Genomic DNA, 140,992 nt, shown 5'->3' with positions numbered 1-140,992 from the left:
TAGATTGTTTACGAGCTCAAAGATGAAGCTTGTGCAAACTCACTTTCTGAATTTTTATCAAAATGTGACAAGCCATTATGGAAGAATCCAAATTTCTTCACCACACTTCCTTTCAAAATAAATGGAGATATCTATCTCACAAATGCAAGCCATATAGGAATAAATCTTGATCATTAGAAACTAGTTGAACAATAATACAAAGAGCTTCAACTACAAGGGTTGATTGAACCCTCAAACTTTCAATAGGCATGTGAAGCATTCTATGTCAATAAAAAAGTAGAGCAAGCTAGAGGATAACTCAGATTGGTGATCAACTATTAGCCATTTAATCATTTTCTTCAAGATGATAAATTTTCATTACTCAATCAAAACTCATTGTTTTCCAATCTAGTCACTCAAAGCTGGATTTTGGCAATTAGAAATAGAGCTAGCAGAGAGGCCTAAGATACGTTTCTGCATAGCAAATTAGCATTATCAACGGAAAATAATGCCTTTTGGTTTGAAAACAACTCTATCATTATTCCAAAAGCCCATGAACAAGATTTTCTAGCCCATCATAGATAATGCACTGATATATATATTGATGGCATCCTTTTGTATAATTCAGACGAACAAGCCTATATTACTCTTATGAATCAGTTCAAGTAGTTGGTCCTTCAATATGGAATTATTCTATCATAAAGAAAGATGCAAACACACAAATCTGAGATAGAATTCTTGAGCATGAACAATAGAGAAAAAAATATCAACCTGGTCCCTATATTGCACAAGAATTACTGAAATTTCGTGATGAAAATATGGCAAATAAGCAGATCTAACAATTTCTAGGGATTGTCAATTATCTTAGAGATTTTGTTCCAAAAAATTCTAAGTAAACCAGTCCTTTGAGGAAGATGTTGAAAAAAAGATCTCTTCCATGGAAAGAAGTTCAAATAAGAGTAGTCTAAAAGCTTAAATAAAATCTCCAAGATTTGCCACCATTACAAATACTTTCTGATGGAAAAAGAATTCTTTAGACGAATGCTAGCGACAAATATCAGAGTGGAATAAATGGCAAGAGACATCTATGTGGTTCCAAAAGTGGAAAATTCCCAGATGGAGAAATTCATTACCACTCCACTTTCAAGGGAATCTTGACAGTAAAGAAAGGTATATCAAAATTTGAATTTCATCTAATAAAACATTATTTCTATGTAGAAATAGATATGTCCTTATTTCCGCAAATATTAAAATTCAAGTAGAAAATGTCCCTTACCTACAGCTTATTAGATAGTCTAAGTAGTTCTCTAAGTTTTCCTTTGATATTAAACATATTATAAGGAAAGATTAATATTCTTGCAGATTTTTTAACCAGACCACCCAATGAAATCATGATGTACAAACCCTCCACATCGAAAAAATTCACTTCTAAAAAGTCAAATCCTCTTCCTCCACCTTCACCCTTCAGCATCCCACCAAATCTTTATACAGAACATCCGTCAGAAGTTCTTAGTCTCGTCCTTGAAATGAAATTTCACAATAAAGCTAGGGACATGAAATTTCTATGTAAGAAGTTAATTTAGCTTATTTGTTAACTTTGTACATTAAGGATCAAATTGAATAAATGTGAATCTTAACATGAAATTATGTTAAAATAGAAATTTTAATGTCCCTAATTAGAATATATGAAATCAGATTTTAATTTGAAGTTAGGAATTGAAAGTTATGACTATCCTGAGTTCAAAGACTAAATTGAATAAAATGTAAAATTTTAAAAATATCGAAAAAATGAGTTATATAGGCTCATGCATATCATAGCATAGTATGGAGATATTTGGTATTGATTGATGATATAGAGTGATTGTTTTAAATCAAGAATCGGATCAAAGTGGAGTTGATCGGGGAAAAACTAAAATTATAGATTAGCCCTTAAAGTATTCATTCTACATATTTTGAACAAGTTCATATGGAACTTACCACCCTATTTTATTTTTATGTATGAATTATGTTTAGATTTATTTATATGTTAGATTTAAGTAGAATTTAACAAATTTGGCACATATGACTGAAAATGGATTAAATTGAAAATGCTTGTGAATATTGACTATTATTAAAGGGTCTATGATACAAATATGAATGTTGATTGATTACAAGACTCGTAAATGAAATTCGTGATCACGTGCAAGGATTGGTAATGACATATATACAAAAATGATGCCTATGTGAATTTAGTAAAAGGTTAGGATACGTATAGCATGCCATTAAGGTTATATGCATGTTTGATAAGGGATATTACATGTTATTACAAGATCTAGAATTTGTTGCAGTTTCTTGAGTTATACATATCGTAGGTTTAGTCAGGACGGTCAACCTTGATATAATATCAGCTTGTGTGAGCAATTTTGTTATAATGTCAACTTGTGTGAGCGACCTTGGTATACTGTCAGCTTGTGTGAGCAACTTATTCTCATGTATCTTAGTCAGTTTTACTTTAGTTCCGTCGGGTGATGCTCAAATAAATGAAAATGGAAATTTAAATGCAAACTGGATATGTGATGGTATATGTTTGATATTTAATATGTGATAAGTATTGGATTGCCTTAATGTCTTAAATCTTCCTTATGATTTGTAAATGTGACTAACCTATTTAGTTGATATTTTCGACATGTACTTAGATGTGCTCAAATGTTCCAAGGATAGCCACTTTTGAATGTCAAAATGTATTACATTTTTCTTTATTCTTTAATGGATCAAGGTAAGTTTAGTAACTCCATTTGAACTTACTAAGCATTTTTAATGGTTATTCTGGTTGTTTTCCCTTTCCTGTAGATCTTTACCTTGCGAAATTGCTGAGTCGAATCAACGAAGAAGCATAAACTATCCCGATATGGTAGTTATAAATTCATTTTAGACTAGACTTTGTGGCATGTATATAGGGACCTTTGTTGTGCAAATGGTCAACTTAGTGTTAATGTTATGTGATAAGTTGATAATGGTTGGAACTTATGTAATTGGCTTGCTATTGATCAAATCGATACATGTTTTGGTCTTGTGTGATGCTTGTATGCTTAATGATCTCAATTGATAGGCGTTGGCATGATAGAGATTATAAGTATGATAGTTTGAATGATTAGTTGCTTAATGGTATATAAAGTGGTAAAAATGATAGTCATGCTTGAAATATAGGTTATGTGTATGGTTGATTTGGTTCTTTCCATTGTCATTTGGATATTAGATACTCAAAATGAGTAGTTATGCACATGTTGAACTAAGGTAAGTAAAATTGTCATGGTTAGATAAGTAAATGGTGAAATTGAATTTGAATGAATGATAAGGATTGTATGTTCAGTTAAGTGATTAATTTCAAATTGTTACAAGTTCATTTTGGCATGTTTTATTAGGTTTGGTATAAGTGAAATGGTCAAATGAATGTTGGTAACAATATGCTTTGGTTGAAAACATGTAATTTAGATGCCAAAATGAGCTAAGTAGCCAAAAACAGGGTTACGTCACAACACCATCTCAAAGAGTGACGCCACAACGAGCATATGCATGTTGCTGCGGCATGACATACTGAGATGATCACATTACAACAAGGAAATGACAAATTTGCGACGTCGGTCTAAATTTTTTTAAACTTTACAATTTGGTCTTAGTTTGAGTGCGAACTAGTATAAGAGTATTCATAAGCCTATGTAAGTCCTAGAATTGATTGTATATCATATCATACGTGTGACTTGCTTGTATTTAAATGTATAACAACATGAATTGAACATTTATTTGATTGTTATTGCTCCAGTAACTAGTGTAGCATTCTGTAGCTCAGGCTCAATGATCGAGTCGAGCAAGGGGTGATAAGCCATAATATTTTATGCAGCATAGTGTTTCTACCCAGCTAAAAACATTTCAAACAACATAGATTTACAAAACTTATCCTAATAATATCAGAAATCTTGATAAAGAATAGAGAGAACTCCAAAAATATATATGCTAACTTAATAGGATAGTTACTCTTAAAATAAGCCCCTACCTGATGTCGATCCTCCATGGGACCTTTGGCCAGACACCTTAGAGCCTTATTGATAACTCTTGAAAAGAGTCATATTTCATACCTTTAGACTTAGCTAATTGCTTGTACTTGGGTACATTTAGTGACATTTTAAGACATTTTATTAGTATTCTTATAATTTGAAATAGGTGACTGGACTATGTTTACATGTTAGATACTTTTAATTTCACGTGGAAGGGTTGTATTTGGTGGTTTGGCAAGTGCAGGATTTGGAGAAATAAATAAAGGAGTTAAGGTTTGCCAGGATAAAAGGTTGGACAGTTTGCCACCTTGTATGCCGTGGCAAATCAGGGAGATGACCAAGTCAACACTCATCGCAAACCAATTTCAGCCTAACTCTACTTGTACTAGAAAAATCTGCCTAAAAAAGAGGAGAAGATATCGTGGGCTGTTAGAGTTATTCTAGGAAGGAAAAGCTTATAAAAAGTTAAAGGAAGAAGCCTTAAGTGTGGAGATCCAGAGGCAACAATAGAGGGTAGCAGCTGAATAGAGACGAAAAGAGGAGACCGAAGGCAGTCCCTTTCAACCATTACAGGACACTGTACTGCTGGATTGAGGATTGATTTGGCGACAGCCATCTTCTTAAGTTCTTCCATTATTTCTGATTTTTTTCTCCTTAAATTGAATTGATCAAAATGATGTTGAGTGTTATTTCAAACTTGAATTTTAATCGCCAACTCATGAGCTAAATCGCATTGGTTGAGATTAAGTGATAAAACTTTTATTTTCTTTAATAGTTGACGCATGTGTTTGATTTAATCTACAGTTTCATTCGATTGTTCTTATTTTCTAAGCGTATGCATACATTCCCTAGACATAGATGAATGTGCAATATGCCCATAAAACTGAATCTAATTATGAAAAGGTTGGATTAGTTGGCCCGTAATTGAATGATATGAGCAAGTACTCGACAGATACTTGTAGTAGACTCTAGACATAGAGCAACGTTCATACAGAAGGAAGACAAAATAGTGCAGGGTATCATGCTAAGGCATTTAGATACAGGCCAAGTAGCTTGAGATTTTTCTCTTGAAAGAAGCAAGTCATTTTAGGTCTCTTCTGAGCAGTAGATTGAGTACGATTATGCTGAGGTATTACTGAAAGTAATGGCAGATTCCTAGTAATCCCAACCTTCCAAATCAACATCGTAGACATTCTATCCATTGCCGCCGTATCTTTGCCATAACATCCTTAGTTATTTATTTATTCGTTCGCATATTGTTCATGTAATTATTCTCATCATTTCCATCACATATTTTTACTCTTACTTTGCCTTAGCATTTTCACATATCAGTCTGTAAACAATTCGCACTCATCCTTATTATTTTAATCTATCACTGCATACTAACTCAGTTTTGCCATAACATTAATCATTATCATAATTTGACCATTTCTATACCTAATCCGATCCCTGTGGAGATGATCTCACTTGTCACTTTATTACTTGATTCGATGTGTATACTTGCACAATTCACATATCATATTCACACAAGACACTTATCAACAAGAAATAATGACAGCGATAAAGCACTAAAGTGAAAGTATTCTAGATCCATCAAAATGGTCTTAAGATTACCCGTGGTGTGACAACATTTGTGACTAAACCCTAAACCTTTAAAAATAAATATTTGATGACTTAACTAAAAAGATTGCTCAAATAGAGATAGTCACATAACTAAATCAGATATTGACAATCAAATAGAAAAGGTGAAAATTAGAGTATACAGGGCTAAGCAGAAAAAAGAATGGAGAGCAATAGAGCTCAACCTCACCTAAGATGAAAGTATTGGTTATGAAGGCACTAACTAGTCTGCTTTTGTTAGAAATCTTTATTGTTTGTATTGTTTGTTAGGAATCCTATTGTTTGCCTTGGTGTAACAAAAATCTTATCTGAGTTTGTTGTTTCTAATCATTAAGTTTTATAAATAAAAGGAAGCTTATAAGTTTGAAGACAGATCTCAACCATCAATAAAATTCTAGTGTGTTTTCAAAAAATTGTCTTTCTAAGTTTTCTCTTTCTTACTTATTTGAGTAATCTATTTAAATAAAGAGTTGATATGAATCATCCGTGAATTTTAAAATATGCTCGTAATATACTACGTAAAATATGTATGAACAGAAAGATAAAGTATATTATAATTCTTTAGTCTTTATTCCTTATCTTTAAATGAACACATTGATGAGGTTTATATACACATATGAGAATAACAACTCCTAACCAACTACTCAACAGATTTTATAACAAACTAACTATCTTAACAATCTTTATGCTATTGTTTAACATTCACCCAGCTTCTCAACAGGTATGACCAGAAGTAAACTTTGAAAACGAGTAAACAAAGAGACATATAATGGTTTAGTAAGAATATCGATAATTTGATCATAGGCTGGCACTTCATCGACAACAAGAGACCCATTAGCCACTTTTTCATGGACAAAAAACAAGTCAAGTTCAGCATGTTTGAATTTGGAGTGTAAGATTGGATTGGCTGTAATAGCGACCGCACTTGAATTATCACACCAAACTGTAGGAGGATCAGTAGAACTGATTTGTAACTCTTATAATAGAGATACTAACTATGCAATATCACTAGAAGCTGCAGCTAGACTTCTATACTCAGCCTCTACCGTCGACCGAGACATAACTTATTTATTAGAACACCATGAAACAGGTGTATGACCAAAGTAGACACAAAACCCTGTCGTAGACCAACGATAATCAAAATCAAGACCCCAGTTGGCATCAGCATACCCAACCAAAGACAGTCTGTCGGATCATCGAAAAACTAGCCCATGAGTAATAGTACCATGTAAATATCTCCGGATACGTTTTAAGGCTATCAAATAAACCGTAGTAGGTGCATGCATGAATTAACAGACACAATTTATAGCACAGGTAATATCCGGTCAAGTTAGAACCACATACTGAAGAGCACTAGCCAGACTTCTGTATTCAGTAGGATCAATAAGCCTATCACCGTCATTTTTAGACAAAGTCGATGAATTAACCATTGGCGTATGAACACTCTTTGCATTAGCCAGAGAACTCCTGTTAAGAAAGTCTTGAATGTATTTGCACTGACATAAATGAAGACTACCAGTAGAGGACCGACTGACCTCAATCCCTAAAAAGTAGTAAAGCTCACCCATATCCTTTAGAAAGAACTGCTTATGTAGTTGCTGAACAAAACAATTTATTTCATTGGTCGAACTGCCAGTAATAACAATATTATCCACATAAACTAAGATATAAACTGTGGACGTAGTTGAAACTTTAACAAACAAGGAGACATCAGCTTTAGACAAGACAAACCCAGTAGAGATAAGAAATTGTTTCAATGTTTCAAACTACGCACGGGGAGCTTGCCATAATCCGTATAATGCCTTTGCCAGATGACACACCAATGGCTCACCATTTGGACCATATTGAACATATCTTAGAGGTTGTTGCATGAACACTTCATCAGTCAAGTCTCCATTTAAAAAGGCATTGTTTACATTGACTTGACGAAGTTTCCAACCATTAGTCATAGTAACAAAAAAAAATGGTTCGGATAGTAACAGGTTTGACCACTGGGCTAAATGTTTCTTTGAAGTCACAGCCAGGAACTTGAGAGCACCCCTTTGCAACCAATCGTGCTTTCTGAAGACTAACTGACCCATCAAAATTCTTTTTTATTTTGAAAAGCCATTTGCATCCAATTGCTTTCTGACTAGGGGGTAGAGAAACCAGCTCCCAGGTAGAGTTGTCCATTAAAGCATCAAATTAAGCTTAAACTGCGAATTTCTATTCTGTATGAGCAAGAGCTTCCTTAACAGACCGAGGCTCAAAATCTACAACGTCGACTGACAAAGCTTTAGGCTTAAAAATTCCTGCCTTAGACCGAGTAACCATAGATGAGAATTTTCTGTAGGAAGAGAAGAAATAATTGGAGATACATTGGATTGACCAATCGAACTAGCTTCCGTAGACGAACTCGAAAGACAATGCTCCCTTATATTACTCTCACATTCAGCCTGTAAACCAACTGAGACGAACCCACTGGGACGTTACATATCTGGTAACTCAACCATAACAGATCGGTTAAAATTGCAACCTAGATCAGGAGATAGATTATAGCCAGTGACGGGACAGTGGTGCTGCTGGGTTTTGTAGTAGACTAGAAGAAGAACTCCGAACAACAGGAACATATATGGGAGAACAAGAAGACGACTAAATAGTGGGCAGTGCAGATGAATGAAACAGAAATCAACGTTTATCAAACACAACATGACGAGAAATAACAACCTTACCTTCTAGTGTGATATAATGATAACCCTTATACTGAGAGCTATACCCCAGAAACATACATGGTTGTGAGTGAAAATCCAGTTTGTGTGACACAAAAATACGTAAATACGGGAAGCAACAACAACCAAACACCCTTAAGTGATTATACGTAGGCTCATAACCATAAAGATTTTGATACAAAGACTGACCTTTCAAGACTAAAGTGGGCAATCAATTAATAAAATGCACAGTACTGCAGAATGCATAGCCCCAATAATTCATAGGTAGATTAGCCTGGGCCAAAAGTGTAAGACCAATTTCTATAATGTGCTTGTGTTTGCGCTCAGCAACACCATTTTGTTCTGAAGTATGAGGGCAGGAAAGACGATAAAAAATCCCATGGCTAGCAGAACTGAAGCAAAAGCACGAAACTCACTGCCCCAATCACTTTGAAATTTCTTAATAGTCTTCCCAAATTGAGTGCTGACCATAATCTGAAACTGAAGAAAATATTCAACTACTTGAGATTTATGTTTAACCAGATAAACTTAGGTAAACTGATTACACATGTCAATAAATGAAATATAATACAAATTACCGCCGCAGGCAACAGAAGCTGGTCCCCACAAATCAGAGACAACCAATTCAAACAATTCCATAAATTCAATGGTAGAGTGTGAAAAGGGAAACTTATGTGATTTCCCTTTCTGACAAGCAACACAAACATTATCAAGACAATTTTATTTGAAACAATTCGACACTTGTTAAGTACAAGTTTAACAATCGCAGAAGAAGGGTGACCAAGCCTTTTATGCCACAGTGAAAAGACATCATCATCATTCAATCGATAATCTTGGATCCCAGTGTTGTTAATAAAGAAAATTGAATCAAAAAGAACAGACAAACCGGCCAAAAATTGATATAGACCGTCACGAACTTGGCCCCGCAGTAAAATTTCCTGTGTCTGGATGTCCTTAACAACACAATAAGAGGGGTGAAATTCAAAAAATACATTGTATTCAATAGCAAATTGAGAAATAGACATAAGATTTTTTCGGATACTTGGCACTCACAAAACATTAGAAAGATGTAATAACTTCTTCTTTGTTGGTAGAGCAGTATTCCCAATAGAAGAAATTTTAGTGGGAGTCATATTTCCCATTAAAAGAGAAGAAGTACATATATATGGAGTGGAGGCATTTAAATCAGACGCATTTTGACACACATGATGAGTGGCATCTGAATCTGGACACCATGATGAGGTTCCTATCGGCACAGGAACACATGATTTAGTATTATCAAAGTTGGAATCATACTGTGTGGCATCTGAAAAATCAGATGAATAAAAATCAGGGATTCGGGGTAGCCCAACACACTGTGAGGAATCAAAATCAAATACATGGGCTCGTGGTTTAGTCTGTCACTAAACTTCAAGAGCATTATTTCACATAAAGCCTTCAAGATCAACATAATTAGCATTAGGCTCAAGTGAACTGAGTCTAAATTTTTTACTAGCATTAACCTGTTCACTATTCAGCCCATTATTTTACCCACTAACAGGCCCAAGAGACTGGCCTGCATTTGACCCAAAACACCGCCCAGTATGCTACCCACGAAACTGGCTTGCATAACTCGGCCTGTATGCTACAACAGAAAGCCCAACACGCTATGCATATCGCTAGTCCAAAGCATGCCCCACATCACTCTGCATATCGCGCCTACCATAAAATTCAGATGGGCCACCAACATACCCAAACCAAGCACCATTTGATCCACCAACAAATCCAATCCCATAACCAGTTTCATTAGGGTAAAAATCCCTAGCTTGCGGCGGATAAACATCCTGATTCTGAAAGGGTGTCCAGCCTCCCAAAAAATCACCACTAGATCCAGAACCATCCAACGAACCAGAACCTTGTAGCCCATGTCTATTATGCGCAGAAAAAGAAAATCGCGTCGTGGAGGAAGCATTTGGGTCGTCGTAGGAGCGATTGAAACGATAGAAGCAACACTACGCCATATGACCGAATCTGTTACAGATTTGACACTGCATTCGTGACCGAAAACCACGCCCTCGCGAACCTACTGTAGCACGTCCTCCATGCATATCGCGTGAAACTGAATCGACTAACGCAGCAACCATAGGCGTTTCAACTAGATGAGCATGCATTGAAACCTTACGCGCCACTCGCATTTGTTGACTTTCAAACTCTATGAGAACGTCGACTAATCGCTAAAAAAGAAGAGGCTCCATCGAGAACGAGGCCAAGGTCAACACTACGTCAAAATTTGATGAGAGGCCAGGCAAAATAACTTCCACCTTTTCGGCTTCTGATACCGCTGATCCAGAAGTTACAAGTAACGCACAAATATTTTCTATTTTCGCAATATACTCTTTTACAGTTAACTCACCCTTATTTGTAGAGTGAAGATCATGTTTAATACGAGAAACTTTCGCACCAGTTAAAGGAGCAAAAATACGATTCGCGATGTTCCATATTTCGCATGCAGATTTAGTAGATGTAAAACATGATAGAAGCAACGAACTAATTGTAGAAAGGAGCCAAGAAGCTAACAACTTATCCTATTGATTAAACACAGACGCATCTGGATTTGGAGTGCACCTTCTGGAGACACGACGAACCTAGGTGGGGCAGACAACGTACCCTCCAAGAATCCTTGTAGCTCATATCCCTCTATTATCAACCGGATATGTTGCTACCATTGGACAAAATTTCCTTCCTCTAGCTTCACCGTGTCATGGCGAGGGAAAGATTGAACCAGGCGTGCATTGGAAAACGATGGACTCATAGGATCAGCAAAGTTAGAATCGGCTGATGGTGTCATAATGTGAAAGCGGAAGCACGTACCAGGACTAGGCGACTGATACCATGTAAGATACTACGCAAAATATGTATGAACAGAAAGATAAAGTATAGTATAATTCTTTAGTCATTATTCCTTATCTTTGAATGAGCGCATTGATGAGGTTTATATATACATATGAGAATAATAGCTCCTAACCAATTACTTAACAGATTTTATAACAAACTAACCATCTTAACAATCTTTATACTATTGTTTAACATGCTCTATGTTTATCATATTTATATATAGATCCTATATTTTAGAAATAAATTGAGATAAATTTGGATCACTTAAAACTCAAATAATTGTTAAAGATATAATTTTATAATAAAATTAATTTAAAATTTTTATCTCTTAGTAAACAGATGAGATCAAAGCAATTTTCAATGATGCATGCGTGACTTGTTAAAATTTTATTTATTTATAAGAATATCTTAAACTAACTGATGATTTTATTTTATTTTTATTAGACTTCTAATGGTATAAAATAATTACCCTATTTGATATTAAATTTTAATTTATCCAAAATTGATGGAATTGAGCAAAAGAGCCCAGCCCAATAAGAAAGATCGTTTCTGTATGGTAGTTGAGTTGTGGTTGGTTGCGAGGCAAATACACTAAGCAAGGATGATGGCTTCTCCTTTACCTTCCCTCGCCTCTTTCTTTCCCTCAAACCACAATCCTCCTTCTCTAACTACTGCTTCACTTCCAGTTTCGAAGCTTATTTTCTCATCTTTTTCCCCGAAGTTGTCAAGAAACAAGAAATGGGTCTCACGCAGAAACAGATTCTATCCGGCGAAACCAACTGACCATGATTTAGACACGACGGGACCATCCCCGCAAGCCTCAACTCAAAATGCTGGCAACGCATCCATCAGTTTCTTATCTATACTTTGTCCTCTTCTCAGATTATTCTCTGTAAGTCTCTTTATTTTTTTCTTGAAACCTTGTTTATCTTTTCTCTACAACAAAAAAAATTGAGCTTGTCATGCCTATAAAATCACAGGCTAAGTAAATAAAATCACAGGCTAAGTACTATTCAGCATTACTTTATGGAATTAAAGACAAACAACTCGTCAATTACATGTTTCTTTATTTTCAATATCACCTTGTTAACATTTCAGGTAAACATAATTTAATGCTTAATATAATCAGTACAATTGTATTGTTTTAATTTTGTTACTTACTGATGCTTACCTTAATACAACAAATAGTTATATTCACTAAAAATGAAAATAACTATATTTATTTGTATTTTTTCTAATATGACAACTAGGTGAAAATCAAAGTTCTCATTGCACTAAACCTAAGTCCATATGTTACATTGGATCAAAGTTGATATGTAATATTTATTCCTTTTATGTTATTAGGGTAGTTGAAATCATGGTTGTTGGGTCTCTTTATGATGCGATGAGTGGCTGAAAATTGTAGAAAACTGGCAGTTTTGAGTAGATTTAATTGTAGGTTATGTCTCTCTTGCGGAGTACCAATAGAAAGGCAAGATTAACTGTGGATGCATGTTTCTCATGTCGTTATTATATTTTCCTCTAAAAATATGGATTAAAACCAATTATGACTAGGACATCAGCTTGGTATCCTGGCTCTTTATGTTCTTGCTTCTTATCGGTTTGTATAAATAACTAACAAAGAAGCATGCAATTATTTTCATTTAGAATTTAATTGCAAAAGCGTAGTCAGTCGATGAATTTTGGTGATATGATTTGGTTTGTATGGCTCAATTTTTTCCGTTTCATGATTATCATTTTTCCAGTTGAAGATTTGGCATCTTGTCTGTAAGGAAACATTTTGATCTACAAACCTTCGTGTGCCAGTGTAGTGTTATTTTGAGTATCATTTTCTTTTCTGTTTTGCATGTGTTGACTATTGTTTTTGGCTATGATATAAGATTAACATTTTATTCTTGATACTTTTCTTGTTGGATTTTACCAATCTCAAAGGCTCATTACCTTTGCTTGGTGTTAACTACCTGCAAGTGCTTATTATGCTTTGCAAGTGTAACTATGTACTGATTTTCCTGGGTATTTGCCACCCCATGCACTTCACCTTTAACTCTGTGATCTTCCTTGCTGGTCAAATCAGTCAAGCATAGTAAGCCATTAACTCTAACTGCCCCCTCAGTAGAAAAAGATTCTCTAGCATGCAATGCAAGGTTTCCGAGACCATCGTTGTTCATATTACACAGCATATATCATTTAACAACTAAACCAGATATCCAAATGCTAGAATTTCTGTTGTCTGAATGTTCAGAATCAGGTTTCCTTATCGACTTGCTTCTTCATTTGATTCATGCCTATTCTTTTTGTTTGAATATAATTGTATGTTGCTTGGACTGTTCATTGTTTTTGAAGTATCCGTGTCCGATACATGGGATACATATGCATTAACTCTTTGAAAAATCTAACTATACCCATGTCTGATACGTTCGCATATCACATCTGAGTCCAAGCAACATAGATTTGATCCCTTGGTAGCTAATACCTTTGATGGACTGGCTGCTGTACCTTTTATGCATTAACACTTCGGAAAGGAGCTGCTGTAGCTTTAAACAAAATTCCTTCTCTCTATTCTCGTACTTGGAATTGATTTCTATTTCTAGCATACGTGATTATAAGTTCGTGGTCCTTTCTATAACTTTTCATTTTTTCCTTACCAATCCTTTCTATATTGTGGTTTGCAGGGAGGAGACCCCTCCCAAGAACGGAATGATGCTCTGGAGGTAACCTCTTTAAAGAGTCACCCTTTTTTCTCATCACTCTTATATCATTTATTTCTTTGCCCAAACTATTTTCCTTGTCCTTTTTCTTTTTACCTTTCATAAGTTTCTTCAATGTTTTATTTTCGTTTTCTTTTACATAATATACCTCTAGAGTCCCGTTTAAAGAGTCATGTTTTCTTTATGTTTCTTTCGTCAATGTTTGCATATGCAGAAAGCTTTAATTCTCTACTTTTTTGTGGCTCAATAGTAGGTAGCGACATCTTCTTTATCCACCTTGGCAAGATTTCCTTGGGGATCAAAATCACTAGCAGAGGGCTCAGAGAGCAAAGATATAACCATTTCCGATCCTCCCATTCGCATGCAACTCTTTGAATTTGGTAAGTGTCTTGCTAAATAATGTTTGGTCATCATATGCTTATAAATGGCCAAAATGTGAAAAGTTGCTTTCCTCTACATTTCACTTTGATTTATCTTAGTTTTCCTGATTCAATGTTTTGGCTAAATAAGTGGATGGAAGAATGAGCATTAGAATTTCTGAAAACAAGTAAATTAGCATGTTCTAATAACCAAGTTCTTACGCCTTGTAAAAATTATCATTACTTTTGGGGTCAAAGTTTGAATAAATTGCTTATTTCAAATGGTGTTTTCAGAACCTGAAGGTTTTCACTTTATTTAGTATTTGCATTTTGTAAACAGAAGCATGCCCTTTTTGCAGAAGGGTTCGAGAAGCATTGACAGAGCTGGATCTTTCTGTAGAGGTGAGAACTGCTAGATATATTTTAGAAAAATTCGTTGTTTATCACAATTGACCAAGTTTTATTAGCAGCTGTTCTCTTTTATAAAACATTTTTGTCCTGAACATATTCTGAAGGGGTTTTGCATTTCAAAACAGTCCATGTAAACAGCACAATTTCATTTGCATTGAGAGAGAGAGAGAGAGAGAGAGAGAGAGAAGGGGGAGGGGACTAATGCATGGTTGGTTTGGATAGCTTAGTCAGGTTGGCTGATAATCAAATCTGTAGTCAACCTAAAAGACACGAAGTTAGCTGATTTAGTATTATAGAGTTTGTGCAGGATATATAAGTTTTACATAACCAGAAAATATCAATTCTCACAGCATGTCGTGTCATAAGTTAAAATATCTATCTTATATTTGATGAGTTATTATGGTTATCAGATTTCATTTTCTGATAATAAAGGATTCTGAATTTAAGAATTCATCTTTCTTTTAGCTTCTTTCATCTAAAAAGTTGCTGCTCTGAGTTGACTACTGCTGTACAAATGGACCAGGGAGAAAAAACTGAATTGAATAATGTGTACCTCTTTGTATGATTTATAGGGTATTCAGTGTTTAGTGCACTCTTTACATGATTAGAACAGATTCTGGTTAACTCAATCTACCGTTTATGTGCTTCATCTGAGAATAAATGGAATAATGCATAGGACTTTATATCACATGCATAATACTTATCATGCCCGTTTTGATGCTTTGCTATTATCTAGTTTCCATGCATCATGATGCAGACTTTTTACCATTTTTGAACAGGTGTATCCTTGTCCAAAAGGTTCTTTAAGACATAGAGAAATGGTTAGAAGCTTTGGTGGAAAAGAGCAGTATGTGGTTCTCTATCTTATTGTAATTCTATTTTATATGATTTTTGGTTGGTTTGTTGCTTGGAAGTTTTAATTCGGATCGAATTTGAGATGTCTTGAATATTAGCAATTTCATATGTTGAAGACAATGCACAAATTTGTGTTTGTATTGACGTTTAACTTACTTACCAGAGCATAATTGGTCTTGGTTTCATCAATTTTATATGAAGCTTTCTCGGGGGGAAAGGGAACAAGTAATGTTGTTAAGTGTTTCTCCTTTTATGGAATTTTAAAGTTTATGGAGTTATCATGCAGGTTTCCCTTCCTCATTGACCCAAATTCTGGAATATCAATGTATGAAAGTGGTAAGTTGTGAAGCTCTATCTCACCTTGGTGATTTCAACATTGACTGCCATTAAGTTCTTCTGCAATGATCTCCTGTTTTGTTTGCCTTTGCTTCATAACATAACCTTGTTTGAAATGAATTGAACCAAGTATCATATATAGATTTACTCACAGGTCCATATCTTGTTCTGTTTTTTTTTTCCATCAATGGTGGATGTAATGATGCTGATCAATAATGAGAGATTCCATGCAGAGAACATGTGTCTAAAGTTCTGGGACTGCAACTTTTGACTGATTGCTGATTTAGTGGAATCTTATTCATTTCCTTAGAACACATCAGGAGCTTTTTGCATGTCTATTTTGATGAGAAGGAAATCTAACATGACCCAGATTACAGACTGCTCTTATTTATAAGTATTCGTACAATTATTTTATATGGGAACCTGTAAGACAGTAGATGTATGCCTGCATCTGCACAACTTATGGTTGATTTGATTATATGCTTTCTTTACTGTCCATATCATAATTTGCTGAACATTCATTTTCATTCTACTTTTTCTGATAGGTGATATTGTCAAATACCTGTTCAAGCACTATGGTAAAGGAAGAAGCCCCTCAACGGGTCTTTTAGAAAGGTATGTAGGCACAAAGTTTGCGTATATTAAATATCTGTCCAAGTGTTTAAATTGGTTAAACCCCAAACCTTAAACCTGGCATCTGGAATATTTTTCTGATATGTGCGAATGTATTCAGTTGCTTGATGTATGCTAGTACTTTAATCCCCACTTTTTGGTTATGAGGGGAGAGGAAGATATATTGCAGAGAACATTGAAGTCCGAGAGAAAAACAAATTGAATAACTAGATTCTGGGTGTTACTTTGAAATTTTGGATTTTGAGTTTTATGTGTTCATTTTTAAAGTGGTAGCTAGATAGAAGGAGAAACGTATTCAGTGAGCTGTTTGCTTTGGTTTGTCTTAGTGATAATAATGCAGCAGAGTTCAGGAATAACATAAAAGTTAGCAATTTTACTTACTGCGTTCTTTAGGTTGTCATTTAAAAAAAAAAGGAATTTACAAGTCCAATTACAGGTAAAATTACAACTCACATATAATATGTGTCCAATCAACTAGAACTAGAATAGCTCCATACATAGCACATTGGTCTGAAAATCAGAATATATCTGGACTTAGACCAGAGTAAATCTAGATAGGGCTCACACATGTTATTGACTTGCGAAGAAGAGGGAAACATCTGGTTAAGATTAAATCATGAGTTTTTCAAAACAAAGTCAAGGTATACACATCTAATGTTACACGGACTTGGCTACAAGCATCAAATATGGGTGTGTATTACATACAGGTAATAGTTAGATATTTCTTAGTTTTGCCTTTGAGGATCCTTTGGAGGTCATATCTCCATATCCATGCGTCGAACATGAGTGTCGAATACGGGTACTTTAAGAAAAATGGTTCAAATACGGGTGTGTATTACAATGTAGATACATATTGCACATAGTTTTTAGTACAAATGGTTCAAATCAAATGATGGATAACTTCTATATTACCTGAACTAAAATATGAAAGTTGGATACAGGTATGTGCCTCATACAAGTATGTTCAGTTTTTTCTATGTTTTCCCATGTATATGGAGGGTAATATCTTTGTACTCATGTCAAATACGGGAACTTCAAGAAAAATGAGTTTGAGCAACATGTTCTTCTATTTTTATCAAAAGGTGCTTTAATTATAGATATGGACTTTAATTGAACATGTTAAGCCACATGGTTAAATTGTGTTTCATTGATTCGTAAGAACTTTAGTTTCTGTCTAAATTCTTAACTAGTTCTCCCACAATGCTGCATTTTGCAGCACATTGTTCACTGGATGGATGCCAACAATTCTTCGAGCAGGTCGAGGAATGATGCTATGGGATAAGGCAAGACGAGACCCACCACCAAAAAAGCTTGAACTTTTCTCGTATGAGAATGATCCAGTAAGCTATCATATTCATGATTAAATAGTCATCTGTTGGTTCTGCTAATGAAGCATAAACCTTTAAATGCTCAAATGTTATCATTCTTCTTTCTTTATTTGACAGTATTCACGAATTGTACGAGAGGCACTTTGTGAACTCGAACTTCCTTACATCCTTCACAATGTGGGAGAAGGATCTCAACGGATGAAATTACTCCTTGAGGCATCTGGATCCAAAGAGGTTAGCTCCTGATAAATTCATATGATCTTTCACTTAAAACAAACTCCTCAAAGTAGTGAAATTGATATATAGTATTTGCTGGCTCATGCAACAAGCTTCAGGTCCTATGCATTAATAGTCTCGAGCCACTTGAACCTTGGCTCTATGTTGTTGGATCCAGCACTCATATCCGATACATATTTGGACATGGATATGTGGATATGATTTTCCAAGGACCTTTCAAATTGAACAAATTTGTATATATCCATGTCCGACACTCAAAACCGAGTTTGAGTTGATGCATTAGCTTAGACTTTTGTAACCCTATCTCACACATGCCCCAGTTTGAGCAGAAACCCTACCATATTGAATGAACAATACGACATAAACGGAAATTTGCAGGTCATGTCAAACACCAAGTATGATCAGATTGTTCTTTGAATATTTTTTCATGTATTTGGAGGATGTTTGAGGGTCATGTGCTCATATCTGTGTCAAACACAAGTCGGACACAGGCACTTTGAAAAAATGGATAGTTAGCTTGAATCATTAACATAAAGTTTAATTGCAATTTGCAGGTTCCGTATTTAATCGATCCGAATACAAAAACTCAACTTGGTGATTACAAGAAAATACTGTCATATTTGTTCAATACATATTCGGCAGCCGCTGTATAGTTTCATTGCCTTAAACTCTAAGCTACCCTCATCTGTGCCGTGTTAAAAAGCCTCAGACAGGTAATGCCAATTTAAATTTTTAAAATATAAATATTTGATCCGTTGCCCCTATTTATGATGCAATTGATTAGGTTGTACGTAAGATGTGAGAAACTTGTACCTTTTATACATGTCGAAAACAAATAATGTAAGTTTATGGTTGAATTGAAAATCCAAGTTGCAAGAAAATATGCAAATATATTTGTGGTACTTCCTCAGAAACAAGTAATCTTATACGGTTTACAAATGATCCCAGGAATAACTTCTTAATCAAACAAGTATCATCTAAGAAATTCAGCGCCATCTTTGAACAAATTCCTTACGAAATTCTTCAAATCGGCCTGCATTGATAGCTTCCCTTATCAACCGGAAAAAACCTAGAAAATGGTGGGTGTTATGTCTGCAACATCAAAGCCTAAAAGCTGTTATTATCTTCATAGCGGAAACCTTTCTAGATAGGATTAGTATTGTTTCAAACGGTGAGGAACAGACATCAATTTTTGATCAAACAAACTAGTAAGCATAAAAATGATTGAAAGCAAAGCTTGTATCACCAAAAGGAAGAAACAAAGAAAGAAAAAGGACATACATTTCCAGCAAAATTTGTGCCAACATTTCATGGACATTGAGTAGATGATTAATGTAGGCTCGGGTATGATTTCGACATGTATAACACGTACAGCCTTCAACGATGGGCATTGTGTCTTTCCTGAAAGGGAGGAAAAAAAATGATATGTTATTAAGGAAAAATTGATCCATATTTCATAAGTAAAAGCAGTAGATTCCCACTTAGATCCAAGATCCTCCGATGTCTGATCAACATGGATCCAAATATCTATTGCAAACAATGGCTCATCTACATGTATAAATGCATCTTCAATTTGTAGTTATAAAACATGGTATCCCCATACCCAAATCTGAATATGTTTCGAACACTGGTGTCAAACATAGGTTAAAAGATGTAAATGCATCCATGAAGTAGAAACAAAATCTCAATAAGCATTCAAAGATGTAATATAAGATACTAGTATTCCTATGCTTCACAGGATCATTCATGATAATAGAAATTGTAATAGAAGCAGGCATATAGAAACCTTTACAAAATATTCAAACTATTGATAATATGACTAATAACATTCAATCTTAAACCCAAGCCAATCAAATTTTCATTTTTAAGCAAAAGAGTTAAAATTTAAAAGTAATCTTGAAAATTACCTGAACACTGTGGCTCTCAGATTAATTTTTCTGGGGTCGCTTCCTACATCACTTGGGGCAAGATTCAATGCATTTATCTGTGTTCTATCTAGTGGAAAGGTGAGTGCAAAGCCTCCAAGTGTAAGATGGTAAATATACCTATAAATAGCCATGAAAGCGATTAGCATAGTTAAAAGACAGGTTGGATGGTAATACATAGTGAACTGAGCTACATACGTCGACTCGAAGAGGTCAACACCTGCAGCAATGCCCTGCAATATTTCCTCTATGACATTAAAAAACAAATTAATCCGTGATGACGTGAATTACAAAACATACCAATATAGTAGGAATACAAATGAGCTTTCAGAAACATAACTCCACTGACAATGATAAAAATGTAAACAAAGGCTCTCATGTTACAATAATCCCCCCCCCCCCACCCGCACCAAGAAAAACCCTCATCCCCCCAAATCAACCACCACCATGAGAGATCTGGAGAGTAAGAGAGAGAGAAAGCAGGGAACAAGAAAGAAAATAATGGATTGAAACTGAAGAAAACAGATATGATTGGTACCTGGCAGTCCAAGCCCGCATATCAACCGCGGTTTTTCCTCTGGCAAGGCTTCCTGAGTATTACTAACACTGTTAGAACTTAAAATTACAAAGGGAACGTGAAATTGCCACTCTATTGCTGCAATTGATCCATAAAACAAAAATTCGCCTAGCAAATCCTAACCCCAATTTCAATCATAGCCATGAATCCTAAAATTCCGAATGTATGTCCAAAAACCCTAAGTAAACAATTTACTCCAAATGTATGTCCCATGTCATCAACTTGATTATTCTTTAACCCAATAAGATCAGACTTGAAGGGTACCATAATAAACAAGTAAACAACCAACTTAGATTCCAAGAAAATAACCTAAGCTCCTAGAATAAACTAAAGTTGACAAAATAACATAGCAAAATAGGGTTTAAAATTAATAAAATTACAGTTCCCAACTGTGCAACGAAGAACAATGAGTCAAGTGTTTCAATGGCTACACCAAGTAAGCTTGACCTTTGTATACTTTGTCATCATAACTATACAGTTTTTACCTTTGGCTTAGAGGAAGAGATTTAGACTTCCGCACTACTCTTATCACGTTTCTTCCATTAGTATCTGTTTTGCTGCCATTAGCTAAAAGAAAAGTAAAAGCTGAAAGAAACAAAAGCTAACCAATAGTGAATCTTACAAAAGCTATATCTTTTCTACTTTTTCCCTCTTTGATCAACACATCCAAACTTCGTTGAGTTTTAAATCATGCACCAAAATATATATTAATATAAGTTAAACTGATTATTACTTTAGCCTAAATTATGGGTTAAGCTACTTACAATGACAGCATTAAGCAGAGCAGGGCGTTCATCCATGCTTTCCCCAAGCCCTAACCCTCCAACCCAATAACCTGCATAATTTATATTCAGAATCAGTATTTAAATATTTGATAACAAGAGTGAACATGCAATCGAAAACAGATGCATTAAAATATGTACTATGGAATAGGAAAGATCTAGGTTTCAAGGTAGCAAGCATGCATATACATTAAGATGAGTTGTCCAAGGAGCTAATAAGCACCGAGACATAAGGAAACCATATGTACCACAGTTATGTATAAGCTAGAATATGTAACCAACACAGCTTGGATACAGATGAAAAGATTTAAAAAATACATATTATTTAAATTGGATATAGGGAGGAACAATTAAAATTCAAAGACTAACAGGTAAGGGAAGTAGTTATGCCATCTCCAGCAAAGTAACCACAATGGTACCACCTTGACCAAATAGATTTGAGCAGATTTGGCATCAGATCCAGGATATCATGAAGACCCCAAATTTAATCCCATTTAGATAATTAACAAAACTATATTTGAAGACTAAAATATTTTAATAATTTATTTACTTTAAAAAGACATGTAAGAATATTCTTAATTACAATGACAGATCCTATTATCACATTCTAAGTTCGGAAACTTGTTGATGACCATATCCATATCTGTCATACTCGTGTTCGTGTTTGAGGTCACTAGATAAGGGGCCAACATAGCAACTAAACTATAGTACATACACACACACACACACACACAAAAAAAAAAAAAAAGACCTATTCTATTTGTAGTCTTAAGACACTAAGGAGTATTTACAATACAGTCAAAGCTTGTGCCTGGTGTCGATGGTGTGTCCTTCATGCAGATGGACTTGAGTTTCCAGCTTTAAACCAAATTAAATATGCCTAGGAGCTCTACGCTGAAAATACATTTAAGCCAGACATCAATATCATATTATTAGGGCACCTTTGGTGCACAAAAACTATGGATACGATGGGATAAAGTAAGATTGTGAATAGGATTGTATTCGATAATGTTATCCAATATAATGCTAGGGGTATGAAAGGATTAGCATGCAACAAACTGCGTTAAGACTTTATGGCACAAACAAAAGTCTTGCTCATAGATATACCAGATACGTTTCTTGTTGCTACCTCTTGGGCACATCTTCGCCTTTCTTCCAAACTAGAACCTCCAACAATAGCTCCGAAAACAGCTCCACTTGCCTAAATTCCATGAGTTAATACAAGCTTATATCAATCAAACTTAATATCACATTGCATTTTTTGACAAAAGCTGTGCTGATGTCATTTTGGAATACTTATTACTCAATAAATTTAAAGCTAAATGCATTCCACAGTCAATGATGACAAAAACTTAACATTCAACCCAATATTTACGTAAATATTTTCTTTATAGTTCTGCACGGGGAGAAGATGTTAGACATATATTCCTTCAGAGACATTATAACTTCACTAATCAAAGCCCCATCATGGTTTCAGTAAGTACCTATGAGAACCCTTAGATTATTCATATCTTTAAAGAGCGAAGGCTTTCATCTAGTTAATTACCTACCTACTAAACAAATAAGCATCATCTTCGACTTAAAACATATATTCCTTAAGAGACATTATAACTTCACTAATCAAAGCCCCATCATGGTTTCAATAAGTACCTATGAGAACCCTTAGATTATTCATATCTTTAAAGAGCGAAGGCTTTCATCTAGTTAATTACCTACCTACTAAACAAATAAGCATCATCTTCGACTTCAAACATAACCACATGGCTTGTAACCTTAACATTCTTATAAAAACATGGTTTGAACTAAATTTACCAAGATTTGACCTTTATGCTGTATAAAGAAAGAATAGAGCAAAAGGAGAGGGAAAAAAGGAATCAAGCTGGAGCAAAGGATACAATTGTATCTTCCTAGATCAGAAGAGGAGAGGAAGCTAGAATGAAGCGAAGGGATTTCATATTATTACGATATTCATCAATTTGGAATAATTATCAAAAGAGAATTTCCACAGTCAATAGCATGATCTCAGGCGAAAATTATGAGTAGAAAGGCTTTACTCTCAGATCCTTTAGGTTTGAAGGTATTTAAAAGGTGGCTTTTGCAGGCTTTACCGTTATCCAAATCTTCAATGGACATTTTTGAGGTCTCCGCATACAAAAATAACACAACTTCATTAATGCACTTAAAAATCCATGTCCTTTCAAACATCCAGAGATGCCAAACCCTTTTTATTTAGTAGATCAACCTCTACCTCTCTTTATTATTTTTACTAAAATCAAATTTACTTTACATTCTCACAAATACGACTTTATTTTTTATGATCTCTTCTTGCATGATGAGATACCTGTTGAAACAACCTTATTTAACTGATACTCAACCAATAGGCAAGCCATATTCTAACTACCACTACAGTCATACTGCATAGCCAATGCTATCTTACGATTATTGAAAAACCCTTGTAACACTCAACAAACCATCTAATCTATATCCATTTTGTTCCGGTAAACAACATTCTTTTACATCTGCTTTCTTTATCCATAATGCTAATATAGGCACTCTCAGGAATGTCCTGAAAATCAGTTCTAACTTCATCGCTGACCTCGTCCATTTCTTTTACTAAAATTCTTCTCTTCTCATCCAGTATAACATCAAACCCCTTAGACTCTTAGGTAGTCCTTCAATATTCTAACCGAAGATCAACCCTATGCTTACTTTCATCTTCTAGAACTATAACATCTTTCAAATAAAATGCAACAGTAAACTTCATCTAGAAACTAACTTGCTAAAATTTAAACTAACTAGAAAACAAAAAACAAAAACATTTCAAAATTCAGCGTAGGTTCCAAAATGCAAGATGAAGTTACAATTAACAAAAAGAGCACCAGAAATAGTGTTTAGTAGTGACACCAATACTTTAAAGGATGACTTGGGTGTGAGTGTCAAATACAGGTATATGTCCTACAAGTGCATGTTTAAATTTTTGCAAGTTTTAATGCTTGGAAGGTCGTATCCTTATACCAAAACTGGATACAAGTCAACAAAATGAAAAGCCGGAGTAATATACATGATGCTTATCATTTGCAAAAATTCAATATCATGTTATTCTAATTGTAGTAAGTCAAAGATGAAAGAAAAAAGGCAATAAAGAAAATTACAGGGCTTAATGAAATGCATTCATCGAGCCATTTGATGGTCCGGTCCACTGAGGTTTTGTTCCTTTTATCAGACACCCAAGCAGGCACTTCATCAGCCAAAGTAGCCCACAACTCAGGTCTCGTGGAAGATATCATTTCCATATATTCAACGGGTTTAATCTGGCAAACACATTAAAATTAAATTTCGCCCGGTTCATTCAGTTAGAGCCGAGTAATGAACACCGCTAAATACATCAGTATTGATAGACAGATAGTACCAGAAGACGACCACAAGGGGTCTCGAAAGAGGCCCCGATTTTGTTAGTGGAACTAGCTTCGGGAAGGCATTGAATGGAATCCCTTGGAACAGCAACGAAGCAATGGTCATGCAAACCAAGTAGTTGGTGAAGCCCTCCAATCTTGGAGATAGTTTTCATGGAAAGGCCTTCCAAGCTGAAATATGCAAAAGATTAAGCAGGGAATAGAGGAGAAAATAGAGTTGAAAGAAGGCAAATGAAAGCTTACAAGTGAAGGGGGCTGACATGGAGGAGACGGGACTCAGGGGAAGGGAGACAAGAGAGAAGGTCAGGGGAGATAAAGTGGGGCAAGCCTTTACGGGTGGAAAGGAGAAGCGAAGGGGTGTCGATGGTGGAGGTGCCCAGATGGAGGATACCTGCCCGTGCTCCTCCATTGCTCCATGCCTTCACCGCGAACTTCATGCTGTGGCAGTATAACAGTGGTTATGGAATTGGAGCGGCGAAGAAACAGGGGCCTTCGCCTTTCTTTCAGGGTTTTGTTGGGTTTATGGTTCAACCAAGAAATTTAAAAAAATTCTCCCTTCTTCTCATATTTTATTATTATAATAACAATTTTAACCTTTATATTTTATGTAAATATTAGGATTAATAATTAAATTTATTATTATGTCGATAAGAATATATATAATTTGATGAAAAAACATTTACATTAATTAATTATTATTAATTTTTACTTTTAAAATTAATAAAATTGATTTTTTAGAAATACGACTTTACTCTAACATTTTTTAAAAGATCAAATTAATTATAATAAACTAGGATAATGGAAAGTTACTAATGTGTCGAATTGGTATCAACATTTCAAAATGTCTTCGAAAATCTGTGTATAATTATAAGAATACGTATTGGTTTTTCTTGTCAAAACAAAATCCAACAAATATATATATATATATATATATATATCTCTATTACATTATAATATACCATGTGGGTTAAAAAATAAAATAAAAATTGTAAAATTTAATAATTTTACATCGGAAATTTTGATCATGATTCAAATATACAAATAAACGTAAAATAATCATTTTTATATTGGATAGTTATAATTATTTGTGTACGCAACAATTAAACGTAAAACGATGTTATATCGATAATGGTGTTAGTTGTTTATGAAAATTAAATCAAATCAACAATTCATATATAAAATTGCACAAAATCAAAATCCATATATAACATTGCACATTAGACTAAAATTATGTATAGTTTTGAACTTTATCTTAAAATCAAAAGAAGTTTTGGTTGAAATGATAAAACTGAAATGACCTCTTGTCCTTCTCAATTTCAAAATTAAGCAATTTCATCCTTCCAAAAAAAAATTCCTAACAACTTATGACACTTGATCACGACATTTAATCTTCTCATCAATTTACGCTATTTTAACAATATAATAATAAATTTAACTCTCAACATTAATAAAAATGGGAGCCCACCTCCTTTCCCACGATTCCCCAAATTTGCAAATATTTTTCGTAAAGTTGAATTTACATTTTTGTATGCATTAAATTAAACTTTTAATACTGATTTAAATTATTCAATTTGAGTTGCACTTTTACTTCTATTTCAATATTATAAATCTTAATTGGCACAATATTTTATTATTATATTTTGAATATAGAAAAATAGTCTATCAAAGCTGAAATTAAGCTTAGTACCATGTTGAATTACTTTTGATTATTCGATTTTGAATTACAATTTTATTATATACATCTGTCGATAATTAGATATTTTCTTTCAATTAGTAGCTAAAATTAACAAAATTAAAGTATTCAAAAGAGAGGATCTACTTACACACTGTAAAATTAGAATGATTTTATATTTTTCATGACTTTTATACAATTGATACTTTAACAATCCAACCATTGAATTTATTGCTATAATTGTACTTGACACACATGTAAATTTTCGAATCGATCCGATATTTCTATTATATCGATTTAAAAAGTGTATATAATAATATTTGTTGAACGGTTGAAAATTTTGTTACATAAAACAAATAGTTAGAATTTTTTTAATTTATGCCAAATTCGACATGTACGGTATATATGAATAGAAGATGAAATACGAAGGTTGGATGGTTAAAATATTAATCGTATAAAAAGTTACAGCTAGTTTTACACCGGTGTAAGTGAATCACTCTCCTATTCGAAATTTATTATTGTTTTTATTTAGGCAATAAATATAGTTTGGATTTTATTATTATAGACGTGTATTGAATTGAATGCATAATTTCTGGGAATTGGGCCTTAAATATGAGTTTTAGCCCATTGGTTAGGTTTAGAGTTATTTGGTTATAATTAATATTGAGATACAGTAGAGGCTGGAATGGCGGAATGCGTCTCCCATCAAAATGAAATTGAATGGTCAATTTCATATCATTAATTTCAAGTTATGAAATTTGGAGATTTACCATCCTCATCTTGCCCGGTTGACTTTACAACTCGTTAACTGCTTATCTTCTTTGTTTGTTTGTTTACACACGTATATATATATCGAATAGTGTGAAGTGTGAAACATGAAGTAGGCAGTGGCTTTGCATGAAACCGTTAATGGCAATGGCATCGATAGGAGTAAAAGAAGGAAGTTGAAAAAGTTGGGTTTATGAATATAAAGTAATTACTGCACTGGACTAAAACAGATGAACTCATTTACTGCTTTCCAACTACCCACCTTACCTCCTGTTATTTAATACCAACTTCTCCACCTCCCAATTTCTCTCATTCTACTTCCCTTTCGCTGTGTTTCATCTCTCAGGTAATGGCAATGGCGATGGCGAAGCCGTGGATGTATTGCTTGCTTGTTTGTTTAGGTATGGCGTTGAACAATGTGGCTTCAGGGCAAGGAGAAAACCCTTTTGAGCCAGATGGTGGAAGGAGAAGAGAAATGGTGCCTGCTTTGTTCATATTTGGAGATTCTCTCATTGACAATGGCAATAACAACGACCTCCCTTCTTTCGCTAAGGCTAATTATTTCCCTTATGGTATTGACTTCAATGGCGGTCCTACTGGTCGTTTCTCTAATGGTTACACCATGGTTGATGAAATCGGTTAGTAACTCCAGTTAATTTATTCATATTCGAGTGTACGTCATGGATATAACTAAAGATTAAATGTGTTTGCACATGCAGCTGAACTACTAGGACTTCCTTTAATTCCTGCATATTCTGAAGCTTCCGGCGATCAAGTTCTTCATGGTGTCAACTACGCCTCAGCAGCTGCCGGAATCCTTGACATCACCGGACGAAACTTTGTAAGCATATTTCTCCTATACATGTATGATTAAACAAAAGCACAATAATTGAGGACCATTGTGTAGTTTATTTCAAGTACATTTCTCGTGATATAGGATGTTTGGCAATTATTGCCATTCTAACTTTGCCATACTTGATAGTGCATCTAAAATAAATACAGTCTGCATCTCCATGCAGTCTTGCCGCCTGAATCATAAATGCATGTTTTTGACTGATCTTTATATAAATCAAACTGTTGTGCATTAATGACTCCCATCTTTTGTCTGCCACCTTTCCCTTCAAAATGGACATGCATGGGTAGAAAAATAAATATTTGTGTATATGTTTGAATCAGGTGGGGCGAATACCATTTGATCAACAAATACAGAATTTCCAAACCACACTGGATCAGCTCGCAGATAACCTTGGGGCAATAGAAGCAGCAGAAGCACTTGGTAAATGTATTTTCTTTGTTGGAATGGGAAGCAATGATTATCTCAACAATTACCTTATGCCCAATTTCCCAACTCGAAATCAGTACGACGGCCAACAATATGCAGACCTCTTGGTCCAAAAATACAATCAACAACTAAGGGTACGTTAAAACAAGTTCATCCACAAGCTACCATTCCCACTTCAACACTGTTGCAGCATTACCTATTCTAGGGTTCGTTTTTTTGGTTATGTTGCAGACACTTTACAATCTTGGAGCCCGTAAGTTTGTACTAGCAGGGCTAGGAAGAATGGGGTGTATCCCAAGCATTTTAGCTCAAAGCACTGGGGGGAGCTGCTCGGAGGAAGTGAACCAGCTGGTTTTACCTTTCAATGCCAATGTGAAAACCATGATGAATAGCCTTAATGCTAACCTTCCGGGTGCAAGATTTATCTACGTCGACATTGCTCACCTTTTTGAAGATATCGTTGCTAATGCTAGAACATACGGTACGTAAACTACGATTAGAAATTGGATTTTCTGGTTACAGAAATGTATTTTTGAATTGATTGTTGATGGATGGATATATATATATATGCAGGATTTAGTGTTGTAAACCGAGGGTGTTGTGGGATTGGGAGAAACAGAGGGCAAATCACATGTCTTCCATTCCAAACACCATGTGAAAATAGAGATGAATATGTGTTTTGGGATGCATTCCATCCAACTGAGAAAGTGAATATCATAATGGCAAGGAAGGCCTTCAATGGTGATCCTTCCATTGTTTATCCCATCAACATTCAGCAGCTTGCCAATCTTTGATCTTTGTATTAGTACCATAAATAAGCCATTATCTGGCTTATTTTCTTTGTGTACTTCATTTTCTGGTTGATTGTAAACGAAGAGCACTTTGGTTCAACTGGAGCTTAAATTGCTACTTTTTATATTTTCCCATTTTTTATTTTCTAAAATTTTAAATATATTCTTGTTGACCAAATATTTGTATGATACTCGTAGAGCAAACCTAGTAATATTGAACACGATTATAGAACATGAAAGAAATAATTAAATCACAATATGACTGAACATCAAGTACAAATATGTTAAAATAAGTATAATACAAACTATTAACTTGTCAAATTATATATACAAACAAGTCCAATTCATTTAAATTTTGTCAATTTTTTATAAACATTTTAAATCCGAATAAATTTGAAATGTTCTAAAATATATATAAAATACCTGACACAATAATATAATTGATTTTAGCTTTGGTGGTAAAATAAAAACAGTACTTGCCGAAGTAAAACTTGGATGTAGTATTATTATAAAATAATCAAATGTATACTAAAAGAATAATAAATGATAAAAGCTAAAATATAGAATTTCTCGTGTCTTCATTTAGATAATTTACAAGCCCTCTCTACATTTAATAAAGTAAAAGAATAATAAGTGAGCATTTATTCTCATAAATTTCATGGAAAAGCCTTATCCAAAATTAGTAAGATTTATAACACTGGCTATATATAAATTTGAATGCAAGGACCGACTCAAATTTAGACTTTAATCTTCAAGTGTCACAATTTTGCTTATCCAACCTCATTTTTTGAATTTTGTTTAAACCTTTGAGCTGGAAGAGGCAATCCAATGGCAAGTTGTACTAGGCGCTGGTTCAGGTCAGTAGTTAGTACTTCCTGGCATTACTTTGATAATTTAAATAAATATAACTGAGAATAACTCTACCAATTTCAAACAAGATTTGAGAGCTCCTTTTCCATGTCTCTACACTTTGGTCATGGATTAAAAAGATAACCATATAAAGAAATCAAATCATAAATTCACTTTCAGATTCCACAAAATTCCCAAATGCCTTTTATTCTCATTAACGTACTCGACGAGCTTTTTCTTCCTGTCCCAACCCCAGTGATTTTTGCGCATTTGCAATACCTTCTGGATCTGCAATACAACAATCCCGAAAAGTTAAGAGATCTACACCACTCGACATTTCATTTCTCATAAAGTATCCATGTCTATTCTAGACCCTAAATCCATGCACAAATAAGAGTCGGATACAGGCACTTCAAGCAATACCAAAAGTTTGAACAACATAGCCTAAATAGCAATGCATCTCCACTCGGAGTGCAAAGCATGGGAATCCTGGAAAACCTTGATGCAGTGCATATAATTCATGGATATTAATGTTCAAACTTTTAGCTACCAATAACTTTTTGACAAATAAAAACTCACCAAAGAACTGGGTGAATATACGCGTGAAGAAGCTCAAGTTGCGGGAAACATTGTATGCCATTGCAGGTGGAAGAGGCTTCACAACAGTGTCTATGCTAAAAACTCGTTGAAGAAACTGTATAAACATGGAGCTATTACAATACTCGTCAAAGAGGCTAATGGACAATAATAACTCATAGTAGCCAAGAAATATGTTCAAAATTCACCTTCTATAAAGAAATATTGAAGGCATAAAAAGTAGACAGTGGCATTTAGACTCATCATCTACAAATGGAAGTAGGATTTGCAGCAAACTTTCAGTTGTCTTGACAATAGTTTTTGAACTGTAATTACGAAAACGGTGCAGTATAGATTAACTAATTCAGCGACATTAACAATTACCAAGCACAAACATTCTTTTAAGTTTTAACACCGAAATTTCTCCGAAAGTTTATAATTGCTGTGGACTTTTATGTTAATTGCCATTTTTGCTGATACCAAGATCCCATTGAACAAAATGCATTTTCAGACGACTTCATGCAATAAGTGATACACTGTAAGACCTGATTGAGCCTTATACTATTTGCTAGTAAAAGGAAGACCAACACCCTAGTACCCCTTCAATTCTTGCCTTATACTATTTGCTAGTAAAAGATGAATAAACAGGTGGAGAACATGGCTCAAGAGAGAATTCAGATTAAAGGATTGTAAAGAGAGTTGGAGAGAAAGTTTCAGTCAATGCAAAAAGCTTCCAAAAGTCCTTGAATGAATTGTGAGAACTCCTATTTATGGGTGTAGAGAATAGGAGTCACATAACTTAGTTATGTGGTTATTTATAGAGCTCAATTAGTCCTATATTGTGAGGGTTGCAATACAAAAAAGTACTTCACTTGGAACAACCTTTTTTAATTAAAAAAGCAAAGGCTACTTAAGATCAACTTTATGCAAAATCCTAAGGCTGAAAAGCAATATCTAGCAACTAAAATCAATGAAATGTCCACATTTTGAAACTCAGTCAAGGAAAAATAATTAAAATGAATGACCATCTAGCTAAAGAAAACATGGAAATATGATTCCTTAACATATGTTATAGCTCAAATAACACCGGAATTAGTCTAAGATCAAATAAAGATCATACTGTAAATTTTCCTTGACATATATTATACCTGTGTTGTCTGTATCACGTTGTGGCATCAAACATAGTTGCACTTCTCACTCAGAAACAATGAAATTACAAGTAGAGCCAACATTTTATTTCCCTAAGTATTGCATGCAAAGTACTAATTTATCTAACCTGAATGTAGACTTCATCCAAGATGACCAATATTTACCCTAACATAGATGGAATATGCAAGATATAAACCTGAACAAGTTTACCTAAACTGTATCCAGTTTTCAAGTTATTTGCAGATTGAGTTGCACATGCACCAATCTGCTTCTAGACCTTCGCTAGAAAAAAAAAATTCTAGAAATTACTGACCACAATCTGCAGTTTGAAATTGAACAAGACAATCCATATTGAGATCAAGACTGCAGATATCTTGTGATAAAAAAAAATAAAAGTTTGCCAATTAACTACAACCTATATGACACCCCATGTATATGGAAAAACTTAAGAGAAATTGAACATCTGACACGTATCTGAATCCAAAACTTACACCAAGTACAATGAGACTGGCTTAGATTGTAGAATCTTGACTAGTGAATAATTTTTTTGCACCGCAGGTTTGGAACCTTATGGTGATTACTATCACAGCTTCCTTCAAAACTACAGAATCCAGGTTCTTAAATCTTAACCTTTTTCTAGCTATAGAGCATTGTTTTCAATTCTAAACTTTGTGCGGTCAGATAAAAAATAGGACTGTTCCAACCTTTTTTTTTTTATTTTCTTTTTTTGTCTAAGAACCTCCGATAGACTAATCCAAAGTTGATTAGGGTCAGACTCCAAACAGGGGTTCACAAGACTCAGAGATGTTTTTAAGGAAGCACCGAAGCTCCTTACCACTTGGCGCGACAGGAGTTGGTTTTCCAACCATCTATTGTTTGAGCATAAAAATAACTGGAATTGGTGTTCCAACCTTTTTTAAAATTGTTTGAACATAAAAATACCTTATTCTATCATGATTCTGAAATTAAAAAAGAAAACCACTCAATCTGCACCACAATTAGTCTACCAGAGGAAATTGGGTAAACAAATTCTGGAAAAAGAAAAACCAGACCCATCGAAACTAACATCAATATCTGAAAGTGGGTTTGTTTCTAGGTCAAATATAATTACGGAAGGGAAAGAGAAAGGGACCTGGAAGTTGCGCTGAAAGCTGTAACGGAGTTCAGGGTCAATCTCAAGGGAGTCGTCGTCGTCAAGTCGGGAAGCGGCGGACTTACGGTGAGGGACGTGCATTTTGGGGGTGGAACCAGGCTGGTTGGTAACCTTGAGCTTGGCGTCTGCGAATTTGTTGGAGTTGTCATGGTCTTCGCCCCTCCAGGGCGCTTTGCTTAGCAGCTCTTTCTTTGTTTTTCCCATTAGTGCCCCAATGCTCACCTTTCACTGCTTTCTTTCTCTTTCCTTTCCCAACTTAAAAAGACAAAAATAAGATAAGATTTTCTGTTTGGTTGCAAGAATAACGCTTTTCTCACCGTAGATAAAAGACTAATTTTTAATTTGAAAATGAAAATCGGCTTATACGTGTGATTAGGAATAGCAATACTGGGTTTTAATCAGACAATTAATTATTTCGGTTTTGTTTAGTTGGGTTGAATAATTCCGATCTCCATTTAATTGATTTTATCGGTTGATTCTTGATTTTTGAATTTCAAAATCAAAATCAAAATTATAATATAATATATGAATCTAATTTAATAATCTTAAACCCAACCTCAAAAATTTTGGGTTGGTTAACTGATAAAATCGGCTAGATAAATTGAATTAATGTTGGTTCAGTTTGGTCGAATTTCTTAATTAAAACTAATTAAATTAGTTTTCTCATGTTAAAGTCTATTCGAAAAAAAATCAACCGGTTAAATCGATTGTTCTCCCCTAGTCATATTCATTATTTTTATATTATTTTATTTTTGCAAATATCTTGATATACTTGTGCATTTATATTATGTTGGTGTTTTTAATCTTGTGTTCATGTTATGTTTTCATGTTTTTATCACATTGTTAGGTCTATAAAATATATGTTTATATAAAAGTAATAATAACAATATTCATAATTTAAATGGAGTGAAGTTCAAAGTTAAACCTATTTATAATGGAAAAGTCCTTGAACTTCAAAAAAAACATTTAAGTTTTTTTTACATTCAATTGGGTATCTAAATTATCAAAATACATCAAAAAGACCCTTTGGCCATTAACTTTACTGATCAACCCATCTTCATTATCATCATTGATATCTAAATTTTTTTCTTTGTAAGTTCAATGCCTCAAAAAAATTGAAGAAACTGAGTAAAAATTTTCAATTACCCAACATAGAATTAGTTTGCACTCTTTTACTCAATCAATGGGTAGGAGTGTTCATTCGGTTAACCGACCCGAAATAACATTAACCGAATTAACCGACCTTTCAAAATCTTTAACCGTTAACCGAACTGAAAATTTTTCAAAAAAATTAACCGAACCGAAATTTTTTCGGTTAATTCGGTCGGTTAACCGAATTAACCGAAAATTATATATTTTTTATTTTTGGTTAAAAATTAACCGAATTAACCGAATTACTCGAATTAACCGAATTAACCGAATTGAATCCCTACATAATTAAATTATTTTTAGACTTTAGTTTTAGTTTTAGTTTTAGAATTTTATTTTTATTTATTAAATTATTTGTAATTTTTATGATTGGGTTGAGTTGGGTAATTGGGTTGCGTTAAATACTTGGGTTTGGATTGAGTTTAGGTGAATAGTGGGCCTATTTATATATTATAATTTTCTATATTAATTTTTTCGGTTAAACCGAAAAAAATCGGTTAACCGACCGGTTTCGAACTGAATTAACCGTTAACCGAAAAATCAAAAAATAATTAACCGATCCCTAACCGAAAAATTCGGTTAACTGACCGATTAACCGAATTCGGTCAGTTAACCGAATTTTGCACACCCCTATTAATGGGTGGATGTATCCACCATAGGATTTTTTATGGAGCAATTTTTGATCAAATATAGGTTAGAAATAATTTTTACAGCTTTTCTTGACTAGTGTTATTGTATTTTTTTTAGGAAAATTGTTAGATTTTTTTGCCTTTTTTTGTTAACTAGTGACTTTCGTGTTGATTTGGGTTTTATGTTAGAAAAATCTAATTTGAAAACGATTTTCTTGACTAGTGAAAAAATAAAAATTTGAAAATCGAGCCGGTTTGTGATATTTATAACAATAAACCATTTATCGAAATGACACCTATGTTTTCGAGTAGACAGATCCTTGCCGTTCCCAACTTTCAACCTAACGACCTTCTCTGCTATTCTTGTACCATAAACTGCTTTGAGTGTGGACTCGAACGAATTCGAATCAAACACAGAATCAGAAATCGTTTACTTTACTTTCAGTAGGAAAGTGAATCTATCTTCAATAGAAACTGATAGAATTGTTATTCTAGAAAATAGAATTTATACTTAGAAAATAAATTCTCACTATTTTCGATCATAATTTAACGTCACTGGTGCCATCTATTTATAGAAAGAAGAGGTGAAACCATTGTTGAATTGTAGAAATCTATTTCAATAAAAAAAACCGAACTCCTAATCTAACTAGGATTAGGTGGGGCGACAACCCTAGTTAAACAAACTAAGGTTTGTCAACCCTAGCATTAAACATGAGGAACTTTTGGACCTCTCCCATATTGGATTCAATTACAAATACTTTCTACACTTTTTAACCTAATATTTTATAATTCAATCCAACCTGATATTTGTTTTTCTATTTTCATAATAAACATATGAAATTAATTTAAATAAAATAATTACCCAATTAAAAAATTTTTCAACTCAATTTTAATTCGTTAAAATCATTACGATTTTAATGTAAAAGAATTTATGAGAAAATATATTTAATATTTCTACATTCAACACACTCACTATGACCAATTAATTTATTTCCATTTTAAACTTCAATTATTTAATTGATGTATTAAATAATAATTTGAAAAACCATACATTCGTTTCCAAATGTTTTTCATTTCTCTAACTTTACCATTTATATCCATTTTTGTTCATTTGATTCAACTTGCAATTTATTTCTGGCTTCAACGAGTTAGTAAAGAGGCCGATTGAACATATGCGATTAGGGCTTAAATGATTTATAATTAAGTTTCAAATTTTCGCCTATTAATTATAAACTCATTTAGTCACGAAGTCATTCCACTATAGTATCGTGACTGAGCTCTCCCTAATGACATACTATTACGAAAGCAACTTGATTAGTGTTGGTCCACTGATCTTGTCATGAGTGTGCTACCCTCATCGGATATCCTTAATCTCTTTGGGATGAATCATCTTTCTCAATATGATCATATTTTATCTCATGGTAACTATTACATCTTTCTTCATGAAAAGCCATTTACTATTAAATAGTAATCAAATCATTCATCATAAAGACGAACGACCCCTAGCTACGTTTACTTTTCATCTACCATGTAATGCTAATGAGAGAATATCATTTACCCATATCTTGGGCTATGAATTCCATTGTTGTGAATGACATTATATACTGCAGAAGTTATGTACCTAATACACTAGCTTTCGATTCCTTACCTATTTGAACTCAAACTTTTACTTACATCAAATATACGAGTCACATATACATAATTCGTCATCCACTAATGATTAAGGTATGTCACACTTTGAACATCACAAGTGAATAAGTTTATAAACGGGTTCAAGATCTATTCTTTTTGGGTCTAGTTTGATGTACTATCAGTCTAGTCACTTACATCTATGTCTCTATCTTCTGGAAGTTATCCGCTCCGATGCCTAAGACAATGCATCTCCCCAATTGGACTTGATAGGCGACATATTAGTCTTTCAATCAATTTGCTCTTTTCTGGTTAGACTAATGACATGTTTAGGTTCGTCTACTAATATAAGTTGTATTTTCGTATTACAATCCGACCACGTAATAACGCTTAGTATTAGTTAAACATTAGACAACCAATGAGCTAATATTTGATTCTATTTTGCTTTACATGCAAAAACCATGTGAGGACAACATATAAAGGGTATTAATGTAATTCATCAAATAATTTTATTATTAATTTGTTCGAAAAATTACAAATGTACATAGACGAAAATACTACACTTAGGTCACCAAATCTAACATTTTTTACATTTGAAACATTTCCATTTGGCTTAATGATTTGGGTTTTGTTGAGGGTATGGTTATAGTTCATTTTTGCTAAAAAATGACGATGCTAGAGGTTAACTTTAGTGGTGAGGGTGGAAATTGGTTTAGCAATAGTGAAGGATCGAGTTGCTTGGGATGAGTTTATCTCAGTTTCATAAGTAAACATAAGTGGAGGGTGAATGTTGATGAAAATGACTATTAAACTTGTGGATGGTGAGAAAGATGAAAGCTTTATAAAAATATTTTCTTTTGTAATTATCTAGAAGTACTTTGCAAACAGTGTTTGGTTGCCAAGAAAATAAAGGAAAGTTTTAATGGAGGAGAATATGCAAAACTTTTAACTTTTAAATATTCGAACATAAAAAGAATATCTAAAAATAAATTCATGTCAGAAAAATTTAAACATATTTAGTGTCATGTTTTAATGGACGTAATTTTCATGTCATGTCATCAGTGCAAAAAGATAGAAACAAGTTATCATTTCACTTTCTCAACCCCGTGGGTGTATAGAAATTTCTTGAACAAATCGACTCGGTGGTCCAACTTTGTTTAGTAATAAAAATAGGGCTGCTGATGCTCCGAAGAAGACGTCTCCTCTGGACTTACCAATGAAATTAAAGTATTGAACGAGTAATATGTGATTTGATTTTATAACCACAAACCATGCATGCATTGATATTAATAATTAAAAGGTTTCTAGTGTTATTTCCTTTCTTTTGACCTACTACTCTTCCAAGTCTTTGTGGGGGTAAATTCAAAACCAAACTTTCTTCAATGACTTTGTCAAACCAAATAAGTCTTAAATTTGGATTATATTAAAATATGGCACTACTTAATTATAATTTTAATTTTTAAGTGCTGCATCATTAGAAATTTAAATTCAAGAATTAAATAGGTAAAATGTGTCAAGGTTAAGAGCTATTGGAGACAAAAATCGAAGTTCAGGGACTAAATTAAAAAAATTATTAAATTTAAGGATTAAATGTTTCTTTATCCCAAATTTAAAATACATTGGCTGCCAGGTCCAAAACAATTTTTTCTTTCTTTTCTAAAAACAGGTTCTTTTTCTCATTATTGGCAGGTAATCAACCCATCAATCATCACACACTTTTTGCTTCAGTTGAATAATCAACAAGTCAGAGGGAAAAAAAACTAAAAATAAAAAATAAATGTATTGGAGAAAATTTGACTGAAAAATTTTGCTGTACATTTTATGTGGAAGAGTGTGTAGTGGATCGAGATAAAGCTCGGGGAATCAAACAGGCTGTTAATGCCTTCTCTAAGTTATTTACAATCTCAGTCATCGAAGGCCTGTCTCGGCCTTCCGGTCTCACACAATCCGCCGCTAAATAGCCTACATACGCAACCGCCTCGATCTCGAAAGGGGTTGGCGGTGGGACATTCGGGTCCAGAACCCTGTGAATTTCGTCTCGAAGAATATATGGAACCACAAAATCGACCACATTCCTTGGCGCCCCATTTTCGTTCCGATGGATCGCCTTGTATCCGGATAATAATTCGAGCAGAACTATTCCAAAACTGTAAACATCAGTCTTAGTGCTCAGTTGTTGGAGCCTGTAATACTCGGGATCCATGTATCCGACCGTGCCTGCTGCACGCAGTGAAAGGTGTGATTCCTCGTCTCCAGGACCCATCAATGATAATCCAAAGTCCGATACTTTTGCGGTCCAGTTTGTATCGAGAAGAATGTTGGCAGACTTGATATCGCGGTGTATGATCTGTGGAACCGCGTATTCGTGCAGGTATTCGATCCCTCTTGCAGCATCTAATGCGATCTTGAGCCTAATAGCCCATGACGTAAAGGGCGAGTTTTGTAACTTGTGGAGATGGTCATGGAGTGTGCCATTGTTCATGTATTCGTAAACAAGTATGCGTTCGCTCGAATCCTCGTAAAATCCCCAGAGTCGGACGAGGTTCTTGTGGTGAACGCGGGACAAATACTCGAGCTCATTCACAAAGGCGTCGTCTTTATCTTCTTGACGCCTGAAGCCGATTGCATAGGATGAAGTGCTCGTTGTTTCGGCTCGTTTGATGGCCACTTCGCGCCCATCATCCAATGTAGCATAATAGACTGAACCAAAACTACCATTACCAATCTTATGATCTTCGGTGAAATTGTTGGTGGCTTGAACCAAGTCTTCAAACGAAAACTCTTCCAAGCGACCAGTGGTACCCATGCTGGTCAATTGGCTCAGACGCTTCTCGAGCACAGCCGGTGGGGCTTGGGGAGTTTGGGGATGATTTGATTCTGGATCACCATTGACAGGGGCACCAGTCTCATCGAGCCGACCTGAATCATGGACTCGACACACTCTATCTTTGCAATATCTGAAGACAAAGAAACCAACGACTAGCAAGAACAAGGAGGATCCAACACAACCAACAACTAGAAAAGCTATCAATCTGCCATTCAAATCATTGTTTGTCGATCTGTTTTGAGGTTGGGGTGAGAGAGATGGTGGCAGGGCTGGCGTTGTTGGCATTGAAGGTCGAGATTGGCAAATAGACCAACCATTGCTGCAAAGCGAGCCTGATCCTAGCAATGAACCATATGGACATTCATTCCTACATGGTCCAGGTAAAACTTCTGAGAAAACCATATGGTTGGAGCTGAAATTAGAGTCACCCCAACAAAACAGTGAATAATTGAATGTTAAAACTCCACAAAAAACATTCCTTTTTGCTTTGATTGTAATAAACTCAAGACCTTCCAATTCCAGTGGCAGCCTGAAATTGTTCATCCCCCAACAGACAACTGTTCCATTAATCCTTAAAGCACAGCTTCGATTCAACCCCAGAGCCAGCGAGTTGAACTTTCCCTGAGGCATATCACCGACAGTGGTTCGGTTTGGCCAACACTCTAAATCATTATCTGAATTGATGGCACAAACATGTCTGAAACCAGCAGCAATCACGCTATAATTCCCACCTATAGTGTCTCGATCAGTGATACCAGTGAAGTTTCGGAGGAATCTTATCGTCGTTCCATCTTCTGATAACCCACATACAAATCCTTCGCCAACAGCAATATCGGAAAAGTTCTGAACACCACCTGTTTGATTAAATTCAGGCCACTGCCAGCATTCAAGAGCGTTTGTCTGATTAAGACCACAAATATGAGTGTTGCCTGCTTCAAGCTGGTTAAGAACTGGACCCCTGTAAATCCTTTTGAAGCTTAAAGTAGAACCATTGCTGGAAAATCTCCAACAATGCATGACTGAAACATTGGATGACGAAGAAGAGGGTCTCAAACCACATAAAAATCCATCCCCAGAGACAATCCCAGAAAACAAATCGTTGGAACTAAAAGGGGTTTCAATTATATCAAGAACAGGAAAGGTAGAACAGTTGAGAGAATATAGTTGAAGGCTGCCATTGGAGGGTACTAAAGCGCAAACAATTGTGAGGCTGGAAGTTTCAGAGATTGAAACAGTGGATAAAGAAAAGGTGAAAGAAGCAAAACAGAGAAAGGAAAATAAGAAGAGGGAAAAGTGGTGGGATTTACAAAAGAAAAAACCCATGGAAATTGTGTTGAGAAGAATTTCATGGTGGGAATTGGGAAAATACAAAGAGATTTTATGGGGTTTACAAGGGAGAAGGGGGCTTATACGAGGCCAAAATGTTTGAGAAATGGACCATTGAGGGAAAAGGAAAACGCGGTTTGATGGAGTTTCTGAAGTGTGGACTGGAGACCAGGTCTTCATATGTATGAACTACATTTTCTACACGAATGTTGATGACGACGTTCATGTTATGAATTTCCATTATATTTCATTTAATTGTTTTTGTCCATTTAAATATTCTAAATTTGAATAACATTTAATGCTAATATAAAATTTTATATTAATTAATTATTTTATTTTTACAAATAATAAATTTATTTTTACGCATTTTCACATTTTTGTTATGCGATTAATATTTTAATAATTTAATCATTGAATTTATCAATATAATTGTCATGCATATAAATTTTTGAACCAATCTAATATCTATATTATATCGATCTAAAATATTATATGTATTAATATTTATAGAATGGTTTAAAGGTTTCTACATAAAATAAATAGTTAGATATTTTTAATTTATGTCAAATTTGACATGCATGATCTATATGAATGAAATATGAAATTCAACTATTAGTTCGTTAAAATATTAATTGTACAAAAAGATACGAAAATGTGTAAAACAGTTCTGTAACCGGTTCAGGGCTGCTTTCGGTGCACCGTTCCAAAAATAAATCGGAACAACCATTTCTTTTTTCCTCACTAGTGTAAATTTCGATCCATATTGATTGCGCCCGCTTGTTTCAGCCAATTTCAATTACACTAGCCAGAACATTGAACATCAATTGGTGCATGAATAATATTAAAAAATAGATAAAATTATTTTTTACCAACTTTAAACTTTTTTTATTAACCAAATTTAAAACTTAACCAAGGTAAAGGAGCAATTTTAAAGTCGATAGTAAAAAAATAATAAAAAAATTATATAACAAATAAATTAAAAAAACAATAATTTCTAAAAGTTTTACGAACACAACTTTATGTATATGTTTTAATAAATTCAATAAATTTAACCCTTCTTATTTACAAATTTTATCATTTTGATCCTCTAACTTCCTAATCAAAGCTTTCAACTTAAACAAATGCATTCCACATCTATTAATTATTTTATTTATGGTTGAAATTATCCAATTCAATACACAACCCTTTCTATTTATATTGTTAAGAAGTTGGTGTTAGAAATTAACTAAACATTATTAAAAATAATAGAAAATATAATATATAATAAAATTATATAAATAATTTAATATTTGTTAAAAATTTTTTTACTCGACTAGCATAATTTTAGTTTTTAATTAATTTGGTAAATAATTTGACACTAAATCGGATTATTAGTGACACATATGGTTTATTGTAGATTTAAAATTAGAAACAAATAATTTAAAATCATAATAATCTCTTAATCAATTTGTAAAATTAAAAAATCATTATCAATGTAACCAAAAAAATTCAATTAGATTTCCACATTTTTTTCTTATGAAAAATTAAATGTTCATAATTTTTTATATAATTATTGATTGAACAATTGGATTTTTCAAAGCCATATTTTTAACTCTAGATGTAATTTTAATTTTAATGACCAACTTCAAGGACTATTTCTATGCACCTTGAAGGAAATATCATATTGTTAACAACAAGAGTAAATCTAAAGTGTTTTTTTTTTAGTTTTTCCATTTTCTTTAGCCAAAATTTTATCAATTAAAGGGTTATAATATATTATATTTAGAATAAAACTAATGAAAAAAAAGAAAAAGGAATAAAAAATTAAGATAAATTCATTGATATTAGGCTTTGGCTCGGAAAATAGCTCATTAGTTGAGAGAAGTTTTTTTTTGGGGGGGGGTTTACAAATTTATAGACGTGGAATGCCTCTGTTTTAAAAGCTGAAAAATTTTGGTTAGAAAGTTTGATGATCAAATTGATAGAATTTATAAATGTGAAAGGTTAAATTTATTAAATTATTTAGAACTAAGATCAAATAAAGTTTGATGATCAAATTGATAGAATTTATAAATGTGAAAGGTTAAATTTATTGAATTATTTAGAACTAAGATCAAATTGATAGAATATGTAAGTATTGAGGACTAAATGTGTTATTATACCAATTAGAAAAAGATTTTCCGTTATCAATTTAATGGCTGATGACCATACAGGAATAAATTCAAACATTAGTGCTTAAGTTGAAAATTTTAAAGCTGGATAACTAAAATAGTAACACGGATAAAATTAAAAATCTAACCATGTATTCATCATAAACAAACCATCATATTTTTAAAATTGAATATTTATATTATTTTATTTTCACTTTTCAATTATAATATTACTGAAATGTTATAAATTTTATATTGAATTTTAACAAATAAATATAAAATACTAGAATTTATGCTACAATCTAACCCATGCATAACATTGGAAAAGAATAGTATAATAATATTTATATCCATTATATTATAATGAATAATAAATTCAAATTTAGATATCTAAATTTATCATTGATTTCATTTTTGGCTTATTAAGCTCGATATTTAACAATTTTGAATATTCAATGGATAATTTATTTAAATAATGTCAATTCAGATAATAATAAAATTCAATACAAATAAATTAATTAAAATTCTAAATAACTTGCTATTTTTTTAACATTCTTATTATAGGTTCTGGCCATATATATATTCACACAATACTTAGAACTACCCACAGTCCATTTCCGACCCATAAATAAGAAAATAATGTGTTTTAACATACTTGAACCTACATCATCCTATATTGATAACAATACTCATACCGGCCGAGTTAAGACTCAATCGACTAAAACTCACTATTTTTAATTCCATCGAATCACTAATAAAATGATAAAGAAACTTTGCGTTGAAATTATGAATCCATCCCCTCCTTTAAAAGGTAACAATTTTATAATACTTTATTTGGACAAACAATATGTTATGATACGAGGAAAAGTCCTTTATATAATACAAACGATGGGCTTTACCATTTTCTATTAAAAAATAGAGATAAATTGTAAAATTACATACGATTTTAGTTTAGTGTGTAATGACTATAATACTTGTAATTCTATACACAAAATTTATAATTACATATTATATAAGTGATTAATATGTACAATTAAATTATAATTAAAATTTTATGTATACTTTTGAATTACAAATAAAATTTTATGTTTATAATTATATTAAATCAAAATTATGTATCAAATTATAATATTGATCCAAAACATTAGAGGAAAAGAAGCGCAGAATCGAAGCAATGGGAGCGTGCCATAGTGTACGTGTCAGTTGTCAACGTTTGAAGCCCATATTTCAGTAGTCCACCACCCCAAGGTGGGGAGGGAGAGGGAGAGAAATGGGGTGGGGGAGATTTTTATTATATTTAGTAATATATTATATAAATTTTAAATTTATTATTATATTCTCGGAAAGCATTTTTGTATTTTTATATATTTTTTGAATTTTTAGAATTAGAATTAAATTGAAATTATTTGTAAATTTTGATGGTTAGTTTTTAAATTATAACTAAATTCATATATTATGTAAAAGTTGAGGGTTAAATTTATTATCATACTAATTATAACTAAATTGATATACTATATAAAAGTTGAGTGATCAAAATGATCGAACTATATAACGTGAGTGCTTAAATTAAAATTTTTATTTTGAGTGCCTAAAATGAATTTTTTTTATAATTAGATTTATATAATTTACTCTTATTTAAATCATCCTTCAAGAATTTCTTTTCCGATCCTTCCAAAGTTTATACTTTTTAAAAATTATTTATTTATTAAGTGAAAATATATTATTTTATTGTTAGAGAAATAATGAGTAAAAAGTAGATATGTAACGTATTTAATGAATATTTAAAAGATTTTTTTAAAATAGCCATTTAGTGAATTAAATGATTTAAAAAATTAAAAGTAAATAATTTTTTGGATAATTACCATTATGGATATATGGATATTAATATATTTAAACTTTAATTAAATCAATTAAACATTTAATATCATTTTTAAATAAAAACATTGATGTATATATACATGTGATAAAAACACGTTTAGATCTAAATCCCATTATAAATATAAATGGCAGACAGTCCAATCAGTGGTCGAGATTTTTGGCGGTGATCGCCTTCCTCTGGCAAGCATTACCCAATTAGCTAAGGCTAGTGGCAGTGAGAAGACGATAGACTATATGAATTGCTATGCCGCCGACCAAATTAGGGTTTTTCCTTTTATATTTAAAAATGATGTTCATATTTAACATTTTCTAATGGGGTGCTTGTAATTTCTTTTTTTTTATGTATATTTCGCAAATGGTTATATTTTTGGTATTTAAAGGTATTGGTATTAATTTTTAGTGTTTAATTTGAATTTTAAATTTGATTTGATGAAAGTTAATTGTCGATATTATTACTTTTGTTTTTCATGATTTTGATAATAAAATAAATTAAGAGTAATCTGTTTAATTTGTTAAGTTTTATTTGACAATTGTGATTTTGGGGATTAATTGCTAATATTATTAATTAGTTATTATTTTCATCAAATCAACCTTAAAAACTTGAATCAAACACTAAAAATTAATATTGTTAAAATGTATAATTTTTATTAAATATATGTACTATACTTTAATAAACTCAAATACAACATTTAAAAAATGTATAAAACTCTGATAACAAATGATGTATTCAAAGGCATAGCTGCCCCGCCTTAGCTAAGAGGTATAATATCCCTTTTAGTCACTTTAGTTATGAGGTATTCGATTTAAGTCATTTTAACAAAATTTTTAATTTTTACCCTCAAACTTCTAAAAATTTATTTTGACCCCAATAATGAATTGATGGCTTCGCCAGTAGATGTATTAACCATTTTTCAAAGGTATTCGAAAGTTAGGTCATTAGGTTAAACATAGATATATTATAGACTATATTTGTATATTCACTTGCACAGACCGAGTTAGGAAATTAGGATTGGGATCCAATTTTGAAAAATTAAAATTTCTAAAAAATTATATAAATTAATGTATAATCTAATACGTGATAAATCAATGTATAATATAATTAAATGTAAGACTATTACAAAACTATTAAAAAAAGGTATATCGAACAAATTTCAATAACTCGTATCTTTCTCACAATTGTCCATGATATTTTCTCATATGTTAAAACCATTGAATTATCTTCCCTCGTTAATGTTGTAAGAATGTTAGAGAGTATGGGTGAAAGGAAATAAAAAAAATTGAGAGAAGAGATAAATGCTTAAAATAAAGTTATTGATTTTTAGTTTTAGTGTTTGGAAAGAGATTAATTTATTTCCATATAAATTAATTTGTTTTAACAAAATTATGGGTATTTTTCTTCAAAAATTTTGTGGACTCAATTTACTAATTCTTTAATTAAAATTCATTGTTATAAAGTAATTTTTTCTCAAGAAATTTTATGATTTTAATCACTAATGTGGCTCCGAACACTGACTGCATGATTTATGATGTCTCAAAATATTTTGTTGGGTCAATAATCAAAAGATTGAGAATGTGTGCATTGATGATTGATGTTTGTGTTTACTATAGATTAGAGGTGCTCGTGGGCCGGGCGGCCCGGCCCGACGGCCCGCCCGAAATATGAGAGGGTTTGGGTAAAAATATAGGCCCGAAATATGGGCTTGGGCAAAAAACGAGGCCCGTTTAGAAAACGGGCCGGGTCTCGGGCACCACTTTTTCGGCCCGGCCCGGCCCGATATAATAAATATATTTATTTTTTTAATTTTAAAATATTTTTTTACATACTTTTTAAATTTTTTTAATTTTAAAATATTTTTTAATTTTTTTAATTTTAAAATATTTTTAAAATACTTTTTTTTTAATTTTTTAATTTTAAAATATTTTTAAAATACTTTTTTTTAATTTTTAAAATTTTTAAAATAAAAATGGGCCGGGGCGGGCCGGGCCCGGGCATATGATTTTTTTTCCGTGCCAAATTTTTTTATGGGCCCGGCCCGGCCCATGAGCACCTCTACTATAGATATAATTGAGTGTCAAAAATTTGAGGAGAATTCGAGTGGTAGTGGTGGTGGTGGTTTAGGAGGCGGAGCTAGTGGTGGAAGAGGGCTTGGAGGTGGAGGTGGTTTAGGAGGTGGAGGTGGTGAGGGTATTTGTAACGACCCGATTTTTAGTGGTACTTGAAATAGGCGGTTTCAAAACCCTATTTTCATAAACTAAGTCAAAAATTATTAAATATTAATATTTACTAGGATGTTATAATAATAAATTAAAGTTTGGTCCGGTAATTTTTTCGAATTAATAGTTAATTAAGGCTTAGGGATTAAATTGTAAATTCTAATCACTATAGATTTTAATTCACCAAATGCTTAAGGATTAAATTAACAATTAACCAAAGATTTAAAAGACAATTGTACCATTTCTATATAGGAGAAACTGGATGTTGATGGTGGAATCCACTAAATTTGATTAGTATTAGATTAAGTAAAATAAACCATGTTTATGTTAATTAAACTAGTTTAATAAAGACTTAATTCACCTATATAAGTTAAATAGTGTAAAAAATAATATAATCTTCCCCGTTTATCTTTTCATTGCCGATTTTGAAGAAAGAAAAATCTAAAGCTTTTGGTCACTTTTGACCATAAATTGTAAGTATATTTAGGCCATTTTCTTGTAATTTTTATAGATTTAAGGTAATGGGAGCTTGGTTTAGCTAACCCATGTACCAATTTGTGCAACTGTTAATATAACACCCCTAACCTGTCCTTCGTCGCCGAATTAAGGTTACGGAGTATCACAGCAAATAACGAAACAATTAACAACTTAAAACTTCTCAAATATTAATTTAAGTATAAATAATCAAATCATTTGTTAAACATGGCAAACATATACTTATAGACTTTAAATTGAGTTTAAAGGACCTTAGAAATAGTTTGAAAACAATAAGAGACTAATTTGGATTAAAATGGAAAAAATGTGAAAATATGTAAAATTTTAGAAACAGAGGTCACACAACCAGATAGAGCTTAGTGTGCACCTTAAAAAGCTTCCAAAAAAAGAGAGACAAACTTTCATCCAAATCTTAGGTACTAAGCCAAAACAAAATCAACCATTTTCACACTTTAAAAACATATTTAAACAAGTCTAAAACATGCCAAAATCATTCAACCTACGTGCCTAACCAATATGCCGTCACTTGGCACCACAATTCAAACATAAAATCAATTCAGTTACAATGCTACAAGTTCACACCTCAAGCATGTAGCAAACATACCAAATAACTATTTCATTCACATTCCATTAAGTCATAAGCTATCTAGTTTCAAGAGGCATAAACAAAGTGACTAAAACACACATATCCTGGACATTTACAAGTCAAACTCAAGCCATATATACAAGTAAGCTCAAACCACATCACATTGGAAAAAATATTATAAAAGCTCCTATTACATGTCATTTATAACCATTAACAAAATAACCAAAACCTACCAAAATGATGGACGGGTAGTGTGTATGTGCTCTGACGAGATTTCAACCGGTCGAGCTTTCCGATGATTTACAAGACAAAGAAAACAACTAACATAAGCAACTAGTGCTTAGTAAGCTCGTATAATCATAAGCGTAAACGTACCTTATAAGCTCAATTGTATATATTTGATGCATAAATTTATTATCATGCTCATGAATTTATTTAATCCTATACACATCACAAATCTCACAAGTTAGTAACATATCAAAACCAAGTATTATACCAACATCTTCCATTTCAACTTTCATGATCACATAACATTTCATATAATTACTCACTCTTTTAAGTCTTTATTACCCGTTGAACCAAATGAAATAATGTTGGATATAAGGGAACCATGCTCACACAAAGTGTGCATGTTTCTGTAATTGTAATTGTAATTGTAACTGTATATGAAATGTTCACACGAGCAATGAAATGAGCTTGCTTACACGAGCTGTGGGTCGGAATGTTAAGCTACACGATGTTGTGGAGAATTCGCAACAAATGCAGGACCTCAGCCATTGGTAGGATATCCAAGACCAGCACCCGAAATCGTATAACCCCTGATGACATGTCATTTGTATCCTAGGTATTCACAAGGTTCAAATGGGACACATTTCACAACCTTATCCTTGAAATTTATTTCCGTTATACATTTCATACTCGTATTCATGATACTCTCATTTTTCATCAATTTCATCTATTTGCTCACTAAGACAATTTCATCTAGTTTAATATATAATACACAATAGATATATATGTTAATACTTAGCATAGTCACTTACTAACAATTACACAATCAACAAGTAAGAGATTAAATTATTATACGAACTTACCTCGACTAAAATGGTTGCAAAAACAAAGCCAACAACTAGTCCGATACTTTAACTTTTCCTCGATTTAAATCCGATTAGCCCATTTCTTGATCTAAATAATAATTTTTTATTCAATTAAACTATTCCAACACTTAAATAAGCAGTTTTTTCAATTAAGTCCTTTCATCATCATTTTACACAATTACCCCAATATTTTACCCTTTTAAGCAATTTTGTCCCTAAACTAAAAACTCACAAATTAACCACAATTAAAGAAAACTTATGCTAGATGATTTTTACCTAGTCCCTGCTCAACCCACTTTTTTCAAAATTTCACTAAAATTCCATTTATTTTTCCTATTTTAACGATTTAATCCTTAAACATTAAAATTACTAAAAATAACCTAACAAAAAATTTATATTTAGCTATTAAACTCAAGAATTTAACAACAAAGTTCAAAAACACATAAAAATCATTCATGGTAAGTCCCTAAAATTTTAATAGTTTTACGAATTAACCCCGGGTTAGCTAGATTAAGCAAAAAGATCACAAAAACATAAAAATAATTAAAAACGGACCTCAAAATCTCACACATGCATTGAAGAGATTTTGGCTGAATCTCCTTTTCTCAAAAATCGCGTTTCTCTCGGTTGGGGAAGAACATAAAGAAAAAAATTAATTTTCTTTTGTTTACTACCTATTACCTAATATTTACTTTATTTTTATTAAAATATATCATATAAATTAACTAAAGTTGGCCACTAACCGTGCATGCTTTTTTTAAGGTATTATTGCTACATAAACCCTTTTGACCTTCTTAATTTAACTATTTAGCACCTTTAACTAACAAAAACTAATTTTTGCAGCTTTTACGATTTAATATTTTTACTTAATTAACTATTTAAACGTTAAAATTTTTAAAAAAATTTCAATACATTTATATAATCATTCCTTAAATATTTAATAAAAATATTTACGGGCTTGGTTTATAGAAATGTCTCAATACCTCATTTGCTAAAACCACTTGACTTTAGGGACATACCACATGAATCTAATTATTCGTACAATTAAAAAAAATCATTAAATAAAATTTCAACGTAATTCTATATTTGACTCGTAAATATTTAATATTTACGGGATCATTCGTCAGGTTTATGGCTTTGAAACCACCGTTTTCAACACCATTGAAAAATGAGCTGTTATAGTTAAAGTTTTTGAAAGTTTCCATTGTTGATTTTTTGGAGAATTAAGCTTGAAATTGATCGATTTTAAGCTTAGAATATGAAAAGGACTAGATTGTAAAGTTAATTTAGCTTATTGTTAACTTGGTTACATTAGGGACCAAATTGAATAAATGTAAAAATTGTTATAAAATTATGTTAGAAATATAAATTTTAAGGTCCCTAGTGAGAATATTTGAAATTAGATTTTAATCCGAGGCTAGGAATTAAAATTTATAATTATCTTGAGTTCAAGGAATAAATTGAATAAAATATAAAATTTTAGGGTTATTGAAAAATTGAGTTTATAAAGGTTCATGCATATCGTAGCATAGTATGAAGATATTTGGTATTGATTAATGATATAAAATGATTGTTTAGATCAAGAATCGGATCAAAGTGGAGTTGATCGGGGAAAAGCTAAAAAGTATCCACTTTACGTGTTTTAAACAAGTAAGGTCATATGGAACTTACCACTCTATTTTATTTTATGTATGAATTATACTTGAATTTATACTTGTTTATTAAAATTGAGTAGAATTAGTGAATTTGGCACACATGTCTTGAAATGGACTGAATTGTAAATTCATGTAAATATTGGCTATATGGAAATAGTACAAAATGTAAATGTGATTATTGATCATATGGCTCAAAAATGAGAAATGAAATTATGTACATGAATTGGTATTGACATTTATATGGAAATGATGCCCGAATGAACTTGGTAAAATGTTAGGATACATACGACATGCCATTAGGGTTATACATGTGATTAATCATAAATTTTATATGTTATTACAAAATCTAGCATTTGTTACAGATTCTTGGGTTATACGTATCGATGGTTTAGTCTAGACAGGTAACCTCGATATTTAGTGGAGCCACATAACCGAATATTAATTTAATTAATTTAGATTCCTATTCAAATAATAATTTATATAAGCTTACTCTTGTTGTTCTTCTTTCCTTTGTAGATCATCACCTTATGGAACCTGTCGATCTAGATCAGCGCAAAGTTCAGACTATTATCAAGGCAGTAACTATATGTCCATTTTGAAATAAGACTTGGTGGCATGTACATAATAGGGTCCTTTAGTGTACACATCCGAATGAGACATGTTTTGACCAAGTTAATGCCATGAAAATGATGACCTTACTTATGAATAGATGGTATATTAAACTCTAAAATTGGACTAATTGAAATAATTAGGTAGATTAATGAATTAAAAGTAGTAGGTTGAATGTTAATTGTGTTATATGGCTTGGTGTAAAAATTAGTTAGATAGCATCAAGCTTATTGAATTGTTTAGTTCTTAAATTGTGTATTGATCATGTGGAAATAGTATCGGAAGTGTTAGATATGGAAATTGAATTGAAAAGTTCTATATGCTTGAATGGTATAAGATTGATTTGCATGATATTGAATGGAAAATTGTAATGGCTATGTAATTGAATTTAGTTGATATATTCGTTACTTGATTGAAATGGCTATGTGGCTTTGTTGACATGGAATGGTATGAAATTGTGATTTTTTTTTTTTTATTATTGTAAAGAAGATGTATGAACCATTTAGGTTGTGTTGCAAGTTGTTGAATTGAGACCAAATGGTATTTTTGCTAAAACGGGGGCCTTATCACAACTACAAACTCTCAACGTCGCAATGTGAGTCGGCAGTGAGCGATGCCGCAACATCAATATGCTTAAAGTCAAGACGTGATTTACTGTGTTGGCCACGTCACGATGAGGAAATGAGGAAGTCATGATGTCGACCCAAGAAATTCAAAATTTAACAATTTTGTCCTAATTCATGCTAGGGTTGGCAAAAGAGCTTTCGAAAGCTCGTGTAAGACCCAAAGATGATTGAGTAATGCATGATGAATGTGTATGATATTTATGTATGTAATTGATTAAATGATGTAAATTGTATGATGTTGCTTTAGCAACAAATATAATATTCCGTAGCTTGGACTTGACGATAGGGTCAGACGATGAGTGTCATAGTGTTAGAGGAGGGCTTAGTGGCGGCGCTACTGCTAAAAGAGGACTTGGTGGCAATAATGGTTTAAAAGATGGAGTTGGTGCATATGATGGCAATGGCGGTGGTGATGGTGCTAGAGGAAGACTTGGTGGTGGTAATGGTTTAGAAGGTGGAAAATGCGAGGTATAGGAGCTAGAGGTGGCGCAGGTGGTAGGGTTGGAGGAGGTGTAAGTGGAGGATAAGAAATTGGAAGCTAGTGATACAAGGGGTTCATTTGGTGGAGGAATTGGAGGAGGATTTTGATTTCAAAATGTACATGGTATTTGTTGCAACCATGCAAATTATCCATATGAGTGGAATACTAGTAAGCATATATTGCAATCTTATAGTATTAGTAATTAGCAAAATAAAAAGGAAAATGTTAAATTAGCATGGCCACCACCCACATTTTGCTTTGGGTTAAATATTTATTTATTTTACTCAATTATAGAGTAAAATTTGAAGGTTACAATATGCTCAAAGTTCTTATCTTGTTTGTATATTTGTAATTTAATTTTCATAATTTAATTTTCAAGAATTTAGTTCATCTACTTTTGAATTTAAAATTTTAGACCTTTTTGTTAACATCGTTAAAATTCTTCTATTAAAAAACCACTTGGTGTTTAAGTTAAAAAACACACATTGTAATGGATTTGAATTTAATGGAGAATTTTAACAGTGCTAACAATTCTTAAAAATTTACATCATCATTTTAATCGAATAAAGCATTTAGACTAACGAATGACATTATAAAAATCGAGGCACCAAATTATGTCAAAATTAAAGTATAGATATTAAATCTCAAATTTGAGAGAAACATAAGGATCAAAACTAAAATTTAACCATTCTTATATAATTTCAGAAAAGTAGAGGATTACAACTGAAATTTAGCTATTAACTTCTCATGTTAAAAAAAACAAAGAAAAACAATGTACATCTCTCATGTAAAGAAGGCCTTTCTTCTCTATATATAAAGATAGTTGGTGTTTTCCCATATTATGATTTTAATAGAATGTAATTCCGAAAAAAATAAATAAAATTTGATAGACCAGATGTTAGAATTACTTTTCATCCAACTTTAGAAGCTTCATCAAAAAGAAAAAGAAAGATCCGACTTTAGAAGTTGGAAGAGTCTAATCCAAATTAGAAGTTGGCGTTGCAGTATTGGATAATGCATTTTAAGCTAAGCATATGCCATTTCAAAAATAAAAATAAATAAAAAACAAAAATTAGTAAGATTTTATGCACTAAAAGGCATTAAAATTTCCCAACAAAACAATATCTGTTGGAAGCAAAGAAAATGGGTGTTTCCTAAATGGAGTTTTGATTTTTTTTTTTAAAATTGATTTGGGTAGAACTGGAGAATTAGGTAGTTCAACCCTCTAATTGTAATGTTTGGTGAATAGAAATTTACAAGAGTTTGTCGAATTAAAACCTTCAAAACAAAAAAACACAGGGATGAACAACTTTTTGCACAGATGATTGGGAATGAGATATGTGGAATGACATATCAGACCATGCTTGCTAAAAAATTACTCTCTTTGTCACATGCTCTCAAACTTAATATGTATATATATATTTTGAATATTTATGTACTCTTAATTTATTTTCAATTTACATGTAAAATGATTTCTTATGTAATTTTATATTAATTGAAACATGCTACTTGACAAATTTATTGAGAGTGTGACATAATTATTACTAATTTACATACCAAAAACATGACATAATTATCACTAAGAATGTAATTTTAATTATATTGATAACACTATTAATATTGATCAATTTCCACAATGTTAATATTTGCAAATAAAGAATTTAAGAAATTTGTTTATTTAAAATTTCAAGAATATTCACTAATTAAATTCCACAATGGATGTTTTAATTTATTGATAATAGTGTTTTATTTCAATAATTTCAATCAATAACAACAAAAGTATTATAAACAAATAAATATTTAATAATAAAATATGTTATACTCTTATTTGTCATTTTACGCTTTTAGCTAAATTTTACCAAATATTTTAAATAAATCGTTAATAGAATCAATTGGTCATATCAATTAATAAAATCAATTGATCAAACCAATAACTACAATTAACAGTCAATTATCAACCAATTGCGAAACACGAATTTTAACTCCTTCAACACCCACACCCTTTTATTTATCTTGTACATAAATATTGGAATATGATTTTAAAAATCCTCCAAATAAACGAAGAAAAAAAGCTTAGAAAAATTTAACTATACACATGTCGAACACATAGTCGCATCCGACAACCACAGGAGTCCGAATAACATAGTATAAAGCAAAACCGTTACCAATTTTTGTCAGACTGGCTATCTGGAGACGTAGAACGGGCTGGTTCAGCATTAACAAGCATCCTGACTACTTCTCTCATGGTGGGGCGCAAATTTGGAAGCTCGGCAGTGCAGAGGATACCGATCTTCAAGACCTTCATCATGTCATCTCGCACGGTGGCAGTTCCGGTGGCTACTTTACCGTCAAGAACCTTGAGGACGTTTTCATGATGATTGAGGTGAGATAAAACCCAGTATACAAGATCTTTCCCTTCTCCGTACTCCTCCTCAATGGCTGCTCTTCTGGTCACTAGTTCAAGTAACACTACTCCGAAACTATACACATCGCTCTTCTCAGTCACTTTTAGTGTATAGGCAAGCTCTGCAGTTGAAAATTACGGTTAGAAAAGTAAGATATACAGATATCACTCGGACTCAGATAAGTGGTGGATATAAATATCTGTAGACTTTGAAACATTGCTAAAAAGACAAGTCATTTGAAACTCACCAGGAGCGATATAACCATGGGTGCCTGCAAAACAGTTCCATTCAGATCCCTTGAGAGATTTTTCTGCAACCTTTGCGACCCCAAAATCGGCGATTTTCGGCTCATAATCCTTGTCGAGTAAAATGTTGCATGATTTTATATCCCTATGAATGATAGGAGGGGAGCAATCATGGTGCAGATAAGCAATTCCCTTAGCAGCACCTAAGGCAATCTTATGTCTTCGATGCCAGTCCAATTTGGGTTTCCCGTCTTTTTTCACTCGGTGAAGTGCTTGAAACACGTTGCCTTTTGCCATGTATTCGAATACCAAATAGCTTGATCTGCCTTTCTTTAGACAAGCATAGAGCTTCAGTATGTTTCGGTGACGGATTTTGCCCAAAATTTCCATCTCTGCTGCCAGAACCTTAAGGCCTTCTCCATCCCATAGTCGCTTCACAGCGACCACGACACCCTTTTTTCTCAAATCCAGACGGTAAACTCTTCCGGTACTGCCGCTTCCAATCAGGTTTCGTTCCTCTAGGTTACATATTTCATCGGCATCGATATCCATGTTGTGGAAACATGCAAGTTCCCATTTCGGATTTACTCCCTTGTTGCCTCCTAAACTGTTCTCCATGTCTTCTCGGTTATGCTTGAAGTTCTTGTAACTCACGAGCAATAATCCAGCTAGAACCATAATTAAAGCAACTACTATTACGATGAAGAAAACTGATTTATCCCCGAACACCATTTTCCGACCCTGCTCTTCCCTGCAAACATTCAACACGGTATCATTCATATTATTTCTGAACATTTTGTCAATGCAGAGTCCCCTATTACCAAGAAACGCTTTGACTCCGCCTATGGTCAAGAGCTCATGAGGAACATTTCCAGACAATTGGTTCTCAGACAAATCAATGGAACTTAGCTTCAGGTTTTCGAGATTCTTCGGAATTGGACCGGTGAGTTTGTTTCCCGAAAGATTCAGAGAGTTCAAAGAGCTCATGAATGAAACTGTTGGTGGGATAATGCCACTCAAATAATTATCAGCGAGATTCAAGTCCACCAATCTAACACAATTACCTAGTTCCGCAGGTATCGATCCCGTTAACGAGTTTTGCTCGAGACCTAACGAGAATAACTGCTTCAAGGCACCAATCTCAGCCGGTAGGTTGCCGGAAAAGTTATTGTTATTCAAAAGAAGCTTCTCTAAGTTTGTCAACTTGCCAAGCTCGGAGGGAAGAGAGCTCGAAAATTTATTGTTATGCAAAACCAACTGATTCAAGCCGATGGAAGATCCAATGCTGGCGGATACTCCTCCAGTGAAGTCATTATCGCTGAAGTCAATCATATTGGCATGTGGAAGTGCCCAAAATCCATCAGGAACATTTCCAGAAAGATGATTCTTGTTCACCCTTAGCCTTACCAGTGATTTGCATTCAACATAAGAATCCGGAAACTCCCCTGAAAAGTTATTGTCAAGAGCCAGTAAGATTTCTAGCTTTCCCCTCTCACACAAGAACCTCGGGAATCCACCTGAAAATTGATTCTCTGATATGTCAATACTAATCAAAGGGGAGAACCGACCGAAATTGGCTGGAAATTGCCCGGAAAACCTGTTCTTATAGACTGAGAACCCTATAAGATGCTGCATATCTCCAAATCCTGCAGGGATCTCTCCATAAAAGCTGTTATTGTAACATTGAAAAACCGTCAAGTTCATCTTTCCAATCTCTTTTGGCAGTGTCCCATTCAGCCGGTTCGAGGAGATATCGAATTCTTTCAAGAGAGGAAGATCAGCTATCCCTGGTGGTAACTCCCCTGTCAAATTGTTGAAAAACAGCTCAATCTGGTTAAGGTTTTTCAGTTTTGAAATTGAGTTCGGGATATTCCCAGAAATGTTGTTCCAGGACAAATCCAATATCTGTAAGGCCTTCAGCTCAAAAACGGACTCTGGAATCTGCCCAACCAGATTGGAGTTGCGAAGATACAGGGTATTCAAGTTCTTCAAGTTCCCAATACTCTCCGGAATTTCACTCTCATCAAAATCATTTCCACCTAAAACAAGAAAAACCAGACCGGTTAAGTTTCCGATCCAGCTCGGAAACCTGCCGGAAAACGAGTTAAACGCCAATGCAAGAATCTCCAAGCTCTTAAGTCCAGAAAGATCGGGTATAATTCCAACCATTTTATTCCAGCTTATGTTCAAAACTCTGAGGTTTGAACAATGGTTTATTTGGTCAGGAAGTTCCCCAGAAATGGAATTGAGAGGCAAATAAAGGGTTTCAAGACTGTTAAGCATGGAGATGGAAAGTGAAATCTCGCCGGACAATGATTTTCCAGCAAGTGAAATCTCAGTGACATTGCCCGAAACAGGATCACAAGTAACTCCATAGAATTTGCATGCAGAATCTGATTCTTTCCAGGAACCTAAGACGTTTAAAGGGTCTCTGAGCTTGCTTTTAACGTCGAGAAGAGCTCGGGTTTCGACGTTAATGGCGGAACATGGCGGGAAAAGAGCAGAAGCCATGATTGTAAACAGTAGAAACCAATGTTTAATCATTGTGGAATTGTTGAAGGGCATCATGATTGCCGTTCAATCAGAACAGGAAGCTGAATTATTGAGCAAAATTCCAATATTACACCATACTTCACCGGCTGGCGACAGCTGAAAAAAGAGAATTCCATGCACAGAAAAAGGTTGAATTATTTTATTGAAACAAATCTTAAAATAAAACAAACAATACGTTAAAAGCAGATTTTGCTGATAAAAAGAGACAAGAGACCAAACCGTCGATTTTCGTCTTTTATTTCTACACTTAATCTAACCCCACTCAAGCTTGAGTTGACATTAACATTTTTATTAGGTTTACGAGTTAATCAAGTAAATATTCAAAATTTTCATTTTAATTTGCGGGAAATTATTTTATGGATTTTTCTTAATCGCATCATTTCTTTTTTTAATTATTTAATAACACCCCAAATCTTAAATCTGATCAATTTGGATTAGGGTTGAATTTAAATTCAAGGTAAAAAATTGCAAAATTATGGGTAAATCATATTAAATTATTTGAATGAACTGACTAAGATAACCAAAAGATTAAATTTGACATAAACCTTTTCTAGAATGAATTGGAATTATTTTATTAAAAATATATATATTTCAAAAGCTAAAAACTGTTTTTTGGGGGGGGGGTGATTTGTGAAACCATCATTTGTAATACGACTTTAACCCATAAAAATGGAGCTTACAACATTGTTAATCCAGGTATGGTTTAAAGTTTAAAGCAAGGAAATGATTAAGAAAAAGAAAAAGGTAGGAATCTTTAACACAAATCACTGACATAATCTAAGCATTGGTTGTCAATTGTTGGACTAATCAAACAATACTCCAAATTATGTTCCATTTTAGAAGTAGCTTTTTCAACCTTCCTCTGTCTCTTTTATTCTTCCTTCTTCTTTTTACCTTCATTCTTTTATGCTATCTTAACAGAGATTTTTTAACAAAAACAAACCAACAATTAACAATGAATTTCAGCTTTACCTTTTCCAAAACAAAATGGGGTTAAATATAGTAAAATAGAAGAAAGCATGTAATTGACATAAAAGGCAAACAATTTGAAAGTGAGAAATACGTACCTGTACGAAGTCCAAGCGTGAAGTCTTCTCCTTTTCGTTTGGTTAGTGAGGAAGTGTTTAGTTTCCCAAGAAAAAAGAACAACTGTTCCCCAAGTTAGCAAGAAAAAGGTTCAGTTTCATTAAGCTAGATGACATGGACTTTCTGGTTTTTAAAAGAAAAGTAGAAAAAACAACAAAAACAACAGAGATTGGTTTTGGTTACCACTGAATTTTGATGGTAAATGAAAACCCAGATTTCGGAATGGGATTTTTTTTACAAAGAAACTGAAAAGAAATCACAGCAGAAAACAGATGGATACAAAAGAACAGCTTAATGAACAGTGAAAAGAAAAGAAAGAGAAGTGATTCGAATGATATTATTGAGAGCGAAAAAGAAAGAGACAAAGTGCGCTTTGTGGAGAAGATTGGTTGATAGGAGAAAAGGCAAGCATCATTCACTGTATCGATGCGTAAATGATTTGAGATTAGACTGACAATGTGGCATAGGTGGAATGCTTGTGCTGTAATAGTGTTAGGGTGACATAGCCGAATTTTATTTAGTCTGTGTTTAATAAATATAATAAATAAATACTAAAAATTAAATATTGAATATAATTAAATTATTTGAAATATATATAATCTTAAATGAAATAGAATAAAATAAAAAAATAATTAAATACATTCTACATTAAGTGATTAGTAGATTTTTCATACTTTTTGTGAAAATATTAAAATATTTAAATTCAATCTATTGGGACTCAATTTTACAATGCTATCGTTGAGCATCCAAGTTTTTGAGGTCTCACCCCATTCAATACGAGACTTAGTTCAAGTAGACTATCTTAGATTTACAAGATCAAATAAGTCCATTCATTAGTTTCGCTTAATGCTGTTTTATTTTACTAAAAAAAATGACAAAACTAAATTAAAATTTTTTGAATCAAATTTTTAAATGGAAAATTTTCAGTTTTGAAAAGGATAAATATTAGACTAAATTTTAATTATAAACGTAATCTTAATTATATTATATTTATTGAAAATATATTTGATCATAATTAATTACGATAAATATTCAAACTCCAAAATAAATATCATTGTGAAGTTAAATAAATTATGATTTATTATTATAATTATTGTAAGTATTAGAAAATTAAAAAACAAATAACTAGAAAATAACGTAAAATTTATTGAAAATGAAAGCTTTTATTAAGTCGTCCAATATGACAATATATGTTACATATTTTGACAGAAAACAACAAAAATTAAAAATAAAAACTAACGTATTCAAATTCATAATAATTTTATTTTCTTTCAACTTTCTAGAAAAAAATATTGAAGAGGAAAACAGTTAGGAATTTATTTTATGCACCTTTCTGACTATATTATTTATGGTCTCTTTTCAATTATTTAATGGTATTTTAATAATTTTTTTATGTCATTGACACATAGCTTTAGATAATTTTTTACCCTGAACCCTAAACTTTAAAACCGAACTCCAAACATTGAATCTCAAACCTAGAACCTTGACTTTGAATCTTGAATGGTTTGAAGGTTCGAGATTCGAAGTTCAAAGTTCAAGGTAAAAGAATTACCAAAATTATGTGTCAATGACATCAAACAATTAGAAAAAAAAAATCTATTGGAATAAAAGAAATAAGTAAAAAAGTTCCTCGATGGTCATACAAATTAATCGACGATTTAGAACAACAGGAGGGTGAAAACGAGGAAAATGTAACAGCAGAGCATGAAATTCGTTCAAAAAAATTGTTAAAATGTCATTAAAAAAAAACAAAACCAAAATCATAAATAATATGATAAAAAGAATCTATAAAATAATTTCTCGTTCGTTTATATCTGAATATTTTATTAAATCCATTTTAACAATATGTTTCTAAATTCACTCACAACTTAATTATTGATTACGTCGAATCAATAAAGTTGATCAATATCATGTCACCGTCACAAATATACTTAACACTGTTTATTTTTTATTTATATTTAATTTGATCCCATAATTCAGTATTAATTTTATTCCAATATTTCAAATTTCTCTAACTTTTTTTTAAATATTCTGATTTGAAATTATTTTTATTGAATTTTAAACATTATATAACATTTTTTATAATTTAACGATACATATTCATATATTTTATATGACATAAATTATATAATATATAAATATAAAAATAACCTTAAAAACTTATCTCTTTTTTCTCCAAGCCATTTGTTTATCTTTTGTTTTGCCTAACGACGGTGCTAACTTCCGAGCTGGCTATCGCCTGCCTTTTTTTCACTCCCACCAACCATTTTCAGTTTACAAATATATTTTGTGAGTACCTTCACAAGTTGTGATGGACAGATGACAGCGCCTGTTGTTCGTTAAAATTCCACCAACCACCAGCAAAGTGAGTGGCTCTTAGTTAGCTTCTTAATCTGTTTATGCTTTGAAAGTATTTCAGAATAATAAATGATTTAATGAGTTTATTTGGACTTGTGTTGTCTTAAGTTTTATATACTTTTTGTTTGTTTTTCCATTCTTTAATAAGTTTTTAGTTTTAAAAGTTTTTGTCTGCTCTTGTAGCACATTTTTTAGTCATATGTAACATTAATTTTACAGATGATTTTAAGGATGGTTTTGTTATCATCCTCTTTAGTTTGGTGAATGCTTGACTCTTTTGTCTATTTTTGCTCGTCGCTTTGGACCATCCGGGGTTGATTTCCTTATCATATTAAGTGCTTGCAATCACACCAAATAAGTCGTGCTCGAGTTGTGACAAAGTCAATTGTCAACGTGTCATGATGTTTTATTGATGGAGCTTATCATTCACAATCTATGACAAGTGTTTGTTATTTATTAATTAGTCTATACTTAATATATATTTTAAATTTGTTACATAATTTATTCATTCTATTTTTAGAATGTCATTAATTAGTCTAAATACTTAATATTGTTCACTATTTCAGTCAAAATGTCTACTTCAATTGTCTTAAGAACACTATTCCAACAAAAGATTATTTTATCATGATTAGTTCGAATGGATATGTTTTAAGAAAAATCCACATAAATATTTCAATGTTATTTTTATTGTTATATGATTACCAAATATTTTTTATTTCAAAATATCACACCGGTGAATTAGTAGAAAAATTTTAATCATGATAATAATGGGTCTTAAACTTTTAAATTCAAAAAGAAAAGAGGATAATGCACTTTAACGCATTTGAACTCACGTCTTCCTACACTAGTAGAAATACCGATACTAATCGAGTTAAGGCTCAATCGACAAAAGTAATAACCTTTTATATATATATATATATATATATATATATATTGTATAAAGGGTAAAATGTAACCACATAATATGCATATGTTTTAAGAGGAAATAAAATTCACGATAACATGAAATATTAGATAAAAATATTTTAAGGAAATGATAATTTTAAAATAATAAATAATAAAATTAAGATGGTGTGGGTTTAAGCTTAATTAAACGTGTTTTATCTTTAAAATTTATTGAGTAAAATTGTATAAAAATAAAATAATTAATTAAAACATGGGATAAGATTTTATGAAATCTTTTTCAAATAAATGATATTTTGTGTGGTAAATTTATTATCGCAATCAATGTATTATATTCTAGATTGTATTTTAATTTTCTATGAAAAATAAATAAAGTAGTCCTTGTACGTTGAATAAATGAATAATAATAAATTTAGTCCTTTATCTTTACAAATTTTTAAATTAACCATTTGCTCGAGAAAATTGACACTCAACTTTCATTGTCAACCTTCTTGTTTTGTTTATTGCTTTCCACGTTCTTATCATCTTTTAATCTACGATTGTTATTACATTCTTTGGAGGATTAATTAGATCATATCTACATCCTTCAAGGGAAGATTTAGATTTAGGGTTAGTAGTGAATAATTGTAGTAAACATAAAAGGAAAGAATGCCTCTTCCTTTGTAGATTTCTTTTTCCAAAGCAAATAAAAGAATGTTTAATAATAAATTTCGTTTTTAATATTTTTGTCTTTTATTAATTTGGTCCTTACCCTTTTAGTTAAACTTCATCATTAGTATTTTTAAAATAGTTAAATTGTTTTTAATGGATATGTTGACTAAAACATTTAATTATTTAACGATGTTGGTGTGACGTCCCATGTGATATTTTACGTCAATAAATAATTTAAAATTTTAAAATATTTTAAAAATAAAAATATGAAGACCATTAAAATTATGCAAGTTCATAAAATTTCAAAAGAATAAAAAGTACATGTGGATTACCATGTTTAAAATCTAACGCTTTAGTCAATATTTTTGCTAAAAATCAATTCAACTCTTTTTAAAGGTTGATAGCCAAAATCGATATTTTTAAAAGATTGAAGATCAAATTTTGTTAAAAATGAATAATAATTAAAATGACAAAAATTATAAATGTTAAGGGCTAAATTTGTAATTATGCATAAAAATTAAAAACTAAGAGGAAAGACAAGGTGGGATTTTAAATTTTTTGTACTTTTATTGCATTTTTAAAAGATTTTCTTAATTTTGAAAAGCTTTTATTCCATAAAATTTCAAATTATAATTTTGTTTACAATTTTATTATAATTTGTAAATTATTTTCTTATGTCAACAATAAAAGTTGAGGGTAATTTCTTCAATAAAAGAATAGGGATTAAACTAAATAAAGGTGTAAATTATTATTATATCTTATATATAAAACACCAAACTTACTACTATTTAAACTTCAAGGGCAATTTATTTGTTCCTCTGATGTAAACCTAATCATAGGGTTGCGAAAAATGAGCTTGGACAAAAATGAGGCTAGTTTTTTAAATGAGTCGGACCTTGGGTAAGAGTTTTTCAACTTGGGCTCAACCCGAATAAATTAATTATTTTTTAATAAAAATTATCTTGCTATTTTTTGTTGTTCATGGTGTTTTGCGATTGTTTTTGTTACTATTTTGTCGTTATTTTTGCTGCTATTCTTGTTATTTTTACTGTTATTTTTGCTGCGATTTTTTTCTGTTTGGGTGTTTTTTTGTGTGCAGTTTTTTATATTGTTTCGCTACCGTTTTTAATGTTGTTTCGATATTGTAGAACTTATGTTTTATTGTTAATTTTACTACTATTTTAGTTGCAACTATCTTAGTATAAAGATTTTTTAATGTTTTTAAGTGTATTTGGTATATTCTATTTTTTAAAATTTGTTGCATATAATAAAATAATCTAAAAAAATTAATATGGGTCAGGCCGGGGTCAGGTTTAGCTTCTAAAATTCAAACCGGGCTTGGATAAAATTTTAGGCTCATTTTCTGAGCCAGGTCGAGGCCTAGAAAAGGGTACTAAAATTTTGTTGAAGCCTGGCCTGGCTCGACCTACGATCAGCTCTACTCTAATGTGCAAGGATTAGATTACTCATTTTTAAACAAGAAGATCAAAATACAATCGGAAATATAGTAATAGATATAATATAATCTATGCTTACTATTATTTAATCTTTTGACTGGGTTGGTGTTACAAGTCAACCGGACACCAATTCAATTAGAAAAATTATGAAAATGTCATTTCGTAATTAAATTAAGTTATATTATTGAAAATATTTTTGGCTTTTTATTTTTAAAAAGCCAATAAAAATTACATGTGGTTAGATTTAAACCCTACTACTTAAATTAATAAAGCATTGACTTTATTATAATATTTTATTACCTCCATCAACTGTATATATTGATGATATTGTTGATGTTTGATAACACCATGATAAACATTGTAGTGCATTAGTATTAATAATATAATGCATTTACATGTTTAAATTTCATTTACTCAATTTTTTCATTTTTTGTTATATATATATATTTTATGTGTTATCATTAATTAGTTACAAATTATACGTTTTGTTATTTATTGTATGATTTTAAACTAACATTTGTGTTCCAAATCTGTAATTTTACAACATACTGCGTGTGATAAAATTTTGTTGTACTTATAACTAATTTTGTATCTAGGCTTCTGTACTAATATATTAAGATTTTGACTAAATTGTATCACTCATAAATTGTTAAATTATTAAAGAATCATTATTTTAACAAAGTAACAAATAGTATTTAGATGATATTTTTATCTTTTTATATAAAATGTAAAAAATATATGCATACGACAAAATTTTGATTCAAATTATCATAATATTCACTTTTACCTTTATCATATTTAATTTTTAATAAAAATATTACATAATTATTTTCATAATTTAGTATAAATAAATAATTTGAATGGGTATCCGAAACTGTAGAATCTGATTGAGATAGTGGGAAAATGAAAAAAAGAAGAAGAAAATGGGGACAAATGGGCAAAGACAGAGACAATTTGGGGTCTAGCTAACAGGAGAGTTTGTGAGGTGACATTACAGACAGTAGGTAGTGCCGTCTCAAACTCCCCAACCCAACCATTTATCCCACTCACCCTCACCACTACTCACTCTACCTTTCCTATGGTTGCTATCCACCTTTTTGATAACCTTATTTTAACAATAACAAAACGTAATTTTTTTTATAAAAATATACATTGACCCTGAATTTGATAAATTTTTTTCACATTCACCTCTAAATTTTTTGATCCTATTGAACTCTAAAGCTAGCATCTACCACACAGATTAATGCCTACACTAATAGTATTTGTTATTTTAAAATTTTGTTGATGTGGACAAACATGAGACTGACACGTGGAGAAATAAGATGATGACACGTGAATTCACCATTAAAAAAAAACTTACAAATTTCAAGAACATTTGTTAAAAAATATAAAAATTATAAACTTCAAAAAAAGAATATATATAAATTGAAAATAAAAATAACAAATTTAGTTAAATTTTCAAAAAATCCAATAAACTAAATATGCTTAAAAATAAAAAATTAAATAATTTCGATTACATTTTTAATAAATTACAAGAAATTGTAAAAATATAAAGTTTAAAATATTTTAAGCATTTAAGAAACAAAAGTTGACCAGTTGACATTGGTCAACTTATTGTCGATGCTGATCAAGCCCGATTAACTTTAGTCAATGCTTGATCAATTTTTCATTGTTTTTTGTTTTTAATTTTTGTAAAGCTCTTAAAAAATGACTATTTTTTTAATTTTATATTTTATATATTTTTAGAGGAATATTTTAAATGTTAAATTTTAACTTCATTTTTTATTTTCATTTTCATTTTTATATATTCATTTTTTGAATTTTTATAGTTTATAATATCTCTTAATAAATTTAAATTTTTCTAATTTTTCTTTTCAAAATGGAAGGTTTTTATAAAATTTTTTAAGAATGATTAAATATGAATCCATGACTCATCCCCTTATTTCTCCATGTGTCATCCCCCATACTTGTCCCATCAACAAATTCTTCAAAAATAAATTATGTTAGTGTAGGGATCCATCTATGTAACCTATGCCAATCTCAGGATCAATATATCTAAAAAAGAGTGTAAAGATCAATGTGAGAAAATATTTCAAGTTCAAGTACCAATTTACATATTAAACTGTGAAAAAATTAACAGTATTAACCATAAAGACCTATTTATATAAGGGATACTAATCTTAAAAACCAATATGATCCAAAGAGCGAATCTATATATTAGCCCTTACATAAAATATATTTTCATTTAGGATATGACGACAATATATATATTTTCACCCTATCATCCTATCCTAGCTCAGCTTGGATGATTTAAAGTAAGAGATTTTTATCTTGTTTTTGAAGGTCGTGATAATGGTACAATCCACTCCATTAATGAACACTGGTATTAGAATTGACCATTTGGACACTTGTCTGTTTTCTACATCCCATGTATTCTCTTTTGTTCATCTTCGTACAATTATTCCATGCTATGTTTGAAATGGTGAAATCCGTAGTAGAGGCATGCGGTTGTGGAGGACCACAGCACCATCAAAAGGAATAAATAAGCATGCAGAGATGGAAAGGCCATTTTCACCTTTCGAGGTGGCTTCTTTTTACTTCCCACGCAACAGCTACAACAACATCAATAGTCAAAAACTCCAATCCTGTCTTTCGTTTAAATCCACTTCAAAAAACTTCCAGATGTAATATAAATAATACAGAGCACGCCTGATATGTGTGCTCGTCATTCGTCTTAGCTGGGGAGCTCTTTGTTAGGGAAGATAGGGTGTCACCATACAAGTAATCTAATTACCTTTTAACACGTCACATCAATAAATTATGCCTTACATATATGTCCATATATGCTTGTTTTTTAGTGTTTTGTTTTTGTCCTCCCAATATTTTGAAAATAAAAGAATTGTTGAAAGAGGGGAGATTCGAAAATTGATCAAGTGTTGTTTGTTTCGGAAACTTGTTGGAATCGCATTTTTTAAAGTCTAAAATCTCAATGGCTTCAACTTTGGAAGGAAGTATATATTCCAAATTTCGTTGTCAAGTGTTGTGAGACGGAATTGATTCAAGCACTCTTCTCAAAAAGATAAACCCTAACAAGTTTTAATGACAATAAATCTATACCTCCAATTTGATTTCAGTTCTAGAATGATTTGGGTGTTTTGGTCTCCAACACCTCACCGTTGGGATTAATTGCATTTAAGGCCATTGTCATTTTATGTACTAAAAAACAAGTTTTCTAATTTTGTGCAAATTTTATTTTTTATAATTAGGAACAAAGAGTTAAAAAGTTAGACGGGATCCTTTGTATGGGTAAATGGAAGTGTGATTGTTGAATTTTTTTTTAATAAAATTTAGCTTAGTAATATTAGAGAAAGATATGAATTTTTTTTTATTTTTTTAAAATACGAGGTTTTATTAAAAATAGAAATTTTTGTCGAATTTCTTGACTAGTTGTGATCAGACATCTTTAAAATTATCTTTTTTTTTAATAATTATTTAATCTGTATTTTAAAAGTCAAAGAAAATTTTGAGTTGATAGTATTGATGGCAACGGAATGGGGTGGGTTAAGTTAGTTTTTTGGAAAAAAAAAATCCGAATTCGAAAAATAAATTGTAAACTCCACCGGAATTAATTTTTTTTTTTAAATTGTGGCACCACTTTCCCATGGAATTTGTTGTGTTATTTTTTTTCAAGGTTTACATCACAAAAAAATTGCAAAGGAAAGGGAGAGGAGACTTGGGAAATAAACTAAAAAGAGAGGGGAAAGAATTTGGTGTGAGATGAGAGTAAAAGTTATAAAATAATGTTAGTAGTGGTAAATTTTAAGGATTTTTAACTTATTTAATATTAAAATTATAGAAGGAAAATTTCATAAATATCCTGAGACAAAGCCGTTTCATGCTAAATCCGATTTTTACCCAAAACTTGATTAAAAAAACAATTCTATTAAGTAGGATTAGCTCGAAACCTAACAATTTCGAGATTTTTTTTATCATCTAAATTTAAGAATTGGTTAGGTGTGAGAAAGATATTAATACCTTCATAACGCCTAAATTTTAATATCTTGTTTAACATGTGTTTTCTTTATCATCATGATCCCAATAAAACGAAAAAAAAAACTTTATTAAGGAGGTGAATATAATTTTAAAATGCGAAAATTTTCAAAGCACATAGTTCTTTTTAATCGTAAAACAAAATTTTATTTTCAATAAATTTGACAATGACTTAATCAATTTCACTAATACTAAAATTTTTCCATATTTTGAAAAACAATAAAAAGTAAATTTATTCACATATTTATGTTTTCAAAATCACGATCATCAGATAATTGCATAAAATTAAACATATTAAAAGACCAATAATTACTCTGTACTTATATAATCGCGCATATATATAAGTATTAATCATATATAATAGCAATACTATCAGCGGTGGAATCAGGAAATTTTTTTGAGAGGTTAGAATAAAATTACATATTTTATTATTACAAAATATGATTTTAATAATTTTATTTTTATAATTTTTAAAGGATTATATCAAATTTTTATCATTTTGGGAGGTTAAATTACAACTTTTAATATTACTAATTTAAAATTTTATAAATTATAAATGACTTAAGTGAAAAATTTTCACTATCGGATATAATCTCGAATAATTGTACATCAAAATATGTATCCCTCTAATTATAAGGTAATTATAAAAAAATATTACACCACTAAATTTAAATCAAATGCAAATTTTTAATCAAATAAATAAGTGCGAGTTAACCACAATTATTTAAAATTTAAAGTATTGGTTGAGAAGAAATTATTTTATGTGCTCTTCCCATCACATTATCTATAGTCCATTTTCAATTATTTATAACATTCAACAATTTTTTCATGTCAGTAATACATAATTTTGATACATTTTTTTTACTCTAAATCCTAAATCATGTACCTCAAACCGTAAACTTTGAACTCAAACCCTGAACTCTGAACTTAAAACTCTAAGTTTAAGGTTTAGGATTTTGGATTCAAGGTTCAGTGTTTAGAGTTCGGGCTCGGGTTTTGCGTTTGAGTTCGGGGTTCGGAGTTAAAAATACCAAAATTATGTGTTAATGATGTAGGAAAAATTATTGAATGTTATTAAATAATTAAAAGATGACCATGAATGATGCGAAGAGAAGGGGTCTATAAAATAGTTTATTTTAATTGAGTTTGAATGGTTGATTTTTCTAAATACTATAATTAATGTAACATAAGTATGTTTGGTGTTTATGTGTTTGCCTTTAACATATACTGTTTCATTCCTTGTTGTAACATTTTAATGTAACAACGTTACAACTATATAAATATGTTATCTGATATATTTTATTCAATAAAAATTAATAACTAAGCACAAAAGGAGGTGTATGCATGCAATTAGTATAGAAAAGAAATTAATAACTGAACTTTTATTAGTTTTATAAAATTGAAGAAAGTATATATATATATATATATATATATATATATATATTATTCCATTGTAATTTCCGTAACTTAGCATAGGTAAAATTGAAAATAAAATAACTTAAAAAATTTAAAAATAAAATAAAAAATATCTTGATGCTAGAAATAAAATAGCCTCAGCTCAAATTCTTTTCCCGATATTTGAAGAATTAACACTCTAATTTTCTCAAACAATGTCTCAAATGGTTGATATGATGTCCAAGGAAATTCCAAGAGGCGACCCATTTTGCTCTTCAAGAATAACAAGCAAGTTGTCTTTAGGTTTAAGGAATGACCTTGGCACATGGTACCTGTCATTCAACGCATTTTCAAATCTTATATTAGTATATAATTATTATTATTATTATTATTATTATTTTGTTATAGAAAGTTGTTCGAGATTGAATCCAAGCTCTCATGCCTCATAACATAATACTCTTGTCACTACATCAAAAAATTGTTGGTCTGTCCATATATATATATGTACACGATAATAGAGAAGAATATAGAGCATACCAAGTTTGATAGGGTGATCCTTGAGATGTAAGGAATGAAGCCCAATATCTACCTATGCTTTGCCCATTGATCCATACTTCACCTTTTCCCATACTTTCGAGGTTTAATCCAAAAGACTCGTTTTTAGCTGGTGCATCAAATCTAACCTGTGTGATATTATTTTCAAATCTATTCATCAATAGTTAACATAAATATTCTATTAAAACCTCAATTATCAATGGCCAGATTTATAAAAGTTGAATAACCTCAATATATAAAAGTGGTTAAACCCAAAAAAATATTCCCAAGCATATGGTAATATATACCTTGTACCATGTAAGGGGATTGTTGGAAGAAGTAAAATTTCTCCATTGAACGTTGCTTGAGGAGTGGTCTATATATATTTGTAATTTTTCTCCTAATAGTCCAACCTACACAAAAATGCAAAATTAGGACGTGACAAGATAGCAAAAACATAAAGAAGCACGTATAATTTGATTATGAAAGTCGACACTCACCAAAAATATCCACAGAATTATGGATTATACATATTATGAACCCACCCTTAAAATGATTTTTTTTATTTAAGTCTTTTATATTTATAAAATTTTAAATTTATAATGCTAAAATTATATTTTAGTCCCTTAAAATGATAAAATTTAATTTAATCTTTTAAAATTATAAATATAAGCTATTAAAATGGAATTATATTAAATAGTAAAAGAGTTTAATATTAAATTTATATAGACAATTATAAAAATATAATACACTAATAGAATTATAGTAAATAATTATTTAACAATCGAATTATAGTAAAAATAAATAAAAACACTATTATATTTAATATTCATTATTAATTTTAAAAAATTAAATAATTTTATTGACGAAATCGATGTCAAATTAACTTATGACATTTCAATCAACCACGTTACAGATAGTATAAATAGATAAGAAGTATAGTTGAGAAAATCCATCTCATAATGAAGCAAGTAATAGTATTAAAAAACTAAAATACTTAGAAAAGATAAAAGATTACCTGATATCCCCATCGATGATTGCTCAAATCCTTTGAATTTTGTATATCATGAATCCTTACTCTTCGAAGCCCCAAGGCTTTTCTCTCTAAAAAGGCTCCTGAATCCTTCACAAAATCAAAACTTCAATTTAATGATGAATTTATATAAAATTGAGATGCGAAAGATTAGAAAGTGGATCGTACCGGCAAACCAACCGTAACACTTAAGAGGGAGATGTTGTTACTGCCATTGTTTAATGTAATTGTATTATCTAGCGTGAAGTTTACCTTCTCGTGATTTCCATTGCCAGATCCTATCAAAATTAAAATATTAAAATAATTATAACTCCATAAAAGAAAAAAAATCAAAATTGAGGGTCAAGGAAGTAACTTGTTGATGTCGGAATTCAAATTCTAAATTTATTAGATGTTACTATTAAAAGTGATTATATAGATCAATTAAATCGAAATAAAATCTTTAAATATATTTGATCGCAGAATTAGACATACCAACCGAAGCACCATTGACAAACGCATGCAAAACATGGCCAGCCGAGCGCACACTAAGCACTGCTTTACTGTTTGATGATTCATGTTGATAGCTGAAATCAAACAACGTTATATATAAAGTATATTCGTTGTTAATTAAAAGAAAATATTTGGTATATTGGTAGTGTATTTTTTATTTCACAAGTAATCTTAAAAAAAATATTTTTAATAATTTAGTATACTTTTATAAGAAAAATTATTTTATGGACCATTCCTTCCCATCACATCATTCATAGTCCATTTTCAATTATTTAATGACATTTCGGTAATTTTTAATAATTGAAAAGGGACTATGAATGATGTGATGGGAAGGGTCCATAAAATAAATTTTCGCTTATAGGATACTTGTCAACCTCTTAATCTGCTTGTGAAGTTTAAAAACTCACTAATAGTGTGTCAAATATTTTTTCATGACAAAAATATTTTCTTTTTAAAATGGACTATTTGATTAAAATAATTATTAATTTATCAAAAATTCATTTATTTTATGGAATATCTAATATAGGAAAATCAATTTAAAAGAAAAGAAGGAAAAAAAAAAAACCAAAAATGAATACCTAAAAGTGTACCAAAGATAATCCGACATGTCTTTGGTTGTATTCATGTGCTCTAGCAATGTTTTGGATCTCATTGATGTGTCTGCGAATGTAGGAATAATGTCTTTGAATTCTTGCCACATTTCGGATTCGTTAAACTTCTTGCCTGTTGTTATCAATCTCGTGTTGTTCTTAACATTTACCTGTTTAACCCAAAACACCCCCAAAATGAAATATCAGTTATTTTACTTCAACATCTTCATTAAATTGCGAGATTAAACTATTGATGCTCACAAACTTGTATTTCATCTTCACATCCAAATTTATATTCATATAACTATTCAACATATATAAGTAATTGTAAAAAATATTTAACATATTCATATCGATAGTAGAGATCTGTGCTCACTAATTACATTTAAATTCGAATAACAAAAGATATTCAAATATAAATATGGATATATAGACTTGACCCCAACATATGTAGAAATTAAAAAAAAAAAATCAACATATTTATATTAGACATATATTCGCATCAAATTTAAATCAGAATAAGGATAAAAAAATTGAAAAATTTGAGACTTGCCTTGGCAGTGTTGAAGACTACGTTCTTGCAATCAGGCAAAATGCTAACTGAACTTGGACCCAACTCATACGAAGAATTGTGAAATATCACAGCAACGGATTTCGTATCGTCTTGGTTGACTAGAAAAGCAGCACATTCGCCTGAATTTCGTTGATAAATGTACCCCTACATGACAACAATTAGATTCAAACATGTTTTAATTTTAAATTTTAAGACAACGATCAAGAAAATAAAGATGGAACTCGCAATTCAAGGACTGAGCTGTTCTTCCAATTTGATAGCTCTGACTCGAATTGTTATTTAATAAAAAGCATAGACTAAATCAGGCTATAAAAAAGGGGGGTCGAGGAAAATAAAATTGGACCATGATCCAACTCAGTTTGATCCATGGATGGGTTTCACCGCAACAAAAAAGAAAAAAGAAAAAGTTGGTATCTATTGTTACCATTTGTTGTTGACCAAGAGAGAGTGTAAATTGGGTTCCAAATAATATAGGATTTGAACATGACTTGATTGCTTCGTGCAGTTGCTTCAAATGCCCCCATTTTGGCAGTCTAATGAACCCTACAACCAAATGACCCGGTTACATTAATCTAAAAAATTCATGTATTCACATTATATTTATGTTTCATTCTGTACATATATTCATATCTTGATATATTCGTATTTTTTCATGTCCAGTTATATTTTATATCATTGTTGCAGTAGAATTTGATGGTAAACTATAACGAGTGACGTTAAAATTTAAATCAATAATGATACATATATTTATCAACCAACCTAGACATAGAATATGCACTTTTAAACTGGTTTATTGATAATAATTAGTTCATAAAAGGAGGTAAACAAAGAAGTGCATGGTTTGTGTACATGGATATATATCAGAAGTGAAAGACATACCATACTCGTCGAGGGGGGCATCGTCATAGTAACTTGTTGTTGTGAACGCTGAGGTTGTTCTCCCAAAATTTGTTCCACCGTGATACTAACAATTGAAATAAGAAAGACAATGCTTTAAAATCTGAATTTATTTATTATGTGCATTAACATGTAATTATGAGATTTATCTAATGGAATTTGTTTATCTATATAAAATGTGAATACCATATAATAGTTGACGAATGTCCCATTTCTTGCAACAAAAAGAGCAACTTGGAAAGCAATGTCTTGGGCAGATCTTGTCTCTGGTTCTTTACCGTATGCTCTATACCTTTCGACGGTAGCAATGATATGGATTAGAACCTAAATATTGCTTCTATCATTTGTTAAAACTAGTAAGTTTGCCTTTCACATTCATTCTCTCTAGACTATAACTAACACAAATCCTGATGCACATACCAAGTTGTCCAATTTTCAGTCCAAAGCCATGGTTTGTTTGGTGAATTTGGCCCCGGGAATGATACCCCGCATTTCATCCCATTGCAAGTGTTGATCTACACTCGAAAAAGCCAAGTGTATCTTATGTCGACTGAAATTAATAGCAAGCCTGCCCTCAAGGTGTAAGGGGGAGTAAATAGTTACCACAGGATCAGGAGCGTCATATTGTTTGCACATCATCCAGGGAACCCCAGTTTGAAGTGCAACCGCCATTTGTGCAGCCCATCTCACATACGGTGGTCCTTTCTCATGGAATGCATGTTCCACCATTTCATACTCATTCTCAATCTACATTTTTTTATTTTAACATAAGTGAACCTTTCAAACAGTTCCAATTAGAATATGGTTTAGATTTTTTTAAAGTTATTTCAAATATTGGGTTCTACCTGTGATAGTATGATAGGTCCACCTTGTGAAGCATATAAGTTTTCTGATTTCATCATGTTTACTATTTTTGTGGTGAAATTCTGCATATGCACCTGTACCTCATCCACATCAACCAGTAACACTGAAACTTTATGAGCTATAATTAAATAATATACACACACATACTCATAGCTTTTCGGCCATTGTTATTATTATATATACCTTAAAAGGTTCATTATCGCATCGGTAAACAATGCCTGGGACGTCATGCAACCAGAAAGGTAATCCCCTGCAATAATTAAATAAATATTGAATCCCTTAATATATGGCATAGATGGATGGAAGCTGAGATTTTTATTAATCTATATATGTGTTTTACCCGTAATTCCATTCGGCCTCGATAAAGGGACCAATCCTGAGACTTGCGTATAAGCCATGTGCTTGGATTTCCTTAATGAATCTAACGATGTCAGCTCTTCCACTGAAATCATACTGCAAATAACCAAGGGTTATCTTAAGACTGTTTAAGTGGGTTTAGTAAAACATATAAAAAGAGCTGACCTGCCCTTTTCCAGGCTCATGAAGGTTCCAAAACACGTATGTCTGTATCACATCGATCCCTCCCTCTTTAGCTTTGCCTATTAATGATCCCCACATCTGCACTTCACATGAAAACATTAAATTAATAATTTTAGATTCGATTTTTGTTTTGTTTATTATGAACGGGGAAGTGTAGTTTTGATTTTCTTTTTCCATATAAAGAATGGCAACTTGCCGTTTTCTCAATGCTATTTCTCGGAATTCAGATTGGAAAACACAAAGATTATTGGGTGAATGAATAAATAAACGTAGCAAATACTCCAAACATAAGAGTTTCCTTAGAAGCAATAGTTCCAGTCCCCTGTATTAGATCTTAAGAAATAATCTCATTTCTCTATAATTTCTTTGCAATTTCAACAAGAAATCTTCAGTAAAGTCAACTTTATTCTTCCCCATTAATTTTGATCTAACATGAAGTCAATTTTAATTAACAAATTTGGAGTCATATATACTCATTTTAATTACAAATGAATAAGTAGTAGAAAAAATGTTAAAATTTCTCTTTACTCATAAAATAAATTACTTTAAATTGTAAAAAAAATTAAATTCGAGTCTAATGCAAAATATTTACAACATTGTTGTCTATCATGTTTATATTTATTGTATATATATTTACATTTTAATTGAGTCTTTAACTCAATTAGTATGGACATTGTTGTGAATACGAAATAAACAAAAGAAATAAAAAATATATATGTATTTCACGTTTCCACAATAAAACATTAAAAGATTTTGGAAGAGAGATATACAAGCAATTCATAAGGTGATATTGTTTTCCCGGGAGGCAATCACTATGTTCATGCGTTAGAAAATGAGCAGTAATATTATTACTAGTTGGGTAAAATTTTTATGGAAGTCCGGTGTTAGATTATATTTTACCTTATTTATTTAATAATGAATAAATTAATCTCTATACATTTGATCAAAGAGTAAATTAGTTCTTTTTGTTTAAAAAATTAATTCATTTCTACTATTAAAAACTGGTATGTCTAAAAGAATAACCATACAGTGTCACGTGCCACGTGTACTTCATGCTGACGTACATAGATCAATTTTTAACAGAATGTCTAATTTACTCTTCAATCTAACTAATTTACTTTTTTTCTTTTTCTTTTTTAATATAAACGGTAATAATTGTAATCTATGACTGGTATATGTACCTACTCTTTAATCAACGAATTGCATCTTTATTGACGAAGAAAATCATGCAGTGACATAACTCGCTGAAAGAGAGATTTCCTAACTGAGTTTTTAGATATTAAGACGAAGTTTACGTTGGAGTCAGAATATGATATTTACATTGCAATGAAATTGAAACAATCCGGGGGAATGATTTGAATAAGAAAAATGAGTGACTTGTTCTATCTGATACCATCGATGAAAAACTGTAAATGGGGCGAAGTGAAGTGAAAATGTTGGGTTTTTCGTTTTAAGCAATGTTGATGGAAGAGGTGGAAACAAGGAAATGAAGGAAGAAACAAACCTCAGGGGTGCTTCGAGGATAATGTATAGAAGCAGAAAACAGAAGCTTTCGTTGTCCATTAATAATCAAGGATCTCCCATCTCCTTCAACACTACTCTCCACCACCACCACTACACCTACCACCATAATTGCTACTAACCCTAACACCAACATCCCTTTCTCCATCGCTCCCCTTACCTTCTATTTCTCAACATTCAACTCCACACAGGACCCAACACTCTCTGCAATCCCTCAACCATTCATCTCCACTGTTGGACCTCCTTATAATCAAAGAAAAACCACTTGAAGAAAATCATAAACTTTTCATTGGGATTAGAGACATGTCATGTTATTATATACTATTTATATATCTAGCTTTAAAAACTTTTGACTGAAAATGTATTTGATTTTAATTTTTTCGCAATTATGTATTCAATCATATTGAGAAAGCCAATGCACGTCCACCACTAATATATATAATGTTAATTATATTTTTTTATATTATATATATTTGGATTAAATTTTAAATCAAAGATGTGTCGAAAGGATCTTAAATGACGTGGTAATAAGGGTTCATAAAATATTTTGAGAATATAGGATATGATTATATATGTATAATTAAAATATGAGGAGGGAAAGTAATGCTATTTACATGTCAGATATAAACTTTAATTATTACTTGAAGTAAGGTAGAATTATTAAAATTTTTTATGTTTTAATTAAAATATCTGAAAAGTACATAAAAAACAAAAGGAATATTTATAAAAAAAATCCCTACAAACTGGAAATCACTAAAATGGTAAAAGGCCAGCTGGGAAAGAGAGTGCAGAAGGCGGCATTATAAAAGGTTAATGCATCGAGGATGACGAAGCAAAGAGAAAGAAACACATCGATTGGTCCGTCTGCACATGAAATATATATTGTCTCATGCAATTTCATTGTGAGCCAAATGAATATCACATGATTCAACTTCTTCCTCAACCTCATTTCCACTCCCATTCTTTAAAAAAATTGAAAAAAAAAACTATAAATATAATTAATTTTTTATTCTATTTTTAATTTATTAAATAATAAAATTTTTATTTCAGGTCATTAATGCAAAATAATATTATTCAAAAATTTTAACCTCATTGTTTAGAGGAGACCAATTCTTTTCATAGAAGTTTTTGAAGTAATGTTTAACAAGAATTGGCAGATCTCTCAATGAGTCAATATTATCCCTAGTCGAGGTTTTGTCTTCTTACTTTGTAGAGAATTTGAGTGCCTAAGGCTGAGTGAAAGGGTAACGAGTTCATCAATATAAGGAGTGTCTTGTCAAATTGAATTGTGTGTGTCCCGCGACCACCTAGCAAAAAAATGTGAGCATCTGAGCTTAACGAACGACACTTTGAAGACCTTTCAAAAGAGCCATCCTCCCCTCAACACTAATTAAAATATCTTAATTATTTTTATTATTAAAATATTATAACGAAACTCCAAATTATAATAAAATAAAATAAAAATAAAAATGTGCCATTTAAAAAAAACAATTCCAATTATTTTCAAACTTTATGAATATATTTAACTGGTCTAAGATATTATCATAGTATTGTTTTCCAATTTTATAATAAAACAAGCATTGAGACTAGTACCTTCACCATTAAGGAAAAAATTATTTGTAGGATTAAGGTGGAGTTGGTTGAGATTCTTGGAATGATGGGATTTTCAGGGGATCAATTAGTTGCTAATCCAATAAAAAGAATTTGGTGGATAGAGATTAATACTGATGGAGCTTTTGAATGGGTGTCAACACAAATTAAAAAGAGGATGTGCATTGAGGGATGGGTTAACCATCCTCCATCTTCTTTGGTAGTCTTAGTTGTTTATTGTTATTGAGAGTTAAGAGCATATGCTCAATAGGTTTCAATTGTTGTTTTGTTTTCTGTTAGTTGCTTTGGAACGTTGTAAGTTTTTTTGATGAATAAATACAATATTCATTTGGCAAAACAAAAATTAATTTGAATGAAAATGAAACTTTTTTTTATATGAAGTCTAGAACTATCCATAATCCCTCATCAACTCTTAAGTAGGAAGATAAAACGAGCATGAGTGTGCTCAAGGCCACATCCTTTTGCACTAGCAATAATACCATACCAATTGAGCTTAGCTTCAATGGGCAATGACAATGAAAGTTAGAGTTTGAATAAAGTTAGAAGAACTCCATCTTGATAATTAATGTAATTGTCTTAAAATTAACCTCTAATTGTTTTTGAGAATCAATATTAGAATTTAATTTAAATTATATGCTTATAATATGTAACACCCCTTACCCGAGACCGTTTCCGGAGTCGAGTACGAGGCATTACTTAGCTTATCTTACTAATTCGAAGCATAAAAACTTGTTTTGAAAATTAATTTCACTATTTACAGCAATCTGTCTAATCGCACAGCAGTTACTAAATTAATTATAAATAGAGTTACGGGACTCGAAATTTAATTCCGAAAATTTTCCCTGAAACTAGACTCATATATCTTCCTACTAAAAAATTTTCAGAATTTTTGGTTCAGCCAATTAGTACAGTTTATTAGTTAAAGTCTCCCCTATTTTACCACTTGACTGTCCTGACCTCTTGCCACTAAAAATAAATTTTCTCACTATAGGATTTTCATATGAAGTTATTACTCATTTCTACAGAAAATATACTCAATAAGGAATCTATAGATATAAACTACAACTCATAACCATTTTTGTGCAATTTATAATGATTTTCTAAACTTAGAACAGAGGACTCCAAAAACAGTTCTGACCCTGTCTCACTAAAGTTCTCATATCTCAAAATATAAAATTTCTTTTGTTAAACCGTTATTTTCCATGAAAATAGACTCAACAAGCTTTAATTCCATATATCATTCACCCTCTAATTAATTTTATACTATCCTAGGTGATTTTTCAAAGTCACATCACTGTAGCTGCTTGAAATCTGTTTCTTTACAAATTTTACTCTTTCATGATTTCCATGCATGATTTATCATCTAAACATACATATTACCAAACATATTCATACTTAACCATTGTAAAAGCCAAACATTATCACATACTCACACATCTTCCTTTAGCAATATCATAGATACAAACATTCAAATTGACTAATCCCTATACATCACTTAGGTATAAACATTACTTAGGTACATGCCACGTTATCAAAAGAAAAATACATCGCTAAATTACTCGAGGTCGGGATTACTCGGATCTGGACCGAACACCGGTTTTCTACTAACTGCATGACGGAAACAACCGACGCTGAGTATGGGAATACTCAGTGGTATTACCATAATTCAAATTAATAACTTTAATCGATAATTTATATACATTTAATTTATGTCTACAATTATTCGTTAATTGCCTCATACTTTAAATCAACTTGATCATTAATAACAATAAGCAATATTTCAATCTTATATTTAATTGTATTCATACCTTGTTTCGCTATCTAAATTTTATTGGATTTTCAACATCTCATTTTAATAACTCATTCCAATCCATACAAACTCAATCATTTCATCAACTCATTCATTATCATTTCTATTTATATTCAATTTTACACTTATAATCTTTTAACACTCAATTTACACATTAAATCCATAAATAAAATTCAATAACTTGTATTCAATTAAATTCACATATTATTCCACTATTTCAAATCATTTTATTTTCACTTGTCATTTTACATCATTTCATATTACCAAAAACTATTTCATAAAATTTATCATTATTTGTTTCTTGAACCATAATTCTCACATTCCATTTTCACATCTCAATTCAATGTCTTATTTCAAATCAATTTACTTCAATTCAAATTGCTTTTAATCAATCCATATACCTTCAAATATTCACATAATTCATAATTCAATATCATTTCTTACTTCAATTCTTTTATTTCCCCTATTAACATGACTCGGACTTTGGCGGATACACGGATCCAACCAAACACACCAAGACGGCACCCAGTGCCTCATCGGATAGTTCAAGCAATAGTTGACACCAGTGTCTCATCGGCAAAGTCAAGTAAGTTGGTACCCAGACCTCATCGAATCTATCCGAAGTAACAAGATGACACCCAGTGTCTCATCGACTCAAGGTCAAGTATCCTGAACACTTCCAATCCTATGGCATGCCAACTATATCCGACTCACCCGACTAGTTAATAGGGTTTCCGAATCACATTTCAATTCAATCACTTTCTCATACTTTCAATTCAAATCATTATACAATTTAATCACCATTTGATTCAATATATTTTTCTATTTGAAATTCACTTCCCACTTTCAAATCAATATACAATTCAGCACCAATACATATTTCACAAATCATACCTCGATTCGAATCAAACCACTTTTCAGTCAATACTCAATTCACGTATTCACACTTATTCATAATTTAATTCACTTTTATTCAATTCATATTTTTAATTCATTCAATTAAATATCGATATTCTCCTTATTTTATTTACTAAACATATTATTCAAAATTCAACAATTACTATCAATAAATTCAATATCAATATGTATATATATATATATATATTTCATTCAATTCAATCATGATACTCACCTCAATTTTCTTATCATGTATATTAATTTAAATTTTAACAATTAATAATTAAATTCGAATTATGGTAATACTAACCGTAAATTTTCTCGAGTCACTCCTTGATCACCTTCCCCTTTCCTTTCTCGGCAATGACTCTTGCACGACATTAGCTACGTAATTAAACAATTAAAAATTATTAAAACACAATTTCATCAAAACATTTCCATTTATACCTAAGCTTTACCTAAATTCTAATTTAATCCCTTATCAATACTAATTTTATTTTCCCAATCTAACTCCATATTCTCTCTTAATTCTTACTAAAAACTCATTTTAACTCTTCATTTTCACCATAAATCCCTAATTTCGGGATTCTTTCAATTTAGTCCCTAATATTAAAAACTTACACTTTATTTTACAATTAAATCCTTTACTAACTTCTAACTTGAAATTCAATCAATTTAACCCCTAATTCTTTCATTTATTCAACATAATCAATGTCTAGAAATATAACATCTTCCCAAATTTCAACATAAACCATGAAATATTTTGTTCTAGAACTCCAAAACTCAAAATTATAAGAAAATAACTTAATTTGACTTACCAATTGAGCTTGAAACCTTGAAACCCCAAATTTTCTTTCTTTCCTTCCCTTTTCTTTTCTTTCCTTTCTCCCTGTTTTCGTTTGCCTGTTCTGTTTCCATTTCTCTTTTCTATCTTTTATTTCTTTTATTAAATTAGTTTAATATAATAACAATAAAATAATAAAATAATATTTCTTACTTAAATAATAAGTAAATATGTAATCATTACTAATATGTATGTATTTCATTCTTCCACATGTCATCATATACACCATGCATTTGTCAACAATTTTATTTATTTGAAATATAATAATATAATATAATTAATATAATTTACAATATAATAAATAATAATATACTTCAAAAAAATCTCAGATTTTATCATGCATATGCCGCCTCATTTATGGGACTTGGCATATTTACCTATTTAGTCCTTTTAACTTTTCTTTAATCTATAATTAAACTTTTACCCTTGTTGCAATTTAGTCCTTTTTAATCAATTAACCATCGGAACATTAAAATACTTAACTGAAACTTTAATACTACCCTAATGACACTCGTAAATATTTATAAAAATATTTACAACTCAGTTTATAGTATCGAGGTCTCGATACCTCGTTTTTGACCCAATTTGCCTAATAATTTCTTTTAAATCACAAAATTCACTAATTTAAAAATATTTCTAAAATCACACTGAACTTATAATTATTAATTAATAAATTTTTCTAACGTTTTATCAGATTTAGTGATCTCAAATCACTATTCTGACACTACTGAAAATTGGGTTGTTACATAATAATAATAGATAAAATTAAGAGTAAACTATAAATGGTCATCGGATTATTAGAAAGTTTCTTGTTAAGTCACCCGACTTTAAAAGGTTACAAAATTCTTACCTCACTACTCATTTTATTTTATTTTAGTCCAAACTCAATAAAACACTAACAATTTGCTGACATGTCAGTTAAGTTAATGACATGTAATGTTACCATTATTTTTTTTCCACAAAATATGCACTGGAAAAGAGTCCTTCAACCTCCTATCTATCCAACTCCTCACCCTGACATTACCACCGACCGCCACCTCCCTAGTAGTGTCTATAACACTTATTCTTTGGTACCCTCCACTTTCTTCATCAACCAAGAACTTCAAAGCTTCCTCTCCACTCAACAGCTCCAAAATTACAACCCCAAATGCATAAACATCACATTTATGAGTCACCAATTCATGAGCAATATTAGCAACAATTTGCATACGAGAAATCTAAGAAGAAAGTACGATAAAACTTAGGTTCTTGGGTTCTTTGGAAACATATTGTCCTTTTGAATTTAAAAACTTGGGTTGCCTCCCAAGAAGCACTTGATTTATAGTTACTGGCTCGACTTTCTCAAGTCACTAAGGGTTATGGAGTTTAAAGATAGAAACTTGTCGGTTGACTCTGTCACCCTAATAGTGCTTGAGTCGCTGCCCATTCACCTTAAATGTTTTTTTGTATTTTTGTCAATAAGCTCTATTGCACAATGCGGAAAGACTTTCAAGATTCGAAATGGTCCTGACCACCAAGATTTAAGCTTCTTTAAAGATATAATATGTCGTGACATGCATGACATAGTTTGTTGTAAACTACTTAACATGGTGATGAGCCTCTATGTGCACTAGTATGAGGTGTCGAGTTGAGCTTATAGCTTAACAATAGAGGGCTTAAAAGCATTTGAATCGATCACTCCCTTTTTCATGTCATCAAGAAGATGTTGTTTTAAAATTATCTTCTTTGTAATCTTGTTAATAACTCTAATTGAATAACACACTTCTTAATCTTACTTCAAATTTAAAGTAGAGAAAACCTTAAAGGTTACCTGTTCATTTTCTACTCTCATAGTGAGTTTGCCTTTCTCGACATCAATCAGAACTCATTATGTCGCTAAGAAAGGTCTTCCAATGATCAATAGAACATCTCTGTCGTCCTCCATGTCTAAAACAATAAATTTAGTAAGAAAATAGAATTTTCAAACCATTACAATTACATTCTCCACAACACCCCTAGGATAAGTTAAAGTTCTATCAACTAACTACAATGTAACTGATGCAGGCATTACCTCCCTTAGTTTGAGCTTATTATAAATTAAAAATGACATCAAGTTGATACTTGCTCCCAAATTACAGAAAGCTCTACTCGAAGAATTAAAACCTATGAAGTAAGAGATAATAAAGCTATATGGATCCTTAAGCTTTGAAGGCAACTTAAGTTGTAAGATAGCACTATACTCTTCAGTTAAAGCCATGGTCTCATAATCTTCAAGATGTCTCTTGTTTAACACGATGTCATTTATGAATTTGACATTGCTTGGAATTTTTTCTAAGGCCTTGACAAATGGAATGTTCACAGTCAATTTCTTGAACATATCCACAAACCGTCGGAATTGCTTCTCCAATTTTCTCTTTTGCAACTGTTGTGCGAATGGAAGGGGTGGATAAACCTATAACACCCCAAAAATGTATATTTTTGTTTTTGTAAAAATATGACACAAATATCTGTCTGCTTCAATGGTTAAGTGTTCCAGGTATGTGTATGATGTCTCAAGTTCAAGCCATGCCTTTGGTGAAATTTTGGGATTTTTTTGTATAAAGTCTCACTATTGTTCAGTAGGCTTGTATTTATTTGGTTATAAGAATAAAATAGAATGGGCTTGCTGGTTTGGTGGTTAGATGGAGTGCCAATATACTGGTGGTCTTGAGTTTGAATCCTTGGGCATGCAAGGGAGTTATTTTTTTGTTATCTGTGCCGTGTGAGAGTTTGAAGGGAAGTAAAATACTAAAGTGTTTGAGTGAAGTTTGAATTCGGTTGTTGAGAGAATGTGGTGGACGATTTTTGGGGAGTTTGAGAGATAGATAGAGTGTGGTGGACTGTTTTTAGGAGAAAAATAAGGGATTAAGGGTGGTTATTGGATATTCTGTCAGTCTTTTCTTTTTATTTTTTCCAAAAAAAAATCTGCATGTTTTCCCTTCCATTCTCCCTGCCAAATTCTCCTCTGCCATTTTTCTTTCTTTTTTGTGTTAGCAAATACCTTTTTCTTCCTTTTATTATTTTGACCAAGACGTGTCTTCTTGTTCGTGATTCTGTTTGATCGCTACATTTTTCCCCGTTTGGTAAGTGACTTAAGTTATTGTAGTTTTGGCATTTGATTACAAACTAAACGTTGTGATTTTTTATTTTGGACAGCAGAGAATCGAGAAGAACGGAGTCTTCCTCGTGTCACCTCCTAATTAAAATCACTAAGGGTGTTGGGGTAAGCATTGGCCGCTTGATTAACGCTATGGTCGTTCGTATTCGCATTTTAAAAACTCGTTTAAAATCTGACTCTGTGTTTGGGAATGTCAATTCTAGGTTCTGAGTGTCTTGGGAGTGTCTACACATCAAACCGGAATCAGGTGTTTACCCGAAACGCAAAAAATGTGATTCGGCGAAAAGCTAAAATTGCTTGCTGTTTGGACAGCAGCAGTAGGCTAACTTTGAAAAATCACCATAAATTGTGGAAATCTAGTTAGAGGATTAAAAAATACAGAATTAAAGCTTATTGTGTCTAGTTTCTCATAGAAGAAACAGTGTAAGTAATGGAATTGTAAATCGTGAGATATAATAAGTTTTGTAAGTCAAGGTCAGAATGAATTTGGGTTCCCCTGTTTTGACTTTGGAAAATCATAAAAAAATTGGAGAAAAATAATTAGGGGTTAAAATTTACAAGTTTAAATTAATAATGAGTCTATTTTCAATAGAAACAAATGGTACATCATCCAAATTTTTTACTAAGAGATAATTAATTTTTAGCAAATAAAGGTCGAAGTTGTCAAACAGCAGAATAGGGGTAAGATTGAGGATTTTACTGTACTTATTGGCTAAACCAAAAATTCTGAAAATTTTATGGTAGAAAGTATTTGAGTCTTGTTTCAAAAACATCAAGCAAACTTTAATTTGGAATTCTGTAGCTCAAGATATAAATGATTTAGTAACAATGACTCAAGTAGACAACTTTGAAGGAACATATAAGTAAATAGTGAAAACATATATGAATATTTAGCTAGCACGAGTTACATTAAAAATGGACCATGCAGCCAATGCCAATTTGGTTCAAGTGGACAACACGGGTGTGTGGGCCCACATGGGCAGACCTCATGGGTGTGTGAGCTATTTTTCACTAAATTGATTGCTAAGGTTGCACGGGTCGCCCAAGTCGACTGTGAACCTACTGTAGGGTCGGTAAGCATCACTTAGACCCCTAATTATACGAACCGACTATTTGATTTATATATGTGTTGAGCATGATGATAGTATGCTTGTATACTGAATTGGTTATATGTACTGATGTCCTGAGATAGCATGTCATGACTTGTATGTTGCATTGCATAGGGTTGGGTTAATTATATTTGGAGGAAGTGTATTGAAAGGCTCTTAAGCCTAACATACTGGCAGCTCAGCTGTAAATTACTGTTTTATGCCGCATTCGGTACTACCTGGAGTGCAGGGATGGGTGGGTTGATTTGATCCCCACATGAAGTGTAGGGTTGGATGGAAATGGTGTGTAGAGGCTGGTTGGGTAGGACTTTGTTACTGAATACTGCATGACTGCTACTGATATTGTGATAGGTTAAGGCCCTACTGCATATTTGATACTGTACTGAGATGGGCTAAGACCCAAACTGTTACTGACATTGAAAAAGGGCTTAAGCCTAAGATTGCTTTAACTGTGCACTGCGATTTACTGTTGTTTGTTTTTTGTGAGATTACACACTGAGTTTTCGTAAACTCACTCCTTTCGTTTAAATGTGCACATGAAATCCCCAGATCTAGACGGATCGATGCGGCGGAGGACTTGGCTGTGACCACGGTTTTGGACTTTCATGGTTTTTAACTCATATTTACGATAATTGATTTTATTTCTATTCTATTTTTACTGGCTAAGTTTTGGGGTTGTAATTGGACTTTCGGACTTTGGTTTTGGGTTTTAATTATCTTTACCTTATAGATTACAACTGTTAGTAATAGGAAACCTCGGTTTTAAAAAAAAAACAAATATTTTTCCTAAATGCACGATTGTTTAATCTGTTTTAAAAGCTTCTGCAAACTAATTACGCTTTGAAACTATCGATTAAATGAGCAACACAATTTTAAAACTAATAAGATATTAAGATAATGAATTCAATGGAAATGGTTTTAACGCGATGACACGATTTTCAAACACCCTATCATGTGACATCACTACATCCGGCCATAATGTCTGGGCCGAGTTTGGGGTGTTACAAAATCGAAGCCTTTGTCTCAACAACTTATGACTTTGTTTCTTCACCTTTCTCTTTGGCCTTTTCAGAATTTTGACTTAAACTTTGTTCCACTTCCTTCTCACTAGTTAAAATTTGTTTGTCAAACTAAATTACCTCATTTTTCCACCCACTACCACTAGGAATATCATTGCCACTTTTAAGAAGGATTGACTTACAATGCTTATTTTGATTGTCCATATTGGGATTCAATTGTGTGTTAGATGGTAAAGTTTTTTGTGGTTGACTGCTCAATGCAGTTGCCAATTGGCCTATTTGTTCTTCTAATGATTGAAGGATCACTTCTTGACTCAAGGCTCTTGCATCATTTTTTTGCATGTATTCCAACAATAGCTCATTAATTGCTTTCTTTGGTGGAATTCGCTAACCTTGTAGTTGACTTTGTTGAAACCTTGATGAAGCATTGTATCTGAACGATACATTATTTCCTAACTAATTATTCCTTAATGAGAAGTTTGGATGGTTCCTCCATTCAGGACTATAAGTGTTTATAAAGGCATTGTTTTGTCAATGGTTATGATTACCCATGTAATTTACCTTTTCAACGTACATAACACTACTCAATAAGATGGACACCTTCACAGTAATCACAAATTAATACTGCACTGTTCACTGATTGACTCGACCAACTTTGTTGTAGAGACAAACATTTAACCTTTTATTAATAGAATTCAATTGTGTCATCAATTATGTCGAAAGGTTGGAAGCTTGACCTAGTTCATTAACTCCCACTAGTTTTTCTGGTGTAGTATGCTCATAAACTTTATAATTTTGGAAGGTTAGTTCTTTTAAAATTGCATAAGCATCTTTTACAAATTTTAGCACCAATGAACCTCTAGATGCACCATCAACTTCACTCTTTGTTACAACGTCGAGTGCATTATAAAATATTAGGATATGCTGAACACTTTCCAAACCATTGTGTGGGCACTTTTTGAGAAGTTCCTTGTACCTTTCTTATGCATCGTACAAGGTTTACTTATCGTACTAAGTGAAAGTGTGGATATCCTTCAAAAGTCTAGTTGTCTTAGTGAGAGGGAAATATCTAGCCAAATATTTCTCCACCAACTGATCCCATGAGGTGATAGAGGCATGAGGAAGAAAGTTGAGTTGATCTTTAGCTCTCCCATCCAGATAAAAAATGAATAATTTGAGTCTGATTGCCTCATCGGATACCCCATTATACTTCACAGTAACACAAATCTCTAAAAAAGTTCTTAGATGAGAATTGGGGTTTTGGTTCAATAATCCAAAGAACTTGTTGTTCTTAAAATTATTCACCTAAATAGCAGGTTTGGTGATACTCAAGTGATACCCCTCATGCAAAGGCATGCTATAATCAATACATATTTTCCTTTGTTGTTGAGGTGTTCAAATCATCAATGGTTGATCATTAACCCTAGACGAGTTGGCTTCACGATTTTCAAGATTAATAAAATCCATCTCGATTGGTTGTACTCTAGGTTGTCTAGTTGCTCTTCATTTTGGTGACAATTCCTTTCAATTCCTGTATCAAACAATATTAAAAATCTAACCCAAATTTGCGCATGCAATTCTAAAGTACCTGAAAAACAAAATAAAAAAACAAAAATAAATTCAAATAAAATAAAATAAAAAGATCCGATCTCATATTACTAATGAATAAAATTAATATTAGTATAATATAACTTAAAATTTTGGTTCCTAGAAATGGCACCAAAAACTTGATGTGAGAGAATTCGTTATGCAAGTGCACATGTGGATCAAGTAATACAGTGATAAGAAGATGTTATTTTCACGAAAACCAAATTCTAAGTTGCTAATTACCAACTATTCAAATTTATCTAATTCAGATCAAGAAAATCAAATTTTAATTACCGCTAACATTAAACTAAGAAAATTATGAAAATTCTATTAAACTAAAACAATGAAAATTACTAATTTCCTAATCAATTTTTAAGATCTTGAAACTCTAACTTAATCTATTCCAGTTAATCAATTATCTCCCATTCAATTATTCAATCTATGTAATTACTAACCCAGAATTCAATAGGATTAACTAGACCATTCTAGTATCTAGCTAACTTAATCCCCTTCTCCTACTAGTTATATTCCTATGCTAGGCAAGTTAGGCGAAGCCACTACGAACAAACCTATTGAATTGATTAGGGCATCATGTATATTCCTATCCTAGCCAGAAATTAATTCATTCATCGACGCTACTGAAGTTAATCCGAATCTATTCAATCTAGATCTAAATGTTAATTTTCTCTTCAATACAACTCGGTGGCCAACCATGTAGATTAAATATGCACGTGATTGAATAAATAATTAACAATGATCGAAATAATTGAAGAGAAAGTAAACTAATTATCTAAAAATAGGATCCATCATCGTTCCAAGAAAATAGAGTTTAGTTCAAGTTGATTTGAGAAAATATCACAAGAAGAAATTCAAAACAAACTTGCATTGAGAGAAAGTAAAAAGAAATAATCTAGAGAGAAAAATAGTTAGCAAACTAATGTTGAGCGCTCCAAATCTCTTTTTCTTCTCGTCTTTGCAAGCATGAAGTTCTCCTTGGTGTGAGAGAATTGTTCATTAGCCTCCAAGTTGATTTTTTTACTCTTTCCCCCCCTTTTCCTCTTAAATCATGTCACCCCTTATTTTTAAGATTTTAATCGTTTTGCTCCATTAGACGTAAAATTGTTGTGGAGTGGACTGATCTTTTTTAAAATTTTAAATTGAAGATTGTGCTCCACCGCACTAAAATTTGGTGGAGTGGAAGACTTCTCTTCACTATTTTTTACTCAATGCTCCAAGCCTTCCATTCTTCATCTCAAACCTACAATGTAGAGAGGGAAACAGTAATTAAATCCGAGTTGATTCTAAAAGTAAGAAAAAAAACATAATTCAAATAAAACATAATTAATCAAAAAAATTATAAAATGCAATAAAAACTAGTCTAAATGCCCGATTTACCTTCTAAAACACTATAAAAACTATAGTCGCATAACTCTAAATATGGAAGTTATCAAGTCCTTTTAATTCTTAGGAATTTATAAGTTAATATAATAATAAATTACATTTTAATCTTTAAATTTTTTATTTCTCTTAAAACAATTTTTTGATTTCATCCCTCCAAGTTTTGGCAACTATGGCAGTGGCATGCCATCCTAAAGCAATGAAAACTTGTTGTAGAAACCGCTGAATGCACATCGTTTTATGCATTGAAAATTAGATACATTGTTGATTTAATCTTTTGAAGATGCACGCGAAGCTGTACAAATTTACATTTCAATGTCATGCATGAATCCTTAAAACTTCTAAACAATTTAAACCTTCATAATATGACCCATTATTAGGATTTTAAAGCCCAAAATATACTTCCAACTCTATCTATTCTTGTTTGGGTCATATATAGCTATTTGCATTACCAAACTTCATTTCTCAACTAGCAGTTGCACAGGACACAATCCAATGAGAGACTCTGTACCAAAAGACTAAAATATTAAGCAAAGCTTATCTACTTGACTGCTTTTCTTAAATTAGCTTTTTATACATATTTAGATCTAAATAAGCCTTAATATTTTTATTTGTACTTAAATTTTTTATTCTAAGTGGAAGGATGATTTATATTCCTGTTTATTTATGGTTAGAACTTGTCAATTGAGTCTTAATTCGATTGGTATGAGCATGGTTGCTAATGCAGGAAGACATGGGTTCAAGTGTGCTGAAGTGCATTATTCTTTTATTTATGGTTGGGGAGAGGCTATGGGTAGTTCTAAACATTGTTTAAAATGATCAGATATGATTAGAACCTATAAGGAGATTGTTCAAAAAATAGCTCAGTGACTATTTCTTTAACTTTTGAAAGTTGAGTGATCAAAACGTAAACTTGTTGATTATTTAGTAACCTTAGGTGTAGTTTACTCAATAATTTATTTAAATAAATTGAGAAAGCTCAAGTTTTTTATTATTATTGAATATATATAACCATAAAAGAGGAAATGGAAAAGGACTAGAAATTAATACAATTTTGGAATTTAACAAAATTGTATTACTCTTAATTTGTATAAAGCGATATTTAAAGCTTTTCAATCATGTGACCCCAACTGTATTACTAGGATTGCCTATTTTTAAATTTTTTTGAAAGGACCTATTTTTAAACATTAAACATTGAATATATATATGAGGGAGGGAGGTGTAAAATTAAAGTAGATGTACACCATTGCATATATTTTTGTACAATTAATATTTTAACAATCCAACCATCATATTACATATTCCATTTATATAAATCATGTATGTCAAATTTGACATTATAAATAACATTGAACCGTTCAATAAGTATTAATCTATAAACATTTTAGATCTATATGATAGAGATATCAAATTAGTTTGAAAATTTACATGCATGACAAGTGCAATTGTATCGATAAATTCAAAGATTGAATTGTTAAAGTATTAATTGCACGAAATATACAAAAATATGTAAAATTAATATAATTTTACATTGATGTAAGTGAATTCCTCCATGTATATATGAACACGCATCTTTCACAAATCACAATTGTACATCAAACTTTGCTTTTAAGTTGTGCTCTTTCTTTGCTTGACAATACTGTATAATCCCTATTTGAACCAAGGTCCTTGGATTCTAAGGATTTTTAGCATATATAATAATAGAAAAATACATTGTATTCAATCATATGTTGAATGATGGATGTTGATATTTGATATTTGATTTTGAGGAAGTGAATAACAAGCAGCAAATACACTACTTTCTTGTCTACTTCCATACCAATCAATACCAATTTCATTTATCGGCCACAAAAGAAGAAAGCAAATAATTCTCTATTCATGACACAAAAAGGAAAACCTTCAATCATTATTAGTTGAAGTCTTATAAAAACAATAATATTTTAAAAATTAATTTAAATTCATGCTTTTTTTTTCTCAACAAGCGAATTCAAAAATGGTTCGAAATCGATATAAATAAAAAAATGGGACAAAAATCAGTAGTTGAATCGGTTTAATATTTTTTTAATTTTTTTGAATTTTTAATTTAATTATTGTTGGTTTAGCAGTTGAATTGATCAAATCAATTGAATTGGGAACTAGTGGTCTGACCGATTCAGCCAATAGTCCGATTATTAGAATATTACATGTATCACTTAAAAATTTGTATAACTTTTTTTTCTAATTTTCAAGCGATGATGTGTCATAATCTCAAAGCATCACATTATCAAACTTTTATAATTTTCAAGTTCAAGGACTAAAATGAATTTAATTGTCAAATTGAGATACCAAAATGGATAAAAAATACAAATATCAAAACAAATCTAATTAGTTCGAGTAAAAATTATATTACCTCTTTTATTTAATACATAAATATATGTAAGTATGTAGTATGTAGATCTATTCAAAATGTATACTCGAGCATATTGTTATCGTGTATATAACGTGTATATTCGGTACTTTATAATCGTGTCCATATCCAACATGTCTCTAACATTTTGAACACTATAGTTAAATCACTGTTATAATTTTCCATTCTTTGTTGCAATGTTGCTCAGAATTGACAATTGATGTAATGAAGTTTATTAACATTGTAATATTTAATATTATCCGCTTATCACAAAATCAAATTAATTTTAATTAAATATTATTTGTATGGTTTAATACCTATTTTGAACTCCTACTATACATTTAATTTATCTTGTTACCTCAATTTTAAATTTCCGTTAAAAAAATCAATGAAACGCAATCACGTGTTAAAAAAATAAAAAATTGTTTGAAAATTCTAATAAATCACTGAAACACAGTCAAGTGCAATGTTGTTTGAATCATATTAGACCAACCAGCTGGATTGGGAATCGGTTGGAGTATCGATTTGAAAAGTGGCTTTGAATCGTTTAGATTAAGAACTAGTATGGACTGGTTGAATCAGCTAAAAAATCAATTGAACCATTTTTTAATATTTAATAATTTTATAATCGAATCAGGCAGACCAGCAAACCAGTGGCTTGATCGGTTTTATCATCAGTTCAGTTTAAAAATATTGGTCATGTGTGACTTTCAGCTTGTCCCACATTTCCTTTGCATTGTCACACATAGATACTTTGTTGAACTCATTTTGACCAAGAGCAGAAAATGGAGTTTGCATGGCCTTGTAGTTTAATTGAATCTTCTTTATATATTCTTCATCCCACTTATGGTACCCCACAGCTGACTCAAATGTCGAATTCGAATGCAAGATGTCACACCCATTTTCGAAGCAACTCAAACAAATCGAAAAGTGACATTGAAACCGAATCAAGAAGTGTGACACATAATACATGATTAATATTCAATTACATGCATATATCAAAATAAACCAAGCTTTAAAGTTCATCACATAAATTCTTATAGGTCCAAAATATGACCATAACATAACAACCAGACAAAATCATCAAGTAAAGACTTGTCAAACTCCCTAAGAACTAGGTACATGCCATTTACAACCCTAATTCAAAAGAACATTATGATCAAAAGATGTAAGCTAAGACTTGAGTCCTGGATGCTGTTAAACCTCATGAGCTAGTCAAAAGTCTACCAAATACTTGCGCACAAAAACAAACATATCTGCATGCTAAGCGTTGAAGCTCAATGGTGTTAACTTAATTCAATTTCAAAACATAAAGGCCTAAAGTAGTAAAGCATGCTAATGTAACATTGTACCATATCATTATAGCAAATTATTCTCAAATACAAATATCAACTATAACATCTTTGATCATTCATATATCAAAATCATTTTCAAGATACTTATAGCATCATCTAAATCAAATTTTGCTTTATATACAAATGAATACATAGTAAGATAGCATTATATCAATTCATTTAATCGATTTCTAATTTTGAACATATAGCTAAAATACAAATTGTTTTTCATATATCATACTTCCTTATGCCATTAAATAAACACTTATTACAACATTTCAATCTCATTTCAATGCACTGTTGAACTAGTTCTCATTATAACATTTCAACATATCATTATACCAAATCACCATCAAAGTATTTAAAACAACATTTTCATATGTCATTTACATCAAATCTCGTCATATTTTAGCCTTTATTAACTGAATGCAAACTTAAGAACAAATACGCAGATTAACCCCTTAACACTTCAGAATGATGTGCGCAAGTGCCAATTAGGCATAACTGCACTGATATCCCCCAACACTCCACAATGTTGCACACAATTGCTAGTACAAAAATGCACCCAAGTGCCAAGTAATTTGATCTCACCCTCAAGGTATTGTACGAGAGCCAAATAAGGTGTGCACAAGCATCAAAGCTTCCTCTTACTTAAACAAATTATATGGCATGCCAACTATACCTGAACTAGATCCAACATTGTTTAATTGGGTATTTTCAAGATTTATCATTATCAATACACAAATAAAGTTATAGTTTTCATCATAATATCATACTTAGAAAACGCATATATGTTTAACCCAAAATATTTTTTTATTTTTAAAGTAATTAAATCAAAGTAATACAGTTCAAATCATCAAACCAATCATGATAGTTCTTAAGCTTAACTACTTAATACTCTCATGTAAAGAAAACGAATTAGGTTAGCACAAACTGAAATTGTCACACTTTGGATGTTTTCTCCTTTCTTTTGTCTTTCGAAGTCTTAGTCATGTATTTAGCTACATTTGATAATTCAAACATGAAAACAATGTTAGATTCAGACATTCATACAAAGAAAGCACTGAAATCAAACATGAAATGCACAACCAAATCTTGACACTTGAAGCCTAAACATTTGATTTTCACATAACTCAAAAATCTCTTGTTCGAATCTAGTTTCGACTTTGGAAATATAATCTAGTGACCTCAAGCTATCCAAAAATATGCTAATTGTTCAAGTTCTTAACATCCTCTCTTTAACCTTCGTAAACATTCATCAATGGCTATCCAAACAAACCTTAACAAATTCTACATCTAGTTGATTGGGCTACACTTAACTATTATGTTAAGATATTAATCTAACTAAAATTTAAAGAAAAGCACACTAACTTTAGTAGACAAGCTCATGGCAATGGAGAAGAATAACATGCAATTTTTCTTTTCTTTCTTTCTAATTTCAGTAGACAAAAATGAAGATGAAACTAAAATGTCTCCACTAACTTTTCTATTTTCCTTAAGCTTAATTGTATTTAATAAAACAAATCTAATGGCTAAGAATGGATCGTAAAGTGGTTAGTGGAAGTTAATGGCATGGATGATGGCTTTTCACTAACTAAATATTAATCATGGTTTAATTACACTTAAGGCCATGCTTAATCTCTCATCCAATCTTTCAAATCTAGTTATGTTATAATTTAGTCCTCATGTATTAATTACTAACTTCTTTAATGAGTCAATAATTCCTTTCATAAATCAATTAATAATTCTCCTCTTTATTCTTGTTCTCGCCTCGGAAACCTCTCATTTTAATTTTTTGGAGTGGCTTGGTTTAAGAAACTCAACCTAAAATCATATTTTTTGACACAGACGAAAATGGATCAATACACTACTCATCTTCTTTTGTTGACAATTTCACCATCTACTCCCTTCTTAGGGAAGAATAGGCCAATGGTGATGATTCACCAAACTTCATAACCATTGCCTTGGATAAACAACTTCATTCTTGTTTTACAATATGAGTAGTTTGAACCATTGAAGAGTGGAGGCCTCATGGTTGATTATCATTCTACCAACATTATGGAGTTTTGCTCAAATTCCATCAAACACACCTACTCCAAGGTAGAGACTTTTTTATGATGATTTTCCATGGTTGTTGTAGTTAAGCTCTTCAAGGATCGTGTCTCTTAATGGTTACCAATTATAAAGATCAAATGCACTAAAAAGGGGTGAATTAATGATTAAAGTTTTGCAATTAAAGATGACAAATAAAAATTAACACTACGATTTAGAGTGGTTCGACCCCAATTGCCTACATTCATTACCTTAACTCTTCACAACTAAGGATTTTCAAAATCCACTAATTTGAAACCTTTTAAGGACAAGATTTAACCTTTATATTACTATCTTTTAAGTAGGCAAGATAGAGCCACATCCCATTAAGGTTTTCTACCCAAAACCTTAAGTAACCTCTCACAAAATTGAGAAATGAAAATGAAAGAAAGTATCTCTCTCAAAGGCTAATATACAATGATCAAGCTCACTCAAATATATTACAGCACTTAAATGATAAAACAAAACAAAACCCCAAGTGTGTAAAGAAAAATATGAGAATTACAAGTGAAAAATTGGATTTTGACACAATAAGCTTTATAAACTTGTTTCTTGTCTACTTCTTTATGTTCTTGAGCTTTATTTATACCATTTCATTGATTTCTAGCTCTTTGGAGTAGTTAGAGGGAACATTGAATCGTTGAAGACATTTCCTTTGGCATTAAATGCAATTGCGAGTGGCTATGTCCCAATACTTGGACTTTAGGTTCTAATGCCCTAATTAAAATAATGTGGTCGTTAGAGCCTTAGATACTAGACCCTAAGATTGTGTTTTGATTCATCTTGGTTTGGGGTTAATTTCTTCTGTATTTAAGGTTTGATACCCTTAAGTATTCAAAAGACAATTTAGCCTCCTAGGTTTTGGAACACACAAGGCTTAGGTTCGATACATAGTTATATGTATCGACACTTACAATCAAGGAGGTCGATACCCTTGAAGCTACTAACTTCATGTGTTCCAATACCCTTAATAAGGGTATTGGACCATAGCCCAAGTTTTACCAAAATATGAACTTAAAAGGAATTTTGGGAGCATTCAACACTTATGCAAATTTTTAAGTGTTTAATTAATTTTTAAAAACCATTTGAAAATAATTTCTTAAAATTGAACATTAATCTTACAAAACTTGATTAAGGGAATATTTTGTTATATCAAAACATTTAAAAATCAAGGCTAACAATTACCTCTCTAAACCTTTTATAGCCAATGAAATTAAAGATACAATTTTTTTCGTTGACCCTCTAAAGTCCCCAGGTTGGATGGAAAGCCTACTGTATTTTTAATGCTTTCTTTGTTCAAATGTGTGAAGAACAACCCTCTTCGATTCAATAAGCTCTCATATAAAGTGATGCCTTATATGCTTCGTTTGAGAGTGTGATTCATTATTTTTGGAGATATTATTGCATTAGTGTTACCGCAATATACAGTTAAAGCTCATGTTTGAACATTTTTTTTATCACCAGTTTGAAAACCCACATATTGTCCTTAAGTATCTCATACTTCAACTTAAATGATCATTTACATGCATCCTGGGGCACATGCAAGTGAGTGTAGGAAGTGGCCCTACACCCCCCTAAATGGTAAAATTTCTTCTAAGTTCATTGGAAAATTAAAAAATATAATTAGTATAATAATAAAATTATCTTTTATCTCATATAAAATTTATAATTCAATGCCGATCTCATGCATCCTATGCAAGGAAGCTTGCATATGCCGACCTTTGAGCACTGTCGATGTCTTATCTAAAAAGTACAATGGCCAGGAACTGTTTAGGAATCACTGCTATGATGCATAACTTCCTTACAATTCTCTTGCAAAGTCTTTAATGTTTCCTGGGATTTATTTACACAAGTTTGGATATGAAAATATTTATTCATGAATAAAAAGCATCTAGCAGTTTTTATAAAAACTATAATAATATTTATAGAATCAAATATAAGCAAGCCTCGATTGGCTTGCAAGGCTTACACTAACACTATATTAATTTTAATGTAAAATGAAATGATGTCAATATCGTATCGCTTCAATTTTGGTAGTTGTTCCTATAAGCTCAGATCGGCCTATATTGGACAATATTAATTGTACAAATACTTAGTGTTCCCTATCAATTGGTCTAAGATTTTATTTTCTAAATGTTTTTATCTTGATTTTTTAGTATTTTTATCCTAATTACATTTATAATAAAATATTTTTATTAAATTAGGTTATTTATTTATAATCATCTATAATTAATAATCAGTATATTTGAAAATATTTTATATTTACTTATTTGATATTTAAAAAATTGGACACTAAATATATATAACTTTAAATTTTATAATATTTTCATATAAATATATGTAATTGATATGTATATTATATATTATTAATAAAATTGAAAATAAACTATATGTATGAAATTTTAAAAAAAATTTGAGGCCAAAAAAGTTCATCAAAACACACCATTTGGAATCAAATTAAACAAAACCTTAAAATATATTTATAAATATTTAAAAAAATATTGGTAAACTTTGATAGATTAATACCAAGCTAAAATCAACAGGTCCCCTAATGTAGAATATTATCTTGATCTGGGGTTAGACTAATCTTAGTGGGGGTATTATTACACAGTGTACGTAGTGCAGGACTACGTGTATGGCACCAAAACCCTAACTCCATAGAAATGGAAGGCAAAGATAGAGAGTGTGAACGTTGAGTCTGAGTCTAAACACCGCCCATTAAATGGAGACAGTAGAAAAGATTCGAGAAGGGCACGTTAGTGAGTTCAGGGACTTTAAATAAGGATTACAAAATATGGAAACCTCATTGCTAAAAATGGTGGGAATTTGCACCTGCAGAGCTCTTTTCATTTTGCTAATTCTACACCCTCTTCTCTAACCCTTTCGGCAAATTACAATTCCAAGGTCTTTTTCCAACTCAGAAAACTTGAGTGAGTCTCCCACCCCATCTCTCTAAGCTCCCTCCCTATAATATCACCTATAAGCTTAGGCCTACCCTCCTCGGAGGAAAGTTATTAAATATATACTCTCAAAACACTTTGCTTTCTTTGGGATTCGTGATTTTCCGAAAGCTGAATTGGCCGGAACTCTTACCAAAATACCTCAGGTTTGAGGGTTTTCGTTTCTTTTCTTTTCATCATCTTCTTTTAATGAAGAAAAACAAAAACAATTGGTCTCAGTTAGATCTTGTTAAATATGTATATACTTACTTTTTTTAACTCTTATTTCTTTACCTAAATGCATGCTTTCTTTCTTTTTTTCTCATCTTCTTAGATCTGTGTTGTCAGAACCTTCTACTTCTTTGCACGATGAAGATCTGTTCTGTTCCATTTCTTTCCCTTCTTGCTTTTTTTCTTCACCATAATCATACAAAAATACATGATGGGTTTTCTCCATATTTCATGAATACTCATCCCTACTTGTGTTTCAGATCTTTCCAAAAATCCCTTCAACTTAAGCTCTTTTTTTTTTTTTGGAGTAATAATATGCAACCATAAAAGTAATATTACATCCATGAAATAAATTAAAAACCCAAAAGTCTTTGTTTTCATTTTACTAGGCCTTTAGATTTGTAAGTTTCTTGGAATTGAAGCTAGGGTATGGGAATAGGAATGGCTAACTTTTCCTCCATACCCAAAAGTTTTTTCTTTTTTTTTTCAGTCTTTATTATTTCTATTTACGTCTCAAAACAAATGGATCTACTTCTTATACTCTCAATTTCCTTCATCTAAACACCATTTTTTTTTCTCAGATTTTCATTGATTCATACTTATCATCTATTTCCAAAAAGGTAAATATTATTCTAAACAGGCAGATCGGGTAGTATTTACAGGTACAAGTGATCAAAGAGAATGGGAAGAGGAAAAATAGAGATAAAGAGGATCGAAAACACAACAAATCGTCAGGTTACCTTTTGCAAACGCAGGAATGGCCTGCTGAAGAAAGCTTACGAACTGTCAGTCCTGTGTGATGCTGAAGTTGCTCTCATTGTCTTCTCCAGTCGAGGCCGTCTGTATGAGTACTCCAACAACAAGTAATATATATATTTACATCTCTTCATGCTATATATTTCATATTGTTTTCATTATTCGGGTTGAATTTCTGGGTTTTTCTTTCACGCCATTCATATATGTGTGTGTGTAATGTCAATCACATGATTTGAAACAACTTTTCATATGAAACAAAAGCTTTGTTTCGAGAGCTGAAAGAAGAAAGTCAGGCAAATGTTAAGTTAAAGTGGGTGAGAATTTTGGGTATTTGAGGGGTTGTCAGAAGCTATTTTCCTAATATGGGTTAAAGATTATGAGTACTACTTCAGTTTGTCTACAGTTATAAAACCATTACATTTCCATTCATTTTGGACATTGGTCAACGTAATCTTCTTCATCAAATCATTTATTTAATATCTTTTCTTCTTCTTCTGAAGATTCTAAACTATTTTTGAAGTAAAATAAATTATTGTTCTGATTTCAAGAATATATTATGCTCACCTTTTCAATTTCAAATACTATAAATTTGATTTATTAAAACAAAAAGAGCCTTTCATTGTACTATTTCTTTTAAGATTCTCAGATATCTTTTACTCTTCATGCATGCCCATTTTTAAAATCATTGGTCTGGGAATGTTTTTGTTTACTTGTTTATGTTGAATGAAAAAAGAAAAGAAAAGCATTACGGTCCATTCTAACATGTTGCTATCTTTGTGATATTTCATTCTTGTTGCTTCACAATATTTTATACTTATTTATTGGAGTTTAAAGATGACATATATTTTAGGTTAAAATATTTCGAAAACAAAGGCTTAAAGTATTAGGCTTAATTTATTTTTATGATGAAAATACAACCATAATCTTAAGTGTGAATATATATCTTAGAGAATTCATGCATGAATATATATTTTAAGTGTGACTTTTAACCCTTCATGATCCAACGCTTGCAATTGATGGGGGTTTTCATACGACGAGCTAGCTTGCTAGGTCGTCAATGGTGGATTTGAAAGATGGAACATTAAACTAAAACGATCATTGGTTTTCATAGTAGATTGGGATTGGCAATGCCAAGTGGTGTTTAACATATCCTTCTTATCCAACCCCAAGTTGTCCACGTGTGAGATTAAGTGGTTTTCATAAATAGATTGGAATTGTCAGTGTCAAATGGTGTTATCATATTCCAATTTTTGTTTAGTATATTGGATTGTTTATGATGTTATATTAAGGTTAATTTGGTATTTCATATATCATCAATTAACTTTAGGTTGAATTTTTAATAGAATAATATATAGTCCAGTTTTTTGGTCGTCTAACCCAAGCAATTGACAGTCTCCGATGAAGTTGTATACGTGTAGGGTCTTTGAACTATACATGCGTGAGGTCAATATATATAATATATAGAAAAGGTAAAATCTAAAGCCTCTCCAAGGAAAGAGTAATTAGGGTATGACATGCTATATATATAATATACATGTGATGCATGTGCAAGTTCAAGTGCAACTGCAACACATTAAGGCATGGTTGGCATTGGTTAGGTGTGTTTTTAGAGACTACCCAACCTTCCACATTGAGCCCTCCATGGATTATGTAAATTGTGTGAATATATACCATGTTATTAAGAGTGTATGTGATTTTTTTCCCCTAAGCTAAGAGTAGATGTCCATATTGGATTGGAAGTGTTTGATTCATTTGTACATGAAATTTACTTCTAGAATTGACCCAAAAATAAAAAAAGTCGAATATATATATATGCATCCCTTTTTTAACAATTTTGTTTTTTATTTGATGCAGCATAAGATCAACAATAGACAGGTACAAGAAGGCTTGCTCAGATACTTCTAACACAAACACTGTTACTGAAATCAATGCTCAGGTGTATATAAATTTCTTATACATGTATATCATATATACTATCATATGTTAGCATGATTTGCATGAAAAGAATGATACATATACGTGTATATGTATAGTGATTCATTAACTGGGTATGTACTATGTAGTATTATCAACAAGAATCAGCCAAGTTGAGACAGCAGATTCAAATGTTACAGAATTCTAACAGGTACTTTACTTTCACAAATTAACATTTCAATTTAAATTTTTAAAAAAAAACTTGGATTTTTTTTAATTTGTGTTTGTTTGAAGGCACCTAATGGGAGATTCCTTGAGTTCCTTAACTGTGAAAGAGTTAAAGCAGGTAGAAAACAGGCTTGAAAGAGGAATTACTAGGATCAGGTCCAAGAAGGTAACTTTATTTTACTTTCATTATTTTTTCTCTTTAATTCATTTATATTTCATTTTTCTCCTATATGTTTTAATTTGTTTCTGTTTGGTGCAACAGCACGAAATGCTGCTAGCTGAAATAGAGTTTTTGCAGAAAAGGGTGATTTGTTCTAACATATTTTTCCAATTTTCTACCAATTTTTACGACATTTATTATAACTTAATTTAATTTGCTATATTTATATATTATATCTCACAGGAAATCGAATTGGAAAATGAAAGTGTTTGTCTCCGAACCAAGGTAAATATATTACAACACACAACGTTGTATCTTCCTTCATAATTACCTCAAAAGACACATGCATTCATTTACTATTGCTAACGACTAGATACATAATTTGGGGTTTGAACTCTTCTTGATAGTGCTTTTTTGTGTAAGGATAGATAATGCTTCGCCTATGATAATTACTCGACGATTTTCGAAGTTTTAATAACTTATATTAAGGGTTTGTTTGGATAAGAAAAAGAAATAATTACACTTTTGGATATTTATTTTATATTAAAACGTTTAGATTGCAGAAATAGAGAGGCTTCAGCAGGCAAACATGGTGACTGGACCTGAGCTTAATGCTATTCAAGCTTTAGCCTCTCGCAATTTCTTTAGCCCCAATGTCATTGAGCATCCATCTGCTTACTCCCATCCCTCTGACAAGAAGATTCTCCATCTTGGGTACTTTTTTTTTTCCTTACGTACGAATGTGTTAAATTTTATATAATATAAACAAGCACATATTCCGGGGTTTGCATTTTATTTTGACTCTGAATTTTTTGTATGGAACTAATGAGAATGATCATTGCTTGCAGGTAGAGGAGTTGGAGAAAACAAATATGGAAAATGGTGTTTTCCATAATATAATATGTTATATCATATTATATTATATATTGAAAGTTAAATAAAATAAGGAAATGACAACTCTTGTGAAGTTCGTATGATGTAAAACTGTGACTACTTTTGTTGTGTGCTTGTTTTTGGAGTATCACTTAATTACAAAGAAGCATAAATTTGGATATATTTATTTTTGGATTTTGCTTTTGAAATTGTTTTATTAGTTAATGAAAATATTAGTCTGAATGTTGGATAGTAATCATATATGTTATAGAATATCTCACAACCAGATTGCAGGGTGGACATCAATGTGCATGGCGAGGTGAAGTATCAGTCTCTCACGAGGAAAACATGCCAGCACACCCTTGCGACCCGGATTCCGACCCCTAATTGGCACATTCATGATCTCGCGAGTGGGATATCAATGTGTATCATAAGGTGAAATATCAGCCCCTCGCGAGGAAGACATGCGAACACAGCTCACCACCTTGTGAGCACGTATGATGATATCTGGGTGTGAATCTTATTAGAAAGACATGTTTATGATACGTGTCAAACTTAAAAGGGGTACATGTCGTCCTGAATTATATGCATGGCATCTAGTTACCTCCCCAACATGTCACACCAAAAAAATCATGTTTTATAAATAAGGAAGAAATAACTCTCCAACTGGGGGAAAGTAAAAAAAAAACCACAACAATACCGAGTTTCGTTAAATTTGAAATTGAATATTTAAATAAAAGCAAACTTTTTCAATATTATTATTTTTAATCCAAAAACTACTCTCTATTTTTTTGTCCAAACATGAGTGATTTTGTGAGTTTTGAAATCTAACCACTAAAATTGAACCAAAATGATGAATATAAAAGTCTTGGGTTGGATTTATGGGAAATTCGGTATTTTAATTATCAAATTAATTAATTCAACCCATTAAAAATTGAAATTTTGATCTCTTAAACTTTTGATTTCATTGTTTCTTACATTGACATTACCACCTTTGTTTTCATTGGTAAGAAATAAAAATGGTTAAAACTCCTTTAAAATTCCAATTAACATCAATATCAAATTTCATCTCTAACAATTTTTATTTAAAAGATTTAATAAATTTAGTTTTCTAATGAAGATAAAAGTAAAAATGTTTATGAGTCAGAGTCGAGGTCCAAATTTAAAAAAAATTATTAGGCTCGGCCTATTTAAATGACTTATTTTATTGTTTAAATAATAATACTTTTTATTTAAAATTAATATAAATTTAATTTTATATTTTATTATTTCTAAACAATAAAATAGGTGTTGATGAAAAATATAATCAAAATTCGCGCCATAAACACCTTTAGATAAATGCAATTAAATATAAATCTAAAACACATTTTATATGCATATTCACTTGATGGTCATGGTTATTACAATTTTTCCCAAAAAGACACTAAAAGTTGGTTGATTATTGTCTGCTAGATATTGGTTTAGGTTGCAACGAAATCTCTACTAGTATTTGTTTCTTGGGTGTAACACAACTCAATTAAAATTTAATGATATTAATTTATCTTTAATTTTTAAAATTTGTAGCCAAGAGGTACTGCAATTTAATGATTTTTTATTTTTTATTTGAAATGGAAAATTGTTCTTAATATAGAGAGAAATGGTGGGCCGAATTTGATAAAAATGTTGATTTAAAAAAAAATTAAAGTTTTGGATCGATTTCTGAGATAGTTAGGGAAATAGGTCGATTTTGGAGAGAGAAGATACGTTTGCACTGAACGTTAGTAAAAACGCATCCTACAATGCATGCTTTCTAATTTTTTGACACATTATTTCATTTGGTTAGATGGTTAAATGTTAGTGTTTTTATCTTTGAGTCTCAGATTCGATTCCTCTCATATTCACATTTATTCTCATGTTAGTAAAAATTAAGCACGTGTTTTTACTGAACGTTAGTGAAAATGCATCTCTCTAAAATTGACCTATTTCCCTAAATATCCCAGAAATTGGTCTAAAACTTTTTTTTTTAAACTAACATTTTTATCAAATTGTCCGGGTTCGATGGGGTAAATGCATTAAAAAGGGACAAATTTTAGAAAATGTGCTGCTACAGTTGGTGGCGAACTCGCTTTGGGAAAAAACGTACATGCATCAAAAAGTCAGCGTGTTTTCTATTTCTCTCTACATAATCGACCTATTTTCCTAAATATATTAGAAATCAGCTCAAAACCCTAAACATTTTTAAAAATCAGCATTTTTATCAAATTGGGCCGAGAGAAATGTATTAAGTAAGCGAATACTTGGTGATTAAGAAATTGATTGGGCTCAGCGAATGGTACGGCTACGGCCCAGATTTTTACGGAGACTCCATTGCTTGTTTTTATACCAAACCCGGTTCCAGTAGTTGATGATGTTAAGGAATCAGAATTTAGAATTCAGAATTGAGAGAGGCAAAGACAATGGAGGGGCCTCCGCCCAACGACTGCTGCTCTATTTGCCATGGATACTTTAACGTTCCTTGCCAAGCCAATTGTTCTCATTGGTTCTGCGGTGCCTTTCTTTTCACCTTCCTTTTTTTCACATGTTCAATTTGAATTTTATTTTATCTACACCAGGTGTATGGTTTTTTTTTTTTTGAAACTGTTGATGGCCATTTATTTGATGCTGTTAGGAGACAGATAAAAGCTAAACAAGAGTTAAGAAAATCAAATTAAAATTAGGGTTCGTAGGATTAGAGAGTTCCTTCGGTATTTGCTTGAATTAGTTGGCAAAATGGACAATTGAAATGAGATGAAAATAGTCAAAATTCTTCGAATTAGTGAGGTAGGGATGGATTCAGCTGCCCTGACTCAGATCCTAAAATGGCTTCAATATATGATAAACCTTTGCTTTCCAACTACTCTTTCAATCTCCATCCGCAATGAAATCAATTCCAATACATAATAAACCTTCCTTTTACTTGAGTTACAAACTTTTAAGCTATGTTACTAAGAATCGAGTGTGTTGAGTACAAGTGTATGTTCAATATTTCTAAGTTTTTCCATGTGTTCGGAGGATCTTTGGAAGATCATATCCCCATACCCATGTCTGGATATGCATTGTACAAGGGTATTTCGAAAAGAATGAAGAGTTGGAGTAACATTGCTTTTAAGCCTTTATTTTCTGTAGTTATGACATTAATTAAGCCATGTTGTTAGGACTGTAGGATTGCTTAAATTTGGACTTCGTGATTGTATCTTGTAATCATTGTTTTGTGATGAAATACTTATACCTGTTTCCCTTTTATTATTTAGGTAACTGTATTATGCTTGTTTGGCAACATGGATCCCCATTTCAAACTTGTAAATGCCCTCTGTGTCGGCGTCAGATTACTTTGTTAGTTCCTGGTGAGGCCTCATTAAGGGAGCGTCATAATCCAGCAGTTGCTGAGATTCTGGAAAAGGTTGAAAAATACAACCGTTACTTTGGTGGACAATCCAATGGTCTCATTCAGGTATGTGCATGTTTGCTTCTATTGAATTGCTTTGCAACTTAACAAGCTTTATTCTGTGACATAGCCTTATTCCAATTTGTGTATTTACTTAACAGAATGTTATTCACTCTTTTTCTTTTTCCATCTTCTTTCTTTCTTGCTCAAGGTCCTTACAAGTGTGTAGAACTGTTTACTCATCTCTTCTGTAATTAGAGTCCTAAGCTAATTGTATACATTGATTAAAAAATCTTTGACTATTTCTTTTAATTTGATTTCATTCAAATATGCTCTTGATCAAGGAATAGAAGGTATCAAATTTCTGGATAATAAGGATTTCTTTCTTCCTTTTTTTTAAAGTGTCACTATTGTTTTGACTTGAAGTAAGAACTAGATGTGACTACATTGCTCATAATTGATAACACTGTGGTATACAGTAATAATCTTAACTTTCAAAATTAAAGTAAACTTGCGAGGATGATCAAACTGGTAGTCCCTAACATAAATAAACATAAAATGAGGACTGGATGAATGGGTCTTTCTGGCCTATGCAAGGAATGTCATGAAAACTTCTGGTGTAACTTATTTGTTTCACTTATCAGATCTGCATGTTTAAACTTTAAGTTTGTTTCCAGTAATCTGTACATAACCTAGCCACTCAAACTTTCTTGGTGTTAACATTCTCTTGCGCTTATAATTTATATGCATCATACTCATTTGTCCTAGGACTGACCTATCAGTGCAAAATTTGTAGACAGTTGTTAAGACATCCAATGTTTTTGACTTTTCTGCAGAGCTACTCTAATCTGATATCTGATTCCGGGTTTATTGTGTGCAGAGACTGCAAGACCTTCCTTTTCTGCTTCGCAGATTGTTACGAGAAATAACAGATCCTCAAAGAACTCTTCCTCTTGTTATCAGAGCTCGTATATATCTTGCAGTTAAGTTGGTTTACCTCATCACATCTACATTCATTGGAGAATTACTCTTCTTTTTTTCTCTCTCTGTTTTTTTGTGCTTTCATATGATGATATTTTTTATTGATTTCTATGGAGCCTTTTGTTTTTAGTTTTTTTTTTTTTCCCCTTGAATTACCAGATGTCTTAGATTTATTGCAGAATCTGTGGCTTTATGCTTGTAAGCATGGCCATGGAGCATTTGTGAATGTTTAGTTTCTACATGTCTCTGTATCCTATTTCTATATTCTTTTTAGCTGACTCCGCAAATTTAAAATATTGAATGAGAAGGGAGTCAGGGTGTTCTGATACTCCTATATCAAATACCTGTAATTGGAGACTATTTAACGATATGGTAGCTTCGTACTAATGCTTAATTTTCTAAATGAGCCTAGATTTGGACTTAAGCTTGACCACAGTATAATAAACAAGGTCGAGTTGGATCAAGCTCTACCACTTGAATGCCTTCATTTATGCCTAATGCGATTTTCAAGCATCAAAAGGTTGTAATTGAATTTGTTACGACATAAACATTATGTTGCCATTAAATTATATCTTTTAGAGGAAAATGAACAATTTGTTCTACTTATGTTTCAGTTCATTGCCTCGGCCATTTATGGAAACTAATTCTCTTTTATCAATTTACTTTGTGCACAGATGTTCTTAAGTGCCATCTACGTATTCAGCCCCATAGATATTATTCCTGAAGGTATGTCACTTGAATTATCTTGAGAAATTCATTTGGTAACAAACGTTGCTTGATATTGTAAATGCTTGGAGTCAAATCACAGCTATCTTGGGGGTAGTCGGCCTTTTGGATGATCTTCTTATAGCACTTGTCGGTTTTCTCCATGTTGCCACCATCTATCGGTCTGTTCTATACTCTCGTCATGGAGGTTCTTGAAGTTTATCGGGGCAATGATACAGGTAAGATTGCTAGTTCTCAAGAGAAAGCTAAACTCAGCAGAATGAGTTGGAAATATGTAGTTTTATGGATATTGAATCAATTTTAGATCTGTTTCAAGTAGTTATAAAGTGCGTAAAGTGTAGTGTTGTACAACTATGTTACTCCTTACTCGAACTTAGGTGTGTTGGACATGGATATATTCCTTTGTTTTTAAATATGATGTATTAAAAGGGTTTCTAGAATATCATCTCATATGCAAGAATTGAACTCGAAATTTGATGTCAATTTGGATTTTATTTCAACATAAGTCTTTTGTTATTACTTAATGGGTTTTGATTAGTTATTTTTATTACTATTTAATATACATTATAAATATAAATATAATTAACTTATTTTAATATAAAGTTTTTAATAGTTATGTTTTATTGGAGTTGATTTTACTATCCGTCCCAATGGTTGACTTTCTGATTTTACTATCCATCCATAAACACATTTTACTGATGATAAAATCGAATCAAATTTTTGTTCAATTCATGCAATTGTAACAATGTACACCCATTGAATTGGGCGCTGGAATAATCCCCAGTTCTTTGATTGACAAAAATGGACCCAATGTCTCTGCAATGGGCCCCTGATTTAGTGAAAGTTTAATTAAACCATTAGTTTTTAAATTATGGGTAAGTTTTTGTTTTGATCATTTAATTAAAAGAAGTAACAATTTGGTCACTAAAATATTTTTAAAGTTTTCATTTAAGTCATTAAATTGTTAAAGTCGATACTATATGACTTTCTCTGCTCACACTGCATGTACTAATCAAAAACCTTCATTTTTTTTCTATAGTTTAATTTTTTTCATGAAACAACTTTGAAAATCACGAATCTGCGAACTAAATTTCAAACAGTTTTTTTCGTCGATCTTCAACATTGACCGTTAGATTGATTTGGATCTAACATATGCTCTTCTACTTATCAATGGATACTGATCCATTATATCGATTGTCAAATCGTCACATAGAGCTCACTGGCAGAACTTTAAAAAAAATAGTCCAATGACTTAAATATATATTTTTAAATAGTTTAGTGATTTAGATGAAAACTTTCGAATAGTTCCGTGATCAAATTGTAACTTTTTTTTTAGTTAGGTGATCAAAACAAAAATTTACCTATAATTTAGTGACTAATGTCATAGTTTACCCTTTAGTAAAATGAGACAGTTAGATTGTTTAAACATCGAACTACTCGATCAACTCTAAAGGTTTTCTCGATATTGAAAGAATTTAAATAAAATATTTAAGTATAAAATATATTGTAACACCCTATACCCATTCTAATTGTCAGACCCGAGTTATATGATGCTACAACAAACGACGAAATAGTTGCATGCAAATCTTAAATCAAAATATCAATTTAAACGTTTAAGAATCTCATACATACACACAAATCATGCTTTACAAATAAAAACAAGTCAAAATTGAGCTTACGAAATCTCTAGAGTTGATCCGAAATCAAAAGGGGACTATTTTGAAATTTTTACAAAAAAGAATGGCAAGTGTAAAACAGGGGTAACACAACCGTGTGCCTAGACCGTGTAACTCAATGTGACCACGTGGGTAAAACACCAATTCTACCAAAAGTCACATGGTCGTGCAATTGGGCCGTGTAACTAACTAAGGCAGTATGGAACAAAAGTTACCAAGTCTACAGTACTCACATGAGTGTGTTGTCAGCTCGTGTGTGACACATGGTCGTATGCCAGCCCGTGTGGTGCAAGAATATGCCATTAAGTATCTAATTCATGCTAAACCAATCTAATGGCTCAAATGATGCACATTTGACCATTCAAACCTGCATAAAACCAATCTAAACACATGTTGATTCATCCTTTTAACCAACCACAAAACTATACAAGCTATTCCATATATAATGAACATTTTGGTAGACTTAATAACTTATATATATTCACCAATCACCAATCTAAACACATGTTGATTCATCCTTTTAACCAACCACAAAACCATACAAGCTATTCCATATATAATGAACATTTTGGTAGACTTAATAACTTATATATATTCACCAATCACTCAAACAAGGCATACCAAACCTCTTAACATTTCAAATTCAATCTACACATAACCAACATGTTATTTAAGCTTCTACCTTTACTTGACAAAAATGCCAAAGTGCACATTTAATACACAACTCATTTACTAATTAAGTTTAACACCATTTAAGGTTCCAAAATCACTACCACTTAGGATAACATCTATACTCAAGCATCACATATCCAAACATTCTCAACACATTGGTTCAACCATTACACATTCAATACATCAAATATGTATATATATGCCCCTCTCCCAACAGCCTTACTTATATACTTGTCGACAAGCATTCAAGCATTCACATTATTCCTAGTTCAAACTCAAAATATTAAAAAGTAGACATATGTACAAAACAAGCCTTATTTACATGTCACATAACCAAGTTCGGAACGAATAAAAATCTACCAAAACGAAGACTGGATAGTGTGAGCTCTGCATTGATCCAATCTTCCCGATCCGCAAATTGCCAACTATAAAAAATAGAAAACGAAATAGAATAAGCATTTAGTATGCTTAGTAAGTTCATAGATAAAATTTTACTTACATTACCTTGATCAATTAATAATTTAAACAATTAGGACATGCTGAGACTAACATGGAAATCATTTGAGATCCTGTTACTTTCATGTACGTCAACAAGTACATTAAGGGGTTAGTCCATTTGCAACAAAACCTTGAAACTCAATTCAAATACATATAAAACTATTTCATTATACATCATATACTATTCAAATAATGTTCGGACTATAAACACAACAATTCAATTCATGATCATACCTTTCAACCATTTCATTTCCATTTTAATCATCGTTTCTATCTGAAGAGCTACAATAAATAAATGTCGGATACACGAGACTGTTTTAATTCCACAAACTATAGAGTTTATTTGCTTATACAAGCTTTATTAGATGCTACTCATTCAAGCTATCGAGAATCCACATTAAGTGTTGGATCTCTAGCATCGATAAAGAATAATTTGATTTGCTCACACAAGTTGTGATATTTGGCTACACCTTTGCAACTTTATTTGATGCTGCTTACTCTAGTTGTTGAGAATCCGCAACACATGATGGATATCAGTCATCGATAAATAAACCCCTGACCAACACCCAATTACTCTTTTGAACCTTAAATGGTATGTCATTCATATTCTAATCGTTTACTACATTCATTCAAGCAATTCTAGCTTTTTGTATCATTTCAACTCAGAATCAGATACATACTTTTCATACATCGAATAACAATCCGTATATATTTTTAAACCTTATAACACCATCACATACATACTATTAAATTACATAGCTGATCGCATTCATTCAATATCATATACCTATTCAAATTAATCATTTAATTAGTATTTTACGATTGAGCCCATTTGATGCAAAAACGTTATAATCACAATAATACAACTAGAAAATTACACAATGTAACACAAACATATTATGAATTAATAAAATAAGTCTCATATGAAATTACCATATACAAACAACAATAGAAGAAGTGATAAGGACTAATTTGCAATTTCTCATTTTCTTCGATTATCTTCCGATTAGCTCAAATCTTGATCTACACGGTAATTCATTTCAAATTATTAGTGCCAATTACCTTAAAAAGTATTATTCAACACTTAATTTCAGTTTTCACAATTTTCCTAAAATTTCACATTTTATTCAATTTAGTCCCTAAAATCGAAACTATCATATCTTTCACATTTAAGCTCTATTTTTCAATCCGATTTCAATTCCATCCTTTTATAACCCTTTAGAAACCATAATTACAGAAATTTTACATCAAACTTAACATATTCACATTTTAATCCCTATACTTAAAATTAACAAATTTCACTTTATAAATTAGTCCTATTGTATTTCTAAGGTTAAAATCCGACCATTTAATATTAAAAACCTCAAAAATCATCAATGGTAATATTTTAAAACTTTAATAGTTTTACGATTTAATACCTAATTAACTAAATCGAACTACAACGATTTTAAAAACATAAAATTTACTAAAAAGGGGCTTGATTACACTTACCATGCAAGAAACCGAAGGCTTGAGAATTCAACATTGGCTTCCTAGGTTTCTTTGGATGAACTTTCGGTGGAAGGAAGGTGAAATGAAAAACAATTACCTTCCATCTTTTTGTTTTACTTATTTTATTCATAAATAAAATATGTTTATTTTATAATTTTAATATAAAATTCATGATTAAACTTAACCGTCCACCACTATTTAAAAAGTGGTTAATTCCCACTTTGCTCCTCAAACATTTTTTAATTAAGCATTTTAACTAATAAAAATCAATTCCAATAAAATTTTACAGTTTTTACGATTTAGTTCTTATACCTTAATTAACTATTAATTCAATAAAATTTCGGACCAAAATTCAATTCACCTATATAACAATTTTGTAAATATTTAATGAAAATATTTACGAACTTGGTTTACAGAAATGGCATCCCGATACCTCATTTTTCAAAACCACTGACTTTAGGGTCAAACTACTTGTACTTTAGCTGTCCATCAAATTAGCAAATTTATCAAATTAAAATGCAATATAACACTATAATAAACTCATAAATATTATTAAATAATATTTTGACTCAACCATCGAATAATGAGATTCAAAACCACCATTTCTAGCACCATTGAAAATCAAATTGTTACATATATATATATATATATATACTTCACAAAAGAAAATCACTGAATTTGTGTATATGGAACTGTGGACTAAAATGCTAAAACTCCGTGTTAAACAAAAAAATGCTAAAGCTCCTTTTATTATTTACTTTTTTTCATTTACTAATTAATCATTATTTTCTAAACTCTTCAAATTAAGTGGGTCAACGTATACTTTAACTAATTTAGTAAAATGATAAATTTAACTGTCAATTTAACGCTTGTTTTGTTAGTAAAATGATAAATAAATTAATGTATTTATTTCTTAATCGAAATTAAAGTTTCACGTGCATAATTACACCAAATTAAAATTCATATATAACAAATTTATGGGAAAAGAAAAGTATCATTCAAAATTTTACCAAAATTTGCAGAGGGTTTAAATGAATGAATTGAACTAAAATTAGAATTTATTAACATTACATACAAATTTCAAAATAGAAGAATACACATATTTTCATCAAAGTCGTACAACTTTTATTTTCTCTGCTAAATTCTGGCCACATATTAAGAAAACTGCCCAAATAATAGATTCAGAATTGCTGAACATCCATTTTAGAACAGAAATTGGTTAATTTAGTGGTAACTGAACATGATTGTTATAAATGATGATGATGGATGTTCTTCCAATTAAAAGACAACTGCAAAAATAGGTTTGTTTTATCTCTATAAATAATTAGAAATACATTTTCTGAGACAATCAACAACAAAATGGCTCCCCCAAACCATTACTGCTTCTTTTCTACAATTTTCTTATTTCTCTTTCTTCTTTCTTTTTCACCGACGAGTGCAATTCTTCCAAAAGTTAATGTTCGTCTTCCTGTAACTCCATCAAAACTAGTGAAAAGGGTTTGCAAAGGCGACACAATTGATCGCAATTTCTGCCTGCAAGTGCTTACCACCCCCGAAGCTGTTGCGGTGAAAGATCCGACCAAACTGGGAACCCTGATCATGCAACTAGGAGCAGCGAATGGTAAGGCAACGCTGGATGCGTATAATGAAATGATTAAGAAACCGGGTTCACCCCAAACTTTAAAAGCACTTAATTCTTGCGTGGAAGCTTACAAATATGCAATCCAATCGTTTAAAATGGTATCTACGGAATTAGTTGACGATCCCATGACGGCAAATTATGATGTATCCATTCTTGCTCCTGAAATTACAAATTGTGAGAAGGCATTGACTGACGCCAAAGTCGAAGCACCTCGCCTCTACGATGGAAATCGATTTATAAAGTATTATATTGCGATGGGATCTCGAATCACATCAATTCTTGAGGACCAAAGTAAGCAAAATAATTACTAGGCAAAGCAAATAAAGGGAATATGTATGTATATGTATAATACTAAAGGTGTTGCATGGCTAAAATTATGAATTACTGCCCGGATCAACTCGGTGGAATGTAATTAACTCAGTTGAATTGAGAAATTTATTCTTCCAATAAATAATCAGGTGTCTTTTAATTGTTGTATAATATTTTTTTTCACAAACTTCAACCATTTTGAAATTTTGTTAGACTGTGTTTGGAGGTGAGATATGGAGGAGGGATTTTATTTGTATCCAAGTTTTCAAAGATTCTAAAATAGGACTTACTTGTTTCGTTTTTTTTTTTTGAATATTTTCAAAATCTATGATTAATTTCAAATCCTTTTTCAAATTACACCTGATTTTTCAAAAAAAATTAATTATTTTATTTTATTTAATATACATTGTTTCACTATGCTAAACTTTCCAATTTTTATTTTATTTTATTCTAATATAATTTTAAAAAACTGTATTTTATTAAAAGTATTTATAAAATTCTAAAAGTATAATATATACCTATTAAATATTTTTAGATTATTTATTAATTTGTAAAAATCAATAATTTATTTTTCTTAGAACAATTATTTATCTAAAAAATAATTATAATTGCTAGCATTTTGATTTGAGCATTTTAAAATCTTCAAATTTTCAAAATTATTCATCCAAACACTTTTTTTTCTTTTGAAAGAAATTAACTTTCCTTTTAAAACTATTATTCATTTAAATAAAGATTAATATTAAATTTATATATAAATTTTGATTTAATGTACATATTTTAATTAAATACAATTATACGCATCAAACTTACTATTAGTTCAATCGAAACATGAAACTTTGATGTCTTATTTAATAGTACATATTTTCAAAAAAAATTGCAACATTTGATCTTCATATGTTACATAAAACATTAAACCAAAATTTATCAAAATTTAAAACATTAAACCAAACTTTGATTTCATATATCAATTTATCAAAATTAAATCAAATTAAATTTCATATATTACAATTGCACATAACAATATATTACATAAAACATTAAACCAAAATTTGTAAACAGTTTTAAAATTTGTTTTAAACTACATATATCAGTATAATTTTTTTTCAAAATACTATTTCAAAAAAAAATTGCTTACTTAAGAATATAAATTAAGCTATATAGTGAGTGACGTAATCTAATTATAAAAAAACATTAAATAAATTAAAATTTTCATTACTGAAATTCATTTATTAGTACATTTTAAAATAATGTATAATAAAAACAAAGTATATGATTTGAAACTAATTAATAATAATATATGAAATATGTATGATATTAAAATAAAAATTAAATTAGATTAGATTAACTTAAAAATAAAAAACTCCCAACTCGATTGAATACTTGTATGCCCAAAGCTATTTTCACAAAGCATAAAATTGCGGGTATCTTATACCCTTTTTTACTTCGAAGAATACGTATATGCACACATTTTCAATCAAACAAAACTATCTACTTTATTACTCTCTAAAAAAACCCCAATTTACTTGAAACAAATCAAATACCAATATATTTTTCCTTAAAATATATTTCTCTTTAAAAAGTTAACAAAATTCACCTGCCAAATTCTAAGTAGTATCTGTAATGTACCATCACAAACATATTGATCCAACTCAACTTGCTTGATACAGGAAAGAGGTTTTGGTAAAATTTCTGCAGAGTAAATCTAGAAAGTCCTGGAGTATTTTCTGATTTCATACATGATAGATGAGATGGAGACAAGATCTTTGTTCAGGGCAGCCCCGCCATTGATTCTCTTTATGCAATCCGAAAGTCGAGTATAGTAAAGCAGCAGTTGAGTCAATGCAGCTCTTAAGATTTCCATCCCACACAAGAAGTTACTGAAAGACGTGATCACATCTTTGTGCATCAATTCTATTGCACCCTTCCATCTGCTGCCAAAATCCTTCACTATCGGCTCCACTTCACTCACACTTATAGGCCTTTCGTTGCTACCATTAGGATCCTCCGCTGGTAAAAAACAACTTCCACTAGTGAGTTGGATTTATCATGGAAAATATGCAGTCTCAACTTATTCACCACCAACTTGAGTTTGAGTAACAGAGAGTTTTAATACTTACAGGCTCGAGTTTTCACAAACTTTATCAAATCACTAAAATGCTCCATCAGAAGTTCCTCCTGCAAGGTGGATGGATGAAGCTAAAAATAAGCTGCTAATAAAGGTTGAGACTAACAAAAATGTAGAATGTTGCATCAGAACCATCCCTCTTCCTTTCATCCCACTATGTATCCTAAAATCTGTCCTAAAACCTCTTGTGGTCTAAATCTGAAAATGCAAAATGGCTGATGAGGCCCTTTACCAATAGGTAGAGGTGACAAACAAGCAGATCCAGACACTTTGTATTTAGGTTATTTTTGGTCCAGGTTCAGATTTGGACGGTTTTTATTTCGGGTCATTTCTAGTGTATTTCATTCTTGGTTCATGCCATTTCTTGTTTTGGTTGGGTGTCAAGGGTTTTACATTTTTAACGAAAGGTTTAGTTTTTCAGCATGCTTTTCAAGTTCAGGTCCAATTTGAGCTGGATTTTTCATGTTCGGGTAGTTTTGGGTTCATATTATTTGAGTCCGGATCATTTTAGCTTTGGGTTTTCTCAAGTTTGGGCCTTTCAGCTTCTTTTGCCATCTCTACCAACAAATATGCTAATTCCCATAGGCAAGATACACGCAGGTTCAACACGATTAAAACCTGCAGATTGCCACAATAGTTCGTTTGAACCATAGAGCAAGAGATTGGACCAGTGGCCACCATCAAGTAAGAATGTAATGCCAGTTCATACAAAGTAAAATTTTCTAATAGCAAAAAGTAATAATTGATAATGGTCTGGTATATTTAGTTTGATAAATGAAAAAGCATGCTATACTAACTAAAAGACTAAAGTTTCAACCTATGTTGCTCCAACTCTTCATTTTTCTAGAAGTACCATGCTCTTACATATTTTGGGACATGAATATGAAGATATGACCCTTCAAATACATGGAAAACCTTAGAAAACTTGGATATGGGTAATCATGCAAGCACACTCTTAACCACATATCCAATCAACCAAAAGTAACTATGATGCAAATGCGCACGGTTTAAATACATATCAGAACTGATCACTTACTACAAATAATCCTGTGTTACTCTTTAGCATCTCCTCAAAGTGCTGTTGGATTTTCCCACCTTCGGGACCAGCTTCCTGGATTCCAATAAGAAAAGTGAAAACAGAAAGAAAACAAAACAGTTAAGATATTGCAGCTCTTTAACATCTAATACAAACAGATATTTCTATCAATAGTTAGGCATTCAAAGCAAAAGAAGCTGTGAGGGACTCAACCTCTCTATAACATTATAGATGAAGTATAAGAAGAAACAAGAATTGAGAACCAATATTTACCTTCAGAACCGCAATTGTCATGTCACAGTTGTTTATGAGGAACACGATTTGTAATTTTGGTTTTGAAAACATTTTTGCAAGCTTCATAAGGAGCTCGTCAACAGCCATTCTCAACCGTTCCATATTTAATTCAAGCTGCATATTTCAGGGTAAATATTTCAGATTATTATGCTTATCAAAAGACTCATAATACAACAGTTTAAGACGAATTCCAACCTGCCCATCTCCATATTCAACATTGATATGAATAAGAGAAGCTGTAAATTCAGCATAACGCCTCATGACATAATGAGGATGACTATCATCTTCCCATAACAACTTCACATTTGCATTTCGCAGACTGCTGAGGTGCATGTCAAATACCATCTTAAAACGAGGCCAGAGAGAAATGTTAACCTGTTCAGATTCAGTTGACACTTAGCTTTAGGATCAATTTGACACCACAAAAGCTTAAGGTAACTGCACAGAATTTTTGCAAACAGAAGCCGATGGAGCACTATGAAACAAACACTTCCATCTGTTATGATGTTATCCACAAATACAAGTTCCATGGTAACTCCTTTCCTTTATTTCTATTCCAATTATGGTAAAATAAATACTTTGAATTAGGTTTTCATATCACAATGTTTATTGCCTCCAAAAACTCAAATAAATATGTGCCTTAACATAACATAGAAGCTATTTTCTATGAATACCGCAGAAGATTACAAACCTTGTCTAGATATGAATCCAAGCATGGAATCCTTCGCCGAGACATAATAAGCTAGAAAGGAAAACCAAAATGTCAGAATTGGAAATTACGACCAAAAGACAGAATAAAATTACAAGGTATAGCTTAAACTGGTCAAAGAACAAGTTGCAAAAAGATTAAACCTGACTGGTTATGAAATGGGTTCAAGTTCAGATGCAGAAATCAATGAACCTAATAAAAATGCACTTAACATACTGTAAACCACCAGAGGTTATCTAAATCAAAGATGACTGAACAGGGGAAGGGGACAGAGAACCCAGAAGTTTGATTCAAAGTATGCTTAAACCTAAATGGATGAATCATGAATGAGATGCAACCTTACAAATCTGCTGTAAATCAGCATTATGAATCAAAAAGAAACTGTTATGATAGGCATACTAAGACAGATCCTTGCTTATACCATTTAACTGTAAACAATTAAAATCTTTCCCACGTTATGGCATCAGTATTGGGGAAAAGCTAGGCTCAAACTACAGAAATTGGTGCAGCACATCACACGCATAAACACAAGTGTAAGCAGAAGAAAGAATGTTGTAATTTAAAGGCTTTATTTTGTTTTGCATATATCCAAATCGTGGTTCTCTTTCACCCACCAAGCAACACACATAAAGTTCTCATCATATAACCACCAGAAACGTATACATTCATACATATGCAAATCAAAGCCAGTTTATTCTTCATGAATCCCTTGATATAAATTAAATTTAACCATGTAGTATAGAAGTCTACTATAAATGTATGCTCAGCGTGAAAGCTTTAAACACAACTATTAGATCCAAAAATAACAAATAGCTGAAGGGGAAATATCAATATAAGACAACTAGAACCAATCACCTGGTGCTGGTGTACTATGCGTATCATAAGCATTAGGCCAATAGCATCATAACAATTTGGAAGGATAGAATTGAAGTGTTCATCAATGACAGCAAAAGGACCTGAAGACAAATCAATACCAAAGAAATCATTAGAAACCCCCCTCTGTAATCCTGAAGGTATAAGAATGGGTTTAGTGCCGTGTCCTTTTCTTGTTTTCAACAATAGATGTTTTTAGTTCATAAAAGCTTGATAAATTTCCACCACTTGTTGAATATCATGACATAAGGTTTCAATATCACTCATAACAGCCTATAAATGTGACAACAGCTGCTCACATGACGGATTGCAAACAACATAAACCCACAGTCCAAGTGTCTATGCAAGTCTGACAATAGTCCTAGTCATGCATGTGAGAAATCTGCACTTTACCAGCAAAAATTTCATAAAAAATGGACTCCTCCCCAAAGAACTCATCACAAAAAAGGTACCTGCACATTGAGAAAGGGGAAAAAGTTAAAATGTAAGCATGCACAGAACTCTGGACTTAAAATTAGTTGACAATTGAGCAAAGCAAGGAGAAAAGGGTACTCAGAAGTTGCTGTGTCCATAAGCAGCTTGTGCAAGCTCCGGAAGAGGACCTCATAAGGATACTTTAAAGAGCTTGCCTCTGCAATATGTGGAATAAGTGCAGGTTGATCAATTTCCTGTAAAACAATGTAAAACATTGAATCAATCCAAACAGTTCTAAGTGTTGCAACACAAATAACCATAACTGTTAATCAATTTCCTGAATCCAATCAATTTTAAGCCATGTGCTTATCAAATCAAGGATCTACAAGTCTAGAAACAACATACGCCACTATTACATGTAACATGCAGGTTTCTAATCTTCAACAGCTTTAGGATAAAGGCTTAATTAAATGTAGAATCTTGGTCAAAACTTAACCCACAGGACTTAAGCACTTAAAGTAGCATGAAAGAGATTTACCCTAAGCTTTTTTTTTTTTTTCTTTTTTTTTGCATGATTCACTAAAGCCACTGTTGCCAGGTATCAAGATTTGCTGATTGCTGCAAGAAGTTGCCAGGTATAAAGTGCTACTTGGGGCCAAAATTAAAGGCGCAAAGATAAGTTCCAAAAGTTTCAGTCAATCTATGATATATCCATGATCTTCCCAGGTTATATACATGTAAAACAAGGAAGAGAAAGTTTCTTGATAAACTATTTATTACGCATTGTTTGATATCTACCTATGTAATCAAGGTGATTCAAATTGGAAGGAGATCTATCATTACCTTTGCCCATTTTCATAAAACCAAAACCAGATAAGGAAATGAGTCAATGAACTTTTGTCCCATGAAATAGGAACAAGCTCAGAAATGAATTTTTCAATTTTCTTCTAAGATAGGCAAGCTTACTAAGCAATGACCCATGTACCATATAAAATTAAAGGATTAGAAGAAGATAATAGACAAATAGCCAGAAAGGTAAATAAAGAAGTGCTTCATTTCCTGCAAACCAAAATTCTTCAAATGCTTAGCAATTTCTTCACGGATTGATGTTAATAAACTTGTAGTTACATTCCTAATAAATTACAATAACCCCTAATAAATTCAGATGCTCACGAGTACTTCTCACTAGCCACGTGAGAGAATAAGTATGCAATCAGCTTACAAGGATTTGAACAATAAATCTTGAATTTAATGAACAACAGGTTAGCTATGTAGAAGATGAGAATAATCCATCTTTTTGACAACTCTAGGCTCTAAGTGGACTTCTATGCTAAACCTGTTCAATACACCTTCATTATCTGAAGACAGAAGCAATGCAGACATCCTAAAAGTGAAATTGATTTAAAAACATAAAAAAAGGAAATGAATAAATGCTAACAAGCATAGTGAAAAGAACACCATTCAAAAAATACAATAAAACTTAAAATGTATATGATTCACAAACATGAACATGCCGAGACCAAGTAACAGAAAAAGATATAGAATAGTAATGCATTTTTAGGAGTCAATAAGATGGTTAGGAATAATAAACTGTGTGAAGCATTTTTACATCTACAGTATCCGGTGGATTTATTCGATGACATAGAAGTAAAAAGAATAAAATCCTTTACATCTAAACAATTAAATGTCACGTCAAATTCTTATATTATACTCATAAATTGTTACATAAAGCATAGATCTGCTGAAAACTTTCTCAGATAATCACTGAAAGGGAAGAAAAAGAATGATGCTCAAAGACTTGAAAATTGAAAATTGTTCATTCAAAGGCATATTAATAAGTTAATAGCAAACTATTAAATATATGACACCTATAACTAGGTTGACAGTCAGAACCTTTAGAACATTTAATCTTTCCCCCAATGCAAAAACAGCAGAACGATTTTTAAGTGGTTCTCTTCCTCTTGAGAAAAGACTAGTGCTTCTGGTCTCCACACCAATCAAATCATTAGATGTTGCAATATCCAACTGTAATTTCTCCAATGCTTGAATATAAGCTCGGAAATGAGCACTTAAAACCTGCAAAATGTGCAAAATCATTCAACCCTTAGAAAATCACTTGTACCATGGCACCTCAGATACTAATAAGCTCATCTTTCACAAGATGCAAACTAACTAAGCTATTAACTAACAGTAAAGCTAAAAGAGGGAATGTGATAGAAGTAGATTGATCAAAAACTAAAATTAGACAATACAACTGCCAACATTTTCATCCAAGCTACTTAATAGTTAAATATGGTAAGGCTTTCCATAGAGCGAAGGGCAGTCAACAAGCTAAATCAGTCTTCTATTCTCATGTTAACCAAATTGCTACATGATTAACCTAAGAAAGAAAGGAAGCATTGCAGAGAACTCCTTCACTTTTTTCACAGATAGTCACTAAGGTTAAACTTGATTTAGAGCTTGTTAGGCCACACCAAAGGACCTCAGCTCAGATACACAGGGTTCCAATATATCATATGCTCTAACCAGTGAAAAGAAATGCCTTTCAAGATTGAATGGAGGGAAGTGCATACAAAGTGAGAAGGCCAGTTACAACACAATATAAGTAACCTCGAAAAACTGGCATAAAGCTTATGAGAAAATTTTCAACCTCCAAGTTGGTAGAGCCACCAGAGTATTAATATGTGAAGCAACTACCTCCAGATAAGGTTTTTATTTCAAGTAAAACCTAACTACCAAAACGAAGTCCCTTTTTTAAAATTTTACAAATTAAAAGGGAAAATTCCTCATAAAAGGTTTAGATTTATTGAAAAAATTGTCCTTGTTTCAACATATTTTTCTAATTTGAAAAGATGGAATTGTTAAACGTATAAGCTTTCCTTTCTCTTCCACTCTTCAGCTAAAATAGTTTAGTTTCTTTCTTTTTCCTGCACCCTTTTAAGAAAGCCAAAACAAGGGGAACTATACCTCTTTCCCCCTCTACCCTTCCCCCATTTCGTCCCTTCCTAGCTCCTAAAATAGTACAGATCTATATGAGCTATATAAAGCTTCTTTGTTGCCTAAATTATTTACAAAGGTACAGTAGGAAAAATTTTTGGATTGACAAAGGACATATCCATTCATTTTATTTCAAAATTGCCATTTAAAATACTTTTATAATAAGTATTAATCAAATTTATTCAATTTGTAAATAAGAGTCCTAATTAGCATTATTGGCCATCATTAAGATCTTTTTATTAAAAATATTAGAAAAACTTATCCCATTTGCAAATAAAAGTTCAAATTACATTTAATGACTCTGACTATTTTTTTTCTTAATACTAATAATATTGAATAATTTATATAGATTACTATAACATTTTTCTAATTATTTATATTTCAAACTTTAAGATTTAAAACATCTGCATTTTATGTATAATTGTTATCTTACAATGTAAAAGAAAAGAAAAAAAGTATTCATGTGCAATGCATATAACAACAAATATTAGTTACCAATAAATTACAACTCACACTAAGTTGATTATCCCATTTTCCTTTTTGGATTAAGAGCTTAACCTTTATCCTTTTCATAACAAAAAATATATAACAAAAAAGATGAACATTGAGAGAAATCAAAGGTCAAAACCCTTCACCTTATTCATTGTATCAATGTACGCTGCACGAACTTCAAGGTGCACCTCCTTGCTATGTTCTTTGAGGAAGGAAATGATATACCTAAATTCCAGGTTATTGTCCATCAGATTATGGAAAATATGTGCTTTAGGATAAAAAAAACTCAGCAAACTGTAAAATTCAGGCACAAATATAAGCGTGAAAGTGGACTACATTGTTAGATATATGAGGTAAATGTTGAGGCAAAATTTTATCCAACTCAGCTTACTAAATTTTATGCAAATGATATTAACCTAACCTAAAACAATTTCCTACTAATAGGGTCAACTACAACCCGTGTGTTCATGGTTGTGCAAGGATGCATATGCATGGACTGCAGGCATACATGATGCATGCAATTGGTGCTTATGCACGTGTCAGAGTCGGCATGTGAGATTATAAATATGAATATGATACAAATTCACTCAGTGACAATATATGGTATATGCAACATGAATGCATCACTAGAAGCTTCTTATGCAGTTGAAAAGCACTAGGCCAAAAAGAGCAATAAAAGAGACAAATTTAGACATTTGGGGAGTTAGGACACTCTACAATACTTTTAGCTTGTTAAGCATCCAACTGTGAACCAACAATCTAAAACCATTTGACTACTTGTTTTAGGTTGGACTAGCCCATAATGAAATTTAGCATGATACCAATTAGTCAAGGGCCTCGTTTGTTAACCCAGTGAGATAGGCTTGCAATAGCAACAAGTGAAGTCAATATCACACAATACCTACACACTAAATACATGCCAATTGGCTTTTGGTTTAATGCAATTATAGAGTTTGGTGGAGTGTGATAGAGAATATTCATGGTTTTCCTTGAAATTCACATGCTAAGGTAGACCTAAGCATCCTAGTGTTGATCACAATAGGAAGAATAAATGAGCCACCAAAAGAATTCTTAGAAGAAGCATACTTGTATTTTAAAAGAACATTTTGTTGAAGAATCTGAATGTTTGTCTTTGGTTTCCTCAGTGCTTGAAGCTTTTGAACAATAAAATCAAACACCTACAGAAGGATAAACATGGATGAGAGTATTTCTTTATACTTATTATTAATAAATTTGTTATAAAATTTGAGTTTAAAGAGCATGCAACAGTTCAGTACTACATGATTAATTAGCATCTTTTAACAGCTAAATACCAAATTGACATCAATATAGCACTCAGAAAACATATGACAAGATTTATTTGAAAAACATATAAATAAACTCCAAAATACTGTAAATATCAATCTATGCTCAACAAAAACTGAACAAAGCATTTTATCCGGTTAAAAAGTAAGAACAGATTCCCAAAAATGCACAGCAACACATATTCCAACTCTTAGTTTTCTTAAACATGATCAATGTTAAAGCAAATCTAAAATCTGTAGGATAAGAAGTAGTTGCTAACTTAAGATAACATGCAAGAGTTGGTATATTTCAATAATCAGTTAACCTTCAAGTTTTATGTGAGAGAGAGCCCCACCAAAGAAAAGGTAAGTGCCAATTTAAATGGCATCATGCATGGTCCTGAAGGTGCTAATCAAATATTGCACCTGGCATTGTTAACCATTAAGGGAAAACATCATTTCTAATCCAGACATGGTTATATGGAGGTGATTACAGTTTTAAATAACATATAGTTTATATTTTTCATGTTCAATGCAATGACTCTTAAAAGCATAGATGAACTAAAATAACATTTAAATTTATTTAACACCAAATCAACAACATCACAAAGTTTTGGAAACAGAACTGATTTACGTACATTATAGCACTGGTAAACTAAAAATACAGAGGAATTTTCTAAATATTGAAATTTCACTCCCTATATGGAAAGAAGCATGGAACTATAAATAAACAAGAGAAACAGAAAAAATAAATATATTTTGGCTTCTGATCAAGATGGTTTCTGCTACACATTAATAAACTTGTACACAACACTTTTCTGTTTCCTTTTTATTATTTGGGGGAAGGAGATTTGAACCCACTTTGAGTACATGCACCTATAATTAAGCATGCTCAGTGTTAGAAGTAAATAAAGTTCAGCAACTAGAAAATCTTCCCATGGACCTCCAGACGAAAAATGTTCCATCAGTTTTTTTTTTTTTTAAAGGCCTCTATAGAATCACCACAGAAACACTCCAAGCACAAGCAGAATGATATGCATGATGGCAGATAGAGGGTTAAAAAACAAATTGCCTGGAAATTTTCAGTGTGAATAATATATTATTACTCAGATGTGATCTAAGCATTAGGTGAAGTAAGTTAACCTTGGATACTGCTTTCTGCCTTAATTTTTCAAGCTCGGGCTGAACATCTTTCAGTGCTTTTGAATCTTTAACCATGGGATCTGTATCAACAAACTTTAGCTTCTTGCTTAGAATGTCGAGAGTTCTCATATATTCATCATTTACCTGAAGGAAATAATTGCAAGTACATTAGTGAAAATGAAGCATAATACACTAGAATATTTAAGGACACTAATAGCTGAATTCAGAAAGACGTACAAGAGGATTAAATGAAGGAATCAAGACTGAGTTGTAAATTATTACAAGCCAAAACCAAACATAGAGCAGATACAATTACTCTGTCCAGACAAGCATCAAAAGGACATACCTCATCCAGAAAACAGATAAAGAACAACAAACAAGCCGTTCCCCACCATGTGAGCTCAAATACATGAGTCGTTACACCATTGTGCTCTGTTTAGAACCATGTTTTTAAAGTATGATACGTGGAGGCAAGACTTCTTTTTCTAGTTTCCACCTATGACTTTTCTAGCCTCCTCCTTCGGACATGGCATCCTTACTCCAACATCTTCTGACAGAGACATTACTAGGCCTTCATTTAATATGTCCAACCAACTTAAACACACCTCCCACTTTTTTTTCATGAATTTGAGTGATTCCCACCTTTTTCTAGGCATTCATTTAAGATCACAACTACAAACGGAAAAAGAATATATACTTGGGGATGGGCAGGTGTGTGTATCATAGAGAGAAACGGTAAAAGAGTATTGTGTAAATTTCTGTTCTTTTTTTTTTTTCCTTTCTTTTCTTTTTCATCTTAAGTAGGTGACTTGCTATGCAGTAAAAAATCACACAATTTGCTCCATTACAAATGCTTTAGAAAGCTTACACCAGATCTAGAACTTCTCCTAACCTACATGGAGCATTCTTCAGCTCATATTTCCTAATGGAGTCTTAAAAGGATTATCCCCAAGAAAGATTAGGCAACTGAGACAACCAATAATTGCATGAGAATACTGTTCTTAATAAGACAATATTCAAAGACACTTTTGAGCAAGACACCATGCAAGAAATATCAAAAGAAAGTTAAAATTATAATTTGCACCTTAGAGTAGGTGGACAAAAGAAAATCATAAATACCTCTCCATCAACAATTATGTCAACCATCCTTGGAGGGACTATAATGTCTTCAACAAATTTAGCCAGCTTTGATTCTGCCACCTGCTCCGAAAACAATACGAATTAGCATCACCATATTGGAACCTAAGAAACTACTGTTGAATGGAAAGGAAAGACAAAAGATTTAAAGGAAGTACATTCAAGAAGACTAGTCTACTGTGTCAAACCAGATGAGAGTTGAACATAGTAGCAGTAAATTTTGTTTTATTTGATTTACAGGTTTATTTGCATTCAGTTAATACGAAAACAAAGGCAATAATAGCATCCTGCAGTCTGCATGTTTTTGCAATGAAGAGCACATATTGCCAACAGGCTCAAATGAGATTTTATAATAACCAAGTTAGAAAACAAAGAACGAAGAAACTTAAATATTATTTTGCAGTCTTGAAGAAACTTTAATATGATGTTCAAGTGAAGTGCAAAATGAAGGCAAAGGAACAAAGGAAAACATTGAAAAGGCTGGTCGAGTACATATAAAGGCTTTAATGATAACCATCAGTGATGAAAAGATATGACCGTTCTAGAGCGAAGATGAGAACAGGCGGAATAGACCTTTTGGACTCCAGAAGGAATTTTAGAACTTAAGATCCAAACAATACAAAAACTGGTGGTTTATTTTTCCTTTTTGTTTGAAGGGCTATATAAGTCTGAATCTTTCTAGTCAAAAAGGACATTAAATATTCTCTTATGGAAATCTTGATATATGGTTTAAAATGAAATTAATGATATAAGAAAGAATAGAACCTAACTATTGGCTATTAAAGGACCCTTGATACATGAAACATGCATAGATAAGCATTTGCGACTATAAATCAAAAGAAAGCACGTAGAAACAATTAAAAAAGAACATATATCCTCAACCAATTTTGGACAACTGCATAAACCACACAATGCTAGTAAGATATTTCAAGGAGCATTAATATGCATGAACTGGACTACTAATCTGAAGATCTTCCAGGTTGCACCATTCCAAAAAATGAGAGAGAAAGGAGAAGGGAACACAGGGTAAGATAAGAAAAAAACAGATTTTCACATGAAAAGCACATATACCTACAAACTCTCTTCTTAAAGGTTAGTTTTCATTTTGCAAATTTGAGGCAAGATACAAGATGACAATTATTTTTTATCTAATGATCAAACAAAGAACTTCTTTTTTTCTAAAGGAAGCACACCTTGCGATTCTTTAGCTTTAGACCCATATCCATAGACTTCTCTTGGAGAATTTTTATGTCTGAACTGATGGAACCAATCTCAACCTGGTACAAATTTTAGAGCATATTAACTATTAAGGTCACACAAATATCGTCATAATAAACAACTCCAGTATGAACAGTGAACATCAGAGACTTGTAATTCAAATAAGAGAAGGTAAAGCTGATTTACAAAAGTATAAAAAGATAAATAGCAAATCACGATAATATGCCCATCAAATCTGTCACAACCAAAACAAAGCATGACAAGAAGATTAAACAGATGGAGTCATTTGATTTGCCCCCTATATTAAGTTTCAAATACATTATAGTATATGCTTATCTTTCCTGAACTTATTTCCAGTCGATATTCACAAGTAATACTTCAAATGGCCTTCCCAATTGGAAATTAACTAAAAGCCGTCTACTCCTTAATCTAACTAGCCAGGCAACAAGCTTGGAAGTCATTTCAAATGATGTAATAGACACCAAATCAAATCAATATTTCTCTCTAGTTGTCACTTTATGCAAATGTAATTTATTACTATTTGTATATTAATTTGAACAAGTGACATCTAGTTATATACTTAAGTGTTTGAAAGTAGCTGTTTACAATCAATCTGGAAAAGTGAGAATTTTCATTGTATTTAAAACATTCAAACTTCACACATCCATCAATTAGTTATTGACCCCGGAAAAAGGAAAGAAAAGCATATATATTTGACAAGATGATCTAATGGTACAAATAGCAACAAAAACCTCAATTGTATTTCAAGAACTAGCATACCTGAAATCCACTGAGAAGGGTCTCCATTTGTGACAAGATGCTATCACAATCACGAATTTGATCATGGAGGGACACTAGATTATCACTTTCTTTTATATAATCCTGCATCACCCAATACTTGGAACACCAATTAATAGAATGATCCTTGCCTTAGCATGCAAAAATATTGATAACAATTATGGTTCACACAAAACAAAACTATATAAAATAAGAGTGTTGAAGATAATAAAAGAGTGCTCGTGCAAAGATTGGTTCTAAACTTGAACAAATGGCTTGGAGAATAGCAACCATGCAACATACAACACAAATAGCCTCCAAAGAAATAATGTGCGCTAAACTGCTAACTAGCACTTCTTTGTTACATGTTATAAGAATGGCTAAGCAAAAACAACAAAAGAAACACAGTTAATGTACGGCCCAAACATTAAGATGCTCTAGCAACAATATACCATATCCAATGTATGCAATGAGACAGAATATAAGTAATTACAAACCTGAATTGAATCCAACTCAACTTTGCGCAGGTTGTGCTCAACCCCCTTTGTGTACTCCCTTAGCTTTATACCTTTAGACAATATGTTCGCAACCACCTACATCATATATGTGAGGGTAAAAACATATAAGCCTCTACAGCTTAAGTAATAAAACTTTTCCTTTTGAATCATTAAATGTGTGGTCTAACGATAGCCTAAAAACATTAGGTATAAAAGCAACCAATATCTACTTACATCATCATTTTTGCATTCTTCCAACTCTTCCTGAAGCCCCTCCAGCGATATATCATCACTACAAACAAGAAGAATTAAATTAAAACCTTAACTAGCCTGTGAATAAAGAAGTCATTTTGTTTTCAGATTCAAGAGTTGTAAGAAGTTAAATCCCTAAAAAGAACCTGCTGGCATCTTCCTCAACAATCAAGTCTCCAACAAATGCCCCAAAATCAAACACATTTTTGGGGGTTTCACATGGGTGATTCTGAAAAGAGAGATAAAGATAGAATTGTAATGCTAACATATCAATGACAACAATAAAACTTAAAATCTCAACCTTGAAATCTCAAGCTAATTGAATCATTAAAAAAATATACCGCATTATTTGCTGCAACCTCGGCCATGTTTTCGGATACTCAATAGCTCAGTAGCTACCCTCTAACTGAAATAAAATTAAATACAGCCAATATCAGTTTCTTCCCTGTTTTTAACCAACAAAAAAAAAAGGAAGATTTGAAATTTGACTCGATGTGTTAGATTCGAATCTTGAGTAGCTAACAAATCAAGGAAATATGCATAATTCAAGATATAATTATAAAATTTTATAAACCTGAAAGAAATACAACAGATCTAAGAAGAGGAAAAATCGATACCAGGCCCGTACCTCATCAAAGATTCAGATTCTAAACGAAAACGAATGCATTGCCTGCTTCGTAGAAGCCAAAGCAAAAGAGTAGCAACCGCGAGTGACCCGATCTCCCTTTTTCCCTCGTTTTATGTGCAGCTTGGGTCCGGTTAGGAACGGTGGTGGAGATCAAATTCGTTATTGTATAAGATACTCGATTTAAAATTGGCTATCGGTTTCCTAAACTAAAAAAAAAAGGCCATCAGAGAGTTTACTCGCAGAAACAAAATAAAATATTTACGTGAAATAAAAAGTTATAATTATTTTTGGCTTAAATCCAAAATTGCCCTCAAATTATCACATTTAATCAAAAATGATACTATTACTATTAATTTAGTCTTCTTTTTTTTCCTTAAAAAATACTCTTGTTTTATCCAAAACACCGTATCAGCTAATAAAAATAAGAGAAATTAGCCGGTTGAGATATTATTGTTAATGTAGGAGGATGTAGTTTTAAGTGCGTTGAAATGTATTATTTTTTATTTAAGGGTTTGGGAGGAGTTATAGATAATTTTAGGTATTTTTTTAAAAAAAAGCTCTCCTTACTCGTCTCGTCTATAGTTCAATTTTTTTTTATATAAAAAAACTTTGAATGTCACAAATTTATAAATCAAAATCTAACTTTCTTTTTTTATCTTCAACATCGATTATCAGATCGACTTGGATCTAAAATATGTTTATCTACTTGTAGCCATTCCGATCAAACCGTTGTAGGGAGCTCGCTAGCCTAACTTTAAAAAAAAAAACTTAACAACTCAATAACTTAAATAAAAACTTTCGAATAGTTTAATAACTTAAATGAAAACTTGTGAGTAGTTCAATGATCATTTTGTAACCTTTAAAGTTAAGTAATTAAAACATTAGTGACTTTAAGTACAATTTACCCTAAAAACTGAAAATCAATATATCAAAATTATGCAAATATGTGAGCAAATAATAATGCAAATAAAATACGTAAATAAGAAACATTAGAAAGAAAATGTTAAAATAACAAAATAAAAATTGAATTTTAGAACTAGAGTAAAAATGATAAACCTATAATATTGAATTAGATAATGAGGGATATAATCAAATAAAATATAATTAATTATGAACGTATTTGAAAGTTTACCTAATGTAAAATTTATAAATCTATATTAGAAATAAAAATTACGACTTGATTATATTGACCATCCCCTCTCACCCATCTAAGAGAGGAGGTGTATATGTAACAACTTCCTCGCTTTTAACAACATGATAAGAATGGTAATGAACTAGTGTGCATACTCAACAAATCCCTATATGGTATTTGACAATTGCCTCGAGCTTTGTTTCAATAAGCTCAAAGATTATTTGTATCTTTCTCTTTTTATATAATGGAGTGGTGATTATGATTTATGTCAACAATATCATTGTTAAGGGTAACAATCTTGATGAAGTTAGTTGAGCAAGTCACAAAGTTACTAGATTCGAAATTCTCCTTGAAGGATCATGGTGACTTGAACTACTTATTAGGAATGGATGTTCAACATGTGGATGTTGTGTGATTCTAAGCCAAAAGAAGGACGTCCTGGAGTTGTTACACAAAATGGGGAGGTCTGATGCTACACCATGTCTAGCTCCAATGGCTACATCACCTATTTTCACGGCTACGGATGGTGATCCACATCTAGATGCTACTGCATATGGAAGTGTTGTTGGAGCACTGCAACACATTTGCATAAAAAGGTCTGATATTCATTATTGTGTGAATAAGCTCTATCAATTTATCCATCTTTCGTTGGACAAGCACTGGAAGACGTTGAAACGAGTACTACGTTACTCAATCATGGGTAGTTGTTCAAGCCATCAAAGGAACTCAGTTTTGTGGGTTACTCCGATCCCGATTGGGGGAGTTGCTTGGATGATCGCTGTTCTACTTCCTACCATGTATGCTCCTTGGAGGCAATCTTGTTGAATGGAGCTCAACGAAGCAACAAATGGTGGCTCGTTCATTTGCCGAGGTAAAGTATCATAGCTTGGCTAGTGCTGATGTTATTTGGGTTCAGTCCTTACTTTTTGAGCTTGGAGTTTCGTTGCCAAGTGTTCCAGTCTTTGGAGTAACAAGACCAGCACAGTAGCTCAGTCGACTAATCCTGTTCAACATGCCAAGAGGAAGCACGTTGAATTATATTTTTGTTTTACGTATGAGAATGTTACACCAAAGCTACCTTGATCCATTTTATTTACCTTTACCTTATGGCTTTATGAAAACTCACCGGTCTTTGGTCAAAATCGACCGAACGATAGACATGGGCAGTGAACTTTTTCGAGTTCTGTTGAATTTGTGGCTCTCTCTCCCCCGGTAAGGAGTAGAGGCCTTCCTAATTTTGCCCTGGTTTTTGGAAGCCACCTTTGTATGGATGATTTAAGCTCTATTATGAATAACTCCTCTTTGGAAAATTCGAAAAAAAGCAGGAGTAAGTGCATTTATTCGGGATCACAATAACAGTTGGATTGTAGGAGTTTTCCATCACATCTCTAGTGCAGATAGGGTGGAAATGAGACTTTAGGCATTTATAAATGAACTTATGTTTACTCGTGAACTTAACGTTTTAAATCTTTAGATTAAAGTAGTGTTATCAATGTGATCCATTTTATGAAAAATACTTCTAATTGTATCTCCTTTTATTGATAAATATAAGATATCTTTTTATATCACGCGTTCTAGTTCCTTAAAACATGTTTTTTCGTGAAAGTAACAAATATGTCGATACTTTAGCACGATTGGGGAGCGAATTTCAATCTTTTTCTTTTTTAAATGTAGTTAATTTTAATGAATTATTTCGTATTTACTCTATCCCACTTGATTGCTTGAATAATTTTTCACTAGATGACGTTGAAGGAAAAGTTATACATCGAATTTTGCTTTAATAGGATAATAAATATTGTTACCATTTGACAAAAAATTTATATTACTACCGTAAATTTCTATTATTGCTAAGATTATCCATAAAAAATTTACTTTACTAGAAATTTTTATTTAATCGATTTATTTAATAAACATAAAAGGTAAATTTTACGTTAAATTATTTTATTTTCAAAGTTAGTTTTATCAATAAAATAATTTATATGATGAAATAAAATTTCGCAATAAAAATTTTGTATATTTCAGTTTCTTATTTTATTAATTAGTTATAAAATATAAAATTATATATTTTAAAATAAAAAAAGTAATGACAAATAGCTGAACAAACAAATTCAATTAAAAACCAGAATTTATGAACAGCATAAAAACTCCAACTCAACACCATTTATTCAAAAACGAACACAACAAAGAAAAATTGTGTTATATCAATGTTTGGTTTCAGTCCCAACAAAGATCAGCTAATGAACAAAACCAAAATCAAACTGAAACCGAACAGATGAAGGGAAAAGAAGAAGCCCATAGCACAAGATAAACAATCAGAAGCCCATAGAACAAGATGTAAGTAAACGGTTTTTCTTTATTGTGTTCGTTTTTGAATAATGGTGATGAATTGGAGGTTTTATGCTGTTCATAAATTCTGGGTTTTAATTGAATTTGTTTGTCCAGGGTGTAAGAAGAGAATGGAAAATAAAGAGTGTTTTTGGATTAATTACATAGAGATCCCTAGGCTTTGGTTAAAAGTAAAAAAAATTCATCTATCTTCGTCTAATGTGTTATATCAGCAATTTAATTAATAAATTGTTAGTGTGATTAAATTAAGAAAAATAATGTTAAAGTGACCAAAACAAGACAATTTTTTTAGACTGATGTAGTTTATCCAAATATAATTTTGATTTTTTGTTTTGTTTTTTAAAAATATTTTCTCTATTTTTATTTGTTTATTAGATTAAAACGAAAATAAAAGAATAAAAGGAAAATGAAAATAAAAGCCCCGTAATTTTCCATCTGAAAATCTTCTTTCGGAAGCAAGACTGAAACTTGAAAAACTGGAGAACAAGGAGAAACAAGAAAAAACAAAAGAAAACTCAAAAATCGGAAAGAATATTTGAAAGAAAATTTTAGAGCTACGTTATTCTTAGGTAAAATGAACTCCAGCAACAGCAACAGCAACAATGGCCAAAGCAACAGCGGTAAGAGCAGCAATTTCGATAATTTAAACCAAGATCTCGGTTTACACTTCTTGGAGTTGGCTCGGATCGGCTCGTCTAAGACTCCGGTCGAGATGGAGGAGGATGAGGAGGAGGCACCCAAAGAGCTCAACACAATAAATAGCTCAGGAGGGTTCTTGGTTGTGGCGCCAGATAAGTTGTCGGTGAAGTATACGAGCGTAAGCCTCCATGGCCACGATGTCGGTGTGGTTCAAGCCGATAAGCCGGCTCCAATGAGGCGTCTGCTTTATTACTTCGAGATTTATGTGAAGGACGCTGGGGCAAAGGGACAGATAGCTATTGGGTTCACCAATGAAGGCTTCAAGATGCGAAGGCAACCAGGGTAATCTAGGGCTTTTTTTTCTTAGTTTCTAGATACTGCTGTTAAATACGAGTTTTAATTGGGGTACTTGGTGTTTATTATAGTTCAAAGTTTGAGTTTGGCTTTGTTCATTTGAATTAGTTTGCATTTGGTTGATGAAATGAAAAGTAATTAGTGGATAGGGTGAGAATTAATTTCTTTTGATGATTTCTTGTTTTATTTGTTGAACCCTTTTTTGACTTCAATAAGAATTGAGGGGCAAGAATGTTTTTACTACTTCATGTCTAAGTTTATTAGGTGCAACTTAGAAAAACATTAAACTTTTACTGCGTAGTCTTTCTTTTTTTCTTTTCCCTCATTCTTGTTATAGTATTACAGTATGTATGATTGTGTATAGCTGCTTGAGAATGGAAAACAATGCATAAGAAGATAAAATCCAGGGCAGTGTCTTGTCTCATTCCTTTTGCTTCAAACTGTTTGTTTTTTAGTCTGGAAAAAGAGGGAAAAGGAAACATAGTCAGTTTTAGTATGTCTTAGTGGAAGTGAAAGGGTGGTGCCTTGCTGTGTAAAGAAAGAGAACTGATCTTGTGTTTGAGGGATTTTCCATTTTTGTTCATTCAGTTCAGTTAGTTTATATCTATTTTTTTATGAGAGATTATGGATATTGGGAGAAATGAATCTCCTATGTAAAAGAAATGATCTTGTGTTGAGGGTTTCTATTTTTGTTCATTCAAGTTCAATTGGGTTTATGTCTTGTTTTGGTGAAGGTTGAGTATTTAGAGAACCGAGAAAAGAAAAACCAAGGGAATGGGTTTTCTTTTCTAACATTGCCAGCAACACAAGCTTTTCTAAGCATAAATCAGGATGACAGCTTTTAATTCAGTTTTTCTGGTTGGGATTTGTCAATTTTCTGAGAATCTGTCGGAAAATAAGAAAGATTTTATTTGTCTTAACTTCTTATATGTACATAATAATATTAGTGTATCCTTATCTATGGCAGGTGGGAAGTAAACAGTTGCGGGTATCACGGGGATGATGGATTGCTATACCGTGGGCAAGGAAAGGGAGATGCTTTTGGTCCAACATATACAACGGGAGATACCGTTGGTGGTGGCATCAACTATGCTTCGCAGGAATTCTTTTTCACGTTAGTACAGTTGTTTATCGTGTGCTGTATTAGGAGCACTTGTGGCTCGAGTGTCTATGCTGCTTACGTGTGAATTTCTATTCTTATGAAGATTCTCATGATTTTATATGCTCATATGTTGATGCCAGTAAAAATGGGGCAATAGTAGGAACTGTTAGCAAGGAAAAGGAAATGAAGGGACACTTATTTCCCACAATTGCTGTTCACAGCCAAAATGAGGAGTATGTTTTCCATTTTTTTTGTGTATTTATATGAATTCTCTCCTTTTATATGTTGTTACAAGGCACCCATATGCATCTAGTGAAGCATAGGAATAATGAATATATCATTTCTTTACATTCCTTACTCTTTAGTTGTATTTAATTGCTACATTGGGGTTCTCTACAATGAGCGTGCAGTGTGTTAGTTATGACACCCTTGTTTCTGGCATTTTCCAACATATTGTCTGGCCTTGTAAAATTACTTTGAGCAGTAAAGTAAGCTAAAAATTGCTTGAGGTTGTTAAAGCTTATTTCATGGTAGTGACGGTTCAAAAGGCAGTTTATACAACTCTAAGCTGGTGAAGTAAAATTTTAAGCTGGGTGATTGGTGCCTTGGTTGTTAAACGCACCTAAAACGCAATTATGACATATCTTATCTACTTAGATTTTTCCTTACTACTTGCTTTGATATTTATTACACAGTTTCATCACTATGCAAGTTGTTATGGTTGAAGTGGTAATGATTTCAAGTTGTTCTCATGAGTTTTTATTTGAAAATGTGCAGGGTTCATGTCAACTTTGGGCAAAAGAAGTTTGCTTTTGATGTGAAGGCAAGTTATATTTCTTTTTCTGCATATGTATATGGTATCCTAAGTTTCAGTATATCTTTGTTACCTCAGTCTGTCATATTAAGTGACTTCTTGAATCTTGCTTTGCTGTATATAATATTTGATGCCATATATCAGGAATATGAAGCTCAAGAAAGGTTGAAGCAGCAGATGACTATTGAAAAGATATCTCTACCACCTAATATTAGTTATGGGTATTTTTTTTCCCTTTTGCCACTGTATTTTCTGTTCTGTTGTTTTACATGTCTGTCCAATGTGATTATCTATTGGATGATTTAAAGAAGTATCTGAATTGTTTGAATCTAGGCTACTGTTTTTATAATATAACAATTGCTGTAATATAGAAATTTGTGGTCTAGGCAACTGCGATAATACTAATTGCAAACTGTTGGTTCTTGACAATTGGTCCAGGCAACGGTGATAATACTAATTGCAATGCCTTGTGTAAAAAGGCATTGCAGAACTCTGAAAAGGTTTTGAAGCACCAGAAGCAGTATGAGTAGAAGATAAAATATTTAACACTTGAAGATAAAGTGTCATACTAAATCTAGAAAATAAAAGCACATGCATGCAAGTTACATGTAGTCCTGAACTCGAAGTTCAAAATATGAGACTTCACTGTAGAGCTGTTGATGTTGTCTGCCACTCTTTGGATGGGTGTAAAAGTCAACCTGAGACCTTATTGCCCTATCACACTAGACTTAATAAGTAGTGTAATATGATGCATTTGTATATTTAATGTATATATTTTTATCATGTTCAACAGACTTGTTCGTTCCTACTTGCTACATTATGGCTATGAAGATACACTCAATTCATTTGATCTGGCTAGTAAAAGCACTATCCCTCCTATCTGTATAGCTCAAGAAAATGGCTTTGATGAGCAGGATGTTGTGTATGCACTAAATCAGAGAAAGACTATACGGCAGGTATGGTTCGACAATTCACATTTTTATGTTACTGTTATTAGTTATGCATTTTTCTTCTGGCAGTTCTGAGCTATTCATGTTATTTTCTCTTTTTTTGGCCTATTTCTGTGAGCTATTCATTTTATTTTTTCTTTTTTTGCCTATCTATCTTTTTAGAAGATAAGAGTATTCAGTTCTGAATATTTGGAACTTGATATCCATTATTCTTTTCTTTTGGCTGTTTTAGTTAAATTAAAGATTTTATATTTTTCTTGCCAATGAAGCTAATCAGGAATGGTGAGATTGATGCAGCTATGAACAAACTCCGTGATTGGTATCCCCAGATTGTTCAGGTGCGTACACAATCTGTCTACTATTGTTATTATAAATAGACTGTCATAAGAGGACCAAATTATGTTGTCAATTATTACACATCAGTAAAGCATGTATGTTTTCCTTTAACATTATTCTAGAAAAATTTGTTCTGTTATGGCATCTTTCCCTCTCTTAATTATTTCCTTTGGGGTTCTATCAATTTTTGGCTTCAGTTTATTCTGATTGTTCTTTATCAAATCTATGCCCATTGGGACCTTAAGGTGACCTGCTTGTAATTTAGAAGTTTGTCAATGAGATGGGCTTCATTTGTTGCTATAAGGTCTGACATGCATTCTGGACCTGGGGGCTAGGGCTTAGAGCTAGATTCCAGCAAGGCTAGTTTGATCCCAGCACTTGCAAATTCCCGTTTCCTAATTCCACCTAGGCATTCCCTCTACTTTTATAATTCTGTTAATTCTCTCTTTCTCTCTCTCTTTGGATTATATGCTATTTAAGGATGTATAAACCTGGCACTTTACACCAGGAATTCAGCAGAACATATTAATGTTCATGTCATTATCCCTGGAAGAAAACAGAGAGGGACGAATTGCATATTATTCTGCTTTCAATGGGATTACATTAAAAACTCCTAATCTCTCTCCTTTGGCCTTTAAGGTTGCCTGGATATTAAGTCACAACATTTTTTATTTTCCTTGTCTTGTAGCTTGCTACTAATTGTATGTTACATTAGCTAAAAAATCCTGTGATTGTTTCTTCTTGCACATAAATTTTAAGTGGTAAGAGAATTGTTATGGAGCGGATTTAGTTGTGCTGGGGCAAGATTTTATTTCTGCTCGGTCATTATTCTTAACTTGATATGGTTAGACTGTTCTGGATTGATGCATAATGTTATGTCCACTTACATGCTACATGCAGGACGACAAATCAGTTGCATGCTTTCTGCTGCACTGCCAAAAATTTATTGAATTGATTCGGGTATGTATTCTTTCCTGTATATCTATCATTTTTACTTAAAAGTACTGATTACAGAAAAGCACATATTCCTCAGGTTTTAACATCTGACGGAATATAGTTTAGTGGTGATACATTGTCGTCTATTTCAAATTTTATTCTAACCTAACTTCTAGTTTTCAATAGGTTAGAGACATTCTGAATAGCTGCAAGAAATTCCATAATTAAATAATTTGGTCTAACTGATTGACTCACTCCTTCTGTGGGCTCAATCCAACATTAAAACAAATGTTCTTAAGCTGTAAGCTCCAGAAGCAAATAACATAACAAGTGCACAAAGAAACAACCATGAAAGCTGACATCATATAAAAAATTGTGGTAACCTAACTTAGAAGTTAAAACTAATAGGTAAATGCGAAATAGATAGGTGTCTATAAAAATTGACATTGTATCTCTTGCAGTTCTGTTGTTAATCACGTGATAAATTTCTTATTCTTGTTTGAAGTATATGCTGCATGATAGGCTAATTAAAATTGGTCATAAAAGTTATTCTCCACATCGGCAGCTTATAATAAAAACATTGTGTTGCTTCTTTGATCTAGCTTCCCAAAGAAGCCTGAAGTTGTGGGCATATTGCTAGCATGGGTAATAAACCTTGCATGGCTAGATACCACCAAAACTGAATAAAAAGAAAAAAGCAAAAAAAATCTGCGTGTTTATGACCTTTGGATATTGATTCCAGAACTACATAGCTTATCCTTGGGTGTTTTTTATTGTATATCCGTAAACGGTTTATCAGTATTGTTTATCCTTTATTTATTGGTGATATGGATGGAAAAGGATGCCATATTTGTTTGTAGGTTGGAGCACTGGAAGAGGCTGTCAAGCATGGAAGGATTGAATTATATAAATTTTTTGGGTCGGCTGAAGCTGATGATCCATTTGACGATTTAGTTCAGGTAGTAAGAGAATTCCTTTCTTTAACTTTTCAATGATATTGGGGATGTGCTAGTATTTGCTTTACTTTTAGCTTATGTTAACTCAGCTGATCATGTTTTTAGTTCATCATAACCGCAAACACAAGCTGATATAATTTGTTTTTCCAGTTCAGTGCATAGTTTTAAGAAAATTAAGATTCAAGACTGCCTTTTCCCGTTGCACTTGCTTTTAGGCAAATTTGACAAGCATTTAGTCTGGTTTGCATGCCTAGTTTCTTGAATACACCCATGTTTGACATATGCCCAAATGCGACACTTACATAGGAAAATTAGAGCCAGATCCTTGTGTATTTTAGCTGCATCCAAAGCTAATATTTTTAGTTGGTTTTCATGTTAGAAATGCGTTGCTCTGCTGGCATATGAACGTCCACAGGAATCCCCTGTTGGACATCTTCTCGAAGAGTCACATCGAGATGTTGTGGCGGACACAGTTAATGCAATGATATTGTCAACAAATCCCAAAATGAAAGACGTGCACGGCTGCATACAATCTTATCTTGAGAGACTACTCCGGCAGCTAACAGCATGCTGTTTGGAGAGAAGGTCAGCAAATGGCGGTCAGGGTGAAACTTTCCATTTGCATCGGCTTCTTAATAGCAGTAGAGAGACATAAGTGGTAGCTGACATATGTGTAAATTTGCATCCCTCAGCTGTTCTTTAAATCTCTTTTATGTCCATATCATCAGTAGCTTCATAAGAATTTCTAAGTGATTTCATTGGTTATAGAGAGTAGAGCACCCCCTTCCCCTTAGGGTTCCTAACAAAAAAAAATGATTTATATAATATTTTTCTAAAGATGGGGTGTTTCTCCGTATGTTTGTAAGCTTTTCTTCACAAACTTAAAGGCAAAGTTTCAAGATCTTCTGAATCCAGGTGAGGCTCACTTGAATCATATACATTTTTCATTTGCTGTAGTCGGTAGGTTATTATCATATATATATATTGGTAGAAGCGATTTTTAAATAGTTTTTATATATTTCATATATATATATTATATATTACAATTTGAGACAATTATCCAAAATTTGTCCCAGGAGTGATTCTTAAATTTTGTTTTTTCAGATTTAGCTCTTTTTTCCCAATAAAAAGACCATTATCCAAATCAAATTTCAAGTTCAATCCGACAAAATCATCTTGTATGTAATTAATTTGGTTGCCAACATGTTAAACATGGATTAACTCGTTTTAAAGCAACTTAGATCATCGATAAATAATTTACTAATTAGTCTACTGTCATCTTTAATTTTCATAAAACATTATTAAATAATTAGCATATTTCATTACAATTGATATAAGGT

The 140,992-nt window shown here is 31.8% G+C and overlaps 13 protein-coding genes across 19 annotated transcripts in view; 6 read left to right on the top strand and 7 right to left on the bottom strand.

Annotated features, from left to right (window-relative positions):
• The first annotated feature begins 11,769 nt into the window (after positions 1 to 11,769).
• On the top strand, positions 11,770 to 18,960 carry LOC105769964 (uncharacterized). The gene is made up of 10 exons (XM_012590951.2): positions 11,770 to 12,104; positions 13,885 to 13,923; positions 14,174 to 14,300; positions 14,620 to 14,681; positions 15,470 to 15,537; positions 15,832 to 15,881; positions 16,427 to 16,496; positions 17,731 to 17,854; positions 17,960 to 18,076; positions 18,634 to 18,960. Exons 1-10 carry the CDS (start codon positions 11,814 to 11,816, stop codon positions 18,730 to 18,732), a joined length of 1,047 nt encoding a protein of 348 aa, XP_012446405.1. The 5' UTR covers positions 11,770 to 11,813; the 3' UTR covers positions 18,733 to 18,960.
• On the bottom strand, positions 18,879 to 25,313 carry LOC105769963 (uncharacterized). Its single transcript, XM_012590948.2, has 10 exons — positions 25,020 to 25,313; positions 24,773 to 24,947; positions 24,516 to 24,674; positions 22,471 to 22,564; positions 21,346 to 21,416; positions 20,543 to 20,594; positions 20,203 to 20,251; positions 19,987 to 20,124; positions 19,361 to 19,480; positions 18,879 to 19,171 (listed from the first exon to the last, which is right to left on the bottom strand). The coding sequence occupies exons 1-10, from the start codon at positions 25,211 to 25,213 to the stop codon at positions 19,066 to 19,068; spliced, it is 1,158 nt and encodes a 385-aa protein (XP_012446402.1). The 5' UTR covers positions 25,214 to 25,313; the 3' UTR covers positions 18,879 to 19,065.
• Positions 25,314 to 27,517: 2,204 nt separating this feature from the next.
• LOC105769965 (GDSL esterase/lipase At1g71691) lies at positions 27,518 to 29,389 on the top strand. Its single transcript, XM_012590953.2, has 5 exons — positions 27,518 to 27,854; positions 27,936 to 28,057; positions 28,393 to 28,632; positions 28,730 to 28,979; positions 29,072 to 29,389. The coding sequence occupies exons 1-5, from the start codon at positions 27,566 to 27,568 to the stop codon at positions 29,290 to 29,292; spliced, it is 1,122 nt and encodes a 373-aa protein (XP_012446407.1). The 5' UTR covers positions 27,518 to 27,565; the 3' UTR covers positions 29,293 to 29,389.
• Positions 29,390 to 30,174: 785 nt separating this feature from the next.
• LOC105769966 (uncharacterized) lies at positions 30,175 to 33,268 on the bottom strand. Its single transcript, XM_012590954.2, has 3 exons — positions 32,996 to 33,268; positions 30,718 to 30,832; positions 30,175 to 30,426 (listed from the first exon to the last, which is right to left on the bottom strand). The coding sequence occupies exons 1-3, from the start codon at positions 33,218 to 33,220 to the stop codon at positions 30,353 to 30,355; spliced, it is 414 nt and encodes a 137-aa protein (XP_012446408.1). The 5' UTR covers positions 33,221 to 33,268; the 3' UTR covers positions 30,175 to 30,352.
• Positions 33,269 to 38,184: 4,916 nt separating this feature from the next.
• On the bottom strand, positions 38,185 to 40,728 carry LOC105770504 (serine/threonine-protein kinase-like protein CCR4). The gene has a single exon (XM_012591730.2). It carries the CDS (start codon positions 40,571 to 40,573, stop codon positions 38,243 to 38,245), a length of 2,331 nt encoding a protein of 776 aa, XP_012447184.2. The 5' UTR covers positions 40,574 to 40,728; the 3' UTR covers positions 38,185 to 38,242.
• A 5,895-nt stretch (positions 40,729 to 46,623) lies between these two features.
• Positions 46,624 to 52,336, top strand: LOC105766880 (glycine-rich protein 23-like). Its single transcript, XM_012586432.1, has 2 exons — positions 46,624 to 46,768; positions 52,110 to 52,336. Exons 1-2 carry the CDS (start codon positions 46,624 to 46,626, stop codon positions 52,334 to 52,336), a joined length of 372 nt encoding a protein of 123 aa, XP_012441886.1.
• A 1,983-nt stretch (positions 52,337 to 54,319) lies between these two features.
• Positions 54,320 to 59,079, bottom strand: LOC105769957 (receptor protein-tyrosine kinase CEPR2). The gene is made up of 3 exons (XM_012590942.2): positions 58,614 to 59,079; positions 54,996 to 57,642; positions 54,320 to 54,869 (listed from the first exon to the last, which is right to left on the bottom strand). The coding sequence occupies exons 2-3, from the start codon at positions 57,559 to 57,561 to the stop codon at positions 54,505 to 54,507; spliced, it is 2,931 nt and encodes a 976-aa protein (XP_012446396.1). The 5' UTR covers positions 57,562 to 57,642; positions 58,614 to 59,079; the 3' UTR covers positions 54,320 to 54,504.
• A 10,331-nt stretch (positions 59,080 to 69,410) lies between these two features.
• Positions 69,411 to 81,696, bottom strand: LOC105769959 (beta-galactosidase 6). Of its 4 annotated transcripts, XM_052630804.1 has the most exons (21): positions 81,628 to 81,696; positions 81,120 to 81,193; positions 77,698 to 77,798; positions 76,475 to 76,734; positions 74,953 to 75,048; positions 74,771 to 74,883; positions 74,614 to 74,680; positions 74,412 to 74,510; positions 74,170 to 74,313; positions 73,987 to 74,081; positions 73,753 to 73,858; positions 73,549 to 73,633; positions 73,094 to 73,212; positions 72,649 to 72,813; positions 72,084 to 72,265; positions 71,488 to 71,579; positions 71,182 to 71,291; positions 70,999 to 71,103; positions 70,289 to 70,393; positions 69,984 to 70,129; positions 69,411 to 69,778 (listed from the first exon to the last, which is right to left on the bottom strand). In XM_052630804.1, exons 4-21 carry the CDS (start codon positions 76,637 to 76,639, stop codon positions 69,667 to 69,669), a joined length of 2,106 nt encoding a protein of 701 aa, XP_052486764.1. In that variant the 5' UTR covers positions 76,640 to 76,734; positions 77,698 to 77,798; positions 81,120 to 81,193; positions 81,628 to 81,696; the 3' UTR covers positions 69,411 to 69,666. The 4 variants fall into 4 exon arrangements, with proteins under 4 accessions (XP_052486764.1, XP_052486763.1, XP_052486765.1 ...); XM_052630803.1 differs by having other exon boundaries at positions 76,475 to 77,798; XM_052630805.1 differs by having other exon boundaries at positions 74,412 to 74,504; positions 76,475 to 77,798.
• A 16,852-nt stretch (positions 81,697 to 98,548) lies between these two features.
• On the top strand, positions 98,549 to 102,995 carry LOC105770656 (agamous-like MADS-box protein AGL11). 3 transcript variants are annotated; one of them, XM_012591962.2, is made up of 9 exons: positions 98,549 to 98,819; positions 99,537 to 99,746; positions 101,494 to 101,575; positions 101,703 to 101,764; positions 101,848 to 101,947; positions 102,044 to 102,085; positions 102,185 to 102,226; positions 102,498 to 102,655; positions 102,790 to 102,995. In XM_012591962.2, the coding sequence occupies exons 2-9, from the start codon at positions 99,565 to 99,567 to the stop codon at positions 102,791 to 102,793; spliced, it is 672 nt and encodes a 223-aa protein (XP_012447416.1). In that variant the 5' UTR covers positions 98,549 to 98,819; positions 99,537 to 99,564; the 3' UTR covers positions 102,794 to 102,995. The 3 variants fall into 3 exon arrangements, with proteins under 3 accessions (XP_012447416.1, XP_012447415.1, XP_052486931.1); XM_012591961.2 differs by having other exon boundaries at positions 98,552 to 98,819; positions 99,546 to 99,746; XM_052630971.1 differs by lacking the exon at positions 98,549 to 98,819 and having other exon boundaries at positions 99,561 to 99,746; positions 101,848 to 102,085.
• A 2,207-nt stretch (positions 102,996 to 105,202) lies between these two features.
• Positions 105,203 to 108,364, top strand: LOC105770653 (uncharacterized). The gene is made up of 5 exons (XM_012591959.2): positions 105,203 to 105,340; positions 106,084 to 106,283; positions 107,098 to 107,199; positions 107,873 to 107,924; positions 108,007 to 108,364. Exons 1-5 carry the CDS (start codon positions 105,250 to 105,252, stop codon positions 108,117 to 108,119), a joined length of 558 nt encoding a protein of 185 aa, XP_012447413.1. The 5' UTR covers positions 105,203 to 105,249; the 3' UTR covers positions 108,120 to 108,364.
• Positions 108,365 to 115,750: 7,386 nt separating this feature from the next.
• LOC105769950 (vacuolar protein sorting-associated protein 52 A) lies at positions 115,751 to 130,331 on the bottom strand. Its single transcript, XM_012590930.2, has 21 exons — positions 130,088 to 130,331; positions 129,801 to 129,865; positions 129,606 to 129,688; positions 129,442 to 129,499; positions 129,208 to 129,303; positions 128,714 to 128,815; positions 127,909 to 127,992; positions 126,698 to 126,778; positions 125,579 to 125,722; positions 124,239 to 124,330; positions 123,296 to 123,377; positions 121,557 to 121,739; positions 119,802 to 119,917; positions 119,643 to 119,701; positions 119,232 to 119,332; positions 118,359 to 118,409; positions 117,863 to 118,042; positions 117,647 to 117,781; positions 117,374 to 117,448; positions 116,330 to 116,387; positions 115,751 to 116,219 (listed from the first exon to the last, which is right to left on the bottom strand). The coding sequence occupies exons 2-21, from the start codon at positions 129,825 to 129,827 to the stop codon at positions 115,915 to 115,917; spliced, it is 2,112 nt and encodes a 703-aa protein (XP_012446384.1). The 5' UTR covers positions 129,828 to 129,865; positions 130,088 to 130,331; the 3' UTR covers positions 115,751 to 115,914.
• Positions 130,332 to 133,982: 3,651 nt separating this feature from the next.
• LOC105769947 (ran-binding protein M homolog) lies at positions 133,983 to 140,586 on the top strand. The gene is made up of 10 exons (XM_012590927.2): positions 133,983 to 134,546; positions 135,526 to 135,672; positions 135,801 to 135,893; positions 136,438 to 136,483; positions 136,619 to 136,695; positions 137,268 to 137,430; positions 137,694 to 137,762; positions 138,661 to 138,720; positions 139,557 to 139,655; positions 140,032 to 140,586. Exons 1-10 carry the CDS (start codon positions 134,140 to 134,142, stop codon positions 140,305 to 140,307), a joined length of 1,437 nt encoding a protein of 478 aa, XP_012446381.1. The 5' UTR covers positions 133,983 to 134,139; the 3' UTR covers positions 140,308 to 140,586.
• A 400-nt stretch (positions 140,587 to 140,986) lies between these two features.
• The window catches only part of LOC105769946 (uncharacterized), a 3,731-nt gene continuing 3,725 nt past the window's right edge, over positions 140,987 to 140,992 (bottom strand). For both annotated transcript variants that reach the window (XM_012590925.2, XM_012590926.2), the window contains exon 5: positions 140,987 to 140,992. This exon is cut by the window's right edge. The gene's annotated coding sequence lies outside the window, so the exon portion shown is untranslated.

The sequence above is a fragment of the Gossypium raimondii genome, chromosome 5, assembly GCF_025698545.1.
Source record: "Gossypium raimondii isolate GPD5lz chromosome 5, ASM2569854v1, whole genome shotgun sequence".
Lineage (NCBI taxonomy): Eukaryota > Viridiplantae > Streptophyta > Magnoliopsida > Malvales > Malvaceae > Gossypium > Gossypium raimondii.
Note: the sequence above shows the minus strand (reverse complement) of the source record. Positions and strands in the feature narration are given on the sequence as shown.

Bases quoted from the DNA above. Each gene is read 5' to 3' on its own strand.
- LOC105766880 (XM_012586432.1), top strand. From the start codon at position 46,624: ATGAGCACCTCTACTATAGATATAATTGAGTGTCAAAAATTTGAGGAG. The intron at 46,769-52,109 runs GTATTTGTAACG...ATGTTGCTTTAG, and splicing joins AGGAGGTGGAGGTGGTGAGG to CAACAAATATAATATTCCGT.
- LOC105769965 (XM_012590953.2), top strand. From the start codon at position 27,566: ATGGCAATGGCGATGGCGAAGCCGTGGATGTATTGCTTGCTTGTTTGT. The intron at 28,633-28,729 runs GTACGTTAAAAC...GTTATGTTGCAG, and splicing joins AATACAATCAACAACTAAGG to ACACTTTACAATCTTGGAGC. The intron at 28,980-29,071 runs GTACGTAAACTA...ATATATATGCAG, and splicing joins TGCTAATGCTAGAACATACG to GATTTAGTGTTGTAAACCGA.
- LOC105769947 (XM_012590927.2), top strand. From the start codon at position 134,140: ATGAACTCCAGCAACAGCAACAGCAACAATGGCCAAAGCAACAGCGGT. The intron at 137,431-137,693 runs GTATGGTTCGAC...TTGCCAATGAAG, and splicing joins AGAGAAAGACTATACGGCAG to CTAATCAGGAATGGTGAGAT. The intron at 137,763-138,660 runs GTGCGTACACAA...TGCTACATGCAG, and splicing joins GGTATCCCCAGATTGTTCAG to GACGACAAATCAGTTGCATG.
- LOC105769959 (XM_052630803.1), bottom strand. From the start codon at position 76,639: ATGGAGAAAGGGATGTTGGTGTTAGGGTTAGTAGCAATTATGGTGGTA. The intron at 73,634-73,752 runs GTATTCACATTT...TTCAATTGTTAG, and splicing joins CATTCGTCAACTATTATATG to TATCACGGTGGAACAAATTT. The intron at 72,266-72,648 runs GCAAGTCTCAAA...TGGGTTAAACAG, and splicing joins TAGTCTTCAACACTGCCAAG to GTAAATGTTAAGAACAACAC.
- LOC105769964 (XM_012590951.2), top strand. From the start codon at position 11,814: ATGATGGCTTCTCCTTTACCTTCCCTCGCCTCTTTCTTTCCCTCAAAC. The intron at 13,924-14,173 runs GTAACCTCTTTA...GCTCAATAGTAG, and splicing joins AACGGAATGATGCTCTGGAG to GTAGCGACATCTTCTTTATC. The intron at 15,882-16,426 runs GTAAGTTGTGAA...TTTTTCTGATAG, and splicing joins AATATCAATGTATGAAAGTG to GTGATATTGTCAAATACCTG.
- LOC105769950 (XM_012590930.2), bottom strand. From the start codon at position 129,827: ATGGCCGAGGTTGCAGCAAATAATGCG. The intron at 124,331-125,578 runs GTTAACTTACTT...ATCCTTCTGTAG, and splicing joins GGCAGAAAGCAGTATCCAAG to GTGTTTGATTTTATTGTTCA. The intron at 118,410-119,231 runs GTGATTGGTTCT...TTTCCTTTCTAG, and splicing joins GCATAGTACACCAGCACCAG to CTTATTATGTCTCGGCGAAG.
- LOC105769963 (XM_012590948.2), bottom strand. From the start codon at position 25,213: ATGAAGTTCGCGGTGAAGGCATGGAGCAATGGAGGAGCACGGGCAGGT. The intron at 22,565-24,515 runs GTAATTTTCTTT...CATGGAATTTAG, and splicing joins AATGCATTTCATTAAGCCCT to GCAAGTGGAGCTGTTTTCGG. The intron at 19,481-19,986 runs GTAATTTTCAAG...CCTCCCTTTCAG, and splicing joins CTGAGAGCCACAGTGTTCAG to GAAAGACACAATGCCCATCG.
- LOC105770653 (XM_012591959.2), top strand. From the start codon at position 105,250: ATGGAGGGGCCTCCGCCCAACGACTGCTGCTCTATTTGCCATGGATAC. The intron at 106,284-107,097 runs GTATGTGCATGT...TATTGTGTGCAG, and splicing joins AATCCAATGGTCTCATTCAG to AGACTGCAAGACCTTCCTTT. The intron at 107,925-108,006 runs GTATGTCACTTG...GTCAAATCACAG, and splicing joins CATAGATATTATTCCTGAAG to CTATCTTGGGGGTAGTCGGC.
- LOC105769966 (XM_012590954.2), bottom strand. From the start codon at position 33,220: ATGGGAAAAACAAAGAAAGAGCTGCTAAGCAAAGCGCCCTGGAGGGGC. The intron at 30,833-32,995 runs GTCCCTTTCTCT...ATGTTTATACAG, and splicing joins GCTTTCAGCGCAACTTCCAG to TTTCTTCAACGAGTTTTTAG. The intron at 30,427-30,717 runs GTGAGTTTTTAT...GTTGTATTGCAG, and splicing joins TATATTCACCCAGTTCTTTG to ATCCAGAAGGTATTGCAAAT.
- LOC105770656 (XM_052630971.1), top strand. From the start codon at position 99,565: ATGGGAAGAGGAAAAATAGAGATAAAGAGGATCGAAAACACAACAAAT. The intron at 101,765-101,847 runs GTACTTTACTTT...GTTTGTTTGAAG, and splicing joins ATGTTACAGAATTCTAACAG to GCACCTAATGGGAGATTCCT. The intron at 102,086-102,184 runs GTGATTTGTTCT...TATATCTCACAG, and splicing joins TAGAGTTTTTGCAGAAAAGG to GAAATCGAATTGGAAAATGA.
- LOC105770504 (XM_012591730.2), bottom strand. From the start codon at position 40,573: ATGGGTTTTTTCTTTTGTAAATCCCACCACTTTTCCCTCTTCTTATTT.
- LOC105769957 (XM_012590942.2), bottom strand. From the start codon at position 57,561: ATGATGCCCTTCAACAATTCCACAATGATTAAACATTGGTTTCTACTG. The intron at 54,870-54,995 runs GTGAGTTTCAAA...TTTCAACTGCAG, and splicing joins CCATGGTTATATCGCTCCTG to AGCTTGCCTATACACTAAAA.